Raw genomic sequence first — 144,179 nt, 5'->3', positions numbered from 1 at the left:
GAACACATTTTTATTTACGAATCAGCATGTACCTCTTTTGATCTGTGAGGGACACAGGTTCTGTTACTCTATTCATAGATAGCTCTTTAAAACAAACATCAACATATTACTATATCATCTAAGCTCCCTTTTGTAATCGTATATTTATTCTTCTTTATAAAAAACTCACAATGGTCTTTATGTTGAAAGTCTTCAAGTAAGGCTTCTTCTAGAATTAACAGCATAAACTAACTATTCCTGCTATGACTTATTTAACTACTTTTCACAAGTTAACACTCTCACAGGAATCTAGTATTCCTTTTAGATTCTTAAATGTTCCAAGCGTTAATTACGCCTATCACATATGTTCAAAATCCCTGAATGTCATAAATAAAAGTTGCAAAGTTTAAATAAATACATTTCTGCTTCACCGTTAAAAAATGCACAAGTTAAATGTCTCCAAACGATGATTTTTAAATAGTCACAACTGCACAGTTACAAGAGCAAAGAGCGCTAGAGAAAGTATCAAGAAACAAAGTCAAATGCAGAATTGAGCTCTGTTCTGCTCCGATATGCTTCTCCTGTGATACGGGCATTCAAGGGGTTAAACGAAGCGAAGAACGAGGGACACGTAGCTGAAGTCCTTCAATCAACTGTACGGACTCAGTGATCCTCGTTGCCTGGGGAACTGGAAACGTCTCAGGAACTCTTTGGGCAGTGACAGAAAGCCAAGCACTGCATGTCAGTGGAAACGGCTATTTATAGCTTTCAGACGGGCATTGTTTCACGTGCTTGGAACGTGTTAAACGGCTGAATTTAGCATGTGTTTAAACATGCGCTGTTGACCGTAACAGAAATAAACCAGGGGCGGCTCTAGGCTCATGGTGGCCCTGGGCAGGGAGCGTAGGTAGGGGGCCCCGGAAGAGGGTGTCCGGGCGGGGCGGACTGCGGAGGCCAGTGAAGAGGGGGGGGATCAGGGTGTTTGGAAGTGGAACAGGCTGTCAAATCCCTGCCAGGAGCCACCACGCAAATATGTATTCCTCAGAGGATTATTATATTAAGGATATATATTGGCGTGGTGGCCCCTGGGGTTTGGTGGCCCTGTGCAGGTGCACAGCTTGCACATGCCTAAGGCCGCCCCTGAATAAACGAAGGGGCAAGTTTTGCAATAATGAAATATCGTTAAAAGAAACAAGCATCGGTGCAAACAATAAGCATTGACAAAAGCAGATAAACATTACTGAATTTACAAAGATTATTAAATTACTTCAGTTTTTAGACACATAATGAAACATGGTTTACAGAATGACCAATGGGATGCCTACAAATAAAACAAGTAGTATTGGTGTCAGACTGATTCCTAACCCCATATCAGCATGGTGGGCATTTGCACAACAAGAGTTGTGTAGAATGCATCAGAATTCAAAGTGAGCAGGTGTGGTCAATGAGGTCAATTTTGGGGATGAGTATTGTGTACATTGACTATACATACGATGTAGAGAGGTGGTAATTCAATGTACAGGATGTTATTCAGGTGCAGCCAGTGAGAATATCTGGTAATGTGAGGTATTGGTACAAGGGAGGTGTTTCAAAGTGAGGATTGACTATTGTTTGCAGATTTAACACATTATGTGGGGAGTTTAATGGCTGGTTAGGTGAAATAGGTAAATATGTTAAGGGAGGTTATGTGAACAATCTATTTGCAGAGGTCTCTCTAATTTGTCTTGGGTTCATCTTCTAGACACAAGAATTATTGGCCTCTTTATTGGATTGATTCCTTGAAGATTTCATGTCTTTTCTTTTGTAAGGAAAGATCCCTTTTAAAGTTGTACCTAGTCCCTCTTTTGGTACAATTGTAACAACATGTGAAAGATTCTAGTCAGAAGTCTGTTTGGGTCTATTGTAGGGTAGGTGAGCACTACCTCCTTTGATTGGGCGAGGGAAAGAGCAAGGTGATCATGGCATTTTAGAGATTTTGAATATGCTTGGATTCCAGGAGCATTGTGTTCCAGGTGGCATTGTGTTCCACGATGTAGTAGAGGGCTGCCCCACTCAGTAGGAAGATGGATTCCCTAAAAGTGTGAAGCAGGATGATGGTCTGCAGGAGGCCATCTGGTTAGTCATTGGCGAGCCAACAAGTGCCCCCTGTGTGGATTGTAGGGCGGTCATACGATAGACCATTTGTGAACAGAGATTAGAGTCACTAGAGTTGCTTATCCACAGTATCCAGGTGCTTGTCTAGTGATCCAGCTCTCTCACCAAGAATGGAGATAAGCCTGAAATATTATATATTGTTTTAAATATATGTGTTATTATGTTTATTATAATATTCAAATTAGGATACATATTTTGTTGATTGGGAAATTGTTTAATCAGTGTAGTTATATTTGTGTGCATTTATAATATACTTAGAGTGCTGCCTAAAATATGAAAAAAAGAAAGTAGGGACTTTGAGTAGTTCCCAAGTTTTAGATGGAGAGCAGCTCCTTTAATATATAGCACTACACATCGCTATCAATGCATGATAAATGCTCACATAAAATGTCTTTCTTTCTAACAGAGTTTTCAAGTATATGTCAAGTCAAGTCAAGTCAAGAGATTTATATAGCGCGCTACATACCCGGAGGGTCTCAAGGCGCTTGAAGGAGGGTGGGGAGTTATTTGTCGAATATCCAAGTTTTAAGTTGCTTTCTGAATGCTAGATGGTTCTGAGTGAGAAGAAGGTGAGTGGGGAGTGAGTTCCAGGTTTTAGCTGCGAGGTAGGAAAAGGATCTACCTCCCATGGTGGTTTTATAGATGCGAGGTACGGTAGCAAGGGCTTGGTTGGAGGATTGTAGCTGACGGGAGGGGGTGTAGAAGGAAAGACGTGTGTTGAGGCATTCGGGTCCAATTTCATAAAGTGCTTTGTGTGCGTGGGTTAGGAGTCGGAAAGTGATCCTCTTATTGACAGGGAGCCAGTGGAGGTTTTTCAAGTGACAAGAGATGTGGTCTTTACGCGGGATGTCTAGAATGAGTCTGGCTGATGCGTTTTGGATGCGTTGGAGTTTATTCTGGAGTTTTGCAGTGATACCGGCGTATAGGGTGTTTCCGTAGTCCAGGCGGCTTGTAACCAGTGCATGAGTGACCATTTTTCTGGTTTCGGTGGGGATCCAGCGAAATGTTTTTTTGAGCATGCGGAGAATGTTGAAGCAAGATGATGAAACGGCGTTGACTTGTCTGTTCATAGAGAGTGAGGAGTCCAGGATGACGCCCAGGTTCCGTGCGTGGTCCGTCGGGATGGGTACTTTTCCAAGGGTCTCTGGCCACCAAGAGTCGTCCCAGGCGGAGGGGGAGGTGCCTAAGATAAGGACTTCTGTTTTGTCTGAGTTCAGTTTCAGACGGCTGTGCTTCATCCACTCGGCTACTTCTTTCATTCCTTCATGTAGGTTAGTTTTGGCGGTGTTAGGGTCTTTGGTGAGTGATAGGATCAGTTGAGTGTCATCCGCGTAGGAGATGATGTTGAGGTTGTGTTGGCGTGCGATGGCCGCGAGGGGGCTCATGTATACGCTGAAGAGGGTGGGACTGAGTGAAGACCCTTGGGGTACGCCGCAGATGACTTCAGTGGCCTCTGAGTTGAATGGTGGGAGGCGGACTCTCTGGGTTCTTCCGGTGAGGAGCGAGGTGATCCATTCCAGTGCTTTTCCTTGTATTCCGATGTTTCTGAGGTGCTGTAGAAGGGTGCTATGGCAGACTGTGTCGAAGGCTGCGGAGAGGTCGAGGAGGATGAGGGCGACTGTGTCTCCATTGTCCAGGAGAGTTCGAATGTCGTCTGTTGCTGCGATGAGGGCGGTCTCCGTGCTGTGTTTGGCTCGGAAGCCGGACTGTGAGGAGTCGAGGGATTTGTTGGTTTCGAGGAAGGCGGCGAGCTGGTTGTTGACAGCTTTCTCAATGACTTTGGCTGGGAATGGAAGGAGCGAGATGGGGCGGTAGTTTTTGAGTTCGGTGGGGTCCGCTGTGGGTTTTTTCAGAAGGGCGCTAAGTTCTGCGTGTTTCCAGCTTTCCGGGAAGGTGGAGGAGTTGAGGGAGCAGTTGATGACGTCTCGAAGGTGCGGTGCTATGATGGAGTCTGCTTTGTTGAAGATGTGGTGAGGGCATGGGTCTGTGGGGGATCCTGAGTGGATGGAGTTCATCAGGCGGATGGTGTCCTCAGTGGAGATTGGGTTCCAGTCATTAATGATATTCAAGGGGGGTGAAGGTTCTGCAGAAGGTTGGGTGGGTTGGTCTCCGGGTCGGTTATCGAAGCTGTTGTGGATGTCTGTGATTTTGTCGTGGAAGAACGAAGCTAGGGAGTCGCAGAGGGCTTGAGAAGGGGTGATGTCATTGGAGTTGGCTGAGGGGTTGGTAAATTCTTTGACGATGTTGAATAATTCTTTGCTGTTGTGGGCGTTGTTGTCTAGTCGGTCTTTGAATGCAGCTTTCTTGGCAGATCGGATTAGTTGGTGGTGTATGCGGGTGGCGTTCTTGAAGGCGTCCCTGGTGCTGGTGTTTGGGTCTTTTTTCCAGTCCTTTTCGAGGGAGCGACAGAGTTTCTTGGATTTCTTAAGATCATCGTTGAACCAGGATGCGTTTTTGCTGCCTATTTTGATTTGACGTTTTTTCAGCGGTGCTAGGATGTCGGCGCTGTTGGATAGCCATTGGGAGAGGTTAATGGCTGCTTGGTCAGGGTTTGAAATGGGTTAGAAATGTTACAAAGTCTTTTGCCGCTTTTGCAGCAAAGTCCTTAGGCATAGGATTTGCTAGTTCCATCCATGCTGAGCTGAAAAATGACAAAAGCCTTTTACCACTCGATGCACAGTATTACAGCTTTAGATTGGTAAATACCATTCAAGCCAACCTGGAATGAATAAAGGCAGTCCCTGACACGTGTTTTGCTCTTAATAGAGCTCATCATAGAGACAGAGATTTGTCTAAACACAAGGGAGGATCCAGCATAAGTCAACGCAATCCCTGTTAAGGCTTAGAGTGTTGCATAAATTAGTCAAAAAACCAAGTAGGTAACTTTGAGTATTTCCCAAGTTTTAAGTGGTAAATGATCACAACGTTTGTGTTTGGCATTATGTTATTTTTTAAATATTTAACTATTTCAAATAGATACTTTAAGTCAATATTTATTTAAAAAACACTGTTATTTTTACCAGTTTCGGCTCTGCAACCTCTGCTGCGATATTTTTAAACAAGATTTTGGTTGTTACCATTATATGTTACAATATATGTATGGGAACACAATATTATGATAAGCAAATATTTGACACACTGTGTTGTTCAATAGTTTTATTCAAGATATTCTGTCAGAAAATCCCCTATTCATCTACCCATAATCTGATCAGCTGAGTGAGGGTAGAATATTTATGGGAGAGCAATAAAAAACATGGCCCACTGGCCACTGGCTTCAGCTTCCCTGCTTCGTTTTACACTTGGTGGGTGGCACCTTACATGCATTTTCCCTGTCAATCCTTCCCTCTATCATCTATTCTTTTAAATATACCTGTTATCCATACATATCATGTGTCTGTTACCTGCCAGCCTCCCCTTCCAAACCTAAACTAATGTTCTTCAATCTCATTCTGACGATTCTCTGTTTAGAACATCTCTCACTTACCTCCATGAGAAAATATATATATATTTTTTTCATAATAATCTTTATTAAGGTAATATACCGTAAAAGAGATGCACAATACAAAAATACAATTGTTGAAAAGAGCTTACATTAGTGTAAAGATAAAAGAGCAAAGACAGCACCTACTCTTTAAGATACAAGTAAAAATTGCTCTACAAACACCAGATCACCCTTCCATGCTCCATAAATAAAATAAAACCAAGGGTTAGAGCAACAACTGAATAAGAAATAAAGACAGAATTTATAAAATTCAATTAGAAGAGGTATTGTGTTTAAGTTTTTCAACCTTTCTGTTCCTTATCAGACAAGCATGAAACAAAAATCTAGATACAGCAACTACCAAATTTGGGTTGTATCAGTTTGAAGGATCCTGTAGCCTTCCTCATTCCTAGTTTTGTCAAGCTTCCTACAGATAGGAATCAACCATTTTGCTTGTGCCCTTCTATATGCTGGACAAAAAATAACATGTAGGGAACGTCCTCCTTCTTCTAACCAGACAAAGGGCACCCTTGAACTGCATCATTTAGTGGTCTCGCCTTTTAGATGTAAAACAGTGTAAGGGTAGATTTCCATAGAAAATATGAAAATATGATACATGGCCTCCTGCCTACCCATTCTCAATCACCCTCTATGACTTCCACCCCCTCACCATCAACACCACACTCTGTGCTCTCCATGAATTAGAGAGAGCTCGTTCTGTTGTGACAGGTACTCTGATTGCTATATCATAGCATATGTCAATCCCTTAACAGCACAATTGAGGAGAGACCCAAAGACCTCTGTCAATATTCAGCCTGCCCTGGATCTGTGACAATCTGATGGAGGCAGAATAAGGCAGGTGGGACTACCAGTCACCATTCTGCAACATTACATAGGTTGCGAACCTCAGGGAAGGGAGAGCAACAGAGGCACAGTGAGCTCCCCCCATGCCATAGCACCCGTGGTAAAAAAGTTTTGTTTTTCACTATTGTTATTTCATAGCAGTAAATTACTGGATTCTGAATTTGATATTCATGCAAATCAATTTCCATGATAGACATGCATATCAATATTAAAGTATTAGGTTTGATTTTAAATGTTTATATCCAAACTCATCTTGAAAAGTGTGTCCCTCAAGTCCCACAAGTCCAGCTTGGCCTCATACCCTTTAACACTGCAAATCAATGCTGTCTATAAATGATACAATGATTTTGATAACAAGCACACAAAGGAATTTGTAAGGTTTTGTTAAGAGAGTTTCTAGAATTTTGTAAAGATCATTTATGAGGTTGGTGGGTTGCTTCAGCAGGCTATATTTTCCTGCTTTTTCAGAATTTAAGCTAAGGAAAGGCATTTGGCATTTTTACAGCACACAGACTTTACCTAATCCACTTTGGACAAACAAAAAGAGATACATTACTTTATGTTTTTTCCCTTCAATTTTGTGGTAGTTGCATTTTTTGACATGCCATACTTGTGTAATAAAAAGATCACATATATTTTTGTTTTTACTTCTATATCCCTGATGTAGAAAAATCTTTGTACATGGTTTTTGTTGGACTTTGCAGTTTGTACAGGGTCCTCCCCATTTTTTTTACTTATACCCTCTGTTTTCTGAGCCATTTTTTGTTGGCTTCTTGGACTCCGTACACTTTACCACTGCCAACCAGAGATAACGTTCTTGCACTCTCTCTAAACATTGTAGAACTGACAAATACATAATCTGCATATTTAATTTACGTTTAAGGCCCTAGTAAAGTGGCACAACCTGTGCCCAGGGCCTTCAAATTAAATGGCACTAGTGTGCCTGCAGCACTGAGTGTGCCATTCACTTTAGCAGTACTTTAAACATGTATCAGGTCTACCATTGCAGCCTGTATGTGCTGTTTTAAGCTGCCATTTCAACCTGGCAAAAAGAAACCTTTTGTTAGACTCAAACCTTCCTTTATAATACCTATAAGTCACCACTAGGGTTGACCATGGACAGCCTAGAGGGCAGGGTGAACTGTATTGAAAAATAATGTACTTTAAGTTTTACATGTCATGGTAGTGAAGAATCCTTACAATTGTTTTTCTTTATTGCAAGGCCTGCCTCCCCATAGAGAAACATAGGAGTTACATTATTACACTTAATGAGCTGTAATTTCCGGTACACAGACAAAATATCGAGTTTTAAATTTCGATATATAATTATATCGAATTTTAAAAATCGATGGGACATAATATAGAAGGTAAGTAATATCGACAGTCTTAATATCGATATTAGTAATATCGAAGTTTTAAATATCGATGTCAGTAATATCAAAGTAAATAATTTCGATGTTACTAATATCGATTTTTAAATAAATTTTGTGTGTATTATATTGTATTTATTATGTTTTATTATTTATTTTTAATGTAATTTAATTAAATATTGTCTTTTAGTACTGTAGCGGGTTGTGGGTTTATAGGGGAATAGGGTGGGAAGTAATTTAATTATGTTAAATTAATTATTAATTAGTAGGAATTATTAATTCATTAATTGAGAATTATTTTTAATTCGTTTTAATTAATTGATTAATTGATAAATATGTTCTGTAGCGGGTTATGGGTTTATAGGGGAATAGGGTGGGAAGTAATTTCATTATGTAGAATTAATTATTAATTAGTAGGAAGCATACATTAATTTTTATTAATTGGTAAATAAATTTAATTAATTGGTACTTAATTTTAAATAATTAATTAATTGATAGATGTGTTCTGTTGTGGGTTGTGTGTTTATAGGGGAATATGGTGGGAACTAATTTGAATGTAGTAAAGTAATAATGAATAAAAAATAATTGTTAAGTTAATTTTATAATTGTTAATTATTTATTAATTGGTAATTAAATATTATAAAATGGTATGTATTTCATGATTTTTTTAGGTAATATATATTTTGCTAATCATGTTTTTAATAATTATGTATATGTATTGTAAATGTTTTATATTTATTTAATAGATCATATTTGTATTATTAAAAAGAAGAAAAAAAATTATAAGTATGTAATTTAAACCCCTACACTTTCCCTCCTGTTGCACTCTCTGGAGTGGGAATAGTAATTGTTACCCCTACGCTATCCAACACTTTCCCTACTGTTGCACTCTCTGGAGTTGGAATAGTAATTGTTACCCCTACTCTATCCAACACTTTCCCTACTGTTGCACTCTCTGGAGTTGGAATAGTAATTGTTACCCCTACGCTATCCAACACTTTCCCTACTGTTGCACTCTCTGGAGTGGGAATAGTAATTTTTACCCTACGCTATCCAACACTTTCCCTACTGTTGCACTCTCTGGAGTTGGAATAGTAATTTTTACCCCTACGCTATCCAACACTTTCCCTACTGTTGCACTCTCTGGAGTTGGAATTGTAATTTTTAAGCCTACACTATCCAACACTTTCCCTACTGTTGCACTCTCTGGAGTGGGAATAGTAATTGTTACCGCTACGCTATCCAACACTTTCCCTACTGTCGCACTCTCTGGAGTGGGAATAGTAATTTTTACTCATACGCTATCTAAAATTTATTTTGCTTTTTTATTAGTATTATGTTGGTATTAATTGTTATTTATGTGAATATTTTATGTAAATAAATGTATTAGTAATTTATTACATTTTTATTTGTTTATAAGTTATGAAAATAATTAATTTAAAGTTATTTTTAATGAAAAATATATTATGTTGTATATATTTATTAATATTAATTTGTATTACATTATGTATTAATTTTAAATATTATAGTACATTTTTAAATATGTTTATTACATTTATAAGTATTATTTTGTTAATATTAAATTTTTATTATATTTAAAAAAACAATATTTTACAAAAAACGATATTTTTGTCATTCTATATTTTATTTTCGATATATTTGTACTTACCTTGTTAGGGATAGGATTCCTATATTTTTGACTTCGATATTTTTGTTCCGATATTTTTGTATATCGATATTTGTGTTATCGATATTTTGTCAGACATTCGTAATTTCCAAACAGGACCAGGTAACTACTTCATGTTTGGGTTCTAAAGAACTGTAATTAAAAGCACACTTTCACAATTGAAATGCAAGTGTTAGAAAGTTGAATCAAAAACAATAGTTTCTCTATGTGATTGTTTAGAAAGACTAATTTTGAAAGGCCAACACAAATTAATTCTCAACCTTGGTATGTGTTTTTATTTCACATTCTGACTATACAAGTATTAGCATATTCATTTATCATGCTTAAGGATGTGTCCTAGAGAACAACTCCTCTCATTTTCAATGAAGACATTTCTCTTTATGAAAACCAACATAAATATTATACCTCAAATGTGAAAATCAATCATTACAAAAACATTTGAAATCATAAAATAATTTTTAACAAAGATGAAGAATTTTTGACAATCACTACAACATACACTTAATTTTGACCAACACAATACAGTGCATTTACAATACCAGTCCTTTGAACTTTTTGAGTGCAAGAGGTAATTGTCACAAATTATGGAATTGTTGTGAACCGCTTGAAACAGGCTAAGGGCTTAATGTATTGTGCAATCAGTAATGGCATAGATATTTGGATTATGTTTTCCACCAGCCGTCATCAAACAATATCCGCTGTTGCCCTAGCCTTAGTTGTTGATGCATGTCAAACACTTGCAATTTATGGGTACTCTTCAGGACCTAGACTGGAGGTTTTCTGTGAAATAAATAATGTTTACATTGAGTTAGCTAATATCTGCCCCATACGTGTTCGATATTCGCAAATACACAATTATGGAGCTTTAACTCAGTTTGTTCTTTCATGCAAATATAAGTGAATTATTTCTCTTTCTTTCCTTGTGGAAGGTCATTAAATATATTAAAAAAACTAGTTAAAGTCTGTGAACAATATATTCACCGGTTTGATAGCTTGATGAATCAACCAGGTTTATATTGACTGGACCCGACCAAACAATATGTTCTCCAAAATACATGCTTCTACATTTAAATGATTTGATATCTCTACCAAAATCACTTGCTTGTTTTGCGATAAATGAAGCTAGTTATTTTCCACTATAACAGTTACAAGGTGAAAGGATGGGAAGAGCATTAATCTCCTCCCACATGATGAATATGAGGCCCACCTTTTATCTAAAGGCAAATTAAATTCAATTTTGAGACAATCAATCAGACAAATACCGTGAATATATTGTTCACAACATTAAATATTGAAGGGTCCCATTCTGGTTGTAAGTGTTAGGGTCCAACCCCCGTGCCTTCACTTTTAAAAAGTTGTTATTTTATTGTCTTAACCACCAACTCTTCAGTACACTTCTGGACCTGTAGATAGCCTGTAAGAAAGAAGGGCCTCTGTGCTGAATAAATACCTGCCACTCTGCTGCACTGCTGCTCTGAAGGACTGATGACCTGCTGTGTTCACCTGCTGCCTGCTGCCTTCCTGCCTGGATGGGACGGACTTGACCTGCATCTGTAGAACCCAGGACCTCAAAGTGACTCCAAGGTCTAGTTGGGCTGGCCTCCTGACTAGCGCCTCTAGGCCAGAAGGCTCCAACTACCTTGAACCTAGTACCTGAACTCTGCCATCCTAGAATCTACCCTGATAAGTGGTGATATCCCAGTCCTGGACCCTTGGAAGTGGGCACAAGGTGCTCTGCTAACCTCTGTTGATCCACTGAGCTGGCACATCTCATCTGCTATGTGGCGCAGCCCCAGGCAGAACTGAAGCATCACCACTGCTGCATGGATCAGTTCCATTGCAAAGACCCACATTGCATCGCAGCCCATCAGCTCATCGGTACCCACCACTGTGTGACCCTTCTTTTAGCACAGGCCCTCACATCCCTCATTGATGGCAGCTTTGACGACTATGCCTGACTCAACATCACAGCCTCGAAGCTCCTCAGAACTGACATATCACCCTGACTTTGCAATGCATCTTCAACACCAGGTTTTGCATCACAAGCCCTCATTGATGGAATCCTTGATGACGATGACACAGGACGTCGCACTGCAGCCTCGTACCCACATCGCGGATCTGATGCATTGCTTCAACTGCATGACACATTTTTTATGTGACCCTCGCAACACTCAGCAAACCAGGATTTAAGGTACTTTTCTCAACTGGGTTAACTGGGTCCATGTAGTGACCTGCACTCCATTGTGATTGGCCTGAACTTGTAACCAGATCCACAGTTGGTGCATTGTACTATTTTGTTCTTGTTTCACTGAGATCCTTAACATTGCACATCTCCAGTTCTACTGTTTGGATTTGTGTTGTTTTGGTCTTGATTTAGTCATTTAAATATTCTAAGTTTCTATCTTGGTGTGGGCTCCATTTTGTGTTGTGCGTTCCACTTTATTACTGTTTGAAGTGTTGAAGAAACACTTCACTCATTGCCTCAAAGTTAAGTCTGACTTCTGTGTGCCAAGGTACCAGAAGGTTGAGCACAGATTAATTTAGGGTCGGCTTGTGCTTCACCTTAACAAGGATTGCGGCTGCTGCTTGTCCAGGGATCACACCCCAGTGAACCAACAACCCAGGTTCTTACATATATATTTGTATTTATTGTGTTATTTATCAAGGACCTTGTATCCCATCTAAGAGATATGTGTGACAAGAAAGTGCCTATTATGTCTTGCAGTGGATTCTCTACATGAAGGAACTCTTTAATATTTAACTATATCTAATACTAAGACAAACATGATGTGGAATAAACCAATACAAATATTACATTCAGTTGACTTTAGTCCAGCAATATCTACAATATTTACAAATTAATGCTTGCCGGTGGGTAAGGATGAATATTTGGGATTTTGAGAAGTAAATGTTTACACAATTAAAACAGCAGTTAAATCATCTACAGGTTCAAGTCAAGGTTTAATGAGAAGGATACACATGTTTTAACTAGAAAACACATTATTTTCATTAATGGAAAGTAACGTCAGCAGGGAAACATGATTTTCAAAATCTCTAAATGTCAATCAATGGGGCTAGTCTTTCATTTGCAAATGGGGCATACATTTCCCCATGCAAAGCATGAAGAATGAGTATCAGCAGGAGAATGAACTCTGAGTGAGCATGGTAAGGCAGTGCAATTGGTATGGCAGATTAATGTTTGCCTTGTGATTGCATTATTGCAATATGTACCTCATGTCAGGTCAATTGGGTGAAGGTATGGGTCATGTCCTACTGGTCTTATATAACTATATATTTGCTGATCTCTGAGCAATAAGCGAGGAGATGAAACTTTAAGTCAAAAGCTTCAATTGGAGGAAAGGGTCTTTTGGTGTCTATGCATTGCAGATCATATGGGGCCACATATTTCAAAAAAGCATTTTGTGATTATCAAATAGTGATTTCTGCCAAATTGCTATTTTGTAATCCCAGAATGCTATGTATTTAAGGAATAGCCAAAGATTTATGGCCACATGTAGGTAATCTCTATTTACCGATTCTTAAATACCAAATTTTACCGATTAGGTATTTGAATGAAATGAATTTGTACTTGTATAGCGCACTTACACCCTGAGGCGACTTGGCGCTGTACTCATACCGCTGTGGAACCCTTCCTAACTTTTCCCTGTGAAATGCCCACTCCTGGGCACCCCCAAGGTGAAGGCAGGCATCCCAGTGCTGTTGGGGCCATTGTGGAGATTAAGCAAGCTATTGCCCAGAGTTGCAGCGTGGGACCTATGATTAGAATAGGCACCGAGGCGAGAATTATCAGGTCCGAGGAAATTGAGCCCAAGACCCGCCGAGGCAGGAATTGAACCCTGGTCCCAGGCCAGACCTCTGCATCAGGGTCTGCCGCTCTAACGATTGAGCCATACATCTTCAAGAATCGGTAAATAGTATGTAGGTAATAATTGGGTAAATTTTACCGAATCAGTAATATTCGGTATTACTGATTCGGTATTTACCGATTTGGTAACTCCCCTTCATTCCTATTGACCTGGAGGCCCATTGGAATGAAAGGGAAGCCATTCACTATTACCGATCGATATCGGTAATAGGGGGAACATATTCAAGGGTGGCAGGGTGTCACATTGACACCCTACTGCACCCCTGAATCGTGCTTGTGTGTACATGTGGCACAAATATGTATGTCTGCCACATGGCACTTTTAAAAAAGCACAAAATTGCTTTTTTAAAGGTTTTCGATATTTACCACCAACTTGTAGTTGGTGGTAAATAACAAATCCTTAAATCTAAAATGCACTCACTTGAGTGCTCCCTACATAGGATTTTAGGATTCGGTAATCGACCGATTCGGTATTTTAGGGATTCAGTAATTTACCAAATCCTTAAATTACCGAATCGGTAAATAACCGAATCCTAAAATCAAGCCACCTCATTAGAAAAAGCTTAATACCGGTCGGTAACAGCAAATTTACCGATTTTCGGCCATTACGCACCTGTATTAAGCTAGCTGCATAAGGCCCTTAGTGATTCCTTAATATTAACAAATAGAGATTTTTTCAATAGGTAATAGCCATTAGGTAATATTACTCCATTCGTCCCTATGGACCTAAAGGCCTAAAGGCCCATAGGTGCGAATGGTTTTGCATTAGCTAATTTGCAATTACTTATTTGATAATCGCAAATTCGGTAATACAAAGCCAAGGGTGCCCGGCAGCCTAAGGCCCCCCTGAACTACCTCAAAAACAAAAATGCACACATGTAGAGTACCTACATGCCGTAGGGGCATGTATTTGCGACATAGCACTATGGAAATTGCATTTTTTTCAAATTTTGCACTTGATTTTTATTGACTTGAAGTCGATTATAATAGCATTTTCCTAAATAAACAGTTTACATTTAGAAAATGCTTGGTACATGTGCGAAGGGATTCGCAAATTGTGATTTTCTATTTGTAGTCACAATTTTAAGTAATCACTAGTTTTGCGATTACATAAAATTGCAACTACAAAGCCTTTCAAGCATCTTGAAAGGCTACTTTTCATTCTCCAATGGCTGAAATGACCAATTAGCACTGTTATTGAATGCAAAACTATTTGGTACATGTGGCCCTTAGCGACTTCCTATCCCTTTCTTTAGTAGGTGCTGACAGTATGCAACATCTAGTCAGTGGCAGTCGGCACAGGTAAGAGCAGGCAGGCGGTGGGGCAAGGTCTGGGAAGTCGGCAGACGACGAGATAAGTAAAATGAAGGAAAACATCAATAAAACCACTTACCATGCGCACTGCGATGCGGCGAGCGCATGGTAAGTGGTTTAATTTATTTTTCATTAATTTACTTAGCCCATTGTGTGTCAACTTTCCTGATGCCCATCCTGCCCCCGCCCCACTCCTCTTACCTTTGCCGGCCACCACTGCTTCTGGTGCGAAAACGTGTTCACCAAGTGATTCCAAATCGTGCAGACTCCCAGAAATCATACAGTGTGCAAAGAAATTATTGTGGGTTTACATTCTAGGAAATGCAGTGAGTGTATTGAGGAACGCCTCTAATCCTTGATGGTTTCATCTTTGTCTAAATGCTACTGGCTGTCCGTTGGTCTCCAATGTTTCTGCAACAAAAAATGAAGCAAAATCTAAAACAGGTGGCTACGTGGATGAATTATTGTTGATTAAAAGTGATCAGTGCAAAGTCGAAAGTGGTGTTCTGGATTAAATCTTATGAAATTAAGCCCAGAACAGTGTCACAATCTGCATGTTTTGCTGACGACCCTTACCAAATAGACTTTATATGTGTGCCATCTGAAATGCTGTACTAAGTATCAAGCCACACATTGTTTCGGCGGTACAATCAGCTTTATTCTGCCTGGAACAGCTAAACCAACCATCCCAATCATAGATAAAATACAAAGTGAGTGCAGAATCAGTCAATTCCAAAACTCTGTACTGTTTTCAATGTAAAGTGGCATGCCAAGGTTCAAAATACCACAGAAGTGCGACAGTCCGGAATTCCAACAGGAGCTTAAGAAAAGCTTCTTTTACTCGATTGTGTCAATAAGACAGCAATTAAATGCAAATCTAAAATACTCTGAGTAAATTCCTTGTTTTTTTAACTCAAACATTTATTAGAGGTTAAGGTTACAAACATGCTCAAATTATTATAGGTACAAGAAGGTATAATATGTGAAATGATACCAATGTAAATCCCAATATTTGCCATAGATCTAGAAAAATGTTTATTTATTATTTCTAAAGACATTACAATCCGTCCAGATACCTTCTTTATCATTTTGTTGGAAGTAGAGAGACAAATAGGCTAGACATATGAAGCATCCATCTTACAACCCATAGTTGTTCTTAATAAAATGACCCCTCAATTACTACAAAGTGATGCAATTCAAATGCATGGGATTTGTATTCATGCCAGGGTCTTCTCCTTTCACCATACCCTAAGATGGCAAAGACTTTTCCGTTAATTTATTTTCATCCCATCCAGGTTTTCAACCTCTATTCATTTATCACAATAAATGCTTATCCAACCTAGCATGAAGTGGCAGGCAGAGCTGGGCTTGGTCCACTGTCCTCTACCATCTATTTGTAATGGGAAGGCTGTACGGTTCAGGGAAGCAGGCACTGCTACTATTTAGGTTATCTACATATTATAATCAGAGTTTCACTCCACACACTAGCTTGATATATTTTGTATTCCAGGAGGTGACAAATAAAGTATCATTTGTCTAAGCCTTATTCCCAGATCTATATTGCATTCACAATGAAGCTTCATTTTAACACTATTTAAATACAAAACGTTAGTTTGAATAATATTTTGAATGCATGTGCGACTATGTGCCAGTAGATCCTATATATTTGCAAGCTGCAAAATACTTACAAAGCCAATACTAGGCTAAGTGCACTAACGCATCTTCTGAAAGCCAGTTGAGCCAACAGTATGGTTCAGAACTTTGAATGATTGTAAATTGATACTTGTATAGCGCAGCACTACTCACCCGCAAGGGTCTCAAGACGCTTGTACGAAAACCGCTGTGGAACCCATCCTGGCTTTCCCTGTGAGGCGTTCACTCCTTGGCACCCCCAAGGTGAAGGCCAGGCATCCTTAGCGTTGTGGGGGCCGTTGTGGAGATTAAGCAAGCTATTGCCCAGAGTTGCAGAGTGGGACTCCATGATTGGAATAGGCACAGAGGCAAGAATTATCAGGTCCATGGAATTTTTTTGAGCCCAAGACCGGCCGAGGCAGGGAATTGAACCCGGGCTAGATCTCTGCATCAGGGTCTGCCGCTATAATCATTGAGCCACACTTCTCCATGATTTGAAGTCTACTTTTTATTTATGTAGTGGTTAGTGATCCTCCCTAAAGGACTTCCTCCCGAAATGTAACGGCTAAAACAATAGGATTTAAAGATGGCAACATGGAGTAAAAAATAACAATGATTGCTTTCTTTGTCTGCTGTAATTTGCTTCAAATGCAACGTGTGTGTTTAGTTAGTTCTTAACATATATTGGTCCCTTGCCTCATTCTCAGTATGTGATGAGACTAAACCTGGTTAAACCTGTACATGGACAGTGGTTGCACCATCGTAGCTATTGATAATTTAACCAACACAAAAAGGGTGGAGGGAGTAAGGGATAGAGGTTTGCAGTAAACCCTTCAACTATAACCTAAATCTGAAAGAAACAAGTGTACTTAACCTGATTTAAGTGAGAAACATTCTCTAGATCATTCCAGGAATCATTTTGTAAAGGGATATGGAAATCTGGTAAGGGAGGTCTAATATAGCAGCACATGGCTCCTACATAGAAGGATTAGATCCAGTAAAAGGTGTGCGAAATTCAAACATGATTGCATAAAACTACCTGTGAAACAAGCTATTGATCCTTTAATCCAGCCGTCTAAAGCAAGAATAAAAGAAGAGGGAGTAATGTTTGATGTATCGGAACCCTAGATAATCCTTGCATCAGTGGTCGACATGTTTCTACCACCAGTAAGATTCCCTGATGGGTCTGAGGCCTTTCTCAGGACATGGAGGTCTCTTAAGATCTTACCCTACTGTAGGAAATTCTAACAATAAAAAGGGTAGGGTAAACAGACTTCATTAGATCAATAATACTCGTGGTTGAATATACTCTACTTGAGGTTAACCTACAGTGATGATAGAGGAAAAACATACAATAACCTCACAAGTGCAAAACAGTGATCATACCTCCCTGTAATTAAACACTGACATTAGATTTATAAAGAAATGTTTATTGTAATGCTCTATTCAGTCATATGCCTTTACTATCATGTCTACAAGAATCCTTTTTTATAAAAAATTGTAACTCAGAACAGAAAGAATTGCCAATATGTAATCCATCTGCCGCTCAGCGCGACACTGCACCCTTTTATGGTGCTGTCCATTCACAGGGAGCCTGTGCAACATTTTGAATGGGGGGTGGGGGGAGATATTTGCTTCAAGCATAGTCAATGCTTGGTCTAATTTACCAACAAATGTTAAGTGTGAAAGGGATCAAAATACCCACTTCTTCAAGTTATGGTATCTGCCGTTTTTCCTGCAGCACCTTGTTTCCTCCATTGGTGTATGCAATATAAGTGTTGCCCTGTTTAACAATGAGTGCGTGTGTCTCAATCCCTTGTGCAGTATCATATACAAACCTGCCATTACAACAGATGTACTGTCCTGAGGCTGGTATCTCTGAATCCACAAGAAAAAGCATCATCCTGTAGCAGTCAAACCTCAAATGGCAAATAGTGCTACCTTCCAGTATCGCCTGCAACCAATTTTTTTTTACAGATCGATATTAATGGAGACAAGATGTAGGGTAAACCCTTTTATGTTAATATGTCATCAACCCAAGTTTCCTAAGACTGACGAAAAATTACCAATGGGATGTACCATGCTGTATTTCACAGTTGTGGGTCTTATGAAAATCTAAAGATGCATTAGTACTTGAGAAGACTTCTTTGCATAGATTCAGCATTGCTAATGTGTGGTGCCAGAAGGGAAGCAAAATGATTAACCTTAATGGTGGAAGCTAGTATCTTTGAGTGCATTTTAATAAGACAAGTGTTTACCAATCTTTTCAAACCTACTGCCACTTTAATAGAATGGCAAACTTGTGCGACTCACCAATCTTTAATAGACATGAAGCAGGTGATTTCTTAATGTAACTAAAGCGTCCTGTGGCAGTGCACTGTTATTTACAGACAGTAAACTTTACATTGAAATGGGCACTAAATTTGCACAAACATACAGTTTTACCGATAACACTATAGTGCAAACAAATGTGTGGAAAGTGGGTTTCAGTCAGCCCAAGTAAAGTGTCTTAATCTGTTTCGATGCTAATAAATTCTTTGCTTCCATCATGCTCCAGAATAACAAAAACATTTGCTTAATTTTTGCTTTCCTAATTACTGAATGTATACAGTTCATTTAGAGGTACTTTTTTTCATTGTGTTACTGTTAGACTTGGCATCTTTGGAGTGGTTTCCCCTAACGTTTTGCCTCTATCTCTTGTATTTTGATGCTGTGCTGGATTTCGTTTTGGCCGGCTTAGATGCTTTGGACACTTTGGCACTGCTAATCAGTGTCAAAGTGTAAGTGCTCCTGGTATAAATTGTATTACAATTTATTCACGCTGAATGGCATATTTGATTTACTGGTAAGCTCATAGTAAAGCACACTGAAGTGTGCCAGGGCCTGTAAATAAACTACTGCTGGAGGACCTGAAGCACTGATTGTGCCACCCACATGAGTAGCCCTGAAAATGTGTTTCAGACCTACCACTGCAGTGTCTGCACACAATCTTGAGCTGCCATGTCGACTTAGCAGGTGTGCCCACTTGCCAGGCCCTAACTTTCCATTTTGTTACATGTAAGGCACCCCTATTGTAGGCCCAAGGTACACCCCTGGGCAGGGTGCAGTGTATGTGAAAGGTAGGACATTTACTGGTATCTGTGACATGCCTGTTTGTGTATTGACCGGCTGGTTTTGGATTGACAGGTGCAGGGAAAGTGCATTCACTGTAGACAGGCAGTGTGGGGGGGGGGGGGGGGTTGAGGTATGCCTGGCCCTTCCTGGATGACTCAGAGCTGAGCTGAGCTGAATGGGGCTTGATTGCCTATAGAGTAGTGGGAGGAGATTTCCTTGCACCTGAATAGGGCCTGTCACCCTTGCACAATGCTGTCTCCATCCTCTGTGGTCATACTGCACCAGTGAGGACAGGACCGGTTTGGACTGGGATCAGAGACTCTTGCACAAAGGGAATAAAGACATTTTGGGGTATAAGTGTTAGATCTAAACCCCCAGAAATGGGATGTACGTCGTTACTACGCATGCTTTTACAACGCATGCCTTTACCATGCAGGTTTTACAATGCAAGTCGTTACAACAACTTGCGTTGGGGGGCGCTGGATAGTGAATAGTTTAGTTTACTATTCCAACTCCAGTCCCCGTGGATAGTAGGGAAGGTTTTGGATAGTAAATTAAACTTTTCCTTATCCTACAGCGCCCCCCAGAGCAAGTCGTTGTAACGACTTGCGTTGTAAAAGTTGCGTGGTAAAGGTACTGCATGGTAAAAGTTGCATTGTAAACGCTGTTCCCCCCGAAAATGTACACTACTTTTGGGCTCAAGAGGAAACATTACCAAGGAGAAGAGCTAAATAACTGTGAGGAGGAGTACTGCCCTTTTGCTCTGTGCTGTGTGGAGTTGGAATGTAGTTGCAGTTTCTGCCAAGAAAAGGACAAATACTGGAACTTTGCTTTGAACCTGCTTGAAGAATATCTCCAAGGGCATGTGTATGTTGGCCTCCTGTTCTGAAGTCTCAGGGCAAAAAAGACTTCACCCCCAGCTCCCCTGAACTCTACTGCTGAGAGTATTGACCTGCCATGAGGTGCCTATTCCAGTTCTGGGCCTCTGGAGGTTGTGCTTGATGCTGGGAGTTGGAAGAAATCCAAAGAACCGAAGGAATCAACACATCGCTCTTCTTGCAACTGTTTTTTCGATGCAGTACAGCTTTGTGAGAGGAATCTCCACACATCGCCGCACCGCTCCTGAAACTGACACAGCGCCTGTCACCCCTGCAAGAACCAACGCTACGAGGGATTGCAGCTGAAGAAACCGACGCAGCACCACTCAACAACACTGCACCGATCACTGGCACATCCCGGAATTCCATGCAACATACCTGTGCGGCAAGTTTTTCTGACGCATCTCCCGCAGACCAGAACCGTCTCGGAATTGATGCATCACTTCCCCCTACAGACTGGATTTGACAAATCACTTCTCCTGCGTTTGAACTTCTAAAGTTTGACACATTTACAGGTACTTTGTGAGAAATCATGCATCCATAGTTTTCTATGGACCCAGTTGTTTGAAACCTTTTTAAAGTCATATTCTTATTATGTGTATGTTGGATTTTTGTTGTTTTGGTCTTGTTGAGTTTAGAGAAAGATACTTTTGTTTTCTAAACTATGGTGTACATTTCTGGTGTTATCACTGTATTATCACTGACGCCATATAGACTTTTACTGTGTTGCCTAAGGAGGGATCGGCTGCTGCTGTCCAAGGGAAGGATTTTGACTGCACCTCGCGGAACCCGCTTCGCGGGTCCCGCTTCGCCGACGCTGCCCATCCAAGTGTTGGCCCCTGCAGGGTGAGTGTGCGAGCGACAGGGCTGCGAGCGCTGGGACCGGGACTCACTCTCCCAGGAGTCCCGGCAATCCCGAGGCCAAGTCACCTGGCCCGCTCTCCCTGACCGCCCCGCCCCGCATTGCTGCAGAAAAGGACTCCGCCCGAGCTGCCTATTGGGACGCCATATAGACTTTTACTGTGTTGCCTTAAGGAGGGATCGGCTGCTGCTGTCCAAGGGAAGTTTTTTAACTGCACCTCGCGGAACCCGCTTCGCGGGTCCTGCTTCGCCGACGCTGCCCATCCAAGTGTTGGCCCCTGCAGGGTGAGTGTGCGAGCGACAGGGCTGCGAGCGCTGGGACCGGGACTCACTCTCCCAGGAGTCCCGGCAATCCCGAGGCCAAGTCACCTGGCCCGCTCTCCCTGACCGCCCCGCCCCGCATTGCTGCAGAAAAGGACTCCGCCCGAGCTGCCTATTGGGACGCCATATAGACTTTTACTGTGTTGCCTAAGGAGGGATCGGCTGCTGCTGTCCAAGGGAAGGATTTTGACTGCACCTCGCGGAACCCGCTTCGCGGGTCCCGCTTCGCCGACGCTGCCCATCCAAGTGTTGGCCCCTGCAGGGTGAGTGTGCGAGCGACAGGGCTGCGAGCGCTGGGACCGGGACTCACTCTCCCAGGAGTCCCGGCAATCCCGAGGCCAAGTCACCTGGCCCGCTCTCCCTGACCGCCCCGCCCCGCCCCGCATAATCATCACCTCTACTGACGCCCTTAAGAAGCGACGAACCCCGCTGCGCGGGAGCGCCCGGGGCTAAGCCCGGGCAAAGGGCGGGCCGTCTGAGGCCGTCCGAGGACGACGGAGGATGGGACGGGCCACCCCCCTAAGTCCCAGGCTAACAGACATTCCTAAAAGTAAGTTCTCTATAGACACTCCTGCCATTCACGCCTTGCCCCTACCAGACGATAAATTGTCATATATACTGCTATGTCCACAAGGGGCAGTCGCAGCAAGACTGCTGCAGGAGTAGGGAAGGTCACTGGCCCAATCGATAACTTCATCTTCAGGGCCAACAAAGCGATCGACCATGGAATATCATTATTGGAACGCAGAGTCTCCCTGGAACTGGCCCAAGCCAAACGCTCTTCCCTGGGTCTCCTTGCCTCAGCAAACACCCCTAATAGGAACAACCCTGCTGACGGTGTCTCCGTAGTTAGTGTTAGCGCAGAAATCCACACCATGCCTAACACTGTGGATTTATCAGTAACACACCTACTCTCAGACTCATTACGGAGTTTGGAGAAATCTCCCAATCTAGATGTCACGGATAACTTTAACACACAACTAGACCTTGTTACTAACTCTATTCCAGCTATGAGTTTCCCTGAGAGCCTGCCCACAACGTCTATTGTGGAGTCCCAATTACCTTCTATTCCGATAACAGACACCACACACGCTCTTGCCACCGACCCGATCCTGATTATAGACTCAGACTTAATGGCTACTAACTCATCCCCTCCCCGAGAATCAGCCACTATACACACATTTGTGGACTCAACCCCCATTCTAAGAACATCGCGAGGTTTAAGGGAGGGAACCATACAGAAGCAGAAACAGCCCCAAGGTGTAAATACATCCATATCGAAGGGAAACTCTCTACCCCAGAGAAAGCAGGGGAAAAGCCTATCTAACAACTCTAAAAAACTAACAAGAAATCTAACACAGGGTTGGGTCATAAAGTTGACTCGCCCATTATGGAGTCATTATGCACAGATTGCCCCTCAACAAACCAACTCATTGCTAAGGTTGGGGAAATCATAAGTATCCATCTTGCCACCATAGATAAGAGACTAGGGAATATAGAAAAACAATTAAACGAATTAAGTGCCCTAGTCAAATCCCCATCCCCAAAAGGAATACCAACTTTAGTGGCGGCCAAATCACATATCCAACAGCCCCTGGGACAACCCGTGAAAAAACCAGTTGCAGTCTCTAGTAACACACCCAAGCCAACCCCACCTTCAAAGGGAGTTACGAAAAATCCGAACCCACCCACCATAAACACAAATCCTCAGGGGAAACAACTGGAGTTCTGGACTTTTTGGTTCCGTCCAGAGGTGTCAGGGATAACACCCGAAGACCCCGGAGTTCTACCTGTCTCGGTGCACAAATAAACAGAAACACGGGCTTCTCGATGGTGGCGTCAAAAACCAAAGGTTTATTACTGCAGGGACACAGAAGTCACAGAAACTACACACTGGCAGAATCTAGGAGCCTGTTCGATTTGTACAAAGAGGGTTGCTCCTTATATACTGAATATTGGGCTTCGGGCAAATTCTTTACATGTTAGTACATTCCAAAACCTTTGTGTCCTAAACAATAAATATTTGGCGTTGCACAGGAATTGTCGACAATATCTGATGTCACAACATTACGAACGAGGGGTTCTCACTGTTCCATCATAATCCCATGTCAACTTCTCATTCAGGAGCCAGACCGCCTCATCGTAAATTTCGTTACCTCCCCCTAATAAAGGCCCAGAAGGAAAGGAGCAGAGCCAGGTGTAGAAGATAGAAAAGCAGGATGAGATGTTTGTGGGTCGTAAATGGGCAAGGCTACCAGCTTCGGCCGCCTAATCATGATCAGGCCAACTAACACAAGAACCAGTATAGCAGGACTGGCCTCAGGCAGAGGAGGCAGTTTCTGTCGAGTCATGCAGCCATGGCGTGTTCTGTTCTAAGGTGCACGTGTTACTCGAGAGGTGAATCTCCGGCTAAAGCCTACGTGTCCTTAATCGAAATGAAGTGATCAGAGGTCATTGCGTGTCCATTGTCTATGTGAGGGCAAGAAACACAAAATGGCTGCCATAATCTAAGATGGACACCATGGGTAGATCAGAAATGTGTTTGTAACAGAAGTACTCTTGCTCGTAGCATAGCGAAAACACCGGGATATGCTAAATGGACCATTTGCGGTTCACTGATACCAAAATTATGTATTTACGACAATGTTGAAAACACGGGTTCAAATCGTCACGGAACCTCAGACCCTCCTTTTGCCCTTACATAGGCAATTACTTAGTCTATGTCAGAGTCTAACTTTATGCTCATCAGGTCAGTGACATGTTGTTGTATCATCATCCTCTCTCGCGTCTTTTCTCCAAACGCAGGTGGTTTTCTGAAACAGGTTGCTCCACAAAGACTACACAAAGCTGGACCACACTGGATAATTAGGCAGCACGAGAACAGGAATACTAAGATGACACCAATGACCATCAGAACCTTCCATCCCCACGCTGATATCAGAGTCCAAAACCACTCCATGAAGGACCAGTTTCCCTTGTCTACATGTATAGAGTCGGAAATCTTGTGTAGCTTAGAGATCGCCTCATAGACAGTTGGAGCATTATTGGGAATAAAAACACAGCAGCTTGCTTGGATCATTCTGCATACCCCACCTCGATCTGCAAGTATTACGTCTAGAACCATACGGTTCTGCAACGTCATGAGACGATCCGCCTGAAGCTCAGCTGTCAAGTTGCTAAGGGCACCAGCAGTTTCGGTAATAGTAGATTCAACTACCCGTGTTAGCTGACGTATATTTCTACTATTGGCCATAGGCCCCCAGAACGGAAGGAAACCTTTAAAGAAGTCTCCAGCTTCCTGACCAGCGGTACCTTCCTTGCTGAAGACACCTCTTGCTAGTCTGGTCTTGTGATAATCAGAAGAAGCAGTGTATGTTGGAGGCAACAATCGAGCAATATAACACGAACCTGAAAAGTCAGCAGGCAACCTTGTATAGGCTCTGTCCTGACAGATGAAGTAGGTACCCCTAGCAGTAAGAAAGGCAGGGGAAGAATTAGATGGAAACACGTAGGTCTCAACGCACTCACTCTTCCCTAGCTGAGCTCTCGGATTCCTCCCATTTCCCTGCAAACAGACTTGACCTCGGTGAGGTACGACCCAGACTGGAGTGGAGCTTTTACGCTTGCTTTCTCCCAAACTAAGGCGATACTCTGTAGAGTTCCAACTCAAATATACCCGTAATTCATCTCTAGGGTAAGATGGAGTATTATTGACGTCTTTAATCATGTCAATAATTCCCTGGACTAAAGCTTTGTTGACAGAGTTGTATTTAGTGGAGCGTGGTGGACGCGAGGATAGGTCTCAAGGGCATAGGCAAAAATGGTCTGGAAGGCCTGAAATGATCCATTATAGCTAAAAGGCAAAACTAGATAGGGAATGCCTTTATCCATAGTGTGGGGTATCAAGCCACACACCCAGCAGTCTGTAGTGTTAACTACCAGTTGATGTTGGTGCAAGAGCTGTACAAATGTGTTATTGATGAATTCTGAGCGTCGAGCTTGCTCATGTTCAGGAAATGAGTGAAAAGAATGCATAGAAGAAACAGTAGAAGTAGCAGGATCAAGGGGAGGTATTGTTGTTACTGGCATAAAAATTAAATTCACACCAAAGACGATTCCACCCACCAACGTTATCAAAACAATCAAAAACGTAATGGCACATTGCATTAGAAAACATTTGCTGTGAAGAATTTTGTAAAGTCTGTTTCTGCGAACATAAATTACATTCTCTCGTTGCAGCTCAGGAAGCTCCATCTTCTACAATCCGCTCGCGACCACTGATGATGTGTACGTAGATGAAAATGCCTCTATCAGCCCCGGGAGTTCCCAGAACTAACAGAAAGATCGACCTAGTGTCTGACCCCCGCAGATTCAACTAGGCACACAGCCACGACCCTACGGCTACCCAGACGGCAAGGCAATTTTTAAAACAACAAAACAATAGCAAACTTCCTGGCTGGAGGCAAAGTGTCAAAATTCAAATGTGTAAAATAGGCAGTTTCCTGCTTTATTTGTCCATATTGCGAGACCGTAAATTGTATCTCAGTTTTGCAGGAGCTGTTTGATCTGGAAACAGTGTATTTTCAGCAGGGGTTGCAATGTTCAAGTTCGCAGATGGCAAAGTTTCTTCTGATGCAGAGGACAAATGTTCAGAATTCAAAGGAGCAGTTTCAGGAGGAGAGCCAGAGTTCGATGTGTCAGTTATTAGTTCGGCATCGCTGAAAGGGAGAAACTTGGGTATTTGTTCAAACTCAGAGGCACCAATTCCTTTCTTCACCCAGTTATCGTAAGGAAGTGGCAAGGGCACACGTTTGACGTGTGTCGTGTGTATCCAATTCTTTCGTCCGGCCACACGAATAGCAGTTCTCGTTGCTAGCAGCACCTGGTATGGGCCGACGAATCTGGGTTGAAGATTTTTCGTCCTTGCAAAGTTGCGTACGACGACTTGATCTCCAGGTTTCAGCTGATGACCTGGACTCTCCGGTGGCTTTGGCAATGCATCGAAAACCTGTTGGTGAATAAGACTCAATTTAGCAGTCAAGTCGTAAAGGTAATCAATCAACATTGGATATTCCAGAGAACAGAATTCTTTTGGCCTTGGCACTCCCCAAACATTAGCGGGACGACCAAAAACTATTTCGTATGGACTAAGCCCTACTCTAGAATGTACAGTCGCTCTCGTAGATAACAAAGCCAAGGGTAGTGCATCTGGCCAGGACAAACCCGTGGATGCTTGTATTTTAGCAAGTTTTAGTTTGAGGGTGCCATTGTAACCCTCAACTAAACCAGCAGACTGGGGATGGTTCGCACTGTGAAACTTCTGTTTGATCCCTAAACCGGCACACACACTCTGCATAACTTTCCCTACGAACTCACTTCCGTTATCTGACCAGACAATCCGTGGCATACCGTACCTAGGGAAGTATTCCTTGAGAAGAATTTTGGCAGTTGACAGGGCAGTGTTGTCCTTCAGTGGATATGCTTCGATCCATCTGGAGAAAGCACAAACTACCACTAGGACGTACAACTAAACCAGCAGACTGGGGATGGTTCGCACTGTGAAACTTCTGTTTGATCCCTAAACCGGCACACACACTCTGCATAACTTTCCCTACGAACTCACTTCCATTATCTGACCAGACAATCCGTGGCATACCGTACCTAGGGAAGTATTCCTTGAGAAGAATTTTGGCAGTTGACAGGGCAGTGTTGTCCTTCAGTGGATATGCTTCGATCCATCTGGAGAAAGCACAAACTACCACTAGGACGTACTTTAGGTTGTTGCAACGATCCATGTGAATGAAGTCTAACTGAATCACTTCAAAGGGGCAGGAAGGAGGAGCGAAGTGACCAGCAGGTGTGGGGACTCCCTTGCCAGGATTATGCATCAGGCATACCATACAATTTTTCACCACTCTCTCTGCACACTTACTAATCCCATCATTCTTCCAGACTGGAGCCAACATCTTACAAATCCCTTTAGAACTGATGTGCGCTGCTCCATGCGCCATCGTTACTACTGCAAGCACATACGCATCAGGCAACATCCAACGCTGTTGTTCCGACAAATCAATCCAACATCCACTCGAGTCCAATTTACCCGTACTCTCTTTCCATGCAAGCTTTTCTTCCTCAGTCGCCTCTTTCTGAATTTCTTTTACACTTTCCACTGTGTCCTCACACATTCCAGACTCCGAAATCCATCTTGCAGATGTTGCAACATACATTCTACTCATCATATTTCTAGCTGTCTGTTTAGCGGTTTCATCAGCAAAAGCATTTCCACGACCAACATCATCCGTGATTGCTTTATGAGCACTGCATTTCACAATCGCAACTTCAGTCGGCAAGGTTAGAGATTCCAACAAGTTGTTAACTAGCTGACCATGTTGAATCTTAGTCCCATGGGACGTAATGAAACCTCTTTCTTTCCACAAACGGCCAAAACTATGGGCCACGCCGAACGCGTACTGACTATCTGTGAACACATTCACTCTCTTTCCCTTAGCTAAAACACACGCTCTCGTTAGTGCTATCAATTCTGCAGCTTGGGCAGAATTCTGACTCACTCTCGCAGTCTCCACAATCATACTCAAAGTCGTTACTGCGTAAGCGGCAGTCACATCACCATTCTCCAATTTAAAGCACGACCCATCAACATACAACGTGCCATCTGGACCTGACAACGGAGTGTCTTTTAAATCAATTCGTCCTTTTGTCTCCTCCTCGGTTCTGAAACAGCAATCATGGGGTTCAGAATCACTCGACTCCTGATTAGTCGGCAACAATGTTGCTGGATTCAATACATTGCATCTTTTGATCTGAATATGACTCGCTAACAGTGTCAGCTCATAGCCTGATAATCTAGCACTGGTAAGGTGTTGCGTCTTGGTTCGGTTCATGAGTGTGTCCACAGCATGAGGAACCATGACCACTAGCATGTTGTTCATCACCAAACCAGCAGATTGTCGAATGGAAGCTGCAGCTGCCGCTGTAGCTCTCAAACAACTAGGCAACGCTCTAGCTACCGGGTCTAATGTTGATGAAAAATACGCACAAGGGCGTTGTTTATCACCAAATTTCTGTGTCAGAACACTCAACGTGCAACCTTCTCTTTCGTGAACATAGAGCGTGAATGGTTTACTGTAATCGGGTGTACCCAACACTGGAGCTGAACACAGTGCATTTCGTAATTCAGAAAAACTCTCCTGACATTCAGCAGACCATGGCACCGGACTCGGAACATTTTACCCAGTCAAAGCTACCAATGGTTTTGCCAAAAGAGAAAAATTTGGGATCCACTGCCTACAGTATGAGGTAATACCTAAAAAGGCACGTACTTCTCTCTGTGTGCGGGGAACACTCATCTGCGTAATTGCTTTTATTCTCTCTGGGGTCAACTTCCTTCCCTCCTTTGACAAGAGATGACCTAGGTAGGTCACTTCTTGACAACAGTATTGCATTTTCGAAGGTGACACCTTGTGATTTAAATTAGACAAATGATGCAATAAGGAAATTGTAGCTGCTTTGCAAGTTTCCTTGTCATCGGCAGCCACTAGAAGATCGTCTACATACTGCACTAAGGCAGAACCAGGAGGAAGTACAAAGGAATCTAACTGACTTTTTAATGCCTGACTGTAAATGGACGGACTCTCACAATAGCCTTGTGGAGCACGTTTAAACCTGAAGCTTCGACCTCCTAGAGAGAAGCCGAAAATATCTCTGCTTTCTTTGGCTATCGGAATGCTGAAAAAGGCATTCTTCAAGTCGATGACTGAAAACCATGTGGCTGTAGCAGGAATCAACGTTAACAATGCAGTAATGTCTGGAACCACAGGAAACTGCGGAACCACAATTTTATTAACCTCTCTGAGATCGATAACAAACCTATACACTGGAGGCTTTGAAGGATCAGTACGTTTCAAAATTGGTAATACAGGACTGTTACAGACATTTCTTCTAGTTTCCTCAACCACGCCTTTCTTAATCAAATCTTGCACAATCAATAAAAGTGCACGTTCACCTTCACTAGAAATCTTGTATTGAGGAATTCATGGAAATTTGACATTTGCTTTCGAAGTGACTACATATGGTGGTATTTCCAAAAGGCCTACATCGTTAGGACCAGTCGCCCAAAGAGTATCAGGGAGTGACCGCAGCTCTGGCGGGAGTGCATCCATTGACAAGTACATAGGAGAGGTGATTCTTTTACCCAATGTAAGCTGTACTCCTGACGGAGAACAGTACAATGTCGCATATAGGCGTTTTAACAAGTCTAAACCAAGCAGATTTTCATTACAACCGGTTGTCAAAATCAAGGGTGCTTTCAATTGACACGGTCCAACAGAAATAGGCAAAGGACCAGATACTGGGTTGTAAACAGGGGCCCCTGAAAAACCTACAGAAATATTTGTTAAGCCGGACAAAGGTGCGCCAGGGAGTTTCGCATGAATGATAGAACTTTTTGCGGCACCAGTATCCAACAGAAACGGTTCGACTACACCTGATGTTGCTACTGCGACATAAGGCCCACTCTGATCCACTGGAACTGATACTACTCCCTCTCTCTGTCCATGGCCGTCCTGGTACTCAGTTTGCTGAAATCCCTCATCAACCTCACAATAGTCTTCAACATGATACTGTTGAGATCTATTTTGTTGGGCAGACTGTCCATTCCGCTGATCAAAATGATTAGAAGGGCGATCATTCATTTGTGGAGGCATAGCACCTCGTCCTCGACCTCTAGAATTCTGCATAGAACCACCACGACCTCTCTGAGCTGCTGCAGCATTATTTTGCGCTAAGACTGGACAGTCATTCTTGTAATGACCCTCTTTCTTACAGTACGCACACTGGTTCCACTGATATTGCGGCCTCGGTGAACTATAATCCGTCCGTTGATATGATCCTTGCTGTGGATTAGTCTGATTCATACGAGGCGGATATGCCTGCTGTAAAAGAACTTTAGTTTTTAAATCTTTCGTTTTCTTATCTGATTTCTCTTTCTCCCTATTTTCATAATACTGTGCAGTTGCAAGTATTTGCGCAGTTGTAGAGACAGCCCATGCACTCTCGGAATCTTTCAATTTATTACTGAGCTCTGGCAGCAGATTGTGTACAAATTTATCGACAAATAGTCTCTGTCCTCCTTCTGTGCTCATATCCTGACCACTGTGATCTACAAAAGTCTCTTCGAACCTTGTGAAAAAGTCGGAGACACTTTCGTCTTTCTTCTGTCTGCATGCGGACAACTTGTCCCAGTTAACGCGCAATGCTGGCATCAGAGTCTTCATTAAGTCAATTATTCTACCTGGAAGATTAGCAATTAGAGGTTCGGGTTTTGAACCACCTATTTGCTGACCATCTGCCGCAATGATAGCTGCCCAATCACCACCTAGGGCAACGGGATGATTCTCCTTACGTATTTTAGCCCAAATTGGTTGCGGAACTACATTTCCAAATAACATGTCAATGTCCGCTAAATTCATCACACAAGCCTCAACTGTCTGTGCTAACTCTTTATAGTATCCGGCGGGATTCTTACATGGATCAGGCAAGGCCTGTTTCACTGCTAATACTTCAGCTCGCTTCCATGGAATGTGTATCCATACTCTCTGGAATTGTGCCGGAGCAGCAGCGATACCATTCACTGCATCAGCTTGCACAGCTTCGCGCCAAATTGGAGGAACCTCCCTCATTGGATATTGGCGATTCTGCTTCGTACTATGTTTCTCTAACTCTCTCGGTGAACGAAGGGATGGATCATTCCTATAGCTTAAAATTAGTTCCATCGCTTCCTTTATATCCTGACCAACTATCATACCCGCAGTAAATTCTTTCTGAACATTAATTAATTCTTCTAGATTTGATTCAGAGTCATCTTCTTCTAATTCGTCACGCAAAAGGGAGCACATCTCGTCGAACACATATCGTTGTGTCGGTTCTTTCCATTGCATAAATGTATCTAATACATCTCTAGTACTATATCTTCTACTTTTTGAAATCCATCTAAGAGCAGTGGAATCTAATATTCCCCGTTCTTCAGTACTGGGAAGCTGACTACGTCTCTGAACAGAGTCAGAGGCCGGAGTCTTAATTAAAGTTTTATAGAAGGGAGACAGAATATTGGAGACAGAATCAGTGATTCTCCGACGAACAGAAAGTGGAGTCATAATACTAGCAGAAGCAGAAAATACAGTAGCAGTTGGAATAGATAGAACAGGAACAGTAGGAGTATCAGGCAAAGTAGCTTGTGAGACAACAGGTGTAAGTGATGCAGGCATAGGTAAAGAAGTCGGCAACCCTGGAAGAGGGGGTGCCGAAGGAACATTTACATTGACCACAGGAGGTACAGGAGCTTGATTCAGGGGAGCAGGAGCAGGAATACCAGGTTGTCCAGCACCCGGTAATTGAACATTCGGTAAAGGTGGAGCCGTAGCACCCTGTGCATACGGAGGGGGTGACCTTAACAAATAAGACAGCAGAGGATCATTTTCGGAGTCCTCTACCGCCTTAGCTGTACTCGATGGCAAGGCAGGGTAGCACTTGTCTATCGCCAAATTACGCTCTCTAGTAGCCACCTCCATTGCTTTCTCAGACTCATTGAGTTGCAGCTGCTTGGCAGCTTGTTCTAAAGTCAACTCTTGCTCTTTCTGTTCTTTCTTTAACTTTTTAATTTCTCTTTGTTTAGATTCTTTTCGCCAATAACGGAAAGAATCAAACATTGCCGGCCGGGCTTTCTTCTTAAACAATTTCACTTCCAAATTATCAAGAACTTCGGGTTCAAAACTACCATGCAATGGCCAACTAAGGACACTGTCTTTTTCGGTATAACGGACCCACACCTCATTATAAGATATAGGTCCCACACCAAACTTACAATACAGATCATAAAGAGGAGTTCCGATCGGAGGAACCAGACATGAGTCCTCCAACCGGGAATCACTGTTGCAACCAAAACACGACAACATACAATTTTTCCGACTTACCATTTTATAATCCGGAACACAGAACGAACAAAAACACAAACAGAAATGTGCACTCGAACCAAGAACTTAGGCCTACCAAAAAGCGAACGAATGTATCGATACCCAAACTAAACCAAAAGATTATCGTAACCAGAACAACCAGTGATAATCTTACGAAACCAAACCAAACCAAGAACTAAAAAAGATTATCCAAACAGGAGCAACCCTTACGAAGTAACCAACTAGCAATCACTTAATACTTAACTGAGGCACTGAAGACGTCACCAAGGAGAAACCCGTCTTGTCTCGCCGTACTAAGGACTGCACCTCGGGTCCAAGACAGGGCGACGGTCAAGGCAACGGACCACTGCAGCCGTCCTGAACGGGAACCCTCGTGGAAGAGAACGTCGGGCCACTTTTGCGATATGCCGGGATCGATGAAGTGGGGCGCCTCCCTCTGGAATCTTCACACGAAGCTTCTCGAACTCTTCAGGCTTTTGGACCGGTACCGAATGACGTCGCCCCACATTGGGCGCCAATTGGAGTTCTGGACTTTTTGGTTCCGTCCAGAGGTGTCAGGGATAACACCCGAAGACCCCGGAGTTCTACCTGTCTCGGTGCACAAATAAACAGAAACACGGGCTTCTCGATGGTGGCGTCAAAAACCAAAGGTTTATTACTGCAGGGACACAGAAGTCACAGAAACTACACACAGGCAGAATCTAGGAGCCTGTTCGATTTGTACAAAGAGGGTTGCTCCTTATATACTGAATATTAGGCTTCGGGCAAATTCTTTACATGTTAGTACATTCCAAAACCTTTGTGTCCTAAACAATAAATATTTGGCGTTGCACAGGAATTGTCGACAATATCTGATGTCACAACATTACGAACGAGGGGTTCTCACTGTTCCATCATAATCCCATGTCAACTTCTCATTCAGGAGCCGGACCGCCTCATCGTAAATTTCGTTACCTCCCCCTAATAAAGGCCCAGAAGGAAAGGAGCAGAGCCAGGTGTAGAAGATAGAAAAGCAGGATAAGAGATGTTTGTGGGTCGTAAATGGGCAAGGCTACCAGCTTCGGCCGCCTAATCATGATCAGGCCAACGAACACGAGAACCAGTATAGCAGGACTGGCCTCAGGCAGAGGAGGCAGTTTCTGTCGAGTCATGCAGCCATGGCGTGTTCTGTTCTAAGGTGCACGTGTTACTCGAGAGGTGAATCTCCGGCTAAAGCCTACGTGTCCTTAATAGAAATGAAGTGATCAGAGGTCATTGCGTGTCCATTGTCTATGTGAGGGCAAGAAACACAAAATGGCTGCCATAATCTAAGATGGACGCCATGGGTAGATCAAAAATGTGTTTGTAACAGAAGTACTCTTGCTCGTAGCATAGCGAAAACACCGGGATATGCTAAATAGACCATTTGCGGTTCACTGATACCAAAATTATGTATTTACGACAATGTTGAAAACACGGGTTCAAATCGTCACGGAACCTCACAACCCAACCCGATACAACCAAAGGGGGGCACCACTAACAACTACAAGGACAGGAATAAAGGAAATCAAGGAAGATTCCCCGCTAATCTGCCCCCTGGATCAAGTCCATACGTAGTGGTGATGACGGGGGTTCCCGAGATATCAGACGGTACTGACGAACCTACCTGGTCTCTACTAAATAAAGTCAGTTACTGGCTAAACAATAACAGACCCCTACCCCCATACTGTAGGAGTAAAATTCTAACAGTTAGAAGAGTACCGTGGGTGGGCCACGAGACAAAGAAAACACATGGTGATTGTGTGATTATTAACTTTGAGGACCCACGAACGGTAGAACACATTTGTTCATGGAGAAGTGAGGGGTATAGTGAAGGTATAGAGACAAGGCACCTCTCTTTTTTCTATCCATCTAGGAATTCTGATAGGTTCAATCAGTACGATCATAATTATGATGGTGGCTGGTGTCAGGTGGGGCAACTAGACATGGGAAACAACCGGGGTGAGTGGGGGAGAGATAACCACAGTTACCCACAAAGAAATACAATAAGTAGAGATGCCTATTGGGGAATACCAGTTTTCAATAGATTCAGCAGCCTAGAGATGGTTGATTGACTCTCACCATCACCCCGGCCACCGAACATTGAACTGGAGGGAACAAAACAGGGTTGTCCCATCGAGTTTATTACAAACAAAGAGGCGTATGATAAGGAGAGCCTTAGTACACAACTGGCCCAAAATTGTTTGAGGCTGTCACCAATAAGAGATCAAGTAATTGGCAACATTGAAGGGCCTGTAACATCTGACCCCTGAGATCCCTACAGCCTCCAAAAAGCCCCTGATATACATATGACCCATGGGAAACCACACCCTCATAAAAATTCTAACACCGTATTAAAGATCATTAGCTGGAATGTAGCTGGACTTCAACAGCGGGTGTCGGACCAGGAAGGGTAAAAATTCATATCCAACAAAGACATAATAATGCTACAAGAGACATGGGCTACTTCTGAAACAGTCATAGAGGGTTTCGAATGTCACAGCATTAGCGCACAGAAGCCAGTTTTTGGACGCCCCATGGGAGGCCTGCTGATTGGATTCAGGATAACTCTTGGGGGGGCAACCAAACTAATACCAACTAAAAGCCCAAATATTCAAATCATCGAGTTTACATGTAGGTCATCGTTATACCTGATCAATTTCTATAATAATGACTTTCACTCGACCCCCAACAGGAATTATATAGAGCTATTCGAGAATATTACAAAAATAACCAAATCAGCAAATAACCGTGCGAACAATAGGATTATCCTAGCTGGAGACTTTAATGCCAAACTGGTGAAAAACAAAGAAGGCACAATCCAATCAGATAGAGCCACCAAACGTGGGAACGAATTGGAAAATTTTATAAACACGCACACCCTATTGAACATAATGGACACATGCAAAAACAATGAAACTGCATATATCCCAACTTTCAGAGGCAGAGACTTTTCCAGCACGGTAGATTACATCTTTACGTCTGCAGAACTATTAGATAGAGTTACCAATGCAAGAGTTGCAGAAACAGCCTTCGGAGACCACAACGCATTGGAAATTAGTCTAAGACTGGGCCCGATTCCGGCACCGCCCCGCGCTTTGGGAGCTAGGGATATTGTGCCATCAACTGACAACCTAAGGCTAAAGTGGAAATGGGTGGACAGCGGACTTATCATGATAAAATCATAAGCAACCATCAATCAATAGTTGACTCATGCTCACTCACTGATGGGAACCACCAAAGGATAGTCAAAGACTTTGCAAATCTTTGTAATGTTATCAAGACCCTTTTGACTGTCCCTAACAGAAAACACAACGATGAGCCCAAGTGGTTCGACAATTGCTGTTCAGCGGCAAATAAGGCTCTTCGCAGGGCCCTAAATTCCAAACCCAGGAGTCAAGCAGATGTACGGTCCGCCAGGCAAGCCTATAAAGCAGCCATAGGGACAAGGAAGGCCACCATGGTAGAGGAACATTGGAATGAATTAACAGTCTCTGCTGCTGTGGGAAACAGCGCAACTTTCTGGCCTGCCGTAAGGAAGATGCGGGACATGGGAAAACAGTTGTCACAAACCAGCTGTACCATCTCAAGTCAGCAATGGGAGCAACACTTCTCTAAAATATATGCCAACCCTGTCACTTCTACAGATGACTATAACCCTGGCAAACTGAGCCTATTAGAGATAACCCAGGGGGAGGTCGTTCTGGCCATCAATCAAAGCCTCGGGAACAAGGCACCAGTGCCGGATGGCTTCCCAATCGATCTAATCAAACATAAACCAGAATTTTGGGGGCCCATTCTGGTCAATGTTTTTAATTGCCTGCCGATGGGCGCCATCCCTGTCACCTGGTCCACAAGTATAATAGTGCCTATTTATAAAAAAGGTCTGATCCCGCAAATTATAGGCCCATCTCACTCTTAGACAACACCTTGAAAATTCTGGGCCGGGTGCTGTACAACAGAGTGAACGACTGGGCCGAAGAAGCTGGGGTGTTGGACAGATGCCAAATGGGCTTCAGAAGCAAGGTCGGGACGACAGAACAATGCCTGAATCTTAATCTTATAATAGGCAAATACACCATAGCTAGGGCTTCACCTATTTACCTAGCTTTTATGGACTTGTCGTCCGCATTCGACCTAGTGAACAGGTCAAAATTGTGGGCGACACTTCTCTCCTATGGCCTTGATGAATCCTTGGTACATTTCCTAGCCTACCTACATGCTGACACTAAAGCCCAGGTACGAATTGGCATGGAGGGTGAGATCTCAGGGGCAATTAAGGTAGAAAGAGGCGTCCGACAGGGGTGCGTTTTAGCACCCCTGTTGTTCATCATCTACATAAAAAGATTGAGTGACTCCCTGAAAAAGACGACAACTGATGTCCCGAAAATCCAAGGAAAACTGTTACCCGCACTTCTGTATGCCGACGATGCGGTGATCATGGGCCTAACACCGAATGCCCTACGCGCCTTGGTCAAGAGCTTTGCACATTTTATGGGGAACTTGGACTTGAAAGTGAATTTTAAAAAATCGTATATTATGACCTGCGGGCCAGGGGCCAAACAACTCAACTCCATTTCCATTGGACAAGAGAAGTTGCACTCTACCAAATCATTTCCCTACTTAGGCATGGTCTTTGCTGCGAACGGCCTGTGGAGTGGGCATCTCGCCCACGCCACAGGCAAGTTCTCAAAGGCCATAAATTCAATCCTTTCCCTGCCACGGCCAAAGAGGTCAGAAACAACTAAGGCAATTGTGAAAATATATAGACTGCAATGTGTCCCGGTAGCAACCTATGGCGCAGAGATTTGGGGGATAGTGAAACCATCCAGCCTGCAAACAGAAGAAAACCGATTATGTAGAAAACTTCTCGGAGCCCCAATCTCTTCATCCGGGTACATTTGCCATGCTGAACTCAATTTGCCTTACATAACTGACTTTATTGCCACGCGACCTGCGTTATTTTGGTTGGCTATATAGTCCAATGACTGCGCCACCCTAACACAGGAAATTGTGTCTGAATGTCTAGCCTGTGACAAAGGCATGAGCATCCCGTGGCTCCGGGCGACAAAGGAAAGCCTAAATAGTATTGGCAAAACCCATCTTTTTAACGACCCCTCCCAGATCAAGAGCACGGACAAAAAGGATATACAAACTGAACTCTATGCCCTCTTCAGGGAAAAGAGGTTGGAGATAGAATTGCAAAAACAAACTGTCAAATCATATGTGAATAATATAAATAATGATTTATCTCCACAACAAATTCCTTTATATCTAAGACTTCCGATGACCAACTGGGAAAGATCCTTATTATATCGCTTAAGAGCTGGGATCATTAAATACTCACTTTGCTTTCCAATGGGCTACAGCACGATGAATTCTGGAAACGAGTTATGCCCCTGCCCTTGCGACGGACACAGTAGACAAAATGACTTACATTTCTTTTTTAACTGTAAATTTTTTATGAAATATACCAAGTGGTTTTTAGTTCCATATTTTAAAAAACAAAGACCAGTTTCCCTGACTCAGTCCTACTCCATGCTTTTAAAATTAGAAAATGATTAACTGATTTTCCGTGTAAGTTCATTCCTGAAAGTCATCTTATTTGCACGTAAATCGATGGAATCCCCATGAAATGCTTATATGCCGAAAGTCCCCCCTGCCTTTGCACTTTAGTAAACTGGACTGCACTTTAGCAATTGAATCACATTGACTGTTTACATTAATGCTTGTACATTACCTGCAGCTTTTTAACTATTTGTGGAAATCGTGAAACTATTTCAAAATGTATTTTTTGTAAATGTGTGACTTTTATGGATTTTTTGCAATCCGAATAAAGTATTTCCGAATCTGAAATCTGTGTGTTTTTTACAAATACTTTACACATTGTCTTTGGGATAAGTCTGTCTGCTCATGCCAAGATACCCAAGGGGTGAGCAGAGGTTATCTAAAGTGTGTGTCCAACTCACCCTGACTAAAAGCTAGGGTCCCTATATGGACAAAGGTACCTCTGCCAACCAGAGATACCCATGTTTAACAGTTACAAACAATGATATCCTACAGTCTTTCCTTTCAAAATATTTGTACATCAAAATAATTGTCACATAATTGACTTTCCATGTTTTCTCTGAGTGCAAAGTGAGAGGAGGGTGCAAACACAAAGCCCATGTTAAAACAAGCATTTGCAATGCATAAGTCTCTCCTTTGAGACCTTGTAAGTTTTTAGCTATGAAGTACTTTATCCTGGGCAAAGCGATTCTAGTACATGTTAGTGACCTCTACTGGTTGTTTTCTATCAAGACAGTTAAATAGAGGCAATTCCTAGAAAAAGAAAAAAGTCAGCCCCTAAGCAGAAAGAAATTCAGTTTTTTTACTAGCCTGTGCTGGTCATTTTCCTTCAAGACTGTTAAATAGTGGCAGTTGTAGAAAAAAGCAGTCACTAAGCAAAAGTGGAAGCAGACAAGTCCTGGAGAAATACTTCAAAGCCCACACAAAGTACATACAACAGATCTTCCAGGCAGCACAAGCGCTGTCTAGACTCGACCTAAAAAATAAGTAGCAATTTGCCAGAAGATATAGGCTGACATTTGACCTCTGTCTTTCTAGCTCAACTAATGTGACAATATAAATACATAATTTAAAGGCATCTTTACCCATCTGTGGGTCATAACCCACAGTTTGGGAAACACTGAATTAGACCATAAAGAGTTGTTCCAGCCCAAGGAATGTCATTGTTAAGCCCAATGATGACGTGTTTGTAATTTGAAGACTCTAATCTGTTCTCACAATAATAATGGTTTGTCATGTCAGATGTGCTAGCTCAATTCTCCAGTTTTTCAAGGATGATCCTGTTAATTTAATTTTTTGGGGGAGCTTTCTCTAAATAGTGGCTCTACATGTGGGTTGTTACTCATTTGCATCTGGTATGGCTGCTATGCACGATTAAAGAGGTGGAAACACCAGGTTTTAAGCTGCGCCTGAAAGGCTGTAAGTGATTTACAGGCTCTCATCAAGTATGTCAGGATGTTCAATTGCAAGATCCTGATGGCAAGAATTGAGAATTTTGAAAGTCCCAATATTTAGGTAACAAACAGAATGGCAGCCATAGCATGAATTTCATGCATTTCGAGAACACTGCAGTGTGTTCTTGACTTTTCTTTTCCTCAGATGGTCAGAGTAGACCCAAATCAGAAATGTCTATGTACAGCCTATAAATAAACAAGAATTACCAGGCTTAAAACCTTAAAAGAAGAATGGTGGGAAAACCTGCAGAAGGCAGCAAAACTAAAAAGCTTGCAAGCATTTGGTCAATGCTCCGATCTTAAAATTCGAACAGGCTATGACCACAGATACCAACGTAGATCAGGAAGAATGGGTGACCCACTTTGAAGGGCTTTTGGAGTGGGTGATATGTCAACTTTACGAACTGATTCCCAATCTATAGAAAGTAATGAGACTCCTGCTAGTTTCACACTTGCTGAAACTAAGCACGCCCTAAACCAATGTAAACGAGCAAAAGCACCGGGACCAGATGGAGTTCCTATTGACCAGTTTTTAGATAATCAAGACCTGTGGGCCCCACTCTTTAAAAAAAAAATTCATAAAATTGCCCAAACATGTGCACCACCATTGTGGAAGACAACTGTAATTGTCCCAATATATAAAAAAAAAAAGGGGGACAGGTCAATTGCAAAAACTATAGAAAAATCTCTCTGATTGATTCTACTGCAAAGTTAATGGGGTATTTGATTTTAAATGGATTAGAGGATTGGGCCCTGGGAAAAAATAATATTATTTCCTGCCATTTTGGTTTTAGAAAAGGGAAAGGCGCTGAGGATCCATGTCTGAACTTGAGCCTAATTATAGCCAAATACACCGCTGCAAAAAAGAGGCAATCTCCACCTGCCCTCATGGATCTGTCCGCAGCCTTTGACTGCTTGGCACAGCGTAGGCTGGGGCAGATCATGGAGGCCATGGAAATCGACCTGAATATCATTAATATTGTTTGTGACCTGTATTCAGGTGCCACAGCATGTGTTCGCTATGAACGGGACGGTGAGTGTACTAGATCCTTCATAATTGCAAGAGGCGTAAGGCAGGGGTACGTCCTTGCCCCATTCTTATTTGCTCTTTATACCAACGTGGTACAATCTGCTCTGTCAGGTTCCACCCCAGATGTCACTTATATAAACTCAGCACAGGTGCCAATTGTATTGTGTGCAGATGACGCAGTGCCTTTAGCTCGTACGGGCAATGCACTGCACCGCCTAGTTCTGGATTAGACCCAATTCATGAATAACCTAGATATGGAGATTAATTTTTCAAAATTCTTTATTTCAGTGGAAGGTACTAAACAGCGAAGTTATTCACAAATCATTACTTAAGGGGGCAAACTGGGTGTTGTTGACTCTTTTAATTATTTAGGGATTACATTTGGTGCCCAAACTAATTGGCAGAAGATGATTTATAACAGATGGTCCCAGATGGAGAAAAACATTGGGGCACTAACAAAATTCATTAAAAGAACTGGCCTAATACCTATAAATATTAATAAAAAAAACAATGTATCAAGCAAAGACTTTGTCTGCTGCCACTAATGGGGCAGCTCTTTGGGGAACAAGGGATTGTACAAAACTGCAGATAATTGAAGATTATTTCTTAAAAAGAGTTCTATCTTTACCAAACTCATGTGTCAACTATAAGTGCCACATGGAACTGAGAGCACCTTACATTACTGACACCAATGCAGTGGTGCTGATTCTCATGTGAGGGGAGAAAACAGCAAGAGTTTGACTTAAGCACAGCAAAGCCATACCGTGATATATTAAGCATAACAAAATGCCAGTACTGCACTGTTATTTAGTCATTCGCAGGAACAATGAATGAAACAATTGTCCTTCCAGAAACCAATATTTCAGTTTGAAATAAATCTAAATAGATTTTTTTTTTTTCAAAATAATGTTTTCTTTTTCTTTTATTTTTAAACCATTTATACAATTATTCGATATCACAAATAAATATATGTAATTGACTCAACACTTTCTTATTTCTATTATGGAGACCCTTTTGTAATTAGAATTCACATTCATACTCTAAAAACAACTCTCTATAATACCTATACACCATGGTACAATCATACACCTATTCCCCTAATTCACTCATCCATCCATACTCTCATCATACATACACAGCAATGCAAGTATTTTGTTAAACCCTATTTATGGTGCGGCACTAAAGTTTTGTTATATCAAAAAGAAAAGAGATTTATAACAACAAGGCCATCTAGCAACATAAACCAATTCAAATTGTTTTGCATTCAAAATAGACAAACAGATTGGCCTAAGAAATGAAGGTCTACACATTTCGAATCCCCCACTATGGGGATTCCCCTCAGGACTGAAGGTTTTCTTTCTAGACTCGTACAGAAATTTCCAAGTCAAAGAAATTTGGTTTAGGTTAAATAGCAGTCATACTTCGTAAAAGGTGCCATTTATTACCTCCGATCACTACCTGACCCTTTTGTTTGTTGTTCTCTGGCATCCTTTTGCTATCTGCATTGAAAAAGAGATGAACAATTTGCTAAAATGATACACCGAACAATGAACTGATTTTATTGTATTGTGTAAATAACTATGATTTTGTATTTGTATATGACTATTTGTATATATTGTAACCATACTGTAATGTTGTGAAACATTGCAAATGTTTCTTTTTACTGCAGTATATTTTTTTTGCCTACATTGGGTTGGCGAAATAAAGTTATTCTGACTGACTGACTGGCACTAATATCCACAGTATGAGTTGCTGAGTAGTTTAGTGTGGGAATACCTCCTGGGGAAATGGTGCTACTAGATAGCAGTTTTACCTTTGTGTAATGTTACCTTCCCATCAGGAGTTTTACTGACCAAAGTCAGGAATAATGTGGCAATGTTATATGAAAGCCCAAATTGTGTGATTCAAATCCACAAATCATGTGTTGTTTTCAAACTACCACCAGGTAAGTGTGGAATTTGCCCTGGTCTTTTAATGTCAATTAGGATGCAACACCATTTTTATCGTCAAGATTACATTACTAGACTCCTCCCCCTAAAAATGATAAATGATAATCTAAGTGTTTCATTCCTGCATGCAGAAAGGCTCAAATTTAGATATCCTCTTGCATAAATAAATACACTTCTAATAATGTTGGAGATGCCTAAAATTGCTGTTGAATTTCTGAGTCCTAGTTCACAAACCATACTCAGAAATGTACGCCCATTTTGCCTTTTTTTAGTGCAAATTTGCGACTACCATGGCATTTATAAGAAGATCTAATGATGTTCAGAAAATGTGTACATTTTTTTTCATGAACACCATTTTCTCCCAGTCATAGTAATTGACACATGCCTGTGTTTATCAAGTGTATATTGATGCATGGTTAAATATGCCACTCAACTGAATTTGCACGTGTCCACTTACATTTCTTTATGCACCATAGGAAATAATAAGCCCAGGGGAAAACCCAATCCAGTATAGTTCCATTCTTATTTTTGGTTTAGAACATTGGATTTATACCTTTGGGTGGCAGGACTAAATGCACACCTTTCTGGTAGAAAAACAGCCTGCAAATGTTCTGCAAATGCCCACAAATGTGTGATTTTGCAGATGTTCACAAGACCTTGATGTTGCCCATTCGTTGAAAAACCTAATCAACACAATTCTTTTGGAGGTTTTGCTCACATTTTATAATAGGTATAATTCAGATGTGTGAAAATCTATTTACGATGGGAAGTTCAAGTTTTTTTAATCAAAAGTTTAGGTTTGAACATATCTTTCTGAATCAAGTATGCGAGAATTTAAAGACTCAGGGCTGAATTCACAAACTTAAAGTTAGGCAAAAGTCTAACAATATGACTTTCGGTATTCTTAAAGGACATTTATTACTCATAAATGCCCTTTGTGAATACTTAAAGTCTAATTTTACGACTTTCAGTATTCACAAAGGGTATTTACAAGACTTTCATCTAACTTTAGCTTTGTGAATCAGGCCCTCGGAATTTAGCTCAAGATAGAGTTGCAATGCTATGTTACTACACCTCTGACTTTCAACCCCAGAGGTTTGTGAACTAGCCCAACTGGAAATTGACAAATGCCAGAAAAATGAATACTTTTACAAATAATATATTTTGCACTCTAAACCATCAAATTTAAAAATAATGCCACAATGCAGCTGACACAGCTAAAGCCAGCAAAATACTAATTTGGTGTTCAGACCTATTAGACAGATCTTTTTGTGGGTCTGTGCCGAAAGCTTAATGTGGGGCCACAGATTATTTATTTTATTTACAGGCAATAGACACCTTTTTATAACTATTAAAGAGAAAAACAACTGCAACATGTGGTACTTGTGGAAATATTCCCTTTCTGCATGGTCAGCTCAGATTTTCTTTGGCCTTTTTGTTGAATTCTATTATGATGGCTATTGAATTCTGCTAACAAGTGGTAAGGAGTTGTGCTCCTCCTTTGAACATGGTAACATTGGTGTACACCAGATTGTTATATTTAACTTACCTATAAGTCCCTAGTATATGGTACCAAGGTATACTCAGGGCCAGTGACTTAAATGTCACAAGTGGACTGAAGCACCGATTGTGCCTTGCACTACAGTGACAATGTAAACATGAATGTAGGACTGCCGCTAGTAGCTGGACTGCAGGTTTGAACTACACATTCAACAGTCAAAATAATTCCTTCTTGACAGACCTGAGCCTTCTTTCTAAATATTAGTAAGTGACACCTAATAGACTTTATTACCCATAATACAGTGTGCCTGGTATTTAAAAGTAGGGCATTTAAAAGTTTAATGGTAAACATGTCCTTACAGTGATAAGCACCTAAAAGATATTTTTGCTCTATCAGGGTTGGTTGCTTCATAGCAAAGCATTGAGATATAATATCTAGTTTAAAAATAGTATCTATAGCTAGGAAATCCCTACAAATGTATTGTTTGGACTTGTTGAACTATGTATTACAAGCACAATTAAAAGGTTAAATCAAATTTGGGTATTTGAAATATTTTGGAACGGGGACTTTTAGGAAGTCACCTTTGCCCTTCCTGAAATCCCTGGAACCTAAGTCTGCACTTTGCCTTCTCCCTTGTGTCAGGTAGTAATTCGTTTTTCAATGGGCTTGAATGATGTGTGCACCTGCTCCCAAGACTGAGAAAACAAGAATTGGGTGTGGGGAGTTGTAATTTTGCCTTTTACAAAATAAACCATGATCTTGACCCAAGGACTTCATTAACTTCAAATTATGTCTACCTCTCTCAAGCAAATGTATCTAACATGCCCGGCTTTCACCCTTCTTTTGTCCACCCCACGCATACCAGCCTCCATCACAGTGGGCCTCTTGTTGACATTACAGTGTCAGGTCCAGCTGGAGTGTCAAATCCTGCTTGACAGGTCTGCTGGAGTTTGTTATATGTCCTACGCAACCAAATGATGGGCAGAATGCTGAATAAGTCATACATTCACCCCCAGTCAAGTGACCTGGGTTAAATCCATCGTTCTTTTGCCCTCCATGCCTCGCCAGTTTAGACCCAGCTATATGCAAATCAGTCTTGACGCTGTGCCTCAAGGGAACAATCCAGACCGAACTGCAAAGCCAGGTCCTCTCTTGACCAGAAACACGCATCCTGGGACGGGTTTCTGGGTATTACCCGTCATCAGCCAGGCTAGCTTGAATCCAGTGGCAGAGTGAACAAGGGACCCACGTCTGGGTATACCTATCCCAGATAGGGTGAAAAGTGCTACGCAAACAACTGATGGACGGAATGCTGAATACATCATACATTCACCCACAGTCAAGAGATCTGGGTTAAATCCATCATTCTTTTGCTCTTCATGCCACTCCAGTTTAGACCTAGCCATATGCAAATCAGTCTTGACCCTGTGCCTCATGGGAACAGTCCAGACTGAACTGTCAAGCCAGTTCCTCGTTGGACTGGAAACAAGCATCCTGAGACCGGTTTCTGGGTATTAACTTTCATCCGAGTTTTTTACATGGCATTGGGGTCACACTTCAAATGAGTGAAAAAGAATGGCAAAACAATTTGTGTGTATCCATTGTCTGGTTAGTGAGCTCAGGCTTTGATTTACCAATCTTCTGTCTTTGAGTTTTTGGGAGATACAAGGACTGCCTAAAACTGGATTTTTGTTTTAGATATGGGAGGACATTGGGAATGCCATAGTACACTCCCCGCACATACCCACAGACCTCTGAATCCTAGTTTAGCTTGGCCGAAGACTTTGTTCATTTTTTAAAATGCCCAAGGTGGGTAGGGTTAGCTCTGGGAACCTTTACTCCATAGGCTAGGGCATCCACAGGTGTCAATCCCACCTACGACCGCATTATATGCATAAATGTGGCATTTCCAGACACTAACTTCAGAACACTCTGGGACCTGAGGAAGATCAGAAAAGGACTGAACCTGCTGTCTGCAACCTGAGAAGAAACCTGGACAACTGGGCCTGCTTTCATTCTTGTGCACGGGAGAAAGACGTGGACTCTAAGGGTCATAAAGCTAATCTCCTGTTAAGGATAAAGGGACACAACATGCTACAAAAGTCTTTTCCTGCAGCTGACCAGTGGCAGCTGTACCTGGATTGAACCATCCAGGTGGCATCTGCCTTGAACCCAGTGTGTTACCAAGTGCCTCCCGTGAGGTATTGGGGAGGGCTTTAGTAATGTGCTGCTGTGGTGGATTGGGACTTGAACAACTAAAGTGAGAAAGTAAACTCTGTGACCAGGACAAAAAATGTTAGTTTTCCGGACTTGCGCTTCAACATGGTCAGTGACAAATTGCGTTAAGGTCCTGTTCTACCCCGACCATTGATTATCATGGGCACTTTGTGGTAAACTTTTGAAATTCATTTCTCTGGTTCCCCCTGATTGGATATATTTTGTTTATGACAATTATGATCTATTTTTACAATTAGTTTGGGGATTTTTATTGTTTTGAATTTCAGCTTTATTACTGTTTTAGAACTGCATAAATATTTTACACATTGCCTTCATGTCAAGCCTGCCTGCTCTGATCCCTACCTGCCAGGTGGTTGAGCTCAGGTTTGTTTAGTAACTTTAGTGGTTCAGCCTGACAGGGATTTGGATTAGTACTTGAGGTGGGCACATTCCTCCTCATCGAATAACCCAGTTTCTTACAGGTGCACTTTAGTGTTATAGTCATGTAAGTATGAAAACTGTTTCATTATTAGTAAAGATGACAGCAGATTTCTTCAAAATAAGAACACATAAATAAAATTGTGTTAGCACCGCTGGACCCTGTAAAGTGCAAATCGTAGGCCTTCTGTCTTCTCTTAGTCTCCTGACCTTGTGATGACGCTACTGGTGGCAGAGTTGCGAGGTATAAAAAAGATGAGCCATTTAGAAGGTATTTTCCAGACAAAACAAACCACATCAGGTATAACACAATCTACACAGAAATATCCAACCCTTTTTATGTAACGGTTGGTCCAAAAAAATTTGTCTATGTGCCAATGATTTCATGATTTTTACAGGACATCTTCCCTTTTGGCTAGTTGGGAAACGTTAGATCTTTTCTCAGGTGTCTCGAGGTACTCTGTAAACCAACAAAAGACAGAGTTGATGCAATGGAACACACAATACAGTAGCAGTTTGATAAGGAAGGAAATAAAATATTTAGGGATACATATTGTACACAATTTAGAAAAACTAGCATAGACAAACTTTGATAAACTAGTTGTATCAGTCAGAAAACAACTGCAGGCTTGGGGAGCGCTGCCACTGTCATTTCTTGGCAGATCCAACCTTTAAAAATGTTTGTGCTTCCAAAGTTTTCTTTTCTCTTTAACATTATCCCTTTTGAGTTACAAAAAAGTATGGTTCCAAAAAATACAAGGAGAGTAGACCCGTTTTACTTGGGGAAACAAATGTCCCAGAATTGCCCAGAAAAAAACTACGTAGGAAGAAAGAACAAGGCGGTATAGCAACCACTGATCTATACCTATACCTACGAGCTTTCAATTTAAACAACTTTCGTCAGATCCTAAAGGATGGCTCTAGCTTAGCACCCTACTTAAAAGCTTTAGTAAAACACTCCCAAGGTAAACCATATCATTGCCTCCTTAAATTTGGCCACCCTACATTTTTTTTAAAAGTTAAACAAAAGAGTCTCCAGAATGCAGCCAAGAATTGGTACCAAAGAAGACTCTCTTTTCAAATACCGTACTACAGTGCTTCTGCCCCATTTGGGATTTCCCAGGCACACCCGCCTGTCTTTTAGACTCATTAGCTATCCCTCTACGAGAGTGTGGAATTAATTACTGGGGGCAACTCATGGAAAACTCCACTCTAATGTCATGGCAGAGGTTGTCAGAGGCAACTAAACACACTGTCTCTATATTCAAATACTACCAATTAGCCAGTTGGGCAAAAACATTGAATGATAAGGGTGAGGGGAATCCCGAAGCTGAAACCAGGATAAAACTACGTTCTAAGGTACAGAAAGAGATCGTAGAGTGGTACTGGCTGCTTATTAAGGCAGAAGAAGGGTCCCAGAATGTACTGATGGAAAGCTGGAAGAGGGAACTGCCGGATAAAGATTATGAGTCACTATGGCAAGTACCTATGGCTTATCTATGGAGCTATGTGAGATCTGCTCCACTAAGAAAAAATCATCTCTTTACTGTCCATAAGGCATACTGAACTCCTTGGAAGCTATTGAAGATGGGAAGCCAGACAGTAAGAAAATGTCTTAAATGTGGTGAAGAAAACGCGAGTGAAGCACTTATGTCCTGGCAGCATCCCTTGATCCAGTCCTTCTGGGAGAAAGTGGGTAAGATTATATCAGAGGTTTTATAGCAAGAACTAGAGGTGAGCTTGGATACAGTCATCTTTGGGGTTCTTTCAGGAGTGGCAGATAATGGTAATTTTACTAACACTCAAAAAGCTATTATTTTTGTTTTAATACTGCTTGCAAGAAGGGAACTTTGTATTGAATGGATATTCCCATGTTCCCCAACAGAGGTGGAATGGATCCTGTCAGCGCAAAGGGTGGCAACTCTTGATCAAGCAATTAGGTTAAGCAAGAAGAGAAAATTCTGGGAACTATCGGACATATGGATAGAAATTTATAGAAAATAGTTTGTTCAGCCATGTTTATTATCACTTGGGTCTCAATATCGGTTTTCAGCTCTTATATTTTTTCAGTTGTTCACTGCCATCTCCTCTGTTCCTTTAAAAATATCTGGCCCTATGATTAATAATATGCACTGCAGATATTGGCTCATCTTTACCAGTACCAAACTTCTACGCAGAAATATGTTAAGTCAATATTGATACTGTTAAAACAGGGTGATGTATTTCCTGTAGCCAATGACAAATGTTCATCAATTAATTCGTGGGTCATGTTTGAAAAAATAATCAAGATGTATTATCAGTCTATCCTGCTGTGGCGAATTTTCTTCGCTGAACAGCAGACAATGTTTTTTTGAGAAACTATGGAAACCCCCATCCACTAACCAAGCAATGCAATTAGAATCAAATTGTCACCATCAAGGCTACTTCACATCAACAGTACAAGCCGCTCTGTGGTGAACAATACCTGTTTATTTCGAAAAAAGATAATAGAAGCAGGCAAGTCGCAAAGATGTAAGACGGAAAGATGTATGGACAGTAATGAGTTTCAAGAAACACTTTCTTTCCCTTTTTTTACGTTCCTCTTCCCAAAATAATCTCATTTAGCGACTAACACATACATTATTACATGGAGAAGGAGCAAACGTGTTAAGAGAAAAGGATAACGCAAAATGAGAAAAAATTGACGTTATATATTTATCTACTGCTCATTCGATAACGTGACTTACCTCTGAAGTCCCAAGTGTTACATATTTACAGCCAATGAGCATTCTAAAATGAATATAGTTGACATAATTCATACCACCTTAAGTAAGATTCAGTTTCAGTTTCATTAACTTTTATTCGATTATCATTTCAATAATCATAAAAAGTACATAGTATAGAAAGAAAAAAGACTTTTCACACATGAATAAAAACACAATATTAAGAACATTTTTTAAATGGGTAAAAAGAAGAAATAAGGTTTTGAAATACTATTCAATTCTCGTTTAACTAGAAATGCTACGACGTATTGTTAAGACTTCTTTAAGAAAGGTCGATATGAATTTGGCTTCGTGCATAGATTTTAAAGATTGCAAGTATAGATATGCTGCATGCGTTTGTCTGTGACCGCTAATACGGAGGATCGGAATAATCCATTTTTTCCTAGATGTTTTATAGTATTTACAAAAGAGGACTACGTGGATGGTGGTTTGTCTAGAGGTTCCGTCGCAGGGGCAGTTCAATAGCTTTGAAGACCAGTTTTTCGTTTCAGGGAATGTAACTAAACGAAAGAAAATATTAAATCGGAGTCTTGTTAGTAGATACCTTTCATTATTAGACAAAAAATACGTCAAGTAAGGCTGTATGCACTTTCCAGCTTGTTGGGCGCCGATTTTTTCGTTGGATGTTTTGGTAATCTCTGACTGAATCCGTAAGTCCCTTAGGTGGTCCAGACACATTGCCTTTAACTGCTTCCTGGAGATATCTTCTGCTGATGGTGGTTCCTCGAAATAGGAATCGCAGCCCAGGTCTTTAAAGAAGTTGGATACGTAGTTTAACCATGGGATTTTACGCCAATTAGCCAAGGCTAGACAGTCAGTAATAAGGGAGCGGGTTAGATGACATTCAGGGTTGCACCATACTCGATGCCACAAGAGAATGGGCTGGCAACGGATGGTGTCAACAATGTGTTCCATGCCGAGCTCCCGATGTGAGGCTAGTGTCGGTGCGCTTTGAGGAAGGGACAGGATGTACTTTACAAAGGAATTTTCAGTGACCTGTAATTGGTCAATACGGCCGTGACCCCAGATGCCAGCTCCATATGTGGCCACGCTATGGCATTTTGCGTAGTAAATGGTCAAAAGTTCTGATGGGGCTGGTTTCCCCAATTTCCGTGAGAAAGATGTTAAAGCTGAAGTAGCTCGATGAAGGTGCAGATTCCTGGCCTCAATTGCCTTCCGCCAATTCAGTGCATCGTCAACCAGGATACCCAGGTATGGGTAGACCTGGGTTTTTACCAATTTGGTATTGTCTACCATTATTGGTTTTGTGATTTTGGTCCGAGGGCCGAGGTGCATTGTGAAGGTTTTTTTGATGTTTATCTTGAGACCGAGTGAGTCCATGAATGCTGTGTACTTGTTGGTTTGGATCTGGAGTTGGTTTAGGGTCCGTGCTAAGATCACTGAGTCATCAGCGTACAACAGCGTGGGTATCGGGCGATGGTTTATTTGTGGAAGATCCTGGCTCCCCTCCAGCATAGCCTGTTCAAGACCATTCGTATAAAGATTGAACAGGAAGGGAGCCAGGACGCAGCCCTGTCTAACTCCCTTCGTTATCTGAAATGGACGTGACAGCTCGCCACTGGTACCATACCGAACTCTGCCTTCAGCGTTTGAGTAGAGTTCTCGCAGGAAAGTTATTATCGGGGGGTCCACACCCAGGTCGCTTAATATCTGCCAGAGTTTAGCGTGCTGGACGCAGTCAAATGCCGCACTTAAGTCGACATAGACAAGGAAGATGTTCCCTCCTTTGGCGTGTACATATTTGCCAGCCAATAAGACAAGATTCAAGGCCTGCTCCATGGTCCCAAGCCCCTTCTGGAAACCATATTGCAGATCGGTTAGGATGTTATTCTCCCGGGCCCAAGATTGTAAACGGTCCAGGAGTATCCGACCTGCAATCTTGCCCATTGAGTCCAGAAGGGAAATAGGTCTGTAGCAAGCGGGATCGTTGCGGTCTCCTTTTTTAAAAATGGGCAAAAGGATGGAAGTAGACCACGAGTGGAAAAGGCCGATCTTGGATACTGCTGACATGACCCGGGTGATTAGCTGTGACCAAAAGTCCACGTCATGGAGGAACAGGTCCATTGGAACACCGTCAGGGCCTGGGGCTTTGCCGGGTTTGGAGACCCTGATTGCCTTTATGATTTCGTTTAGATGAAAATGGATCTTAATAGGGTAGATGTTATTACTTGTTAACTGGGCCTCATGTGATGTGATTTCTGTTGCAGGGCCTGGGGCTGTTCCGAAGATTTTGGCGAAGTGGGAAACCCAGTTGTCCTCTGAAATAGCCACGTCAAGATGATCAGTGTCTGTGTTGTTGGCCAGGAAGGGCGATCTTATGGTTTGCCAAAATGCAGTACTGTCTTTTCTTTGGGCACTGTCATGCAGGCGGAGCCAGAGATCTCTTTTGATTTGTTTTTTGTGATCTTTCCTTGCTAGGTTGTAGGTCTTCCTCAGATGGGAAATTTCCTTGGGATCCCTGGTAGACTTGTGCAAAGCGTTTTTGAGTGATGAAAGAGCCTTTCGACAAGCGGTGTCGAACCATCTCGCAGTAGGGTGTTGGATCTTATTTTTTATTTTAACAAATAACTCGTCCCTAATTGTTTCCTGGATGTTTTGGAAACTGCTGATAATCATCTGCGGTGATGCATTCAAAGACATGCATTTAGATAGCCACTGACCTGTTTTTTCAAAGACCCTCTGTGTCACCTCTTCGGGGTCGATCTTGGCCCATTTTACTGTGTACCCGTTCAGTTTATTCATGGAAAGAGTTTGTTGTTTGAGAGAACTCGATTTTGTAGTGTGGGCTCTTTTCCGTTTGAGGTTTATTTTTATGCTGAGTGGGTAGTGGTCACTTGTTGGATTTGACCCAGTTTCAAAGTTCACTAAATGCCCTTTAAGTGAGGTTGATACCATTACGTAATCGATAATTGTACAATGGCCACGCCCGTGGAAGGTGGGCTGAAAATCCTGCTGCGGATTAACCAGTTCATTCGCATAGTCCATATCAAAGGAGAATAAAATTTCATTAAGTTTGTTACCACTTAGTGAATGGGCAAAGTGGGGTATGGGGTCCCCAAGTTCGTTTTGAAGGCCGCAGTTGCCGTTCTTATAGTTTGGACATAGAGAAAGATTGAAGTCACCACCCCAAATAATGTGGTTTGTGTTCAAGGTATTGACATTTTGGAGTTCTGTTAAGATTGATGCAATCTCCTCTAGGTTTGACCAGCTATCCAAGGTACCTAGATTGTTATAATAGTTTATGAGTATATATTTGTTATTTTCTTTGGATACTGTCAAATAGGTGAATTCAAAGATTTGAAATGTTGGTGACTCCTTTATTAACTTCATTCTAAGGGCGAGAGTGTTAGCTACGTACGTCGTGAGACCCCCTTTGGGTCTGCCCATATTTCCCTGTACAGCTGTGGTGAAGAAAGTTTTATAGCCAGCAAGGTGGAGTGGAATTGTGGACCACGTTTCTTGCAGGCACAGTATCTGATGTTCTCTAGCTGTTTCAAGCCAAGGCCCTAGTGTTATTTTCGATGGCAAGCCTGCAATATTCCAATATGCAATGGAGATGGTCAGATTTGTGAAGACTGCGCGGACCTGGGTTGAAGCTGGCGAGATAGTTGCGGATAGACTAGTCTGTGTTTGACGGAGTTCAATCTGCGGTGAGTTTACAGGGACTATGGGAACTGGAATACGCTGAAGTTGCGAGCCAGTGTTATTTCTGCCTATGACTGCGGAGGTATTGTCAGTAGCTTTATTGGGGTTACTTATGGAAACAGTGGAAGTTGCCGAAGGGGAATTTTCAAGGGTGACAATGTTGGGGGGGCGGAAGAGAACGATTGATGTTTCTGGAGCTAAGTTTCCGTTAATACAGAAAACTGGTTCCGGGGAAGCTTGGTGCTGAATGGGATTTGTTTGCTGTGATAGGATGGGGGTGTTTATGCTCCTAGAATCAGCCCTGGATGGTCAATCGACCATTTCCAGACAGTCAAAACGGTTTTGCGTTGGAAAACCCTGCCAACCATTGTAAGATTGTGGAGGCCTATCTTGCCAATGTTGGTGCTGCCTTGGCCATTCTCTCGGCGGGTTTCTGCCTCCCTGATCAAAGGTGTACTCCGGCTGAAACCAAGGCTCTCTTGGAGGATGGCGCCAAGACTCCCTAGGTGTCTGGTGCCAGTTCCAAGGTGGAGTATAGCGCTGTTGCCGCGCAGGAGGGTAAAAAAAAGAGAGGTGACGAGCGTCAATTCCCCCCTTTTTTTCCAGTGCGGGCCAGGCACAAATATGATCCACTACGGAGGGGTCTCTGCAAGTTACTATTATGCAGTCTCCGCGGGTCGTTTTTGGTGTTTTGCCTACCCATACTACTCTGCGGGCTGTGGATATCCCTCCCGAGTGGTGGGGTTCTAAAGGCCTATTGATGCTTAACCACTGCATGACCTTGTTTTTAAGAGACCATGCAGTTTCAGGTGTATCGTCGGTTAGCTCTGGTACGCCGATGAGTACTAACGTGTATGGAGTGGCTTCTGGGGGCAGGTGGGCAGCTCGCCTATTGGCTGGTGTTTTGTTAAGCTTATTTTTAGGAGAAGGCTGGGGGACCGCTGACTTTGGCTGAGGAGGTGCTGGTTTTTTTGTTGAGTGAGGTTTGCAAGGTTTACTGGTCGCTGGTCCTGGGGTGTCTTGATTTGCCGAGCCTGCGCTAGACGATGGCTGTTCTAGTGCCACTATGGTTTTGCTTTGATGTGGTTGGAGCTCTACAGACTGTAAGTTATGGCTTGTGGTACTTTGTGTTTTATTTTTTGAGAGTGGAATGGTCAAATTTGGTTGTTTTATGGCTTTAGGTGGTTGTGGATGTGGATGATTTTTAGAGGACTGGGGGGCTTTTCGTTGACCTTTTATTTCTATACGTGTGTTTGTATCGAGTAGTGATGCCGAAAGAATGGTCATCTGGGCTTCCAGGTTTCTGATACTAAGTTGGATGGGTTTTAAGTACTGATACAGTAAATCTTTTACCGTTGTCAGGACTTGTGAAGTAACATTGCATGTTTTACAGAGGTTAGGAGTTGCCTCTTTCAATGTTATCTGGTGTGGAACATTGACTACCGGAAGAAGTGAAATGCTTTGTTGGAGGGGTTGTACTTCAGGAGTTGAATGGACTGTAGCATGGTCGGGATTAGGAGCTGATTCTGACGCACTATCGGTAGGTTTTGTACTACCTTTTTTTGAGATAGCTCCTTCCCTTTCTCCTTGGGAAAGTAAGATAACGTTACACTGGGATTCTGACTGGGTTTGAATTTGGGTTTGACAGGCTGCTAAGTCGGGGGTTGCCTCGAGGTTGTCCAAGGATAATGACAGGTCAGACTCTGTCTGAGTGACTGAGAGGTCTACTATGGATGGTACTGTGATAGTTTCGGAGGCTGACAATGGCACAGGTAAAGAACAGTTTTGGGAGGTGAGGTGGATCGGAGATGTAGCAGTTGCAATAGTTCCCAAGGACGATCGCTTCGCGTTCATAAGGTCCAGTGATACTCTCTTTTCAAGAAGGGTGATGCTCTGGTTTATTACCTCATGAGTGCGAGTGATGAACAGGTCAATAGGGCCGGTTATTTGTGCTACCTCCTGGGCATTTTTAGATTTGCATTTGGTAATGCTCCTAGTTTTCGGAGGCATGTTTGTAGTCTGATAGTCGATTTCAGGTGTAAAGGGGAATGGCCCGGTCCGGTCGCTACCGGTCACTAACGGGCAACAACGGGCCCGCCCTTGGCCCGGGCTTAGCTCCGCGCTCAGCCCCGCGCGCGTCCCGCGTTGCGCGTCTCTAATGCTGCTAGAGTACTCCCGGGTATAGAGGGGGCGTGGCACTGGGAGGGGGCGCGGCTCGCCAGGGAAGAGGACACAGCTGAGGATGTTAGAAGCTGCTCCTCGCAGTCCCGGGGCCGCGCCTCTCGCCTCCTCTGCGGCCTCGCGCTGGTAACTCCTTTCACCGGCTGATGGCTCCTAATGTTAACAGGTAACTGCTACTCCAGTAGCACAGGCAGGATTTGGGCTATGCTGACAGACTCCTCACAGCGAGCGGCTCCCGTGAAGCGGGGGCCGCGAGGAGTAAAGAACTCTTCGGTGGGGGCGGGCACTGGGAGGGGGCGCGGCTCGCCAGGGAAGAGGACACAGCTGAGGATGTTAGAAGCTGCTCCTCGCAGTCCCGGGGCCGCGCCTCTCGCCTCCTCTGCGGCCTCGCGCTGGTAACTCCTTTCACCGGCTGATGGCTCCTAATGTTAACAGGTAACTGCTACTCCAGTAGCACAGGCAGGATTTGGGCAATGCTGACAGACTCCTCACAGCGAGCGGCTCCCGCGAAGCGGGGGCCGCGAGGAGTAAAGAACTCTTCGGTGGGGGCGGGCACTGGGAGGGGGCGCGTCTCGCCAGGGAAGAGGACACAGCTGAGGATGTTAGAAGCTGCTCCTCGCAGTCCCGGGGCCGCGCCTCTCGCCTCCTCTGCGGCCTCGCGCTGGTAACTCCTTTCACCGGCTGATGGCTCCTAATGTTAACAGGTAACTGCTACTCCAGTAGCACAGGCAGGATTTGGGCAATGCTGACAGACTCCTCACAGCGAGCGGCACCCGCGAAGCGGGGGCCGCGAGGAGTAAAGAACTCTTCGGTGGGGGCGGGCACTGGGAGGGGGCGCGGCTCGCCAGGGAAGAGGACACAGCTGAGGATGTTAGAAGCTGCTCCTCGCAGTCCCGGGGCCGCTCCTCTCGCCTCCTCTGCGGCCTCGCGCTGGTAACTCCTTTCACCGGCTGATGGCTCCTAATGTTAACAGGTAACTGCTACTCCAGTAGCACAGGCAGGATTTGGGCAATGCTGACAGACTCCTCACAGCGAGCGGCCCAAAGTAAGTAAGATTCAAAACTTACTTGACTTGAGCCATATTAGGTGGCTGAAACCCCCTCAATGTCTGTACAGCCCATTTAACACAGTTAACATTTTATTAAAAAAATCCTTCTGTATTAATATGTCGCATGTTTGTCACTTTGATGTATGGTTTCATAAACCGTAGGCTAGAGCCCTGTTTGAAATTTCTGTCTCCTTTAATGATGATAACTCTAAATTCTAAAATATTACCTTCTCCATGTTTTTCAAGGACAAACAAGAACTATCAATGGCAAACGTTTTGGCTTTTGCATATTGAAAATATTTTTCGCAGTGATTCACAGAAAGGTTAACAGCTGGGTAGCTGTAATTGCTGTTAACGCATATTTCCCTGTCCCAAGCAATCTTGCATTGCTGTTGTAAAGGTTGTACCTGTTCTGTATGTATGTGTGGGGGGGGGGAGGAGGCACTTGTCTTGTACATAGAAAAACCAGTGTGGAGTCCCTAGATCTTCTGGTGCTCTTGATTCCCGACACTCGGGTCCAACCAACTCTCTATCAATACTCTCATGGACTATGGTGGGCCTTAGGAGTCGGAGAGCGACTGGGGACGCCATGGCCTTCCTGAACATAAACAATATTCTGTTCTTCCAAGAACCCTGGTAACTCGTACCCTCACATTTGTCAGGTTACTTTGAGACCTTTACTCCGGCAAAGAGAACAAGTATCTTCGGTCGACCGTCTGGGGATACATCAATCTTCATCAAGCATTCAACAGATGTAATGGTAATTAAATGCATAGTGAAGCAGCCCAAGTAGTCGAGATCAGAGGTCTAAAATTCAACCAGAAAAAGATGGAACTCATACTGTCAACTGCTACATAGAAGCAGTAAAAATATTTAGGCCACCATTAACCCAAGGCCTGTTGGACTGTCTAGAATTGTTCATTTTGGACCATTCATCTTACAAACTTATAATGCCTGGTGATTTAAATATCAGCAGCTCTGGAGGGTCTTGGCATTTCCTTCCTAGGAGAGATGGAGGCAAACCACACACGAGTTTCTACCCGCAGCATATGTTAGAGAAGCTAAATTAACAGCTCTTCAGTATAGAGAGGAGAAAACAACCAGTATTATCGGGGGACTGGAAGGTAGGAGCAGCAGAGACTGGAATATTAAGGTGCAGGGGCAAAGCGGGGGGGATTGTTTTGCACATCTCCCTAGCGCTCACACAACAGGAACTGCCCAAGTTGCAGTACAGCCCTGGAGTTTTCCCCCAGAAACACACATAGAACAGATACAACATGAGCAATAGCAGTAGGTACTTCACTTGAATAAAAAATGTGGTATTTAGAAGGCAGATGCAGGTTATGTTTCCCTAAAACAAATGACAGCGTTGCATACACAGAGAACAGGTATAGCAGGTGCAGCAGCAGTGCAAATATCTCCACATGCACTGAACACACTCAACCTGACCAGAAGCAGTATAATCTTTCTTCAAATAAAGGAAAGAATATTGCAAGACAGGTGGCCAAGGTGCACACAGCGACAGTGAGTCCTATTACATTTTAATGTGCTGCTCTGAAAACAATTGTGAAGCTGCTCTGGGGATAGCACATCGATTGAAATATGAAGCAGGTGTTTACAAGCTGTTTTGTGTTTCACAGTGCGGACAACATGACCCCTTCATTTTAAGGAAGGGAGAGAGATAATCTAGCATGCAGGTTCAACGAGTGACTGCACCTGCCTACAGGGGAATGCCTGGGGGGTCCATGGGAACCCCTTTAACACCTCCAGGGCGACGCTTAACGAGGTGTACTGACAAAGCAGAACCTATTTTGTGGGGAACTGTCAGTGTCCCTACTAAGGGCCCTTTTGCCTCTTTAACTACTTTTATAAGACGTCATGAGTGCAGAGGGAAAGTGAGTCCCTAATTTTCCTGGGTCGCTCTCTGAAGATAGCACTGAAGTGCAAGTGCTATTAGTGTTACAAAATGGACTGCTCAAGCATCTCTGGCTACTTCTGTAATACCATAGTGCCCTGGGGATGTAAAAAACAGGAGCACACACCTGTTATGCCCTTGGACCACTATATGCAATGGGACCCCTGGTATTCATTTTCTCTCATGTCGTTGTTATGGCTAAAACAATGCAAGATTGAAAAGTAGCCCAATTAAAGGCCTGATTACGATACTGTTTGAAATGTGTGGAAAATGGGAGATGCAGGGATGAACTACACCTCCCATTTTACAATGGGAGCATGTATTCCGGCTGGGATACATGTTCCCATTCTAAAGTATAGGCATGCAACCGAACAGTGTTCGGTCGCATCCTAATCAGTCAGTCAGGACCGCTGACTGTTATATAAAACTCCTATCTGTAAAAAACATTTTTCATAGACCCATCCACACTAATACATGTTTCATAAGCACCCATTCCACTGAGTCAAATGTTTTTTCCATATCTAAATAAACCGAAACTGCTTTTGCTTCCTGCCTCATAAGCTGTATAGCTCCAAAAACTGTTCTAAAATTGTATGTCAAGTTATGCCCTGGGACAAAGCCTGCTTGGTCTGGTGCTACCAGGTTATGCATCAAAGAGGCCAAATGATTTGCTTGAATTTTGGCATATATTTTAGTGTCTAAGTTTAATAAGGAAAGTGGTCGTTAGGAGGAGCACTCAGTAGACGGGTTATCAGGTTTTAGTATAGTCACTATCAGTGCTTCCCTCATCGAGGGGGGCATTCGTCTATCTGCGCTCATTTCCTTAAATGGGGCTATTAAATGTGGGAAAAGTAAAGCCGCAAATTCTTTTTAGAATGATACTGTCATTCCATCCAACCCCTGGGACACCCCCTGTCTTCATACCAGCAAGTGCTGCTCTAACTTTGTCAGCGTCTAGAGACTTCATTAAGTATTTTCTGTACTCAAGCGTGAGCCACAATATTTTAATGTGTACCAGGTAGTCCAGAATTTCTGCGTCTCCCACTACTGCCTTAGTACTGTATAGCGTTGTGTAGTATTGTCGAAATCTATTGGCTATCTCAGTCGGTTCAGTGAGCGTCACCCCCTCTTCCGTATTTACTTTCGTCACTGCTGTCTTTTATCTTCTTTACTTTATTAGTGAGGCCAGTTTCGAGCCTGGCCTTTCTCCCTCACCATAACTACAGGCTGTGGCGTATTGCCACAAATGCTTAACCTCTGCATCTGCTGTATCATGAAATTCCTGTAGTGCCAGGTTAAGTTCCTCTTCAGCCCGCTTTGCGTTCCTGCCGCTAAATCATTCTCTAGTGCTTTCAGTCTATCTCCCAAGTCCACCAGTAGCTTTCTAAGTGTGAGAAGGACCCTGAGTGCTTAGCCATCGCAATCCATCTGCTAAACACCATAAATGTATCCCAAACGGTCGCAAATGTATCTACTGAACCAATATTTATGTCAAAGAAACTATCCATGGCTTTGTGATCTCTGCCTTAAAGAGCGGGTCAAGAAGCGAATAGGGTGGGAACCTCCAGGTGAAAGGGGGAATGCTCTTTTATGGGCAGTCTACCACTATCTGTATCGGAGAGTGATCTGGAGAAGTACGCGGTGTATGTTACAAATGCGGATCTGATTGTTTAGTGGTCTTGAGGAGAACCAATAATCAATTTGTGTGTACAAATCATGATATGCTGAATAATTAGTGTATCACCCTGTGTGTGCGATCTCACCATCCACACATCGCATAAATGTAGGTGTATTGTAGCGTCTAGGATGGTCCTGGCTGCAGCAGAGGGGCGTTGTATCGGGCCTCCTGATCTATCAAGGGATGGATCCATCACACAAATAAAGTCTCCTCCCCAAAGCTGAGCTTGAGCGTCATAGCTGGACATTTTCTCAACTAGGCCAAGGTAGAACCGGGGGTCGTCATAATTGGGCCCATATATAAACTCCAATTTATTTTTATCTCTACTCTGGTTGCGAGATCATTCATTTTTGCCATCTGGCAATTATAAGTTGATGTACAGCGTGGGACCGACAAGAAATTCCTTAAGAATGCATTCTCCACCCTCTGGATTTCATTTACGTCACAGTATCCCCATATCCCAGCCCCATAGATAGCCGTGCTAACAAACTTGGCTTGATAGATTTGGATCAGCTCTACTGGGGATCTCTTTCCTAGCTTTTGTGAGAAATTCACTAAGGCTGTTGTTGTTCTCATAAAGAGAAGTTTCCTGGCTTTAATAGTCTAATGCTGTGAGCCCTTTTAATCAATTTAAATTCCTATATAGGGATACGTTATAGCAGTTTCCACCATTTTCCTCTCTACATAGGTGTCCCTCTTCTTCCTTCCTCCTATCCCACAGCTCATTACCAAAGTTTTAGTAGTGTTTATTCTTAGGTCTAGGTTTTTCATAAACTCATTATAGCTATTGAGAGCCCGTTGTAGCCCTATTGGTGTTCGGTCATAATTACAGCATTGTCTGCATAGAGTAGGGCAGGTATAGGGCGTTTTTGCAGCTGAAGTAGGTCCCAGCTACTTTCCAAAGTGGCTTACTCCAAGCCATTGGTACATAGAGTAAATAGGAAAGGTGCCAGAACACAGCCCTCTCTAAATCCTTCTCCACTTGGAACAATGTTGTACGCTCCATTGGGCCAATACCGTACCAGAGCTCTTGCATTTGTATAGAGATATCTTAGGAAATGGAGTAAAGGACCACCCCCAATGCTGCTAAGATGCTCAATAGTTTTCCATGAACTATGCAATCAATTGCAGCAGTGATGTCAACAAAGGCCAGGTACAATTTTCCCTTTCTCGCCTTTTTATATTTACCCATAAGGATGGTTAAATTAAGGCCATCATCTATTGTGCCCAGCCCATCCCTAAAACCAAATTGAAGGTCTGATAGAACATTATTGTCCTCTGCTCATTGTTGGAGCCGATTAAGGACCATATAACCTGCCACTTTGCCCACGGAATCCAGCAGTGAGATGGGACGATAACATGCTGGATTCTGTCTATCTCCTTTTAAAAAAATCAGTACCATGATGGAATCTGACCATGACTCTATAAGTCTGATTGCACCGCAAACTGCTAGCACTTGCATTAATAGTGGACCCCATAACTCTATGTTTTGTTTAAAAATGTCAACAGGTAATCCATCTGTCCCCAGTCCCTTTCCCCCCTTGCTAGCGTTTAGTGCACATTGAACCTCTTCTAGGGTGAAGGCTAAATCTATTGGAAAATCTGTTAATGAAGAACTGAGGCTTGCAGCACTTACAACTATGCATCCTCCTCCTTGCCTGTCCAAAGATGTTGAAAAAATATTCCACCCAATGTCCTTCGTCAATGGCTATTTCTATGGTAGGGGTGTCTTCTGTTGTCAGGAATGGGGATCAAGAAGGCAGTACTGTCCTTGTTAACGCTTGCCTTATGTAGGTCGGCCCAGGTTTTATTTTTTAATTCTCCTTTACGTGTTTTCACGGCCTGGTTATAAGCCTTCCTACACTGATTATTTTCAGTTCTATCCCTTTCTATTTTATGGAATGTATTTTTTAATTCTGTATAGACTTTTGTACATTTACTATTGAACCACCCCGTGTTATTCCCATTCCCCTTTTTTATTTCAACTTTCAGAGTATTCCTAATTATTTCTGTTATATGTGCATAGGTCTCCAATACTTCCTCATGAGATGTGGAATCCTTCAAGCATTTCATAATTGATTTAAAACTTTTCTAGACCACTGTCTTAGTGATCTTATACAGTTGTACCTTATTCCACTTTAGCGAATAACCTTTTATCATGTCAATTACCATATTTTGAGTTGCGTATATCCTCTTACTATGGAGACTATGAGTTTTTGAAGGAAGAGATAAGGACACGCTCAAAGGAAAATGATCACTTGTGGCGTTCTTGTGCAAACCTATTCAGAATAATTATAAAGTCAATGATCGAGCTCAATCCTCTCCCATTAAAACTCTGGGTAAATGGAATTGGTGGTGAACATATTGCATTTGCACATCCTAAATCCAAGACAAATAGAATCTCATTTAAAAAATCCCCATATGCAGAATAGGGAAAGTGGGGTAGATTGCAGTTGTCTTCATCTAAAAATCCACAAGTTACATCATTGTTATATGGACACAAAGCCATATTAAACCCCCCCCACACAAATAAAACATTCTCTATACTGCCATTCTGAATTTCCTGTAGAGTATTCCTAAACTGTTTTAAATTGTCTGCCAGCTGCTCCTTTTGTGCATTATTATAGAAATTACACAGGACAACAGAATTGTGTTCATCCATACTCAAGATCACAATTTGATAATTCGGTTCTGAAATTACAAAATATATTTTGTTTATTGGATTTGTCACCAAATTTGAGACATATATACTAAGACCTCCCTTAGGCCTCCCGTGTATAGATGGTGTAGCAGGTGTATGGTAGGTTTTATAGCCATCAATGTGGATTTCATAAGCAAACCACATCTCTTGCAAGCAGAAAATGTTGAATTGCCCCACAAATTCGTGCCAGAGATGGATAGTTAATTTGAAACGTAGACCCGCTATGTTCCAGTATAGAATCGTAATACTATTCTCATTGTCAGTTAGCTCATTTTGCATTCCAAGTGCTGCGGCAGTGGGTGAAGAAATATCTTGGCTCCTATTCATATTTAATCCCAGCCCTGTCTCTGGTCTACAAATAGGGAAGTCACCGGTACCAGGGAAATTATCGACTAGAGTTTCGCTCTGTTTCTTCAACATTTCTTCCCCTCCTAAAAGGACACTCTTAGGACACGAATCAATAATTTCTGGTTCGGGAAAGGTATGGCCCAGCGGTTTATTTAAGATGATTTTGGAAGACTCGCCCAGTCAATCTATTTCCTGTAAGTAAAGGAGTAGTGCAAACTGATTTCCCACTGGTATGTTATATTTATAGCTATTTCTGGCCTGAGTATCTCTGCTAATACTGCCTCTCTCCAACGCAAAGGCAGTTGGTAAAAGAAGCAGAGGGGCAGTATGTTGATGCCCCCCACAATCATGGTGTTATTCCCTGCCTGCCATAAGATGTTCTGCACTACCTGGGGTGTTTTAAAAGTTAGGACCACACAGTCACCTGATTGGGTTTTTCGGTCTTTACCAACCCATTTGACCCTACGGGCCATCTTAAACTTCATAAAAAGTTGTTTCGTATACCCAACCATCGTTCCTAATGGGAGCATGACTTGTTTCTTAAGGTTTCCCAGGATTCGCTATCTTGTGCCCTCAGCCTGCATACATTCGTAAGTATAACCGTATATGGTGTGACTGCAGGTGGTAAATCTAGGTAAGATGGTTCGATATGAATTGTCAAGGCGAGTAAGGGCTCAATATGTTGGTTACAAGGAGTTAGGTTAGAGTTATGTTCTTGTGTGGCTACTCCCATATTTCCCCTGTTCGGCACAGCATCTGGATATTGTCCGGTTGTGTAACGTATTGAAGTATATGAGGGAAGTGGTTGATCTGTCTGGTGGGATTTGATCATGTTATGCCCTATGGCTTCTCTATTCTGGTTGGTATGGGGCTGATCACTAGGTAGGTTGGTACTCATACGTATTTCGGATTTGCAATTGACCTCTTGGCTGAGGCTCTAGGTGTATGTTTGACAGTTTACTCCCCGGCTAAAAAGTTAGTCAAACGTACCTCAATTTGATCTACTCTTTTCTCTATCTTAACTAGTGATTCTCTCAAGAAAAGGTCTAACTTTTCAACTAACGGGATTAGGATCCTTAGGTCATTGCCCTGGGGATTCATTTTTGTCTTGTTACCTATCTCTTCTATGGTGTTCAGGGTACCTTTTTTTGCTCCAGTTGTTTTTTTGTTGCCGGGTTTAGACATGTTCGGCACAATTGTCTTGGTAATCGTTATATTCCCCACCCTCTTCAATTTCCAGATGATGCTCTCTTAGGTCTCAAAGACTCAGGCCTGAAATACGAGACGACAGCCGACCAAGACATAATGTGGCTCTGCGTGAGGGCAGCCAAGCAGGCCATTGCCGCTGCATGGAAAAAGAAAGAGGCTCCAGCCTTGACGCAATGGCATGCACACCTATGTCAGGCACTCACTATGGAACGCGTGTGTGACATTTTTAGGGACGAATACAAGAACTTCATATATGACTGGGCCCCAATGGTTAGCTATCTATCTTAGGGGATCCCGTTATCCACCTGCCCCTTAAGAGTCAGGGCACTACACCTATTTCAATTCTAAAAGAGCCCCCCACCTCTCTTAGAGTTCAAGTCACAGCTACTGAAACACCTGATTTCTCACAGCTGCTCAACTAGGCCATATTAATATAAGTTTAGGTTTTTCTTAAATTTTCTTTTATTATTCTTTCTTTTCAATTATATTTTTGGAGAACTCTCTGATTCGCCTTCCCTGTTACAAATGCATTGGACCAATATAACGACAATGATCTGGAGAGGTCTCAACCTCATGATAAAAGAGAGACACCAAAGGGGGGTTAATTTCACTGGAAAATTGGAAATGAGCTGTATAATTCATGGTAATATATTTATTTATTTATTTATTAAGCAACTTGTATCGCGCAGACTTAACCCGAAGGTATCAAGGCGCCTACCAAAGTCAATAAACAGAAAATACAGAATAGCACTACGGGTATGCAAGTTTGAAAAGATGAGTTTTAAGCGCGGATCTAAAAGTTTGCAAAGAGGGGCTAGATCTTACTTCCAGAGGGAGGGCATTCCACCATTTGGGTGCCAGAAAGGAAAAGGCCTTACCTCCCCATCTGGCTTTTCTGACACCGGGTACAGAGAGGAGGAGTTTGTGACTAATATATGTTTTAGCATTCAACAAGTTGATTCTCTGATTTGCATGTTAGACTCTGTACTTAGAAATAGCTTCACAACAAATACAAGCAAAGAAGATGAATGAATGTATTGCTATGTTGGCAATGTATGTTATGAAATGATAATAAAAACAAGTTTGACAAGAAAAATGTGATGGTTGCCTGTGTGGACTGGCGCTTGGCTGGCAATGTGCATTGACTGGTTCTTGGCAGGTGCTGTAAATCAACTAGCTTTTGGCTGGTAAACAAACAGATTCCCTCCCGAGGACTCAATTAAATTAATTTGTAGTTTGTAATTGAAAAATTCAAATCCTGATTGGCACAAGCACAAAAGTCCAAATTCAAAATCTGTATCCCAGAATGGATGTTCCAACAAAGTTTATTGCTTCACATTGAGGTTCATTCCAATAGACAACTTGTATCTTCCAAACGATGCAGCCAACACGTGTTTCGTCGTGATTACTGTACACACATTGGCTTCCTCAGGGCTGCAACCCAAATAGACAAATAATACTCATAACTATATGAGACCCCTTCTTCAACCATTAACACTCCGCAAATAGTAAAGTCGAGAGAAGATAATATAGTCAGAAGGTCCCAGTGGAAAATAGAGAAAATACGAAAAGAAAGAGGAAACCCACACCAATTACATGCATCACCTATTGCATGTGAAAATATTGATTGTCCAATACCAGATAAATTAAGGATTCATCGACTTTCTAAAGTCATTTGAATAATGTACATAAGTAATGGTCACCTGTTTATTCTGCATGTTTCTTATACATAAAGTTTCTTTCAATATTAGGTACCATCAGAACGTGCAATCATAATACACCATAATAAATCATAATCTAAAGTAATGGCCACAAATGTTCAGACCAGGTCCATCATTATCTACCAAGTTCACCATCATAGAGTACTTAAATCCGCACAATATAGTGTTTGCCTCAGCCCCCAGACTGTTTTATGTATTAAGATCACCATACCAGCGAGTAAAATATAGCGCTTCATCAACCACCTAATGAGTCCTAACAATGTCCATTCCCCAAAATAATGCTCAAATATTTACCATCTGTTCCGTATAGTAGTCCAAATCATATCTCTGTATAATCACTGTTACTTGGGGTGCATCATATTCACATCTGTACAATATTGTAATCCAAATCTAAAATGCAAAATGAATCCAAAATTATACATTTATATTGTAAATCTGCCACCATATCACCCAAGTTTTCTAAAGCGTATCAGCCCTACTCACCCTCTCTGTTCCAATCTCGGTGCACACCAAAATGTCGCACCCAAGTTCCAAAATTCCAATATCCAAGTTCTAAAAGGCAAATTAAACATACTCTCAGTGCTACTGTATAACACAAATGCACAGTCTAATCTTAGAGATTCAGTATAGTCCATACTCATATCATCGCATCCGCAAATCGGCGTTGCACACAGGCGCCATCTTAACATGTATATTTATATTCCAAAGATGCGGACGCCATCTTGTAGTATGCAATTCTCAGCCAAACTCACAAGTTGCAAGTGCCAGAATATAAGCCTAATTATTAATCGTAATTGCAACCATCCGTATAACTCACGATTATCTAACTTTGTAAAATCCACCTTATTATTCATCAAATTCTAACGTTATCGGGTCCAGGCGCCATCTTAACATGTCTAGTTATATTCCATAGATGCGGGTGCCATCTTGTAGTGTGCGAACCTCAGCCAAACTCGAAAAGTAGCGAGTACCAAAATATAAGCCAAAATAGTTATCGAAATAACCACCATCCGTATCAAACTTATTTCCCCAATTAGGATTTTTTTTTATCCATATTGTTCAACAGAAATATAGCGTTATTGGGTCAAGGTAATTGCTGCAGTTTCCCAGTAAAACGTGAGCGCCATTACTGCACTTTCTAAGACCCCATACCCGAAGTTTAACAATTACGTCAATATCTAACAAATACCCATGACGTACTGCCGCTACACAGTGGACACGTGCCTCAACACATAAGTATCCAATACCTTGAGTCACGAATCAGACCCATAATGAATAGAAACATATCCTGGCATTCACCCTATTGTAGGCAGCCTATTATCCTGGCATAGATAATAAATATAGTGTAGTGCACTAGAGTAGTAATAAATAAATGATACGTGTGCTTCGTAGAAAAGAAGGGAGAGAGAATGTGCACAGATACTAAGGGAAGTGGTCTTAAAACATAGGTGGAAAGCAAAAGAAGAGAGATGGGGATGCATAACAGTGTCCATGGCTGAAGCAAATTCATAAGTTCAACATTAAAAGTAGAGGTAAATTATGCTTGCTCAGTATTAGCCTATCCATTCTGTAGCCCTTTATTTTAATAACAAACAGATATTCGAACCGTACAGCATTAAGATATTATATGAAACTCTGATTACATTCAGTCACAGAGATCATTTTGCACAAATAAATATTGCAAAAAACATATATTTCTTTTGTTAGGGCATTAAAAACCGCACCAAATTTATATCATGTGAGAACCTTCTAATGGCTGAGAAACAAAATAAATATTTTCCCAGCATATCCAAGTCAATCATTATATACCAGTTCATACCAATATACACACATTAATCTTGACCCAGGAAGAATTGATATTCATACCATCCTCCACTCCTCTATGTTTCATTAGCCAAATGACCTCCCTACGTCTTAGCTTTAATAATCTATGCCCCCTCGTGGGTCCTGTGCTACATGATCAACTCCAAAGAAACTGAATATGTGTTCATCCATCTTTCCAAAATTCTGAACAGCATGTGCCACAATGGGGTACCTAGCATCCCCATTCTTCCATCCTCTAAAATGCTCAACCATTCTGTCACGGAGTCTCCTGATTGTGCTCCCGACATAAACTTTACCTCAAGAGCAGGCTATAATATATACCACAAAAGTGGTATCACAATTAATAAATGTCTTAATCTCAAATATGTCAGAACCATTGTAGCTGAAATTAGTTACCTTCTTCTGCGCCCACCTGCAGGAGCTACAGCGCCCATAGTTATGGAATCCATTGGTAGGACTCGTAAGCCATATCCTGGACGCCCTTATGGGATAACTAGTACTCAGATCACTAGAGAGTGTTTTACCTTTTTTGAAAGTAATACTAGGCCTGTCACTAATAAAAGGCTGAAGGTCCTTGTCTGCCTTCAGCAAATGCCAATGTCTATTCAGTATAGAGTACAGTTTGTGACTCTCAGTTTTATAGTTAGTAACAAGGCGTATCTTCTGTACTGCCTTGTCGCCTACTACCTCCTTCCTAGGTGCTAAGGTATTGGTTCTTCTTAATCCACAAACCCCTTTCCATGCCTTATCAATCACCTTCCGGTTGTAGCCGCTTGCACAAAATTGATTTGCCATATCTTGAACATTCCAGTAAAATTCCGAATCTTCTGTACAATTCCTTCTAGCCCTCACTATCTCACCATAGGGTATCAAATGTATCTGACTGCTTGGGTGACAGCTTAATGCATGTAATACAGAATTACAACTTGTTTCCTTCCTGTACATCCTTGAACATAATTTACTATCCTGAATATACAATTCAATATCTAGAAAAGAGATCCCCTCTTGATTATATTGAGTGGTAAATCGTAAGTTTACATCACTGTCATTAAGATAAATAAAGAATTCCTGTAGATCATTCAGGGTCCCAGTCCAAATCATCAAACAATTGTCAATAAAACGACCCCAATAGTGAATGAAATCCACCTACCTCTGTCCGCGACTGCCCCAGATACACTCCGCCTTAAACCACCCCAGAAAGAGGTTGGCAAAGGACGGAGCGAATCTGGAACTCATCGCCGTACCAAGGCATTGTCTATACCATTTATTGTCAAAGATAAATACATTGTTTTTTAATACCAGTTCCGTCATGTCCAAAATCATCTTAGTATGTTCAAATAGTTCCACAGCTCTCCTGTTGAGAAAGGTTTCTAGAGCAGCAATCCCCAAATGGTGTTGTATATTTGAGTATAAAGAAACAACATCCAAAGTAACTAAAAAAACATCTATAGTGTTACCTGATGTAATTTATGGGGTCCATTTTGATTTAAGCTTGAGGCCACTACTCTCACTCAATTCAATTCAATTCAATTTGGCTTTATTCGGTTAAAAAATTAATAACCATAAAAGTACATAAAAACAATTCATAGTACTACATCATTATTATTATTAAAGGAAACAATTAAAACCACAAGGTTATTGGCAATGCAAATATGGGTACAGTATTCAGTAGATTTAAGTAGAACGTACGTTGAATTCAAGTGCAAATTGATTTACGTAATCTAAAAACATTACTAAAATATTCCGAAATGGAAGCTACAATAAAAATAACATCTAATTTCTGAAGTTCTGAAAAGGCGGCGCAACATTGTCTAGTCTTCAAGTAATTTAGATATCCGATTATGATATCTAAATTACTTGAAGACTTTGAAGTGAATAGATTTTTGAGTGAGAGTAGTGGCCTCAAGCTTAAATCAAAATGGACCCCACAAATTACATCAGGCAACACTATAGATGCGTTTTATAAATCAGTGGAGTTGGATATTGACAAATTGATTAAACAACAGAGGAAATGTGGTCCCTCTAGAAAGTCAGATAACCTTACTGTTGGAGAGAGGAAAGCACTGAAAAATGTAAAAGCTAATGATGAGATTACTATCCGTGTGGCAGATAATGATGGTAATATTGTCGTTATGAATACCAACCAGTATAAGGCAGAAATCCTCTTGCAACTGAATGATACTAGATACTATGAACCTTTGAGGGAGAACCCACTAGGAAGTTTAAAATTGAAGATCAATGATAAACTCAAATTCTGGTATGATCAAACACTGTTAGATATTGACGAATTTAATAATTTGACGAGATCCACTTCACGGGCACCATGCTTATATACCTTACCGAAGGTTCATAAAAACAGAGACAATCCACCAGGGAGGCCCATAATTTCGGGTATAGGTGGCCCGACAGAAAGACTTTCAGAGTATATTGATACATTTTTGAGGCCATATGTTTGTAATCTCCCCTCACATATTCAGGATACGAAACATGTGTTGAATATCATGACGGATGTGATTTGGGAACCTGGGATGTTTTCATTTACTTTGGATGTTGTTTCTTTATACTCAAATATACAACACCATTTGGGGATTGCTGCTCTAGAATCCTTTCTCAACAGGAGACCTGTGGAACTATTTGAACATACTAAGATGATTTTGGACATGACGGAACTGGTATTAAAAAACAATGTATTTATCTTTGACAATAAATGGTATAGACAATGCCTTGGTACAGCGATGGGTTCCTGTTGGACCTGGCCCTTTTTGGCAGGTTCACCCCAAAACTTTTTGCTTTTTCCTAGCCTGTTTCTGTGACCTGATGTTGGTGATTTTAGGCCTCTGCGCACTTTTTCACTGTGGTACAGTGTAACGTGCGTGAGCTCTCTGTGTGTGTGGTGAGAGTGATCTGCCCTCCCACAGGAATGCATGGGGAATATGTGTGACCATGGTAGTTCCTGATGTGTAGGGAGTGCAGAGTTGAGTTTGGTATGTGCGAACTCGTGAGATTGAATGCTGCGCAATGATGTATGCGGCAGGAATGTGTCTAGTGTGGAAGTGCCACTTCTAGAAGTTGGCATGTTTGTGTAATTTGTGTCTGGCGTGTGATTGCTGGAGCTGGCTGGTGAGCCTGGCTCCAAGAGTCTGGGTGGGGCTGTCCCGGTGGTGAATGGAGTGATTAGCATGCTGATGTGAGGGAGGAGTACACCTGGGATCTGAATAGGGCTGGATTTTCCCTCCACAATGCTGGCTCCACCCCCTGTGGTGAGTCTGAAGTCCCTAGCCTGGCCAGTGAAAGGAGCTCCCCATAACCAGTTGTAGCTGGTTCTCACACTGCTAGACAAAGTATTTGGGGTATAAAAAGGGGCTGTGTCCCCTTACAAAATGTTCTTGTTTCTGACTGGAATCATCAGGGGCGTGCTGCTGCTCGGGCCCAGGGGAAGGCTTGCCTCCCTGGTCCCTGCCCAGGCCCTGGATGCTGGAGGACTCTTCTTTGTTGAGCTGTTTTGCTCCCTCTTTATTCCTCCAGGACTGATGGGACCTTTTCTGATGGCTGCTAATTTTGCCAGGACCTTTGGCAGCATGGTAACGCTGTATTTTACTTTTAAAACCATGCTATCCTGGTGAGCGCTTTATGTCCCTCTGGGAGCGCTGTTTAACTCTTACAACGCTGGGCGCTGTTACTGCATTATGCCCATAGTTGAATTATTGTTTGTTTTCATTAAGGGTGGCCTACCGCCTTTTGCGAGGTTTGCGTTTGCAGGAGCCTACCCTGCATCATGCCGGTATTTATATTTTATTAAATAGAGGGTGCCACCCCTTTTGATAGCGCCTTAAGCGAGTGCCCGCTTCGCATCTATATTTTATTTATACACCGAGGAAGCCTAACCCTCGTTTTGCACCTTGAAGAGTCACCACCATCGGCCAGCGCCCACGATCAGCCTCGGAGCGGCCGTGCTGTGAATGGCTCACACTGAGGGGGGTTGACGGAGAAGCAGCGCAGTCATTGGCTGACTGTGGGAGGCTCGCCCCGTGAGGCCGCGCTGGGATTGGCCCAGCCGGGAGCAGTACCCCGTCAGGATGGGCTCATCCAGAGAGCCGCGCTGGGATTGGCTCAGCGCTCACCCCTTTGCCAAAGATGACGCTGCCTCATGGTGGAAGAGCGGAGGCGTTGCGGCGCTCCCGTGTCCTGGAGGGAGCCCCAGCAGAGAAGTCCCACGATGAGGAGAAGCCGCCACCCGAGTTCCGGTGAGTCAGACCTGGGCCGGGTAATGCAGAGGCAGTTCTGTTTCTGTCCACGAGGGAGCCAATGGATTATTGTGGTGCCGGTGCAAGGCACTACGTCAGAGCGGCCCCGTGTGTCAGTGGGCCGCTCCAACATGGGGAGAATTGTTCCCTGGGATAGAAGGCCCGTGATTTCCCGGTTAGGTGCATAATTCCTGGTGGTGCATTTTGGGCGGCCCCCGGATGGCAGTGGGCCGCGCCAACATTGTCTAGAGCCCACAAGGCTCCCTGGGGGCATGTTTGTTTTAGAGCCAGATGGCTCCATCGCCCCAACTGGTTCCCAGATCTAGAGGGCCAGAATGTAGTAAGAGCCTAGGTGGCTCCCTCTCCCCCATTAGTCTCCAGAGCCAGATGGCTCCATGAGGCACCTTTAATGTAGAGCCTATGTGGCTCCAACAGATGGCACAGATTCGTTCTAGGGGCTAGTGAGAGCCCTGTCGCAGTTTTGCTCCAGCTGGCCAGCAATTAGTGGGCAGCTGCACCGTTTAGGTGCAATTTGAGAGAGAGAGTCCTGGAGAGGCACCGTGGTGCCAGGCCTGCTACAGCTGCACAGCACTTAGTGCCAGCTGCAACTTTTAGGCCCTGTTGTTGTTCCCAGCTGCCCAGCACTTAGTGGGCAGCTGCAACATTTAGGTTTGCGCCTGTGGCGCACCCCTGACTGGCGCTGCGTGGCAGCGCGCCTGACATTCTGGACACAGGGCATTTGAGCCCCTTTTTGGATGGCCAGTTGATTTCTGCGCAATGTGATTTTACTATGTTTAGAATGGTAATTGCCTAATGTGATTTTTGCGCAATGTGATGTTACTGTGATTGTGAGGTTACTTTACCTGTGTAGGTTTAAGCTAGTGAGAGTATACTTCACTGCGAGTCATGCCCCTAAATGTGAGTTATGCTTAGGGGGAGAGTCTAATGTGTTTAGACTAGTGAGAGATTGCCTACTGTCGTTTTACTGGTTAGGCCTAAATGTGACTAAGCGTAATCTGCTTTGCCTTTATGCTTATGTGATACTTCTAAAGGTGCTTATGCTTAGAAGTTTGCTTTGCCTAGTATGTTATACTAGAGAGGTTATGTGTCCATGCGTGATCTAGGCCTATGGTTATTAGTATTGCGTAGTGTGTACCTACCTGTTAACAGTAGTTACTGGGTGTGGCCCTGTCATGTAAATAATCCTGTGTGAATATTGCCCGTGCCAGTTGGCACAATGTATATTGTGTGATTACTATCTGATGTGTTTTGACAATACAAAAGTTATTTTTATATAACCCTGTGTGGAGTTCCTTTTGTGGTGTGCCTAGGAAGTTGTTTCTGTTGTGTGCGTGCGCAAATGCTTTACACATTGCCTCCAGGATAAGCCTGTCTGCTCATGCCAAGCTACCAAGGGGGTGAGCAGGGGTTATCTTGGAGTGTGACTCCCTTGCCCTGACTAGAATGGTGGATTCTGCCTGGCTTTGGCGTAACCCTTAGCCAACCAGAAATAGCCAGTTCTAACATTGTTGGACAGCGGTGAGGATTAGGACTTGTGTTTGCGCAGTACCACAGAGACAACTGGCTACATTACAAAACTCTGCATTTAGATATTCACATGTTTGGGATTATTGTTTGTGATTTTTGTTTTTCCTCAAGAGTGTCATTTTCAAATGGTGTTTCCTGCGCTTTTATGTTTAGTGGCAGAAGAGAGAAAATGACAGGGTTGGACGCCAGTAGAGGGGGAGGTTCCAATAGATCAGGAATCACTTGCTGGGTCCAGTGCCCAATCCCTCTTCCTGTCCCTGTTTGGGTAGATGGAAGAGAGGGAGTGTGGAGGAGAAATGGCTAGCTCGGGAGGGTGGTTATCCCCTGAGTGTAGTGTGTGTCTGGTTTCCCCAGTATGGTAGGATCCAGTGGTGGCAGCTAAAATGTGTCCAGTGTGTGAAGTCCCATTCCCAGTTCCCAGAGTATGGTGCCTAGTGCTCAGTAATAGGGGTACAGGTTGAGAGTCAGGGGCAGTGAGGAACTGTCTCACCAGTCCGGAGGGGGAGTGTGTGGATGAGTGGTGTGTTGAACTGGAGGAGTTGGTGTGAGGTTTTTTTGTGATAAAAGGAGCTTGCACGGGAGGTGTACCTCTGGTGGTGTGCAGGAGGTCCTGCAGAGGCACTGGATACGAAGGTGGACATCTGGCGGTGTGCTAGATGTCTTGCAGAGGCATTAGGGAGTGAATCTAAAAGTAGTGGCTTGTGTATCTGATGATCCTGTGTAGGGGAAGAGGTTCATGTGTAGCCCAGCTAGGACCCAGTAGGTTGGTAGGGGTGTAGGGGCTCACGTCCTGTCTCACTGGAGGCGGAGTGAGTGTGGGACGGTGTGTCCCACGTTGGCCCGAAACCCTGTCTCAGGGCCTGGAGGGTTCCCTAAGGGAGCGCCAGGTCAGGGGCCTAGGCTGTACTTACAGGTAATTTGAGGAGGATCGTCCTGTGTCTAGAGGACGGGGAGTGTCTGTAACCAGAACTCCGGAGCTCCTGGTGTTGGCCAGTACCACTCCTAGTGGATGGTGCAGAAGTCCTGGTTCACTGGGCATTTGACCGTCTAGAGTGCTTGGCCATTTGTGGGGCCTCCGGAGGTCGTTCCCCGAGGAGGGGGAGGCCAGGTTCAGGTTCAGCCTGACCTGGAGGGAAGGGCATCTGTAATCAGTGTCCTGACCGGTTTTGGCTTCTATGGGTACCGCTCCAAGGTGGGAGGGTGCAGAACTCTGGAAGGGGGTGCAGAGGGATGGTGTCCTTACCTCTGAACCCGGTGCAACCTGAGGGTTAATGCCCAGATGCATCATTGTAACATTTTGGGATTTCTTAATTGCGAAAATTAAGGAATCGCAATTAAGAAATCGCAAAATGCTATGCATCAGAAAATCAATGTTTTTTTTGCGATTCGGTGTTTTTCCTTAATTGCGATTCCAGATTTGCGAATCACAATTAAGGAAAACCCTTCCCATTGATTCCTATGGGCCAAAAGGCCCATATGAATGAATGGGAAGGCATTCACATTTTGCGAATTTCAAATTGCGATTCGCAAAATGTGAATGCGAATTCAAGGGTGCAGGGGGTTCAAAGAACCCCTCGCTGCACCCCTGAAATTGAACTGTAAGTGCAATTTACACACACACATGACCCAAGGACATGTGTGTGTGTAAATTAAAACTTTCAAATATGCAACTAGTGCATGTTTGAAAGTTTTCGGTAAATTAGCATGAAGTTCAACTTCATGCTAATGTACCCCTTCCAAATTGCGAATTCGCAATTTCAAAGTAATCATGCATTGCATTTTAGAAATCGCAAAATTGCGATTTCTGAAATGCAATCGCAATTTAAGAAATCGCAAATAAATTGCGATTTTTTAAATTCTGAAAACAGCCAAAACTTTAATGCATCCCAAAAAAGGTTTTTGCATTTGCAAACGGCCTATTTTTGCGATTCACACCGTTTGCGAATGCAAAAACCCTTGATGCATGTGGGCATTAGATCCTAGGTTGGCAGATTAGGAAACTTCCAGGTCAAGAAGGAATCTCTGCCAAAGTAGATCAGCTGAAGAGACTGGGGGGGCTACCCTTGCTGTGTGTTCTGGGGCTTACCTGCAGTTTGTTGTTTCCACTAAGGTAGAGGAAAGGGGACTTTGCTGTGTGCTGTGTCCCCCCACCCGCTTGAAGAGGGTCTGTGCTGTGTGCTTTGTACCTCCGAAGTGAAATAGTTTCCAGATCCCAGGTGGTAGACCAGTTGATGGAGAGAGGTCCTGAACTGGTGGGAGAGTTGTGTTCTGGTGGGTGCTTCCCTGGGAGGGTGCGGAACCCCAGAAGTAGAGGTAGGGTGGGGCATTCTTGCCCGTGACCTCTGGTCAGCCTGAGGGTATGGTCCCTAGGTTGAAGGATCAGTGGTAGTAGTAGCTACACTGAGAGGGAAAGTGGAGAATGGCTATTGTGTGTCAGGGGTACCTGCCCCCCACTCTTTGAAGTGGTCAGGACCTGTGACATTTGGATGGCCTAGCGCCTGGTCCTGGCCATGGACGACTAGAGAGTGCCAGTGGGGTATCCTAGTTGGGCCAGAGAGCTGTTGTTGAGGGAAATCCATGTGGGTTCAGAGTGGCATAGAACCGGAAGGTGTCCCTGCCTGTGTCCGTGTTTTGTCGCTCAAAGCAGAGAAGCCCATCAAGGGATTGATTAGTTTACCCTGCGTTTTGGCTGGAAGGGGGTTGTGTTGTTCCTGGCCCTTTTTGGCAGGTTCACCCCAAAACTTTTTGCTTTTTCCTAGCCTGTTTCTGTGACCTGGTGTTGGTGATTTTAGGCATCTGCGCACTTTATCACTGTGGTACAGTGTAAAGTGCGTGAGTGTTTTCTGTGTGTGGTGAGAGTGACCTGCCCTCCCATAGGAATGCATGGGGGATATGTGTGACCATGGAAGTTCCTGATGTGTAGGGAGTGCAGGGTCGAGTTTGGTATGTGCGAACTTGTGAGATTGAATGCTGCGCAATGATGTATGCGGCATGAATGTGTCTAGTGTGGAAGTGCCACTTCTAGAAGTTGGCATGCTTGTGTAATTTGTGTCTGGCGTGTGATTGGCTGGAGCTGGCTGGTGATCCTGGCTCCAAGAGTCTGGGTGGGTCTGCCCCGGTGGTGAATGGAGTGATTAGCATGCTGATGTGAGGGAGGGGTACACCTGGGACCTTAATAGGGCTGGGTTTTCCCTCCACAATGCTGGCTCCACCCCCTGTGGTGTGTCTGATGTCCCTAGCCTGGCCAGTGAAAGGAGTTCCCCATAACCAGTTGTAGCTGGTTCTCACACTGCCTGCACCCTGCTAAACAAAGGATTTTGGATATAAAAAGGGGCTGTGTCCCCTTACAAAATGTTCTTGTTTCTGACTGGAATCAACCAGGGGCGTGCTGCTGCTTGGGCCCAGGGGAAGGCTTGCATCCCTGGGCCCTGCACAGCCCCTGGATGTTGGAGGACTCTTCTTTGTTGAGCTGTTTTGCTCCCTCTTTATTCCTCTAGGACTGATGGGAACTTTTCTGATGGCTGCTAATTTTGCCAGGACATTTGGCAGCATGGTAACGCTGTATTTTACTTTTAAAACCATGCTATCCTGGTGAGCGCTTTATTTCCCTCTGGGAGCACTGTTTAACTCTTACAGAAATGGGCGTTGTTGCTGCATTATGCCAGTAGTTGAATTATTGTTTGTTTTCATTACGGGTGGGCACCCCGCCTTTTGCGAGGTTTGCGTTGGAAGGAGCCTACCATGCATCATGCCCGTATTTATATTGTATTAAATAGAGGGTGTCATCCCTTTTGATAGCGCCTTAAGCGAGTGCCCGCCTCGCATCTATATTTTATTTATGCATCGAGGGAGCCTACCCCTCGTTTTGCACCTCGAAGAGTCACCGCCATCGGCCCGGGCCCACGATCAGCCTTGGAGTGGCCGCACTGTCATTGGCTTACTCTGGGGGTGGGCTCGACAGAGAAGCAGCGCAGTCATTGGCTGACTGTGGGAGGCTCGCCCCGTGAGGCCGCACGGGGATTGGCCCAGCCAGGAGCAGTACCACGTCAGGAGGGGCTCGTCCAGAGAGCAGCGCTGGGATTGGCTCAGCGCTCACCCCTTTGCCGAAGATGACGCTGCCGCATGGTGGAAGAGCGGACGCGTTGCGGGGCTCCCGTGTCCTGGAGGGAGCCCCAGCAAAGAAGTCCCGCAATGAGAAGAAGCCGCCGACCGAGGTCCGGTGAGTCAGGGCTGGGCTGGGTAATGCGGGGCCAGTTCTGTTTCTGCTCCACGATGGAACAAATGGATTATTGTGGTTCCGGTGTGAGGCACTAGGTCACAGCGACCCCGTGTGTCAGTGGGCCGCTCCAACGTGGGGAGAATTTTTCCCTGGGCTAGAAGGCACTTGATTTCCCGGTTAGGTGCATATTTCCTGGTGGTGCATTTAGGGCTTCGCCCCGAAGGCAGTGGGCCTCCCCAACGTTGTCTAGAGCCCATGAGGATCCCTGGGGGCATGTTTGTTTTTAGAGCAAGACGGCTCCACCGCCCCAAGTGGTTCCCAGATCTAGGGGTCCAGAATGTAGTAAGAGCCTAGGTGGCTCCCTCGCCCCCATTAGTCTCCAGAGCCAGATGACTCCGTGGGGCACCTTTAATGTAGAGCCTGGGTGGCTCCAACAGATGGCACAGATTTGTTCTAGGGGCTAGTGAGAGCCCTGTCGCAGTTTTGTCTCCAGCTGCCCAGCAATTAGTGGGTAGCTGCACCGTTTAGGTGCAATTTGAGAGAGAGAGTCCAGGAGAGGGACAGAGATGGCCTGCTACAGCTGCCCAGCACTTAGTGGGCAGCTGCAACCTTTAAGGTTTGTGCTTGTGGCGCACCCCTGACTGGCGCTGCGTGGCAGCGCACCCTGACATTCTGGACGCAGGGCATTTGAGCCCCTTCTTGGATGGCCAGTTTGCCAGGGGGCTGATATGTGATTTCTGCGCAATGTGAATTTACTATGTTTAGAATGGTAATTGCCTAATGTGATTTTTGCGCAATGTGATGTTACTGTGATTGTGAGGTTACTTTACCTGTGTAGGTTTTTGTTATCAAGAGTTTACTTCACTGCGAGTCACGCCCCTAAATGTGAGTTATGCTTTGGGGAGAGTCTATAGACTAGTGAGAGATTGCCTACTGCAGTTTAACTGGTTAGGTCTAAATGTGACCATGTGTAATGTGCTTTGCCTTTATGCTTATGTGATACTTCTAAAGGTGCTTATGCTTAGAAGTTTGCTTTGCCTAGGATGTTATACTAGAGAGGTTATGTGTCCATGCGTGGTCTAGGCCTATGGTTATTTGTATTGCCTAGTGTGTACCTACCTGTTACCAGTGGTTACTGGGTGTGGCCCTGTCCTGTAAATAATCCTGTGTGAATATTGCCCGTGCCAGTTGGCACAATGTATATTGTGTGATTACTATCTGATGTGTTTTGACAATACAAAAGTTATTTTTATAAAACCTTGTGTGGAGTTCCTTTTGTGGTGTGCCTAGGATGTTGTTGCTGTTGTGTGCGTGCGTAAATGCTTTACACATTGCCTCCAGGATAAGCCTGTCTGCTTGTGCCAAGCTACCAAGGGGATGAGCAGGGGTTATCTTGGCGTGTGACTTCCTTGCCCTGAATAGAATGGTGGATTCTGCCTGGCTTTGGCGTAAGCCTTAGCCAACCAGAAATAGCCTGTTCTGATAGTTCTAGATTCGCTCTGTCCTTTGCCAACCTCTTTATGGGGTGGTTTGAGGCAGAGTGGATCTGGGGCCATCGCGGACAGAGATGGGTGGATTTCATTCACTATCGGGGTCGTTTTATTGACGATTGTTTGATGATTTGGACTGGGACCCTGAATGATCTACAGGAATTCTTTATTTATCTTAATGACAATGATGTAAACTTACAATTCACCACTCAATATAATCAAGAGAGGATCTCTTTTCTAGATATTGAATTGTATATTCAGGATAGTAAATTATGTTCAAGGATGTACAGGAAAGAAACAAGTTGTAATTCTGTATTACTTGCAACAAGCTGTCACCCAAGCAGTCAGATAAATTCGATACCCTATGGTGAGATGGTTAGGGCTAGAAGGAATTGTTCAGAAGATTCGGAATTTTACTGGAATGTTCAAGGTATGGCAAATCAATTTGAGGCAAGGGGCTACAACTGCAAGGTGATTGATAAGACAAGGAAAAGGGTTTGTGGATTAAGACGAACCAATACCTTAGCACCTAGGAAGGAGGTAGTAGGCGACAAGGCAGTACAGAAGATACACCTTGTTACTAACTATAACACTGAGAGTCACAAACTGTACTCTATACTGAATAGACATTGGCATTTGCTGAAGGCAGACAAGGACCTTCAGCCTTTTGTTCGTGACAGGACTAGTATTACATTCAAAAAAGGTAAAACACTCTCTAATGAGCAGAGTCCTAGTTATCCCATAACAACGTCCATGATATGGCTTACAAGTCGTACCTAGGGATTTCAGAAGTGTGGGCGATGTAGCTCCTGCAGGTGGGCGCAGAAGAAGGTAACTCATTTCAGCTACAATGGTTCTGAAATATTGGAGATTAAGACCTTTATTATTGTGATACCACTTTTGTGGTATATATTATAGCCTGCTCTTGTGGTAAATGTTTTGTCGGGAGCACAATCAGGAGACTCCGTGACAGAATGGTTGAGCATTTTAGAGCATGGAAGAATGGGGATACTAGATACCCCATTGCGGCAAATGCTGTTCAGAATTTTGGCAGGATGGATGAACACATATTCAGTTTCTTTTGAATTGATCATTTAGCACAGGACCCACGAGGGGGCAATAGATTATTAAAGCTAAGACGTACGGGGGTAATTTGGCTAATGAAACTTAGAGCAGTGGAGGATGGTATGAATATTGACAACGAGTATCAATTCTTCCTGGGTCAAGATTAATGTGTGTATAATGGTATGAACTGGTATATAATGATTGACTTGGATATGCTGGGAAAATATTTATTTTGTTTCTCAGCTATTAGAAGGTTCCCACATGATATAAATTTGGTGCGTTTTTTAATGCCCTAAGAAAAGAAATATGTTTTTTGCAATATTTATTTGTGTAAAAGGATCTCTGTGACTGAATGTAATCAGAGTTTCATATAATATGTTAATGCTGTACAGTTCGAATATCTGTTTGTTATTAAAATAAGGGGCTACAGATAATACTGACCAAGCATAATTTACCTCTACTTTTAATGTTGAACTTATGAATTTGCTTCAGCCATGGACACTGTTATGCATCCCCATCTCTCTTCTTTTGCTTCCCACCTATGTTTTAAGACCACTTTCCTTAGTATCTGTGCACACTCTCTCTCCCTTATTTTCTACGAAGCACACGTATGATTTATTTATTACTACTCTAGTGGACTACACTTTATTTATTATCTATGCCAGGATAAGAGGCTGCCTAAAATAGGGTGAATGCCAGGATATGTTTCTATTCATTATGGGTCTGATTTGTGACTCAAGATATTGGATACTTATGTGTTGAGGCACGTGTCCACTGTGTAGCAGCAGTACGTCATGGGTATTTGTTAGATATTGACGTAATTGTTGAACTTCGTGGATGGGGTCTTAGAAAGTGCAGTAATGGCGCTCACGTTTTACTGGGAAGCTGCAGCAATTACCTTGACCCAATAACGCTATATTTCTGATGAACAATAAGGATAAAACATTTTTCCTAATTGGAGAAATAAGTTCGATATGGATGGTGATAATTTCGATAACTATTTTGGCTTATATTTGGTACTCGCTACTTTTCGAGTTTGGCTGACGTTCGCACACTACAAGATGGCGCCCACATCTATGGAATATAACTAGACATGTTAAGATGGTGCCTGGACCCGATAACGTTAGAATTTGACGAATAATAAGGTGGATTTTACAAAGTTAGATAAATGTGTGTTATACGGATGGTTGGAATTACGATGAATAATTAGGCTTATATTCTGGCACTTGCAACTTGTGAGTTTGGCTGAGAATTGCATACTACAAGATGGCGCCCGCATCTTTGGAATATAAATAGACATGTTAAGATGGCGCCTGTGTGCAACGCCAATTTGCGGATGCGATGATATTCTCTCTCGCTACTGGTGAGTATGGAGCATACTGAATCTCTAAGATTAGACTATGCGTTTGTGTTATAAAGTATCACTGAGAGTATGTTTAATTTGCCTTTTAGAACTTGGATATTGGAATTTTGGAACTTGGGTGCGAAATTTTGGTGTGCACCGAGATTGGAACAGAAAGGGTGAGTAGGGCTGATATGCTTTAGAAAGCTTGGGTGATATGGTGGCATATTTACAATATAAATTCATAATTTTGGATTGATTTTGCATTTTAGATTTGGATTACAATATTGTACAGATGTGGATATGATGCACCCCAAGTACCAGTGATAATACAGCGATATGGTTTGGACTACTATACGGAACAGATGGTAATTATTTGAACATTACTTTGGGGAATGCACATTGTTAGGACACATTAGGTGGTTGAGGAAGCGCTATATTTTACTAGCTGGTATGGTGAGCTTAATACATAAAACAGTCTGGGGGCTGAGGAAAACACTATATTGTGGGGATTTAAGTACTCTATGGTGGTGAACTTGGTAGATAATGATGGACCTGGTCTGAACATGTGTGGCCATTACTTTAGATTACCATTTATTATGGTGTATTATGATTGCAGCTTCTGATGGTACCTAATATTGAAAGAAACTTTATGTATGAGGAAGATGCAGAATAAACTGGTGACCATTACTTATGTACCAAAAACAAAAATAGCATTGGGTCATACAGATAACTTAACTATGTGTCTGTAGGGTACAGCCGCGAAATCAAATTGTGAATATTTTGTGGTGAGAAAAAATGTGTTCCCATCAGATTACCGACCTGTACCACCCTGCATCATTTGGGATCCTTCACCATGAAGGTAAGTGGTTTTACCCACAGTAGATTTGGCAGGTTGTAGCCTATTCTAATGAGTATGTCCCTAGAGTGAGTGTGGTGTAATATGGCTTCAAATGGTAATCTGACTAGCAGTGCTAAATGTGACAAAAATTAAATGCATGATGTGAAAAACCTCTTAAAATTGGGCAGTGAAAATGGAAAATTGAACAATTTTAATAAATACCTATCCACTCCCAAAATTGTAAAGAAGCACTGGGGCATTCTGAACACGGGCAAGGACACTCTGCCCCTCCCTCTATTTGCCTTCAAGAGAGGACAAAATCTGAGGGACTGTCTGGTTCACACTAGACCAAAATGTGAGATCCCGCGAGCTGTAGGAACCTTATGGGACATGCCTGCGGTGATAGGTCATCATCCGTGTGGCAACTGCTCTGCTTGCCCACAAACATCCAAGACTGTGACCATTGACACCGGGACAGATCGACCATGGCAACAACGCAGGTTCACCAATTGTAACAGTATGAACCTCATTTACCTGTTCACATGTCCTTGTAACAAGAAATACGTGGGAATGACGACTCGAAAAGTTAAGCTACGCATTTGCGAGCACAAAGCTCGATACAAAGCTTAAGGCAGGCCACCAGACTTACTAACCATTTCATACAAACAAAACATCTGCCGACAGATCTATGTTGGACTGTAATTGAACAGCCACTCATCTCATCACACATCACCGATGTCAGTGCCTTTTTGTTCAAACGAGAACAAAAATGGGTCTACAGATTACATTCAGACAAGACTGGATTAAATGAGGACATCGTTTGGAAGATACAAGTTGTCTATTGGAACGAACCTCAATGTGAAGCAATAACCGTTGTTGGAACATCCATTCCGTATGAATGGTGTGTGAATGGCCTGTAAATTGGGTGGCACTATAGCAGTGAGTTAAGGCAGCATGTAAATATCTTGAGCAGTGAATTGGCCTGTCTGTTTTATTTGGCAGTGCTTCAGCATCCTATGAGGTTTTCTTTGACTCTGAAACAGTAGATGGAACCAGGTTGTGATCAGCTCTCCTCTTTTAGTCTTATTGGCATGGATGATCGATCAGTTTTAAACTGAAGACAATGTTGAATTGGTCCCACTTGTATTTGGAATGCGTCCCCCCATTAGTTGATTTGGCAGCACCTTGTTTTTGTGATATTTGTTTTTAATAAAGGGCGGTGCAGTTGGCCTGCATTGTTTTTCCTTTATGTCAGTTGTGCAGAAGGCCACGTGATTCCAAGACAACATATGAGGAGTGAGGGGATCTTCAGTAGGGCTCAGGCGGTGCATGGGCACTCTTCAGATTCCATTCAGTTGTGCTGACTGCAGAAAAGCCCCCTAGTGGAATTTCCTTTTTTCTTTTTAGTTATTGTAAAAATTCCAGATGCATCGCTAGTTTCCTCAGTGGACTTGCATATAGGCAGCCCTAGGTCTGAGTTTGAGTGCTTCTCCTCTTTTGACTTTGAGTTAAAGGTTTTCAGACCCACTCTCTCTACAATGAAGAAACCACACTGATTTTATGACACTAAGACAGTCATGTCTAGTGTTAAAATTGTTAGGTCAGTGGATTGTGAGTTTACGGACAACTTTTTCTAGGCTTTGGTGGCTCAGCTGAGTGATACATCCATTCCATGGGTTGTGTTTCATCAAAACATGGTCAGGTACTTGAGTGTTTGTGGTTCAGCTTGGCCTTGCATCCTTCTAAAGTACTTAGAAAGGGGCTAGTCATTGGACTGGATGTGTTTGACTGGGGGAAACAACCATCACAACGCAACTGTTACAACGCACTACCTTTAAAACGCAACTTTTAGAACGCAAGATCCATTACAACGCATGATATCACAACGCATACCATTACAACGAAGATGTTATTACGCATATATGGGTACGTTTTTATTTCATTTTATAATTATTTTATTATATTTCGTAAATTAATAAAAGTAAGTAATTTATGAAATAATAATTAATTAAAAATATATATTTTAAAAAATATTAATTTTTTTTAAATGTTTAAAAATATTTTAATTGTATTATATTTACTTTATATTTTTTTATAAATACACGTTAATTGAATTGAATTTTTATGACTTGATTTATTCCATAGTATTTATTTTAATACTCGAGTACTAATTTAAATATTTTATGACTCAATTAATTTAAAAGTGTTTTTTTAATACCCGAGTAACACTCACCCTACTATTACACCCCCTGGAGTTAGAATAGTAATTTATACCCTTGCACTATCCAACACTTACCCTACTATTACACCTCTCCTTAAGTTAGATTAGTAATTTATACCCCTGCACTATCCAATACTTACCCTACTATTACACCCCACTGGAGTTAGAATAGTAATTTATACCCTTGCACTATCCAACATTTACCCTACTATTATACCCCCCTGGAGTTAGAATAGTAATTCATACTTGTGCACTATCCAACACTTACCCTACTATTACACCCCCCTGGGGTTAGAATAGTCATTTATACTCCTGCACTATCCAACACTTACCCTACTTTTACATCCCCCTGGAGTTAGAATAGTAATTTACACCCCTGCACTGTCCAACACTTACCCTACTATTACACCACCCTGGAGTTGGATTAGTAATGTACACCCCTGCAATATTCAAAACCTATCCTACTATTATACCCCCCTGGAGTTAGAATAGTAATTTATACCCTTACACTATCTAACACTCACCCTACTATTACAATCCCCTGAAGTTAGAATAGTAATTTATACCCCTACACTATCCAACACTTACCCTACTATTACACCCCCCCTGGAGTTACAATACTTATTTATACCCTTACACTATCCATCACTTACCCTACTATTACACCCCCCTGGAGTTAGAATGGTAATTTATATCCCTATACTATACAACACTTACCCTACTATTAGACCCCCGTGGAGTTAGAATAGTAATTTATACCCCTACACTATTCAACACTTAGCCTACTATTGCACCCCCCTGGAGTTAGAATAGTAATTTATACCCCTACAATATCCAACACCTACCCTACTATTACACATCCTGGAGTTAGAATAGTAATTTATACCCCTACACTATCCAACACTTACCCTACTATTACCCCCCCCCCGGAGTTAGAATAGAAATTTATACTCCTGCACTATCCAACAATTACCCTACTATTACACCCCCTGAAGTTAGAATAGTAATTTATACCCTTACACCAACCAACACTTACCCTACTATTACACCCCTCCGGAGTTAGAATAATAATTTATACCCCTACACCAGCGTTTCCCAAACTGTTGTTTGTGGACATGGGTCCGAGACACATTCCCAGGGGGCCCGCAGGACTGGAGTGCCTTCCGTCATAACGGTCATAGAAAAGCAAAACGTCCATGCGCCAAAAGAGCTGTGAATGACAGTGCAGATGCAGAAAGACCACAATAAGATCTGGACAATCATCCTTCAGCTTTAGGTGCAAGTTGAAGGGTGATTGGCCTTAATTTATTATTTCATTCTGCCTGCCTGCCTTTGAGTTGCACTCCCACTGCAGTGCGTGTCCCCTTGTGTTTATACCAGGCCCAGAGCATTTTGAGGCACAATGTCCTCTCTCCACTTTCTGCCCTGAATGCAGAATACAGCTGTGTCTCTTGTTTCAAGTCTACGCAGCATTCGCCACCTAGGGCCGGCAGGAGGACATTTCGCCCTGGAAATCAAAGAGAAACACAAGTGTTTATGGCTACACAAGAGGAATTAGCAGCAGCCTTTTCATATGAATGATTCTAAACATGTGATGAGCGATCAGCTTGGTATATGCTAGTGTCAGTGATGTTCATTTCTGCTGTCAGGGTTAGTTTCTTGGAAAGTGTATCTGCCCTCGAGGTATAGTCCAAATTATTGAATTTTAACATGGTTTATTCATGGCACATTTTACAATCTATGCGTGTAAACCTCATTCTGAAAATCATATTTACCCAAAGCGGCTGCAGCTTGATAGTCATCCCTTCATAAACTAAAGTACTTTCCCCCCAGGATACCCATTCCTGCCTTGATGACATACGCATAAGTTTAAAGCGAACGCACACATTAAAAAAGTGTTTCATTTTTATGTTATCAGCCTCATCAAACTGAAAGTGAACAACCCTATGAATGAATGAATGAATGAATTGGATTTCTTAAGCGCATGGCTGCCCGAGAGCGTCCCAGCGCTGATACACACAGCTAGCTTCCTAGATCCTCAGACAGCGGACTCATATTCCTCGTGGAAAAAGGAATGTCTTTAAGGATTTCCGAAACCTCTGGAAACAGGGTTCCAGACGGAGAGCAGCAGGAAGATCATTCCAGATCTTGGCTATAAAAGTCCAATTTGCTTTTCTAGAACTGCGTCTTAATAAACACACTTAAAAGGGTCTTGTTAATCTACCTCCTGCTCTGCCCCACCATATCACTGAATAAATGGAACCCATGACTTCAAGGGGCTGCATGCGTATTTTTATTTTGCTCACTATGGGTGACTCAGTCACAGAGGTAGATTTGCCATTCCTGAATAATTGCTGTTCATAGGTCATGAAATAAAAACAGGAATGCTGCTCCTTGAATAGGCAGAAACCAGAAGCCTGCCACTAATGCCAAGTGCTTTTTCTGCCATGAATGAATTAAGTACCTCATGTTATGACTGGAGAACTGTCACCTGGTTTACCAATCTGTATTGCTTGTATTTTGCGGGCACACAAATGCACTTAAAATAACTTAATACGCTGCGCTACACAAAATCAGTGTCTGATCTCAAGAAGATGTAAATGCGTCATTGCTGGCATGGCTTCTCAGCTACAGCAAGAAAATGAGCTAGAAAATGGCGCATCAGGGCTGAAATATGCTTTTTTAAGTCTAAGGTTGCTGCAGGGGAAAGGCAAAAGTTCAGAGTGTCAGTTACCATTACTTGGCAGGTGGGTAACAATAGATGCAGCCAGGATCAGCAGTAGGGTTTTCACGCTGCTGTCCATTTGCCCACTTTCCATAAGCTCTTGGGTGAATTATATGTGCTGTCAAGCTTTCATCCTGGCTTATGAGGGGTGAAACCCCGAAACCGGTCTTAGGATGTTTGTTTCCAGTCCAGGGTGGACCTGGCCTAGCAGTTCCCATTGGGCGCACGGTCAGGACTGATTTGCATATAGCTGGGTTAAAACTGGAATGGCGTGGGGAGCAAAGAAACAATTGATTTAGGCTAAGATCTCTGTATTGAGGTTAAGGTTTTACTTCCTTTCCCCACCACTTATTTATGTGAACAAGCTTTCTTAGATCTTATGTATTTAAAAATTAAATACAGAAATCGTTTGGAAAGCGTAGAATCGGACCTGAGGATTCAACTTTCTGAAATAAAATCAAACATTGAAAAGTTAGTCGCCGAGAAGCGGGTCCATCCGTCCCATTGAAATGATTCGATTTTTGCATATTTTTTCAATATAAAATAATAAGCGCTTTAGTAATTTGAGTATTTGCTTGGTGTGAACTGTTTTGTGAATTTTTTGCGAATTATTGTTTTGATTTTTGAAATTTATATAGTACAAATTGCTTGGGGGTCCCTGGCTTCCAGTAGTGATTCAGTGGGGGTCCTCAGGATTTGGGAACCACTGCCCTATACTATCCAACACTTACCCTACTTTTACACACCCCTGGTGTTAGAATAGTAATTTATACCCTTACACTATCTAACACTTACCCTACTATTACAACCCCCCTGAAGTTAGAATAGTAATTTATACCCTTGCACTATCCAACACTTACCCTACTATTACAACTCCCCTGGAGTTAGAATAGTAATTTATACCCTTGCACTTTCCAACACTTACCCTACTATTTCACCCCTCTGGAGTTAGAATAATAATTTATACCGCTGCTCTATCCAACACTTAGACTTCAGTTAATATAAAATAGTACATTCATTTTTTTTAGAAAACATCATTTTACAAATTGATTAATTTTATCTCAAATTAGTGCTTGAAAAAAATAGTAAACATTATTTTAATATTAGTTCCCACGGTTTTACATTGCTTTCAATGTAAAGTATTGTCCTTCATTTATTTCCGTAGCTCACTACTTGAATGTTGCGTTTATGAAATAGGAAGCTTGTTGGGGAGTAACAGGGGTTGGAACTCAAGGAAAAGGGAGCATGGTGAAGGTAAGAATAATATTTTATAAATATATTCATTTGTAAAATTTAATTAGAACATTGTACATTTAATAAAGATATATTAAAAAATGGAATGCAACATATTTTTTGAAAGTTTAATAAAAAAAATATTTATTTAATAAATGAAAAAAATTATATCATTTATAGAAAATGTTGAAACAGATTTTCAAAACTGTTTTCAATTAAAATAAATATTTTTAATATACTGTATTAATAAATAATGTTAAAAAATAATTGTTCTTTTTCTATATTTGCAGCTTGAGATGACGTATACGTGTGAACGTGAATCGCGTAGGCAGCCATATTGAGGAGCGTCGCTGGACTGAGCAGAATCAAGGAGATCTGCGCTGAGGTGGGAAAGTTTTAAAACTTGTTATTTTAACTAATACATGGTTAGAGTGATATTTATTGCAAGGAGAGAAAAGGGAGGTTTAGATTAGTGAAATTAAAGTTACGTTTTATGTTTTAGCATGTCTCCGATCACATTGTTACTATATGTCCACGTCGGCTCATGTGTTTTTTTCACTTTCATTTGCAAATAAAAGGAATGTTTGTATTTATTGATTTAAAAAATATTTAAACAATGCTTTATGGATGTATTATTGGAACGTTGTTTACTTTGGAATACATCGGACACAGTTGAAGATCGATTTACGCACATTGGTTTTGGAGAGGAGAAAATGGATCGTTTTTCATGGACTAATTTTGGAATCATGGAATACCTCTATGGAAAGTTTTTTGGGTTGGTTTTTTTGTTGGATTTTAATCAAAGAAAATGGTTTTGGAAGGATTGCTGATTTCGAGAACAGCAAGGAGATGGATCGTATCTTTGATTTTTTGATAGTACAAGATAGCTTCGATTTGGAAAAGAATTATTTTCTTGGAATTGTGCTTTTAAATCGATCTTATAAAAGGAGTTCCTTTTTTTCTTGGAATGGGATTTAAAAAGAAAGATTTTGAAAAAGAAGATTTCCTTACATTGTTTTTTTTGGAATGTATTAAAAAAATTGGAATAAAAAACTAGAATGGTTTGGATTTGGATTAAAGAAGAAAATGAAAGAAAAAAGGTAAGGTGACCCGACTTTTAATTTAATATATTTTTTTTTTTAAATGCCAATTTTAATTTTTTGGAAATGTAATTTAGGGAAAAACAGGAAAGTAATAGTGTAGGGTGTATTAGTAATGGAGTATGTGTGCAACATTATCCAGGTAGTCTGAAGCCACACGCAACGAAAATTGTTGTAAAGCAGCCAATAGTCATTCTGACATTTCTTTTGATCTTTTAGAGATGCGTGAATTCAGACTACCTGTTAATGCTTGTGACATTCTCATTTCTTGGAAACTTTGGTCCATCCTCCAAGTTTCCAAAAAGTGATAAAAGTTAGAGTGAGGTTTTCCAATTGTGTGGTTGAAGGAGTTGCGCCATCCCTCAATGGCATTGTTTGTCTTTGCTTCTCCTTCTAAGCAGCTCGAGTAGCAGTTCCACCACTCCACATGGTGTTCCTTCTGCGACCCGACCTGCTCAGATGTCCAATCCATGTGTCTTCGAAATAATTTAACAGGGGTGCCAATTTTTCTTCATTTGTAGTAAAAAAATTCAGATTCAGTAATTGCAGTGTAATAATCAGCTACACATATCGGGAGGAACAAAGCAAAGAGCTGTAAGCTTTTTTAATTCGAATTGCAGTTTGCTATCTGATATGTAATCCACCACTAGGGATGTTTTTGTATTTTACGCCAAAATGCCTGGGAAAAATGGAAAAAGCATCCCTGAATTTGGGTATCTGTGTACGTTTTAGTTATAACATTCATCAATGCAAATTCAAAATCAATACTAATTTTCTTAGGACTTTTGTTAGATGTTTTAGATTTAACCACTGTTAAAAGTTCAGAGTAGGTTGTGGATTGTTTATTGGGTAGCAAACTCTTTACTAGGGGCACTACTGTACGGTTAATTTGAGCATGAATAGTGTATATTTGGGTGAAAGGATGGGGCGTGCTTTTAAACGTGCCATCCATCATCCAAATATCATTATTCTCTAACTTGGCAAGATTACGGGGTGTGCTAAAGATAATGATTCATTTTTGAGGGTTTTTTAGTTGTCATGCAGGATGAAAGGTTCGTTAGAGAGTTCTGGAGGAATTAGAATGTCAGAGAATGTCTGTGGAGAACTCTTTGTGGGTTACTTGCCTGTTTTTTACATTGAATAATTCATCTCAGATTAGGTATAATGGGCATACTGCTAGCAACGTGACTAGGGACATGCTGAACAACCTCCCTCAAAATCTAACCAGAGGAGTCATTGAAGGTGCTTGCAATATCTTTCATTTTGCTAATAGTTTCTCTAACTTCAATCTCCATTGCAGAGGCTGAGTGGTTACGCTCAGATGTTTTTACAACTGTGTCACCCAGAGTAACCGCTCTGCCTTTGCAATGGGATGAGTAATATTGCACGCACCTCCAATGTCTCCTTGGTTCTGAAATTCTCTCCTTGCAATAAGTATACCGTGCATGCTGTAGGAGACTGTTTCCTTTGCTGCTTGATATGTATTTGGCTGCTTTATCACTTGACATTTTCTGAAATGATAAAAAAGAATGGAAAAGATGAAGAAAATAATTAGTATTTGTTTTTTATCATTATTTTGCAATTTCATTTGATTTATTAGTTAAAATCAATTCTATGTTAAGAAAAAGGTATAGTTTTGTTTGAGAAACATGGCTCTAATATATTTACCTTGTTCTGTAACTTTAAGTTGTCTCGAAGATGGAGGTTGCTTTTTGGATACTTTGTTGTCTATAGGTTTTTTTCTTGGACTGTCTGTGGTACAGTTGTTTTTAAAGATATCTGTTGTTGAATAAGACACATATAGGCTGTTGATTTATACATTATTAATTCCCTATTTTATGGAATTAAAAAAGAGCTTTATTTCATGGTTAGTATGCATAACAGTTTTGTGAAGAAAATATTTTTTGACAAGACAATCACATTAGTTCTTTTAAATGCAAAAGGCAGTTCAAAGATGTATTAAAGATTTTCTCCTATCTGGTAAAAAACAGTTCATTTTCTTACATTTATTTTTATAAAATATATTTACCTTTTACCTTTGCTTTTTCGATGTCTTTGTGCTGGGGCTTTTATTGATGAAGTTGTTCTTCAGGTGCAGCTTTGATATTTTTGGAAGATATTTGTAGTAAAAAACATATATATAAACTGTTTATTTTCTAATTATTAATTCCCTATTTTTTTATTAAAAAAGGTGCTTTTTATGGATATAATGCTTGACAGTTTTGTTATTAATTTAATTTTCCCAAGAAAATTTTTGTCCTATATTTTTTACATCGAAAATGCAGATTATGTGTTATATACAGCTGTTACTCTTTCTGGTAAATATGGTTTACATTACATTTAAAAAGTGTACACAAAGATATTTACCTTAATGTTTGGTCTTTGAAAGTATGGAAGATGGGTTTTTTGGGTAGTAAGTAATCATCTGCTGCTTTCTCTTCACAATCGATTTACAGTTGACCTTTTTGTTGAATTTATGTAATAGAATATACGATATATAGGTTGTTAGTTTTCTAACTATTATTCCTTTACTTGTAGGTTTTGTTAAAAACATTTTTTAAATGCTTATTTAGATTGATAAAAGTTTTTACTACACAGTCTTCATTGGTTCTGTAAATTTCATTGTTTTTCTGTGTCATATTTTAAACAAAAGGTTTATTTCTTTTTGTTTCTTAATGCTAATGTGGTTTATAATTTGTTTTCCGATTCACACTGTTTCAGAAATATTATTCAGAAAACAATCGTTTTTTAAATGTGACTTTGTTTTTGCAAAAAATTATTCAGAAATATAATTTTAAATATTTATTCACTTACTGTACAGGTTTTCTTGGGCTTTAAAATGGTCAGGTCTTAAATCATTTCACTCCCAAGTTTTTCAGAAACTGCCCAAATAATTTCTATATATTAGTATTTTTGTTACAAATAGCTTGATTTTTTGTAATAATAATAAAAGTTTACTATATCTTACTTATTTGTTTATTGAATACAGTTGAAAGGAAATTGCACTCTGGTATTTGTTTGGTAACATTAGCAGTGCTGTAAAATGTGTCTGCTCCTGCACGTAGTCATCTGACCACTGACTTCAAAATGGTGGATCAGCTAAATTTATAGTTTTTGGTGTGTAAAACCATTATTTACATACAAATACTCTTTTTAATTGTTTTTTTAGGTGATTTATTTGATGTGAGAAGGTATATTTTAATTTATTGGTTAAAACAGTGTCTGTATTATGTGTTCATTTGAGATTGGTCCTCCATTTTTGTTTGCTGAGGGTTTGATTTCACATGTTGTAGGACACCAGAGTCAGCAAGGTTAGAAATGCGTGGCTCGTTTTATTTTTGTTTCTTTATTATAAATGATGGAGCATTTAATGGCGTTCTTTTATATACTGTATTTTATTGTAAGTTTATTTGATATGTTTCTGTTTAAAAAAGAATCTTTTTTTAACTTATGTTTTACTTGAGTATTGATTTTGATACCCGAGTATTAATTTTGATACCTGAGTACTTTTTTAAAATAAATCCTCGTTTTATTAAATATATGTGCTCAGTTGGGTTTACCGGTTGAATACACTTCCCCACCCAAAACCCTTATTTTCCCTGCATCCCGTGCCAGGTTGTAGGTTACAAAGTAAAAAAAAAAATGCGTAGTAAAGGTATGCAGAGTATTGTCATGCGTTGAGATGGCACTTTTATAGTAATTTAATTATTTTGTGTTGTAATGGTATGCGTAGTAAAAGTATTCATTGTAATATTATTTGCGTTGCTAAAAATGCGTTGTAATGGTATGCATTGTAAAAGTATGCGTTATAACATCATACATTCCTTGACTGGTATTGATCATATTATGGCTTGCGGTTCTCATCCTTTTCATGACATTTTTAAAAAACGGACGTATCAAATATATAGCTGCCAACCTGACATGGCATGCAATTGGTGCACATTAGCATCTATGTGTGACTTCCCACTGAAGTGTTCAACCATAGCTAGGCAACCAAGGAAAAGATGGTGAAGGACGTTTTTAAATGGCCTGTTGTTTATCTTTAGTGAAGATTAAAGTTCTCATAGTAGTCTTGTGATGAACAATACTTCTTCTGCTAAGTTGAGCAAGGGCTGTTGATCTTTGAGCATGGGGAGCTAAGTTTATTTCCTAGTTTTAACTCTAATGTTCATGAAGGCATTAAGGTATCTGACTCTCTGCCTGAATGTTATTGCCTTTTAAAACTGGTGCCTTTTAAATAAATTCTCTGCTTGTATTTCTCTAGAATTTCAAGAAGGTGAGGGATTTTACATTTACATTTTTTATCTTCACGTTGCAGCACATTTTTGCTTAATTCTATGTTGTCAGGCTCCCCATTTATTACAGTTGTATTGAAGGTACTGACTTGTTTAGGAGATCGTGGGTTGTCTTTTCCCATTGATCAACAATTGTATGGATACAACAGTTGGCAGGAGATGGCTGTTCTTGTTCTGTTCATTAGAAGAACATTTGTCAGTCCTTGCTTTCTCATGTTACCATTGATGGTTCACAAAGGGCAATTAGCAGCATGGTTGTTGCTGTTCACCACTTGCTACTTCAGTAAATTAGGAGTTTGAATGCTTTTCCTAAAACATATGCATGCATTTTCTTCTGGGGCATTTAAAAAGTAGTTCACAGGGGGGCGTGGCTAGCACCCAAGGGAGGTGGTGGAGTTCCAGTGACTTGCCTGGGTCTGATGGGGCTGACAAAGGATTCTGCGACGCTTTGCCAAGGAAATTAATTGCGGACATTAGGAGGCGGCTGTGGGAACCACAAAGGTAGACAGCAGTACCATTTTCAACTCGTAAGAGGCTGGCTTCCTCGTTTTATCTTATCTTTTATCTCAGAGGAACATGACGCCCACCATTTTTAAATTGTCCGCAAGCTGAGAGGCATCCTTCTTCCGTTATTGACTTTCCCCTTCATGTCCCCACCCCTTGAAAGTCTCCTTCTTTTGCCACAGTGTGTGACCTGAAAGCAACGCTACAACTGTACAACTGTTAAAAACAAGAGTAATGACCCATTTCTTCCTCTTATAAGAGGTTTTACCAAGGCTTCTATTTCTTTGTCATTGGTGATAGCTGCCATTTTGTTACTTTACAAGTCTTTAAATGCATTTATTTATACAAGGCTCTGAGAGGTTTTACCAAATTTATAAGATATTTGCATGCTTAGGCTGAGTTGTTTGCCTCATGCTTTATGTTTTAATGTTATCTCTGTTAATGATTCCACACAGGTTTTAGATGCTGTGACATTCTCTGTTTCTCGTATCCCTTTCAGGGATACTACTGCTGTGCACAATATTGAATTCATGCTTCACTGCTTTTCTTTAGCTGTCTAACGTTTATATCATGTTCTGGCTGGCCTCCTAGAGATTCTTTTGTCTGGACAAACAATATCCACACTTAGTCATTGATACTATCTTTGGCACATGTATGGAATTTTTCAAGATACTCTCTGAATGCTGTGACTCTGTAATGCATTTTTTCTTTCTAGTTGACATTATATCACTGGAATTTGGGACTCTTGCGGTAACTTGTGCTAACAGTCCTTACTTCTTGTTAGATGTTTTGAGGAGATATTGGATCAAGTAATTTTATCTATTGGCAGACTGAGAACAGTAAAGTCATTGGTGGTGCCCACACATTGCTCTCTTACTGCTCGTTCCCATCTCTATAATCGCTTTGCCACAATGGATGAGTCCATGAATTCTTCTCCAAATGTGCCTCTACTTCTTCGTCTGCAGCCACTAAGATTTCAACCAAACGGTTGAAAAAGGATCCTCCTGCTTCGCCAAAACAACCCAAGTCAGTGTCAATGGATCTTCTTTTGGGGGAGATTCGTGCACAACGCCCATTTGTAGAGAAGACAAACTCCAAAATACAAGTTCTAACAGACGGATTGGCAACGTTTTTAGAGAGGATCACTGTGGTTGAGCAAAATGTGGATTCCCTGGACTCCGCTTGCACTCAGGAAGCAGTCCTTCAATCTCAGGTAGCATCTTTCCAGAAGCAGATCAAAAATCTTGAAAATAGAAATAGACGGAATAACCTTCGTATTTATGTTCAGCTGGAGGGTTAAGAAGGTTCCTATAGCTACTTTAAAACTTTTTTGCCAGCAGTACTCAATCTACCAGAAACCACAACTCTGAATATTCGACGTGCTCATAGATTGGGTCTTCTTCACTTGTCGTCTTCCACCATGCAAAAACCAAAAGGTGTCATACTCTATTTACATGAACACACAAATATTCTTAAGGTTTTGTCAGCAGTTAGGTCCTTGAAGTGAATTTTCGTCATCAGGTAATCAGCTCTATTTTTCACAGGACTATGCAAAGCCAACAGCAAACAGATAAAAATAATTGTTGGCCATAAGGCCGGCTTTGGGCTCTATTTGTCCACAATTTGACTTATTTCATACATGCCTGTTCAAAGTGACCTTCAATAATAACACTATCACTTATGAAGATCTGATCAAGCTTAAAAGTATCCTCAACACGCATTGTCCAGAAAAGATGGACTTTTCTAACTCACGCCCAGATGACTCTTTTTTGTGGAGTTTTGAATTATAGCCTTATATACTCAAGCAGATGAATTTCTTGTAAAGTTCACAATTGGTTCACCAGTTTTGTTATTGGCTTGTTTCTCTTATTGGAATTTTACGGTCTGGCTTTGTAATTTAGCAATCTTATTGTCTAGAAAGTTAAGCTAATTGCTTTCAATTCAACAATTCTTTAATTGCTCTAACAATTTTTTTTTTCTTACAGGTTTCCTCCCCCTATTGTCTGAAATGTGGGTCTTGTGTCATTGTCCTGGGTGGCTTCCTCCCACCTCACCCTCTATATATTTTGGACTCCTTCTAGGTACAGTTTTCTTTCTTTTACTATTTTTGATAGCAATTCCCTTCTTCTTTATTTCTTTTCCATATTTTATCTATTTATTTGTGCACTCTAATTCACTTTACACATTTTCCTTACTTTTTCTTGCTCTATTTTTATACTTTTTTCTCCCTTATTTAATTGTATCTTATTCTTCTCTTTTAAGTCTTTCCGATAATCCTTTTTTCCCTTACACTACAATTGCCACATGTAAATGTATGTTTTTATTTTGATCTTTCTCCCTTTCCAACAAGTTTGTTCTGTATTGCAGAAAGTTGGTCTGATCTTTGGTGTATTTTTTGTTATTTGTATCTTTACATTTATTGGTGTTTCATATTCATTCTTTTACTTAATCTATGTCTTTGAATCGAATATCTTGGACTGTTAGAGGTTTACATTCACCTATTAAACGCCAAAGGGTGTTGACTCACCTAGCTAAATTGTAGGCTGATATAGCATGGTTACAGAAATCCCATTTAACCGCAGAGGAATCATTAAAATTAAGAAGAGGTTGAGTTGGGGAGGTTTTCTATTGAATGGGCAATGGCAAACGCAATGGCGTCCTAACCCTATGTCGTAAATCACTTTCTATTAAATTACTTTCACAATGTTCTGATGAGAAAGGTAGATTGTTGTTTACTAAACTTTAGATTGGTATTGTTCTAGTTGATTTACTAAATGTGTATGCCACTACTGCTGGTGACTCCTTCTTTTGGATATCCTTAGCTTACAAATTGTATTGATAATAATTTCATTCTTACCAGTGAGTTTAATCAAGTTCTTGACCCATTTTTAGATAGTAATTCAATTATCTCTTTTGTTCCTCATAAGGCTCATAAGATTTTTATACAAACTATTAAGCAATACAAGCTTATAGATGCTAGGAAACTTTGCAATCCTACTACCAAGGAGTACACTTATTATTCTCCAGTTCATCATACTCAGTCAGGATTGGATTATTTTTTAATTTCACATAATATATCCCATTCATTCATAACAGCAGATATTGAACCCGTTCTTATATCTGATCATGCTCCTATTACCATGAGGTTAGATATTTTAGAGAAACCTCACACACCCCGTAAATGGCGTGTTAACAGTTCTCATCTTTTAGACGAGGTATTCACTTCCTCTTTTATCTACTTTTCTAATGAGTATTTTTTGTTTAATCAAGCTGATGTTTTACCTTTTCATGTAGTCTGGGATGCTTTATTATTGGTTATGTCTCCAAAAAGCATAACACATTGAAAGAATTTACCACATCCTTCCTCCCCAAGATAAAGAAACTGGAGCATTGTTATTACTCCTCAAGAGAGGGCAGAATCCAGTATCAGAACAGCAACAGGGCATTGTGGCCAACAGAGCAGGTACATCAGAGGCAGCACATGAGAGGGGCTAAGTGCATCAACAGTCCATGGCATCGAACAGGTACATCAGAGGCAGCACATGAGATGGGGCACAGAGCATCAACAGTCCATTGCACTGAACAGGTACATCAGAGGCAGCACATGAGAGGGGCTAAGTGAATCAAAAGTCCATGGCATCAAACAGGTACATCAGAGGCAGCACCTGAGAGGGGCACAGAGCATCAACAGTCCATTGCACTGAACAGGCACATCAGAGGCAGCACATGAGAGGGGCTAAGTGCATCAACAGTCCATTGCACTCAACAGGTACATCAGAGGCAGCACATGAGAGGGGCTAAGTGCATCAACAGTCCATGGCATCGAACAGGTACATCAGAGGCAGCACATGGGAGGGGCTAAGTGCATCAACAGTCCATTGCACTGAACAGGTATATCAGAGGCAGCACATGAGAGGGGCTAAGTGCATCGACAGTCCATTGCACTGAACAGGTACATCAGAGGCAGCACATGAGTGGGCAGACTGCAGTATCAGACCAGCAACAGGGCATTGTGGCCAACAGAGCAGCTACATCAGAGGCAGCACATGAGATGGCAGACTGCAGTATCAGAACGGCAACAGGGCATTGTGGCCAACAGAGCAGGGACATCAGAGGGAGCACAAGTACGTGGTTCAAGGTACCCGTCCCAAGGACAACAACAATGCAAGTCTAGTTTCAATGGACAATCTACACACCAAGTCAAATGACATGTGAGTGAAGGTAAATACACCTCATATCACAGAAGCTGGTGGACTGCCTGAACTACTTGCCTCTGCCACACTGGTAGCACTAGAAACTGGAGTGTGAGACACAGCCACAGCTCTAGTGCCTGACACATGAGCCATCGACCCAGACGCACTGCCAGCACCAGATATAGGAGTAAGAGACACAGCCACAGCTCTAGTGACTGACACATGAGCCATAGACCCAGACACACTGCCAGCACCAGACATAGGAGTGTGAGACACAGCCACAGCTCTAGTTACTGACACATGAGCCATAGACCCAGACACACTGCCAGCACCAGAACCAGGAGTGTGACACACAGCCACAGATGTAGTGACTGACACATGAGCCCTCGATCCAATCACACTGCCAGCACCCGAAACAGGAGTGTGAGACACAGCCACAGCTCTAGTGACTAACATATGAGCCCTCAATCCAGACACACTGCCAGCACCAGAAATAGGAGTGTGAGACACAGCCACAGCTCTAGTGACTGACACATGAGCCATAGACCCAGACACACTGCCAGCACCAGAAACACGAGAGGGCACAACTGAGACAGTGCCACTACATGATGCATGACAGCAAACAACAGACACAGTGCCACTATCTGACAACTGAGAGTGAACCTCTGATGCGCCACTGAGAACACCGAAATGATGAGCCACAGGGCTGTAAGGGCCAGGAGGCAGGGTGGCTCTGGGAGCTGGGGATAGCTGAACTGGAGCAACTTCGGGTGGTCAGGTGTCAATGGTGTGTGTCTACGTTTCCTAGGGATATGTGAGGGCACCCTGGACATGACAGGACTGGCAAGTTGTGCGGACTCAAAGGAAATATCACCCACCAAAGGTGTAGCATTTGCTGCTGGGGGTCTGCTCTCTGGGGACGTGCTGGACCCTGCTTGTCGTTTGCTTTGTGCCTGCCTTCTGGCCTCTGCATCATGTGTAATGGGGATGCAACAACAGGGTACTCCTTCCTCTGCTTCTGACGGGCCTGGATGAGAGTGGAGGTATGGGGGAACTCCGCCGCGGAGACATCTGTTTTCCGTTCCTTCAACAACATAAGCCTCAGTGCAGCCAGGGGTGATGTATGCCTGCCCTTGATGGAGCTAGCGTCTATGTGAGAAGCCTTGTCCCTTGGATGTGCCTTGGCCGTAGGAGGAGTCTTGTCTCTGGACTTTCCCTGTTCCCTGGACGGTGCCCTGTCCCTGGCTGCAGACTTGTCCTTTGCAGTGTACCTGTCTCTAGAAGCGACCTTGTCCCTGGGTGTGTCCCTGCTCTTGGGAGATGCCCCTTCCTCTGTAGTGTAGTGTGCCTGTCCGTGGGAGTGTCCCTGCTCTTGGGAGTCGCCCCTTCCTTAGCAGTGTCCTTGTCCTTGGGAGTGTCCCTGCTCTTTTGATGTGCCTTTGCCTTTGTAGTGTCCTTGTCCCTGCTCTTGGGAGTCGCCCCTTCCTTAGTTTTGTCCTTGTCCTTGGGAGTGTATCTGCTCTTTTGAGGTGCCTTTGCCTTTGTAGTGTCCTTGTCCCTGCTTTTGGGAGTAGCCCCTTCCTTAGTAGTGTCCTTGTCCTTGGGAGTGTCCCTGCTCTTTTGAGGTGGCTTTGTCTTTGTTGTGTCCTTGTCCCTGCTCTTGGGAGTCACCCCTTCCTTAGTAGTGTCCTTCTCCTTGGCAGTGTCCCTGCTATTTTGAGGTGGCTTTGTCTTTGTAGTGCCCTTGTCCTTGCTCTTGGGAGTCCCCCCTTCCTTAGTAGTGTCCTTGTCCTTGGGAGTGTCCCTGCTCTTTTGAGGTGCCTTTGTCTTTGTGGTGCCCTTGTCCAAGGGAGTGTCCCTGGACTTGGGAGTTTCCCTTGCCTTGGGAGTACCTTTTGTGTGGGATGCCTGTGTAGCATGTGAAGCCATTTCCCCCAACACCCCTTGGGGATCCTGTGTGTGAACTTCAGTGTATCTCACGTCGTCTTTGGTAACAGATTTTCCTGTCCTAGGGGATGGTGTCTGTGCCCTCCGTGCCCTGATTTGCTGCCTGTGGCTGCTTCTAGTGCAATAACCTGTAAAAGAGTCCTGGTCAGAATATTCACTCCCCCTGAGACATCAAGTGGTGTAGATGGGGGAACAGAAGTAGCACCCTGTCTATGCGCCTGTACAATGGCAGAAGACACAGTGTTTGCCAATGACTGAACTGTTCTGTGTAGACCAGCAACATCGCCATGCATCCCCTCCATGAATGTCACCACCTGCCCCAACTTCCTATCGTGGTCTTTGAATGCATTGATCATGTTGGTCTGCCTCACACACAGCTGTTGCAGCAGATCAACAGCCTCAGCACAAAGTGCACTTTGGGTCACCGGGGCAGGGGCAGCGATGCCTGCACCGAAGGCCACTCTGCTCCCCCTACTTCTGCGTGCACGAGCAGTACTTGGTGCAGTTGGTGGCAGTGTGGGCCCTGTGTGCTGTGTCCCGACCGAAGGTGTTGATTGCCCACTTCCTGTCTATGACAACAGTGCTGACTCACCAACACTGTCGGAAGATGAGGACGATGGTGTCTCGACATGCCAGTCCTCAGGGACGGTCCTGTCCCCCTCTCCGGGGCTGCCCTCTTCTGTGTCAGTCTGCGTGTGTGTGATGTCTTATTCGGATGCATTGCCACCACTCATCTCCGTCGTCTGTGGTTCAGTGCCCTCTGCCAAAGCTGAAATAGAGAGAAAAGAGGTGTAAGTAAGTGCCACACTCTCGTACTGAAGGACAACACATCTCTAATTCCATTTCAGACAAAGAACAAGTAGCCCACATCCTGCACACGTCCCACCCCTACCAGTCATCCTCACTTTAAAGAACCGGTGGTGGCCGTGAAACATGTACATCATACGAACAGGGCAAGTGCATGTAGATCTGCACACATGTCTTGCCATGGGACCACAGACCTCTACGGCATGTCCTTGAACCCTCAACTACTAAGCAAGTGGCCTGTCAACATGGCGGACATGAATGCCAACGTACACTCCGCTAATGGCACGAACATGGTATTCCTGCAAAACATACGCACCACGGAAGTCACTACTGTGTCTGAGCACCAATACATGCATTGCACTCCCAAGTAACATACACATACAGTCTGCTTACCGCTAGTTTGCTGTTGATCCCCACTCAGCCGGGCGGACAGGTCAGGATGCGTCACAGCAATGATACGGTGCATAAGAGGGGTCATGATGCGTAGGGCTAGACGTGTCGTTCTTGGAATCATCCCCTGTGTCATCGCCGCAACATTCTTGCTAAGCCTGGATATGTCGTCCCAGCGCTTGTGGCAGTGTGTGTGTCGTCTATTGCACACCCCCACTGCCCGTACATCACGTGCTATGGTCCTCCACACGGCCTTGCGAAGGTGCAGCTTTACCTACCATGATGGGAGACAAGAGGGTAACGTAAGTGGACAGAATGACATGCATAAACCTCGTCGAAACACATATATACATGCAGCCGTGCTCTGCACAACACATGTGCAGGTCTCACAGCACACCTCCAGGCTTGCAGTAGACAGGAGCCACTGACCACCTCATGGCCAACAACATGTACACCACTGCACTTACCACCTGTCCGGGTGCACCGTAGAGCTGTTCGTAGTGGCTGAGCACACCGGCCACAAGAACATCTAGTTCCACTGCGGAGAAGGGACGAGACCGGATCTCTCGCACTCTCTGCATGGCAAGGTCCTTGACTGTGGCACTACAGCAGCAGTTGTTGGTCAGCTCAGCAGCAGCAGGTCGAGGTGATGGTCACAGGCAGCACTGGATCACTGCAGTGAATGTGTGCTTGTGGAAATCACACATATATAGGGCCCTGAGCCCATGTCAGTGGCACACGTCGGCAGCAATTGGTTCCCCCTGGTTGCCTCTTTCAAAAAGGGCCAATGACTGGCCCTGGTGTGGCAGTGCACGGCTTCCGCTATTTTCGATTGCGCATACACGCCCAGCGTTACCTCTTCCCATTGGCTGCATGTGCACGGACCGTCACGGTCACACATCGGCAACCGCATGTGCGCGCTTCAGCGACGGATGCATCTTTTGCAACAATGTTCAATCAGTGGCGCCACCATGGTGGTGCACGCATTCCACGGGGGAGGTGCAGGCCAACACATCCTTGTGATTATGAAATTCACAATGGCAGTTCATGACCCCCCTTACAGTCACATTGCATCATCCACCATAGACCGGCCGGCCGTGCCAGGCCAGACACCCACAGCCGGATGTTGACTGGCCTGGCACAGCGATGGGTGACCGGGATGGGCCGGCGGTGGGTGACTGGGCTGGCACGGCGATGGGTGACTGGGCTGGGCCGCAGTGGGTGACTGGCCTGGCATGGCGGGGGGTGACTGGCCTGGCACGGCGATGGGTGACCGGGCTGGGCCAGCGGTGGGTGACTGGCCTGGCACGGCGGTAGATGACTGTCCTGGCACGGCGATGGGTGACCGGGCTGGGCCGGTGGTGGCTGACTGGCCTGGCACGGCGGTGGGTGACTGGCCTGGCACGGCAGTTGTAGACCGGCCGTGGCCGGCCGGTGTACGGTGGATGATACAATATGACTGTAAGGGGGGTCATGAACTGCCATTGCGAATTTCATAATCACAAGGATGTGTTGGCCTGCACCTCCCTAGCGGAATGCGTGCACCGCCATGGTGGCGCCACTGATTGAACATTGTTGCAAAAGATGCATCCGTCGCGGAAGCACGCACATGCAGTTGCCGATGTGTGACTGTGACCGTCCGTGCACATGCAGCCAATGGGAAGGCGTAAACGCGGGGTGCGTATGCGCAATCGAAAATAGCGGAAGCAGAGCACCGCCATGGCGGCACCACTGATTGTATATTTTCAACTGCTGCACCGTCGTGGTAGTCTGCACATGCGTTATGAGGTTTGTGACCATGATGGCGAAACAGCATATATCATGCACTATATCATGTGTGTTCATACTATGCCCATTGATGTGCACCCAATTTGCTACACATGTGCATGTTGACGTGTTGACATCTTGTTTTTCTGTACACACTTTTCAACTTCTTCACATCTACACAGTACATCAAGTAGTCTGGCCACATTCAGAATATGTTGTCAGTGTGTGGTTTGTGTGTGCAAGTAACAATGGTGGGGGTACACATGCATTCTGTGTATGCATATGTGTGTTGCCTTTTGTGTGACCATGCATGTAATGTGAGGATGCTCACCATTGTAGGTGTGGTCATTGGTGCATGATGACATGGAGTGTGTGTAGCATTATCGTATTGTGTGTGCAGGTGCATGTGTGCCTGTGATGACGCTTGTCCACATTTGGGTCCTTAGGCATGTCTTGTTGGCAGTTCTTTTGACATGTGAGTACGTTACATTGTACATGTTGACACACATTGTGTTGTTAGTGGCTGCACATTGCTTTTATGCTACTCCGTATTGTAGGTAATTTCAGACATGTCACACATATGATAATTGTCGACAACATTTCTCATTTTGCTTGTGTTGGCCTACATGTGATAGAGTTGCACAGCTATGCGTTGTTGGAAAATTGACATCTACTACATCTACTCCCACACAGGAGGGGTCCAAATGTGCATCGCCTATACACTGTGCTGGAGGATATGGTTGACGAGGTGGTGATCAGAAAATTCCGGCTTGATCAACGTAGATTGCTGGAGCTTGTAGACCAATTGTCTCCTCATCTGCAGCCACAAAGAACATATCCTGGTTCCATTACACCCACAGCAAAGGTGATGGCGGCACTTCACTTTTTTGCAACTGGCACCTTTCAGTACACAGTTGGACATGCCAGGGGGGATGTCACAGTCCATGTTTAGCATGGTACTGTGGGATGTTCTCAAAGCCATGATGATTTACAAGGATGATTACATCCATTTTCCACGGATGGCAGAGTTGGCAGCAGTCAGAGCAGACTTCTATGCACTGGGCCAGATACCACACGTAGTGGGTTCCATTGATGGCGCCCATATCGGTCTCATTCCACCCCGGGCACGTGAGCCGGTACATCGAAATCGGAAGCACTTTCATTCGCTCAACGTGCAGGCGGTGTGCCTGGCCGACAACATCATATCCCATGTGTGTGCAAGATTTCCAGGCACTGCACATGACTCCCACATCATGCGGAGCAGCATTGTCCCCCAACTGATGGCAAATCTGCATCCAGAACGTGCGTGGCTTGTTGGTGAGTATGCTGTGGGGACAGTTGTGTTTTCTGTGTGGCATGGGGTACCCACCAATCCTGGTTGTGATATTTGTGTCTGTCATCCCCCTACATAGGCGACTCTGTGTCCCCAAACCGGCCAGGGCTGCTGAGTCCCATACGTAATCCAACTACAGCTGGTGAAATGCGATACAATGATGCCCATGGAAGGACACGTAGAGTGGCGGAAGGTACTTTTGGACTGCTAAAGTCTAGGTTTCGCTGCCTGGATAAAACCGGAGGGGCCCTGCCTTACTCACCAGGCAAAGTATGCAGGATTATGATTGCCTCCTGCATGCTCCACAACCTGGCCTTGCGCAATGACATTGAACTGATCTTGAACCCTGAAGACCAACAAGTTCCTCGGCCTCACATCACACCCATGTTGACTGATGAGGATAGTGGTGAGGACGAAGGTGTGGACCAGAGGCGTCAGCTCATTGATCTCTATTTCCATTGAATGTGAGTAACTACCTCTTGTGCAGGTTGACAAAGCGTGATGTTTGTTTGCTGGTGGTGTGTGGATGTGGTGTTTCTAAGCTGGCTGTTCTGGTATGTCATGTTTGCATGTGTGTGTGTGGTATATTTTGTGTACATGCAAATCTCCATGATGTGTGTCCTCTCATCCACCGAATTGGTGATGAGTGTGGTTTGTGGGATGTTGCAGGGCAGTGTGTTTTGATGGGTGTGAATCAGTTTCCTGACGTGTGTTTGTTGTCTCTCTTTTTCCCTAGGTCACTCCCACAGAGGCATGATTCTCACCGACATAGGTCCCTGCACTGGTAACGTCTGTTTCTGAGACAATCATGTTATTAAAACATCGAGGCAACACATCATTGAGCGTTTAAGTGAAATTTATTTACAGGTTGTGAATTGATGCTGGTGGATACTTACAAGTACTTGTTGGGTGGGGGAGTGTGAGTTGAAGGTCATGGTAGATGAAAAGACCGTGGTGACACCACAATGGGTGATGTCCAGCTGGTCCAGCAGACCTGTGCCAATACTTGGCGTTGTGGGACAAGATAGTTTGTGGGCGGATGGCAGGCTCAGGCAAGGTTAGAGTTATTGGCGGCCCCTCTTTGACCGGGTAGATGGAGCATCCCCACTGCTCTCACCTACTTCCAGCCTCGGACGGCCCCTCCGTCTTGGAGCCGGAATGGAGACAGCTGGGGGGGGCAGGTTGGTCAGGGGCCCCATCCGTGTCTATGGGCTCAGGTGGCGGTGGCGGAGGTGTTGGTGACCATTGCAGCTGGGCACTTGGGTGAGGGGGGGTGGTGTGGTGCAGGATAACCAGTCCCTCCACAGTGCTGTTTGCTGGCCCATGAGGTCCACTATTTGTCCTATGCGGCTGTCAATGGACCGCAACAGAATACTGTTCTCTACTGAGTCCTGGTGGGCACAATCAGCCTGTTCCTGCCCACGCTCACAGGAGGCCTGGACTCTGGCTGGGGCTTACAGTGTTTCTGCGCCAGGATGGGGTGGGTTTCCTTCCCCAGCTCGCTGGTGAAAAGCCCTCCTGCTTGTGTGATGTGCCCTCAGCTCTCTCCTTTCCGTCCACTCTCCCTGCTTGGCTGGGATGTAGATGGCGCTGCGTTGTGCGATGGGTCAGGCAGGGTGGCACAGACAGGAGTGGTGGTACTGGTGGTGTTGGAGGTAGTGGTGGTGGCTGTACAGCTCACTATGGTAGGTGTTGCTGGAGTAACACAGGCCAAGGTTGTGGAGACAGGGATGTCCTGTGAGCCTGATGGCCCTAGGAGTCTGCTTGGGCCCGCTTCGTCCTCCGCACCGAAGCTGGCAATGGGATCATCCCCAGAGAGTCCTGGCTGTGAGTGGGGCGACTGTGGCAGGCGGTTGCTGATTTCGCCAGTCAAGTTGCGATCACCTGAGGGACAAGATTTTCATGATCAATGCTGTGGACATGACATGGTTTATTTTTCCAACATTACATATCACTGACCTCTCACTCGCCCCACCCACCACCACCCTCCCTGCGGACATGGGGGCCTGTTGGGTGTTGTAGTGCTGGTCTCTCACACACCCCACCCACCTCTCAACATACCCCACCACCCTCCCTGTGGACATGGGGGCCTGTTGGGAGTCGTAGTGCAGGTTTCTCACACACCCCAAACACCACCACCCTCCCTGTGGACATGGAGGCCTGTTGGGAGTCATAGTGCTGGTCTCTCACACACCACACCCACCTCTCAACACACCCCACCACCCTCCCTGTGGACATGGGGGCCTGTTGGGAGTCGTAGTAGTGACCTCTCACTCGCCCCACCCACCACCACCCTCCCTGCGGACATGGGGGCCTGTTGGGTGTTGTAGTGCTGGTCTCTCACACACCCCACCCACCTCTCAACATACCCCACCACCCTCCCTGTGGACATGGGGGCATGTTGGGAGTCGTAGTGCAGGTTTCTCACACACCCCAAACACCACCACCCTCCCTGTGGACATGGAGGCCTGTTGGGAGTCATAGTGCTGGTCTCTCACACACCCCACCCACCTCTCAACACACCCCACCACCCTCCCTGTGGACATGGGGGCCTGTTTGGAGTTGTAGTGCTGGTCTCTCACACACCCCACCCACCTCTCAACACACACCACCACCCTCCCTGTGGACATGGGGGCCTGTTGGGAGTTGTAGTGCTAGTCTCCCACACACCCCACCCACCACCACCCTCCCTGTGGACATGGGGGCCTGTTGGGAGTTGTAGTGCTAGTCTCTCACACACCCCACCCACCACCACCCTCCCTGTGGACATGGGGGCCTGTTGGGAGTCGTTCACATTTTGGTGAGTATGTGGCCCACATGCATGGATTGGGGCCTGGGAGATGTGTCTTCTCAGTTGTGTAAGGCAGACCATGTCGGTGTGATAGTGGTGCTTGGTTTGTACTTACCAGCCTCTTCTCCCTCGTCGATTCCTTCCAGGCTCTCTGGGTGCAGTATGCCCAACACCTTTTCCGCCCATTCTGCATACGGTAGGGGATCCGGGGGCGTGCCGCCGCCAGTGTGGTGTGCCCGCAGGTGGTTTTTTGCATGGATGCCTTTGACCCTGGTTTTGAGGTCGTGCCACCGCCTCTGGATCTTGTGCTTTGTTCGTGGCACGGTCCCTGACGCATTCACCCGACTGACTATCCTGTCCCACATGTGGTTTTTGGTTGCCACGGTGGTCTGCTGGACTAGGGTGCCTAAAATGTGGGGTTCAACATGGATGATTTCATCCCCCATGACCTTCAACTCTGTGTCAGTGATTTTAGGGTTCATCTTTCGTGCCAAGGTGTGTGCTGTTCAAGGTGTGGCTTAGCGCGAATATCTCCAAAAGTTGGTAATAGGAGATAGCGATGTTAGCGACTGTTTCCAGTAGCTAACATCTTGGCACGCCCACTTTGCATGTCATTAGTGATAAATATCACTGACATGCAAAGTGGAGCCCAAGATGGTCGCTATCTCCTACTAGCTGTCGCTAACTGGTGTTAGCGACAGCCAGGTAATAGGGAGATAATTTTATCTCCGCTTTCTTGGCTTTTAAAGCCATAAAAGCGGAGATAAACCCCCTTGATAATATGCCCCACTGTTTCTAGTCCTGAACCTTTCACTTACCATTGATTTCAGATGTGTTAGTCCAATTAGTTCAATGGAAACAAAACAAGACATTAACTTTCAGAATGCATTAGGCTTCACACAAACGATATGGAAGGAAACAGTGACATAATGCCCTGGAGCGGGGTGGTCACACTACCTATGAAGGATAGGATCTCGCACACAGGAACCTTTTACTTGATTGTGCAAGAGGACTTATCTCTGACAACACAGCACAAACTATATAACTCCTCGGCACCACATCCAAAATCCGGGGTACATTTTGATAACAATTCTGCATGTTGTGTCCCGTTTCTGACTTAAAATGTAGAATCAAAAGTTTTCTGGGTATGATAAACACCTCATCCCATTATGCATTTATTGCCCAAGTGAAAAGTTTCCCTACCTCTAATTTTTTTTAGTATTTGTTCTCACTTTTGCATGAAATGATTTATTTTGTGTAAAGGCTTTCCCCCTTCGTTTACACACTGTAATTCTAAAGATTAGCTCATGAACCTTACTTTTACATGTATATCTGAGAAGAAACAGGTTTTTGGATTAGGGCACACCTACACAAATTCGTCACAGGTGAAAAAAACTAATACTTGCAGCGATTTTATTATGATTAAATGCATGTAAAGTCTCCATTTGAGCTACATATTCTCCATTAGTTTGAAAAATTGTGTCTGCACAAATCATGAGTAAAAGAAGGTAATGAGTGTTGTTTTTTTCAACAGATGAAAATGTTGTTGGATGGAGGTGATGAAACTATCCAAACAGTTCACGACATTTCATAAATTTTGCACGATTTTTGCCTTTTAAAGGAATGGAAGCTCCTCTCTAAAGTTATGAAAGGTTGTGAGTGGGTAGAGAGATATCTTCAGCGATTAAGAAATGGTGATCAAATTGAATTAGTATCAATGTCTCATTCTAAGCCTCAGCCGTCTGCAGTACTACCAATCGTGTTTTAAATGTTGCTTTGCTTGGGATAATGAGGTTTGCAACAAATCCCGGAGGATTATACATCAAGTGGGTTGGAAGTAATTTGTGCAGACTGTCAGGATGCAGCAATACCAATTGCACAATAATAACCCTAGCGGGTGCAAAACACAGCATATTGTGACTGCATCAAAAAAATGTACGGAGCTTGCAGTGGTAAGCACTCTCACATCGCTGAGATTCCTCAGGTTTGCATTATGTCCCATGCAGGCCCATTGTCATCATCCCTCTGTTAGTGTGAGCATGTTGCAGGCGTTTCTCTGCTATGCGCACGTTACTATGCAACAGTATTTTACTTTGTGCCACGCTGTACTTTTACTCAGAAGTAGTCGTTATTTTTGCGTTCTGTTCTTGGGATTTAGTCTTAACACCATAGACAAGGTCAAACAACAATACTCCTTGTTATTATTTTTTGATCAGGCTCTAGCACCTAGACAAAAAACACAAATGCAGCTGTTGTTTGGTAACACGTACTCTTTGTCACATAGGTATGCACAGACATGCAAAGACATACTTGGAGAGATATTTTCAGAGAAGAGATCGCGACTACACCTCAGATGTAGAACTTTCATCAATGCATGCTGAGGTACGGGATCCAATGCAAACACCTAGAGATCTTCTGATACATAATCATCTTGCTTCTGTAGAAGGGGAGGGGACTCAGTCTACCCTGTTTAATATCATGACCGCTCCTGTCATGATTTATGGACTACTTACTATGCCAATTGTATTTGTGTTAGGCATCTTCTTACTTATTTTGACACGTATACTTCATACAAGAGCACAATAGTTAAAATACATATTTTTAACTTTTCTCATATCTCTGTCAGATCTTATTGTGGACAAGTATGAGTGTGAGAGCAAAAGGATGTGTCCTTTTTTTGTTTTTGTTTTTAAACCAACGTTATTGTCATTTTTCAAAGTTGCACAGGGGCATACCAGGAGTTGTACAATCCGGATTACTCCAACCATGTATACATTGACATACATTACTTCTTCCTATACATATACATTCCGAGCTATCACATGGTCAATGTTCCACATTTTGTACTCTACTCTCTGAATCCCCACATCTAATTGTTCCTATTTTTTTGGGATATATTCTTCTCTTACTATACATATAACTTAGCACATGCCAACTTTGTCCCTCAACTCCCCCTCCCCCCTTTTAACGTCTGTTCCAAGACTTTATGTCTTAGTCATGTTCAGGAATAAACTGTGGTCTTGTAACCTGTCCTATACCCACCCTTTCTCATTGTGGCTCATGTACTCCTTTACTCCGGAGTGGGCCTTAAATCCGTTATCATACCCACCCAGTCTCTGATGTCTTCCTCTACTTTGTCATCCTTAGGGACCTGTTTCATTCGAACTTTCCCAGCCTTTGCCCATTCGCATATAACCTTTAATCACCTGTCACAGCTCAGACTTGTTGGGTTTAGCCATGCTATCGTAATGCATCATCTTGCCAGTATTAGGCCTAGGATTAGGAATTTTCTACTCAGCTTCCTTTTCCTAGGTGAAGGCAGAAGACCCAATAATACTGTCTTAATCTCCCTGGGAAACTCCCATCCGTGGCTGCCCTGAGTTTCTGTAATGCTTCCGTCCAAAATGGGATTATGAGATGGTATGTCAATACCATATGTAGAAAGTCAACCTCCCCCGCCCCGCACCGAGGGCAAGGGTGTGTCCTGTTACCGTGATTCCTGAGAGGGTCAGGGAGTGTTGTCTTCTGGGGTGTCTAATCACTTGTTCCTGTGTAAGTGAGTAGGAGGGCAAGTGAGACACTATAGTTAGTCAGTCCCGGGCTCATTGGACTAAGGTGGTAGGATGATTCAGTCTCTGCCTTCTAAGGTTCTATGGTCTCAAGCACAGTTCTGTGATTTCTCAGAATCCCTGCGACATGGCGCTACCAACGTTTGGTCTGGTACTTGTTTGTGTTTGTGGAACCCCTGAGTAGCACTTGTGCCTGTCCCCAATACTCTTGCACCATTTCCCTGAGACGTCTGTTGTGTGGGGGCTTTGTCTTCTCAGTTTGCACGGACGTCCTCTTTCTGTGGTTTTTCTAAATTGAAATTTAAAAGGTTTTTACCCACTTTTTTGCTACCATTTAATTCCCTTTCTTTTCAAAATGACTCAACCTGTTGTGGTTCCGGCTCCTTGCCATGCAGCTGTTAATCAACATTTGTCACAGCATGGAGTCCCCACTGCAAGATCTGCTGTTGTTTTTGTGTTTGAAGGGGGCACTGCATACATCTGCGAAGTATTTTCTCCTGGGTTACGTTCCCCGCTGTAGATGCAAATGATAATACGTTTCATAATTATACCATGGCCAATGTTCCTGATGCTTATCGCCCTTATACGGTGATTGAGATTCTTCTTATGGCCTGAGAGCACCAACTGTAGTTTAATGGCATCCTTCAAGCTTCCTATTGCTACTGTACTAATGGGCCTTCTAATTATTGATGGGCCCCATGGCATATGTTGGCCCATTTTACTCTGTATCCACATTATGCCACTGCTACTGTGGTGGATGAATGTTTTTTATACGCTCAAGTAATCCATCTATATAGAAGCTTGATTCCGCTTGTTGACTGTGACTTTCTGGCAGCCCCATCTTCCGCTGCGCCTGCGGTGCAAGCTCAACAAGGTAGGGGGCTTGTTATAAGCCCTGCTATTATCAACTCTGTAATGAGCAAACGTCCCCTTAACTGTGAAAACTTTCAGTTTCAAATCACTCTAAATATTAATCAGCTTGATGCTGTTTTTACCCTTATGGGCTCTCCGTAAAAGCATAGGATCCCTACCATGTGTTTGCCTACTGGTCTGGTTACCCCCTTGGCCAATTGCAAAGGGCATTGTGATGGTGATTGCCACAGTGTAAACACTTTGTTTTGGCACCATGTACAGACCTAATATAGTGAATGTCCTGCCACAGTTGGGAATGTACCTACTAGGTTATTTTCCATTAGTTTCCAAAATTATTCTTTCTAATGTTAAAGGTAAGGCAGCATCCTTGAGTATATACCAGTGACTTTCCGCAGTGGCCACTGTTGACCTTGTATGTGAGTTGCTATGATTATCTCTGATATTTATACATCCTTGGGTCATAATAGTTTGGGGTCCAGACCATCTGCACAATCTCTGGGCAAAACTCACCCTGAAAAGGATGGGTTGCCAGTAATTCCTAAGAAGTCTTTGGACAAATTTAAATTCAAGCAACAACAAAAAAAATCTAGGTCTCACGGCAGGAAGCTGCCACAGGATACTTCTGAATGACGATATGATTCACATGTTCGTACGAAAATTAAGACTCCAGAGTATTTTCAGGTTCCTGATCCTCATTCTCCTCGATCCTTTAAGGAATCACCTGATCAAGAGTACAATAGAGGTTGGCATCAAGATTGCAGACAAGGCGAGTCCGTGCAGCCCAAGCAAGACAAGCAAAGCTCTTTATATGCAAAACTGAGAGGGAGGAGCTGCCTCTGTATAGAGACCCCTTTCAAAAGAGGAAGGTTGCTGCTTTAACAGCAAAATATGCCCCAGATGGTGAGGACCCTTCTCCTGGACAGGAATTGGGTGGTGACACTCCTCGACAGCATGATGAAAGTCACAATAGTGCATCACACACTCCCCCAGTTTCAGGAAAAGAGTGCAACTGTCACCTTTGTTAAAGTTGAGACCGTGGACACCCGCAGCACACCCTCTGATCGCCTTTATCATTTAGACATTCAGATTGAAGGTTATATCAAACACACCGTTATTACTATTTTTTGGTATTATGTGACTTCTCCTTATGACATTTTATTGGCGGAGGTCAATTGGCATCCCGCATTTGTTCTTGCTTATCCTTGTGGCAAAGATGTAATACTCCCATTTTTTGCATCTCATCCCTGATGAGAAAAAGCATGCTTATGCTTCTGGGTGGGCCCTAGCCTGGCCCCTGCCTTATCCCGCAACCAGGCTTGTTGGAATAAAGATTCTCCATTACATTGTTATTCCCATACATTCTATCCCTCAAACGCATCCTCAATTTCCAATCCAAAGTGCAGCTAAACTTTGCATTGATGATATCCCTACTCAACTGGAGTGTGAGGGTGTAATTGAACCCTGAGTTTCTACTATAAATAATCCTCTATTTCTGGTTTTAAAAACTGACAGCTCTTATCGCATTGTCTAAATTTATAGACAGTTGTATAGTCATAAATGCATTTTTGTGATGCAGAATACGCACAGTATGGCCCTGAATAATAATATCATCTGTAAAAAATGTAAAACTACATCTGCTATTTTGAGTTTTTTTCAATCACAACCTTGCTCCTGAGAGCCATGATTGGTCTGGGATTACCACCCTTGGTTCCTTAGAGGCGATATGCTTGTTCACCTATGGGGTACAAGAACAGCCTGGTGTATTTGTGGCACATATTGTGTCCCTTTTACATGCCATTGATCCTGATGCTTTGTCCTAAGTCGATAACACTTACCTTACCGATGATGAACTGAATACAAATTTGGCGAAAGTGGATCACATTGTTACGCAATTTGCTGAACTTGGTTACAAGTTCAATTTCGCAAAATCGAACATTGCATTTCTTGCTGTGCTTTTTCTTGGTTATGAGTTGACCTATAAGGGTGGGGGTTTGGCTAACCATTTTTTTGAGAAGTGTGCACAATTGCAACATCCGTCTACCCTCATTAAATTGCAATCTCTTATTGGTTTTTAAAATTTTGGTAGACCTTACATTCCTTATTTTGCTGAATTCGGCAACAGCTCCAACCCCTCTAAAACCATCTTTAAAGTGATGAAGGATCTCTTGGCAAAGCGTGCCTGTATTACGACGACTGGGTCCACCACTCACTGTGAGGCTCTTGCTCGGTTTTTTCTGGAAAAGGTCCAAAACATCTATCGGACGTTCCCTTGTACAGGGCCTCCAGTTGAGCCCCCGATCAACATCTATGGAGTTTCCACCTTGCACGTGCTGCCCCCGCTGACATCAGAGGGGTTTGACCTCCTGGCTCAGCAGGTCAAATCAGGGTCCCCCGCTGATCCGCTTACAGCGACTCTTTTTAGAGAGCAGTCATTTGTGGGACGGGCCGTGGTTCACTCCTTGATTAACATCTCGTTGGAGTCAAGCACGGTACCCGCTAGGTGGAAGCGGGCGGTGGCTTCTCCCATTTTGAAGAAGTCGTCCCTGGATCCAGATAAACCCGAAAACTACCGGCCCATCTCCTTGCTTCCGTGGCCGACCAAAGTGTTGGAGGCCCATGTCAACAAAGTTCTTTCGGCTCACCTTATCCATGCTAACATCTTGGATCCCACCCAGAATAGGTTCCGTGCTGGACACAGCACGGAGACCGCCCTCCTCTCCATGGCTGAACACCTTTGCACGGTGATGGATGCGGGACAGACAGCGGCGCTCGTCTTATTGGACCTGAGCGCCGCATTTGATACTGTCTTGCATCCTATCCTGTTGCATCGCCTGGAGGAGATTGGGCTGGGTGGACCTGCCCTCCAGTGGTTCCGGTCTTTTCTAGACGATCGTTTCTTTAGCGTTGCCGTCCCACCGTTCCAGTCCCAATTCCATCCTTTGAAACAGGGGGTGCCGCAAGGATCCTCGCTGAGTCCCACGTTGTTTAATCTTTACATGAGACCGCTGGCTGAGGTCGTCAAGCAATGGGGCATGACTATGGTCTCATATGCTGACAACACTCAGCTAGCGGTTACGATCAGCGGGGATGCGGACTGGGATGCCCCCAGGTTTCAGAGTGGACTTAGGGCGGTGGCGAGCTGGATGAAGAACAACTGTCTCCAGCTCAACGCTAAGAAAACAGAGATCATGATCGTCGGTAAGAGATCGGAGCTATGGGGGGATAGATGGTGGCCTACGGAGCTGGGGCCGGCCCCCCTTCTGGTCACGGAATTAAAGAACTTAGGAGTATGGATGGATCCCTCCCTCAGCTATGTAGGCCACACGAAGAAAACCGCGGCCTGTTGCTTTGGTATCTTACGGTCGCTTCGCCCTGTTCTGAAGTTTTTTGACCATCGCACCAGGCAGCTGATAGTCCAGGCTACAGTGTTATCTCGCCTGGACTATGCCAGCTCTCTTCTTGTAGGGTCCAATGTGGCTGAGGTTACCCGCCTCCAACGCGTCCAGAATGCTGCGGCGAGAGCTATTGTTGGCCTACCTCGAACTTGTTCTGTCTTCAGCACATTGAGATCACTGCACTGGTTGCCTATCAGGGCCAGAATTCAGTTTAAAGTGCTGTGTATGGCGTTCAAGATTTTGAGGGGGGTAGGTCCCCCAATTCTTGCGGACCTTCTGTCTTGGTATGTGCCTACTCGGCCCCTGAGATCCCTGGGCCAAGCCCTTACTGTGATTCCCCGATACAGACTGTGTCGGGTCGGTGGCCGTTCTTTCCGGGTCAGAGCAGCCGAGCTCTGGAACTCCCTTCCTGTAGAGATGCGGCTGTTAGATGATCTTTTAGTCTTTCGCAAAGTCTTAAAAACGTTTTTGTTTTAATAAATCACTTTCCTCCTTTCTGTTATGTTTCCTGTGGTGTTGCATTTTTATCTGCCATGCGCCAGGACGCCCCTTAGCTGGGGCAGCTGTGCGCAATACAAAAGTTTGTAACATAGCATAACATAACAATTAGGCCTCTATATGCTTTGATTCACCCGATATTTTCCACTTTCTCCTGGCTTCCGGAACATACTGCTGTCTTACACGATTTACAGTCTGATCTACTTGCTGCGCAGTTCCTACAGACCAGGCTTAATGCCACAAATTTGTTCATCCAGATAGTTCCAGGTGCAATTGGTTTTACTTATGTCCCATTCAAAGAGGATGACACTGTTCCCATTGCTTATAGATTGCATTTGTACACTCTAGTTGAGATACATTTTTCTTTTACTGAAACCTTTTGAACTGCGGTGCAGATGGCTATCCTTAAAAAATGGCCTCTGGTTCAAGTTAAATACATCTTTATTGCTTTACCTGTCCCTGCCTTAGAGGCAGTCACATAGTCAAGTGTTCATAATTCTAAAGCCGTTCACACAGCATTGAATTCAATAGGCTATATCTTTAACATCTGTTGATGTTTGCTTTGTTTTTGACCCTTCCTTGCAAACTCAAGAGTTTCTTCAAAATGAACATGCTCTTCCTCTGCCTTTTTCATTTCTTCCACTTGATCAGTATCAATTTATCACTTATGCTGATGGTTCGGCACAACCGGACATTGGTTCTAAGCAGACTTATTCTGCAGCTTGTACTATTGTTGTAGGCACTATGATCAATTGAGTTTTCTACTCCACTTTGTTTCATATTCAGTCCCTTGGTGACTGTATGGCACAGTTAGTCGCGCAGAGAGCTTTGCTTTTGGCTCTTGAGCATTCTGATCCTGAATCACTCATCCTTGTGGTGTGTGATTCTTTTTATTGTGTACAATCCTTTAATGACAATTTGAGTTTTTGGAAACAAAATGACTTTTCAGGATTCTAAAGGTAGCACAATAAAGCATATAACATTTTTGGTTAAGGTGGCTGGTCTTAAAGATCACCTACCACTACCACATGTTGAATATACTTTGGGCCATCAACTTGCTGGAGCACACACTGGTGAAAAGTTCAATGGCTGATAAAGCAGCCGAATCTGCAGTTGCCACAATTTAATTAGCCACGGTAACGTGTTCTATAACTAGAATTGATGATGACAGTTTAACTGCCATCGCTGCATCTCAGGATGATCTCTTATACAATACACTTTGTGACCATTCCAGGGCTGGGTGATCATCTGATACCAAATCTTGACCACAGACATTCTTTAATAGTGTCTGCTCATGAGTGTATAGTTTCTGCGCTTGTTTCACTCTTACAGCAGCATTAATGGTGGTGAGGCATATACCAGCAAGCTCGCGGTTATGTCCTATGTTGTGAAGTTTGTCAACAAATTAAGAGTTCTACTTTGTCCCGTCCATCTGAGACACACCAATATACTGTTTGACTGTATTTATCACAATCATGGTTATCCCCTTGTTTCAGACAATGCAGTCAAATATATTTTGCTTGCAGTGGATTCTTGCTATCAGGTTCCTCTGTGTCGGGCCGTAAGGCTTGACTTACGGTTAAACTGTTGTTAAGGATTTGCAGGTCTTTGTAGAAATTAATGCTTGTGGTGCCTTCCATTCTGACGAGGCTCCGGCTTTCAGCTCTAAGGAATATTCTGATTCAATGACGTCTATGGGGGTGCAGGTGCGTTTCTCATCTCCATGATAGCTTGAGGGTAATTCTGTTGTCGAGCAGATGAACGGTGACTTAAAGCAGTCTTTAACAGCAGGGTATTAGGTACGGGACAAGGCTGGTTAACTCATCATTATGGGGTTCAACAAGTACTGAAAAAACATCATAAAATATCTCTGTGTGTGCGGACCCTGTATGAAATGCTCTTGGGCCTCAAGGTGTATGTTCCAGACCTTGATAGTCTAGATGTTGTGGCGGCAGCTGACACCTTTGATGTAGATAATCATGGTGTTATCTTACATGATCCACAAAAATGTCGTGAAACGCTGGCTAACAATCATTTGCCTATGACTCTCCCGTCGGATGAAGCTGTTCAGATTACAATTCCTGGCTGGCTTCCTAAAGTTAGTGATCTGGTTCATGAACAAGTGGCAATCAAGAAATAATTTTGTCCCTCCTACCATGCTCGGGTTCCAGACCTTGGTCTTCAGGGTACTCTAACTGTGATTTTACCTCCACTTCCCAGATTCAAAGAAAAGCATCTTGTTTTTATTGAACATGTCAAATGGCCAATCCTAAATACTATGTCTAGAGGTGTCCCAATGCAGAATGTTGCTTTACAGCCAGTGAACATCAACCTTACTGATTGTTTGTGGCTCCAGGAGGGGGTTATCAAGTCTTCAGTTAACCTAGTAACTGTTACACCTTCTTCACACACCCTAATGGACAGTGTTTATTTGAGCTACCCTCTGTGGTACAAGAACCAAGTATCCATCCAGAATCAGAGCCTTCTTAATTCCAGCTATGTCTTTCTGATTACTATATTGATCAAGAAAACTTTTCTTTGGACAGTTCTTCATAGGCTTCTGTTTTTCATCCATCACCAGCGTGGATTTGTGCTTTTGTCTCTTAGTTAAAACACACATATCTTGTTCCAGTGTGGATATATATCTGGATCTTGTTTTTGATGGTATTTTTGTTCTTATGGATTAGTGTTGTAACTGTTGTTTTTCTTTTGATCAATAGCCATACCTCCCAGAACGTTCTGCTGCAGAACTGGTCGATGGGGTGTTAGCTTCATATTCTTCCTCACATAAACTGAAAAGAGGCCAGTTCATTGTTAACATTTTAGCTGTCCCAATCACTGATGGAATTATAAGGAATAAAGTACCATTCAATGTATTCGCTCCTAAGGAGAACCTGCAGATACCATATGTGTTGCGAGTTTCCAATAGTTTGTAATAGTGCCTGGGTTGCATTTGGATGATTGGGATATTAATACTGTGGATTCCATGTTTTCTGAATTGCAATATTACACTGTCTTTGAGTCTGAGGATTTACATTTAAATTTTGCTAACTATGCCAAATTATTCTGATATCAACATTATGGACATCATTTTTGTAATAGAACCAATGGACAGCGTCCCCAATACAATCACACTCAATGAGAGCATTGCCTAACCTCAAGGTACTTCAATAACACAAAAGATAAAGTACACATTTTTTACCAGTTATAACGCTTCAGACCCAAAATCTTACAATTTTAAATTGTTTCCTAATACCTCAAAGAAATATATGCTTACTCAAACCAAGCTAGTCTATATAGCGTCCTTCATTGAGGAACTAGCACTAAAAAGCTATGAATATTGGAACGACAACATTGATCCGAAATCAATTTGGGGCACTAAGTCCTGGCAAGTACAAGGTACAGAATCTCTATGTCCTGCATGTATCATACCTACACAAATAATTTCTCTAAATAATATGATCAAACAGACTACTTGTCTGAATTGGCTAAATTCAAAGAATTGAATACTTCAACTATTCCTTCCTTTGCCCCTTTTTATGATTGACAATTTTATCAAAATTATACTAAAGACCAACTAAATAGTATGAATCAAAAACGGTTAATTTATTTCTTCAGTTATGGTGCTGGGTGGGTGGTTAATGTGGTCGATAGACACTAATGTTTGTCATGCTCGTTGTTATGCTCCACATCTGGGTTGAAATAAAATAGACATGATCCCCAATGTTCACAATCCACACACCATAACACTCTTACTACTTACTCAGTGGGTAAATGATGCCAACAATGATTAGAACATTCCACATTGTCTGCAGTGAGACGTCTTTCACTCCTATGTGTAGACAAAAATCTTTCTGACTTTCTTTTGGGTCCAAAATCCTCATGTGCTAAACGATTAGATTAGGCTGCTTGTAATGAATTTTGGAAATTATCACAAATGGAAAGCTGCAGTACATTTATGTCAAATCAATCAAGATCATTTGGATAAAGTGCTTGCTGTAATAGGCAACAGTATTAATACTTTGTCATCTTGTATATATAGTTTAGATAAGATTGTATCATCTGTCAATGATATTGTACAAAGAGATGTATCTACATCGTATCATGGTCAGACGCAACTCAGATAAATTACGCAATTTAGCTGGACACTCCAAACACTTAACTCTACTGCTTTGTTCTTACCCTTTAATTTAAGAAATAAACAGCTATCAATGGTTATGAAAGACGGTAGTCACACTATGTTGCACACAAAGAAACTTGAACAACTTCCTTTCACTATAGCGGAAACACCATCAGCAGTCTGGTTAAGACACTTAGTTGGTTTGCTGTCCATCTTGACCTTTCAGTTCACTGCCTGCATTAAACACTTCCTAGTATGTAGATATGAACCCCCTGGAAGCAGCTACACACATGAGTTGTGGTCCCTGCCATCTGTGTATCACTGTCAATGGGCTGAGAGAGACGTTTTTCTTACAGGGGGGCGGAATGCGACTACACTGCCGATCATTCACTTGTTTGCAACATGTAAAGATTCATGGTACCTCTAATGTGTCTGCCCCTAATTTGGCTTGCTATTTAAAAGGAACTCCTGTTTCCCCAATTAGTCTCACTCTCACATTGCTTTCGAACAGAAGCTATCTTGTCTTTAATAATCAGGATTGTTATGGTCTGAGGGCAAGAATCCTCTATGTGGTGTCCGTTTCCCAGTTAGTCACTTGAGCAACAACATCCTGTTTCCCTCGCAGCACGGGAGTGTAGATAGTTTATTATGGCCTTTCATTCAGGTCCCCACTTATCACTACTGATAAATCACTTTACAACAGGAGGGAAAGCCCTTTTACACTCCCTCCAAAATGCAATTTGTATAGATCACAAAAGGTCTTTTGAGGAATGGAAAGGGTTGCAAAATGAGTTTAGTAAACAGAAAAAAATTGTGGTTGCAAACCCTCTGATTTTGCATATTACAGGATATGCAATAGTAAAATGGTTCTGTACATTACATTCCTAAACATCAAAAGAGCTCTTACCGCCAGTTCCACAATCTGTTTGAGTGATCAATTTTGCATAGAGGGCGAGATGTCATATATATTTGTTCTGCAGGCTGTCATATGTATTTATTTTACATTCTATCCATCATCTGTGTGTCTTTTGCTTTCTGGTCCTACGTATACCGGGTATGCCCAGGCATGGGTCCCTGTTTCAATATTGCACTGAATTCAAGCTAGTCTGGCTGATGAGGGGAGAAACTGAGAAAACAGTCCTAAGATGCTTGTATCTGGACCAAGGAGGACCTGGCTTGGCAGTTCGGGCTGGACTGTTCCAATGAGAATCAGGGTCAAGCCTGATTTGCATTCATAGCATGGTGAGCAAAAGAAGGATGAATTTAACCCAGATCTCTTCATTGTGGGTGAATGTTTTGATTTGTTCTGCATTCCGTCCACCATTTGTGTGTCTTTCACTTTTGCATATATGGCACTCAATCATATATATGAAAGGATAGACTGATAACATTATTCAACATTTAACAAATTGTTTACTGGAGTGTTTGTGTGGCACAGGCTGAGCATATGATGTGGATAGAGGAGCTAATTTTCAACATTGGTCAAAATGTATAGACACAATTGATATTACTTTGGGCGTGGCACTGGACATGTCTCTTGACCCTCCCTCTTCAAAATTCACTGTCACAAAAAAACATGGGATTAAGCAGCAGCAGTATAAAATGGAATATGACAGCTATGGTAAATATCACCAGGGTCATGATGATGCATCAGAAGAGTGGATTCTTCAAGTATATCAAGGAAAAAGAGAACTCATGGTGAAAACAGAAGTATATATAAGCATGTTTAAGACAAGCAGCAAAGGTCTCTGACGTTTTCTCCTACAGTCAAATTTTTCATCCCAGCAAAAAGCAGCTGACCAGCTATAACCAATGATCAACCCACAAAATCTGATTTAGAATTCCAGTTCCATATATTAATCAATAGGCGAATAGTGGGAAAATACTGACCACAGAAAGAAGAAATAGATGTTGGTCAAACTGCTGTAGCAAAAACGTGTTTCCCCTGTTACTCTATCCTCAGACTACTTTCCCGATATGTTTAATCACTCTGAAGCATGTATCTAAGTAATGTACTCAACTAGGGACCCTATTCTGATAATGTTTACATTTTAACAATTGTTTTCTAATGTTTTTCAGTAATCGACAAAACCAATGAGACCACTTGGCACACAATAATTATTCCACTATCTATTAATTTGAATACAAATGAGTGAATTTAGGAGCATACTTTAATTTTTTTAATTTTTTTTAATAAAAATAAAACATGAATAAGTCAATGCCCTGCTATTCTGGAGATCATATTATTTACATAAGTAAACAATCTCACATAGTCTCTGAAATGCCTCTCCCAGGCAAAAATACATTCTCTTACTCATCATACAACTACCATATTTGATACTGCTCGTCTCAACGCACTGTGGGGCATATTATCAAGACAGGCAATAAAATGATCGTTGTTTTAGCGGCAGAAAACTGCGAATAAATGGCGATAATGGGCTTGATAATATGCTCTATGGAATTCCAATTGAAGCCCATGTTAAATGTCCTTCACATTTAATATGGGCTTCAATTGGAATTCCATAGAGCATATTATCAAGCCCATTATCGCTGTTTTAGTGGAAGTTTTCTGCCGCTAAAACTGCGATAATTTTATCGCCTGTCTTGATAATATGCCCCCCTATGTTCATCCAAATCAAATTGCATATCATTTGTGTGTGGCTTAGAACCCAACACTAAAGATGATTATGGGCCGCATAAAAATGACATTTAAAACATATGTAGTCAAAGTAGGCTCGGCCCTGCTTCCTAAGTATGGTCTTCAGCGCCACAGAGCCATTTGACCAATTCAGGGTACAATAAGAGAATATATTTGTCATTTGGGGAGAGTGTATCTAATACAGAGCATGCCCAACACTTATTGCTACTGCTTTTTCTATTCGTAAGTCAAATGTTCCATGTTTCTTTTCATTGAAATGTGGCACCACGTCATGGGTTTCTAGAACACCTGTCAAAACGTCCTGCAGTTAGTGATCCACTCCAAATCCAAGTGTTAAACATTGTCACATGCAAAATGGTGGCTGCTCAGTTCCAGGAGCCACAAAGTAAAAAATGCTTCAGCCCATTCATATTCGTAGTCATAGTTCATTGGCTTCTGAAGTGACAGCAATGTCAGTTCAGAAGGAACTCAAGACATATCACTTCAGCAAACTGAAGAAATTACTTCCTAAACCCCTAACATTGTTTGCCCAAAAAGCTTTGGGCCGACATATTTTTTACGTTTTTATAAGGATGTTATGGTGAAATAACCTATTTTCAAAGTGCTAGAGCTTTCCTCTTAGATACATGTATGAGTTAAAGCTATGACTTAACAGTCAGAAAATGCCATCAGAGTACTTTCGTTGTGATGATGGTTTGTCTCTACAATTTCTGTCTCTGTGTATGGGCTGCTATCTCCGGAAAAAGCTTTGCATTTGATTTTCAATTTTTAAAAAAAATCTTAATTGTGCAATCGTAAAGTTTGTTCTCTTCACAGGTGTTACTTGAAGTGAGCTAAAGTATATTTAGTTGGCTTGTTTCTGGAATCAGAGAAATCAATGTTGTCCAGTTGCATCACAGACAAAGACTGAGGTCATCGTGTAAGCATCAATAATAAGTGCATGATGTCGAGGGGAGCAGCCTTTAGACTTGGATGGAGGTAATTCTCTGTTAGAAATGTAAAATGTCCTAATGGATTGATCCAGCACAACCAGGAAGTTAAATTCTAAAAGGGTGATTTCTTCATAGTGCACACAGAACGAATGTAAGGTATATGCCCCCTGTTATGGATGCTTATATAAATGCATATCTCTCAACTCAGCCTCATTTTGAGCTTCTCACTCACCTTGGACTCATTTCAACTCTCTCAACTCACAAAACACTTCCCATAGACTTAAATGGAATCAACCACCCTGAAACCCTTCCTTACCCTTTCAAAGTATTGTCATCTCTATTGATTTAAACTGGCCTTCCTTCGAAAACCCATCAGAAGTTTGAGAGTTAAGGGAGTTTCCTGCACTGAATTCATGCTTGTCTGGTGTTCTTCTAGGCCGGAAGCCAGCTTACCTCTCTTCTCGCCTTATAAACATTGAAGTTGTTAGAATGAAAATTGGACTTGGAACACTGTGAAGAGAGAATGATCTCATACACGGATGATACGCAGCTCGTGTTCTCATTCAAAGACACTGCAAAGGCCCTGTTTGACAGCTCCAGGCATTGCCTCACCAAGATTGCCTCCTGGATGAAAGACAATTGCCTGAAATTAAATGCTGACAAAACAGAGGTGATGTTCTTTAATTAATCTTCACCCCCACTGGCATATCTCTGTTGGCCAGCGCAGCTGAACTCCCCTCCCATCCCTGTCACCTCAGTCAGAAATGTAGGCTTTAAATTTCATTCTAACATTTCGGACAAGGCCCAGATTGGTCAAGTCTACAGAGCTTGTTTTTGGAAACTTATAGCCTTGCGAAGATTCCCCCACCTGCTGCTGATGGACTGTTGCTACAATAGTCCATGCCCCTATTACATCTCAGCTGGACAATGCTAACAGCTTGTACCTGGGTCTCCCTGCTTACCTTACCCAGAGATTGCAGACAGTGCAGAACGCTACAACGAGGTTCATCAGAAATGTGCCCCTTCACCATCACACTTCTCCTCATCTGCGCAGCCTTCACTGGCTCCCAGTAAAAAGGAGCAATGAATTTAAGGCACTGTCCCTTGCTTACATTGCCTCAAGAGATAGAGGTCCAGGACACTTGAAACAGAGACTTCAGAAATATCACCAGACGAGGACCTTGCAATCCAACTCTCAGATGCTTCTCCACACTCCTCGCTTAGCCTAAGCCAGGATTGGTGGGCGAACCTTCGCAGTAAGAACAGCCTCTCTTTTGAATTCTATGCCTGATCACCTGCGAAAAGCAGAATCGGAATCCACTTTCAGGAAGGCACTAAAAACATGGCAGTTTGACTTTCCCTAGCTAGTCCCTCTACCCTGTCTGACTACGCTGCTACTTTTAGCGCTGGGACACCGCCGTTTGTGGTAGCCAATCACTCTATAAATGTTTATGGATGGATGGATGGATGGACTTAAATGAGTGCTAATGACAAATATCCAATAATTAATTTTCCAAATACACATTTTGACCAGGAGGCTGGTAAAAAAAGAGGCTAACATCAACAGTGGGTAACAGCCCTCATTTTTCTTCCAACAATTGGAACTGATTGTATTTGCCTCTTTACAACAAACATTTGCAATGCAATAGGTCTCGCATTTGCCACAGTTTAATTCATTGGCATTGTGAATGACAATCACTTTTGTTTATCTGTTTAGATAATTAACATAAACTAAAGGCATTGTCATTTACAATGCCAATAGTTCAAACTCTTGTAAAAGCGAGACCTACTGCATTTCGAAGAAGCGTCAGTCATTGTCCCGGGCTGCTTGGAGAGTAAAAGCTTGCATGGTACTGAATGTTGCAGGAAAGCATGTTGTGCCCACAGAAGGTGAAACTCATTAAAAAAAAGTGCTTACAGACTACATAAGACTTACCATGTAACAAACGAAGTAATAGGGCCAGTCCTCACAGGATGTTACAAATGAAGAAGAGGTGGTGCTAAGGAGGGACTAACAAGCCTATTAACGAATCATAAGCCAGCATTTAGGAAGGCCAATGACACATGCCAACATATGTGTGTGTGTTGTGTGTGTGTGTGTGCGTGCATGTGTTGTTTGCTTTTTTCTGAATGCGAAGAATAAACAGGAGGAACATTTTTGCCCTTCACAGCTATGTAGGAGGTGAACAACTGTAGCATTCCTTTAAAACAGCTCTTTGAAAAAGCGACCAAGCATAAATAAAGAGCAACACTGTGAATATGTGATATATTTTTATATTAAGCTACATACATGTTTCTATAACTTTGCATTTAATGGAAAGGACAAAGGGATGTTCCTTCAGAGAGATAAGACCGCAGCTTTGGTTTGCTTCTTATGAGAGGCAAACAACATATTTGGCTGAAGGATGCCTTTGTTATGATTTATAAGATTGCAGACTTGTTATCTGCAAATGGTTATCTGAGGCTATAATGGAAGCGAAGGGCACTGGAGGAGAAAGGAATTCAGAAAAACACTTCAGATGCAAAGCATAAATTAGAGAGCACAAACACTTGTGAGGAATGAATATTAAACCGTTTCTGCAAGACAAACATTGTACATCGAAAACAAGGCAAGTGAATATGTACGTGACACGTGCAAACTCCCGCTGAGACTCTGGAAAAAACCGAGGTAGTAAGAAAAATATATTTCAGGTACAGCAGATGGGAAAAGGGAAATAAAGAGTTCCTCTTTGTAGAAATAATGGCAGCGAGCTTTAAAGAGGTTGACTCCAAATAAATGACAAGTGAAGTTTCAAATGCTATCTATTCAGCCCAAAAAGGTTTATTAAAAACAGCGCTGAAGCAATTTGTATTCATGCAATGCACCCACTAACTGGACGTGCTATTGACTAATAGCTGCGGCTAAACAAAAGTGTACAGTATGAATGCACACTAATATTAGCTACACTGGCAGCATTATACTGTAGTGGTAGCTTTAGAAACGTAATGGCTGCGATTGATCAATGCCAAATGTGAAGGTAAAGGGCACTTTGATCAATGCACTATGGGGCATAATCTCAAGAACGTGTGATAACCATTGCATATTTAGCTTAACCCAACTTTGCATATCGCAGTCTATCGTGAGAAAATAACACCATCTCAACGTCCAATTCCCAACCCAGCGGCTCCATGCGCTAGTAGCATGATACCGCGCCAAATGACCGTGCAAAAATCAACGTGGCAAACAAAAAACGCGAAACATGAACGCCCAAAAAGTTGCGATGCCCCTAAGCGCAATACCAAAATCAGCGAAAAACCAGCAACAGGCCTGCAATTACCATGCATCATGCGGAACAATACACTATAGAAGCAACAAAAAAAACACACCATAAGCAATTCAAACTGCGTAGCACCATGGATGAACCCAGACCAAGTGCAATGGACAAGCCAAACCCCACAAGCCTCAGGGAGGACCAGCCAGGAACCCTGTGTTCGGGGAAGGGCAAGGAGAAGAGGAAGCCAGGGTTTAGTCCTCAGGAAGACCAGATCATCGTCACAGAGGTGATAGAACACTATCAACAACTGTTCATCACCTCCACTGCAGCACAGGCAACCTAAACGGAAATATGGCAGACCATTGTCACCAACGTGAATGCAGTCAGAGTGTCGAGGAGGTCAATGGAGGAGGTGAAGAGGTGCTGGCATGATGTGCAAAGCCTGACCAAACAGAAAGCCACTGTCAACAGGAAGGCAGCAACGGTGACTGGAGGTGGGAGACCAGCGCCACAGGAGGAGCTGGATGAGCTGGAGGAAATGGTGGCCACAGTCACCAGTGTGGAGATGGTGGCAGGAGTTGGGGGTCTGGGCACAGCTCTATATGACCTGACCCAACAGCAACAGGGTGAGTAACGACCAGGGACTGGGGGGATGGGGGGAGATGGGCACAATGGCACACATGCACAATCATGTGCAGCACAATGCACATGCACAAGGATTGTGGAACATGTCCCTGGGGGGCCCCATATGCACACATGGTGGACGGGGGCCTACTTGGTGTTTGTAAGTGTGCTGCAGTGTGCCAAGGGTACTTGGCACACTGCAGCACACTTACAAACACCAAGTAGGCCCCGTCCACCATGTGTGCATATGGGCCCCCTCCAAATCACCAACAACACAACCTATCCATGCACATGTGATGAATCCAGAAAAGCAGCGGCTATGTAAGCTACACTGACTATGCAAGTGACACTGCATGACCGATAGCATGGCAGCAGCCAAAATACATAACATGGTGGACAATTCGGCATGGGGGCGGCCCAGTGTGGATCACATCCGTAAAGAAGCAGGTCACATTCTGACTTATCTACATGCACCCACAACCCATGCCGTCCAATAGACGCAGCAGAAAAACAATGCACAAGGCCACAAAATCTGTCCAAGAGCACAAATGACCCAAGTCGCAAACATTTCAGCCCTCGAAAAACACACAATTCAAAGGCACACCGCCGCAAAGGGATAAGGGTCCACGAAATCATCAGAGATGCAGGGGTGACTCTCCCACAAAGCAGCACACACAAATAGCAATTACAGAACATCAGCAATGATGGCAATGTGATACAAAATGCAATACATACAACACAGGATAGAGGTCACAACAGGTTCTGCTTGTGGGTAGCAACTGGCCAGTCACATCTGGCATTGCCTGACACTGTGTGATGATAATATATGGTACTACCACACATCCGTCATGTAGTTGAAAATCCCACTGTCTGCCATCAAATAGCCATCTCCACCAAAACAGTCACAATGTGCATTGTCATGCAGTCTGTATGTAAACATCTGCAAAGCGTCAACATGCTCGGGAAACTCTGTTAACCTGCACCTCCCATTAACATTGCAGAGGGACAATCAACACCTAATGCTGAGCAGACCACAAATCCCATCAGTGTTGATGAAGAAGACAACCTGCACATATGTTCAGACACCTTCCAATGGATAATGGACAGCCTCCGCACCCCACCCCAAGGAGCAGGGCAGCCCAGCTGCCTTGTGGTGACCCCATCACCTGCACAGACCACACAGCAGGAAACACACACCGCCACAGCTGTCTCTCAGGACCCCCCAAACAATGTAGGCATTGTCAATGCTGTATGTTGGGTTGCCAGGTGGGGATGGCTGATCAGCTGTGGGTGTGTTTCGAGCTCGTAGCAGCCAAACTCAATGCCATACGTGGGTGTCTGAGACCCATCAGGGACCACTTACAGTCCCTAACGGACATCTACTGTCCGCACCACGCCTCCCAACAATTCTTGCCTCTGACATCGCTGGGGCCATTACTCAGATACACAAACTGTCTAGTCAGACAGGCACCAGCGATGCCAGCACAGAGTTGGCACAGATGCACAGTGTGAGAAGTTGGCCTGGTATATGATGCTCACTAGTTCTAGTGATCACCTTGTACCATGCCAAGCAACCCTTATGATGATTGGTTGTAAGTCAGCCTTATAGACCAGCTATCGTAGTAGCGTGGACAAAGCAGTCTTAGGCTAAACTCTATAAAGGCATGTGAAGCAAGCTGTTTTACCATGTACAATCCCCTTGAATACCAAATGAAAGGACACCACACAAATATATATTGAAAATATATATATTTATTTACTACAAATATCCCCTATACTCTTTATGAGCACAGAAGCAAATGCGTTAAAACAAAACACAGTTAAATATACAAAAGCTGCACAATATGGATGAGCCCTAGGAGCCACCTAAACCATATACTAAAATAGTGGTATAAGTACCACGAATCGAAAAGGAAGTAGGCCTAGGGCCTGGGGAATCACTGGAGCTGTTCGGGACTAGCAGTGACTAAGTCGGGAAAGGCCCGTGGGACTCGGGTGCAGCGCTTAAAGCACACGCTTGCACCAATGCAAAGTCAATGGTGCGTAAAAGTTACAAAGTTACTGAAAAGGGAACCTTCCGGATGACCTAGAACCTAGCAACTTGGAAAATAGACACTAGAGGTGTATTGCTACACAGGAGCACTGGAGTGCCGGGTTACCTCACCCACAGGAAGCGAGTGCATATGTCTCAAAGTGTGTCGGGTTTTGTCGCGTTGGTCTATGGAGCCTGTAGATGAAGATGCTGCAGGCGGGTCGTCGTGGAGAGTTCCGGTGGATCCAAGGGTGGATCTGAAGAGGTGAAGACCTGAAAGCAGAGGCGACAATGTTCAAAGTCACTAGCCAGTGACTACCGTGGAACCAGGATGGAACCAGGCGATGTCGGGTGCAAACAGGCGAAGAAGTGAAGATTGTCTCTGTAGCCACGTGGACACGAAGAGGTCGAGGACGTCCAGGCGTCGGTCACGAGCTGTCCCACAAAGGCTCTATCTGATGGCGGTGTCGGCTTCTTGATCAAAGCAAGCAGGCCTTGGCTAATGTAAGCCACGCAGGAAACAATGCAAGCTTCTCACTCGGAGCAGCAAGGTCAGAGGGGGTGCTCCTTTTTACAGGAGCGAGGGCCAGTCTGGAGCAACCAGACCAGCGGTGTTGATTTTGGATTTCGTCGCCAAGATGGCCACTAGCCAACGGGCCAGTAACCGGGATGGCGCGTCAAGTGGCAAAATGCAAAAGGGCCCCACGCAGATCGTGGAGATGCTGGGGGGCTGATCTTCGGTGCAGATGCTGCTCTGTGGTGGGGCTTCTCAAACCCAAAAGCACAGCATCGAGGGTGCCTCGGGTGCTGCGCAGTCAGCTTCTTGTGAGTCTTTCAAGATGGCCGGTCCCACGTCTCTCGGTGCCTCCACGGGTCTCTTCTTTTCAGGGACAGTGGATAGGGCTCTGAGATGTCTGGGAGTCTGGGTCTCGTTGGGCTTTGGGCTCGGGCTCCGGCGGGAGGCAGCAGCAAAGCAGATGTCGAGTTGCTGGATGGTGCCTGTATTCACAGGGTGGTCACTCCTTGGCCACAAGGGAGATGCTCTTCAGTCTTCTGTGCACCAGAATGTCGAAATCCAATTTTCTTCTTAGTTTCAAGTCGAGTTCAGGATGATCTGAAGTCTTGGGACACAGCTCCTACTCTTATTCTCAATCTGGGGGCCGGATCACCTTCTAGGTCCCTCCTCTGGGTGGGACCAGGAAGGGGGGCAGTTACACCCCCTTTCCTTTTTTCCAGCTCCGTGCCAGGACTGGGGCTCGAAAGCCCCAGCACTGGTTTGGACTGGCTTGTGTGCCCCAGGCCTGTCTCATTCTATTCAGCCCTGTCCTACCCAATACTCAAAATCCTGTCTGGGGTGGTGCTCGCACCTCCCAAGGCAGGAAACCCTTTGTCCAAGCCTCCCTCGCTGGAAGGACTCCCAGCAGCAGGAGGTCAGACTTGTGTCTGTGGTGGCAGCATCCATTTTGTGATGCTGAGGCTCGAGTTTAACTTTAACCGGGGTTCAGGTTATGTGCATGTTGTGTCTCTCTAGAAGGGTGGAATGCTACCCCCGTCGGCAGAATTGGCAAGGGGGTAGTATCCCAATTCGTATGACACCTTACTCGACATGTTTTGATAAAGCCGAACCAAAGTTAGCAAGTAACTGCGAGGATTGTAATGCACTTAAGAGTATATGGTATGGCAATATCCCGGAACAGCTAAGGGAGTTGTTCCCAAGAGCTGCAGACGGGCTCAGCTCATGCCAGAGCACCATCTCACATGAAACCTAGCACTCTGCCTCCAGGATTGTCGAGGCCTTCCATAGGAGTGGCTTATAGGTTAACATGTGTCCAGATAGGTTAGATATAGGTATACTATATCTAAGTAAGAGGTGATTACACCAACTTACCCCAGCTGATGGATCAGCCAGTTGTGTCAAATTTGGAGGCCAGGCCAGGGGTGGCATAATACATGCTGCAGCCCCTGGTAGACCTTGGATACACCTATGCCCTGGGTACCTGGGGTACACTGTTACAGGGGCCTATAAGGTGAACCAGATCCAATTCGTAATGCACCTAGAGTGAATTGGCATTAAGTTAGAGAGAGAACAGCAGGCTGTGGGTCTGATTAGCATACCCAAAGCAACATTAAGTCATAAACCAGTGAAGCAAAAAGCAAAAAGTTGGGGTGACCATAGGATAGCAAACCCTACTCTCCTATACAACCCCCCCCCAAACGCAGGGACATTAGACTAACCTTGACCAGTTGTGTCTTCATTTTCTAAGTGGAAATACCTGGAGAGACCATCTGCATTACCATGGTCAGTCCCTGGGAGGTGCTCCATTGTAAAGTCTTTCCCCTGTAGGGAAATGGACCACCTGAGTAGTTTGGGGCTTTCACCCTTCATCTGATTAAGCCATAAGAGGGGCTTATGGTCGGTCTGAATCTTGAAGTGAGTCCCAAATAAGTATGGTCTCAACTTCTTCAGGGCCCACACCACAGCAAAGGCCTCCCTCTCAACAGCTGACCAATGTTTCTCTCTGGGGATCAGCCTTCTGCTAATAAAAGCAATGGGCTGGTCTTGACCATCTACATTAAGTTGTGAAAGCACAGCTCCCACTCCCAGCTCAGAAGCATCTATTTGGACAATGAACTCTCTTGAGTAGTCAGGACTCTTCAGGATAGGTGCAGAGCACATGGCCTTCTTCAGTTCATCAAATGCCTTTTGACAATTTATTATCCACTGAACCTTTTTGGGCATCTTTTTGGATGTCTGATCATTAAGAGGAGTCACAATGGACCCATAGTTCTTAACAAACTTCCTGTAGTACCCAGTCAGGCCCAAGAAAGCTCTGACCTGAGTCTGGGTAGTTGGAGGGGACCAGTCCTTTATGGTCTGGATCTTACTCTCCAGCGGTTGAACTTGGCCTCCACCTACAAGGTGGCCCAAGTGCACAACCTTACTCTGCCCTATCTGGCACTTTGTGGCCTTGATAGTTAGACCTGCCGTTTGCAGAGCCTCTAGCACTTCCTTCAGGTGGACCAGGTGATCTTCCCAGGTGGAGCTGAAGACAGCAATATCATCCAGATAAGCTGCGCAAAAGTCATCCAACCCAGTAAGGACTTGATTCACCAACCTTTGAAAGGTGGCAGGTGCATTTTTCAAACCAAAGGGCATCACCACACATTGGTAATGACCTCCTGGGGTAGAAAATGCAGTTTTGGCTTTGGATTCCTCAGCTAACCTGATTTGCCAATACCCAGCTGTCAGATCAAATGTGCTCCAATATTTGGCAGAAGCCAACTTGTCAATGAGCTCATCTGCCCTTGGAATAGGGTGTGCATCTGACGTAAATAATTAATTTACTCTCTTAATTTCTATGCAGGTAGGTACTTAATCAATAATAACTCAATCGGAAAGAAAGAAAACAGAGTCCGTGGTGTTAGAGTTCTTAGGGGTTTTTATTCCTTAAAAAGGAATGGTCTTGACCAGGATATCATGTTCTGACCACCACAGGGGTGTCAGAAGGGATAGAGCAATGCTTTATTACATTACATAGCTTATATACTTAATCTATGTCACAAGAAACAGTTGTAATGGGCGTAACAGCTGAGAGAAGACAAGATAACAGTATACACGTGTTACAAGTGCGTAATCAGAAGGCATGAACTAGAGGTGTGTGCTAGAAACGTCACAGGTAGGCGTTACAAAAGGGGTGGCACTACCAGAAATGTTGCAGTGTCAGCAGAAATCGGAAGCTTGGATGCGCGCGCAACTGTATGACGTGTGATTGACGTGAAGCTGGAGGGTGCAGGGGACTTGACATTTACACTGACGGAAAGAGACAGAAGTCTGGCATGTCAGATCAACTTGTGCTTCTATCATATCGGATATCTGGTGTTTAGGAACTAAGCTATCTGGGCGGAAAGGTCTCTAGGGCAGAAGCTATTCTATACTCACTGTGAGTGCGTGTATAAGCGCCTGAGTGTCTGTATGAGAAGCGTGGGGGCATGGGCCTTCCATGGGAGCATGGCAACAAGGGCTATGAATTACTTGAATTACTTGCACAGAGACAGGCCGGCCCTTTGGCTCTGCAGCTGAGGGGAATGTTTACTGAAACTAGCAGGCAGGAATGTATTTTCGGGGAGCGGAACAGATAACTCGAAGGTTATAGTCAATCTTGGCAGGCAGCAGGCTGAGCTGAGCGCGAGGGGCCGTGCTGAAAGTAAGTCAGAGTTCACGGGTACAGAGGCAGCCTGGGCAGAGGCCCTTGGAGTCAGAAGCCAAGAAAGAGGCTCGGTGGCAGAAATTCAGGGCCTACTCAGCTAGAGCTGAAAAACGTAGAAGTACACTACAAAAAGACGTTGGCATAGCATACTTAGGAACGGACCATTCAACCCATTCAAGGTGGGTCTGAAAGAGGACATGTTAACGTTAGACGCAAATGTATTTGCGTCTTCATAGCTGGTACAGGAGGGAAGTTACATGCACCTTAATTCGTACATGGAGACGGTGGGGTGCGCGCTAGGGAACACATCTTGACCATAAAATTTATATTTCCTCATTCCCTCCTTGTTCCCTACGGACCCTTCATGATATATTAATCATCATAAATTGATCAGTTTGTTCTTGCAACATCATTTGCTCATCCTTCTTTCTTTGACGGTTTGAGAGGAAACTGGAATGTTCAATGCACGATGTGGCACACAGTCCACATATCGCCGGCCCACACTGTAGGCACAGGCAGCAGCTGAATACTATGACAAGGCCAAAACCTAGGAAGGATAGGATCTTCCATCCCCAAGCAGTTAACGTTGTCCAGAACCAACCGGACCAAGTCCAGGTGCCTGGATTCTGATGTATCTGATTTGCAATTTTATGCAGACGGGTAATAGCTTGATAGACAGATGGCGCATTTTGTGGGATGAAAACGCAGCAACTTGACCCGATGACCTTACAGGCTCCTCCTCTATCTGCCAAGATGACGTCAATAACAAGACGATTTTGAAGGACAACAACCCGCATAGCAGATTGCTCCTCTGTTAAGTTACCTAAAGCGGAGGCAGTTTCATGTACTACAACTTCAAGTGTTCTAGTTAATCTACGTATTAATTTACTGTTTTGGACAGGTCCTAAAAAGAAAAAGAATCCCTTGTTAAAATCAGTGTACTGTTCCCAGGCTGTTTCTGTGTAGTCGACAAGTGGGATATCTCTTTTGGGTCTATTCTTTACAAGATTTGTATTTCTATGGTAATCAGGGGGAGCTAGAAAAACAGGTGGCAGAAGGAATGCAATATAACAGGTACCATCCCAATCTGGAGGCAAACGTATGTATGCGGTATGACCACAAACAAAATAGGAGTGACTGATAGCTTTGAAGGACGATTTACCATGATCACTGAATTCGACCACAGTAGTGCATTTACTATGACCTAAGTGTACTGAACCTTTCTTTCGGACACATAATTCACCAGTGACTGGTAATACTAGCATATGGGGCAGAACTGGTGCAGCTTCGGATTCAACAGTAAGGATCATAAGGCTAATTGTGTAGTTACCTAATCCATATACTTCATTTTCTAGATCAGTTCCTATTCGAGTGGGGAGTCCCTCCTTATCAGGGTAACAGACGCCGAGCAGGACTAAGTTCAAGTTTCCCCAAACCCAGCCCCCATCGAAAACAGCAATATCAGGATCTAAGGAATTAATTATTTTAAACCATGCCCCACAGGAGCCATTATGAGTGAACGGGTACGGAAAAAGGGGCAGAGCTCCCTTGTAATTCTGGTAGGGAGGGAGTCGGCCACATATCCAGCAGTCTGTAGCATTGTTCGTCTGATGGGAGTGGTGTAACATACTAATGAATGTATTGTTGCGCAGCGCAAGTCTGTAAGAGAGTTCGTGTGCAGGTAATTCACTAAAAGTGTGTTCAGCAGAGACATTGTAAACAGATTGTTCACGCTTGAAAATAGGCCAGTAGATAGGTAGCAGAAGGCTAGCAACAATAACTAAAATACTTAGAATAAACATGATTAATAGTGTCACTATACAGTGACTACGGAGTGATTTACAATATGCACCTTTTTTAACTTGTCTCTCTCTATCTCGATCTAGGGGATACATGTCAGAAACTATTTAACCGATTCACCTAGGGGAGGACTTAAACAATTAAACTGTCTGACTTGCTAGATCGGAGTTTCGACCTGTACTCTTCTTGGGGAGTTTTTTCTCGTTCGGTTACTGTAAAGTCTTTTGGCTCAACACAGTCTTTGGTGGGGGTGGACGAGTCTCGATCAGGTTTCAGTTCAAAAATTTTTTTCACATGACTCGTGTGGACCCACCCCTTTCTCCCCTCAATCTTCACGGCGGTCCTCGTGGTGAGAAGGACGGTCTTCGGAGATTTCCAGCGGGGCTCCAGCGGACTCTTCCTGTCGAAATTTCGGACCAGTACCAGGTCCCCAGGACGGACCTCGTGCGGCTTTACATCAGTGTTGTCAGGGAAGGCTGCGGCAACCTGTGAACGACATGATTGGAGTGCAGACATCAAGGAGGCAAGGTAATCTGTCAACATGTTACAATCAACATCAGTGATCTTTTTCGGAATGGGCGTCCCCCACATATTCGGTGGTCTGCCAAAAACCACTTCGTACGGGGATAGCCCTGATCTCGAGTGGGCAACCATTCTCATGTAGAATAGTGCCACGGGCAGGGCGACTATCCAGTCGACCCCTTTCTCCTGACATATCTTTGCAAGGCGTATTTTTAGTGTCTGGTTATGCCTTTCTACAAGGCCTGCGGCTTCAGGATGTCGGACACAATGGAATTTCCACTGGTAACCTAACAGTAAAGAAACCTGCTTCATTAACTCGGACGAGAAGGGTTGTCCATTATCTGAGTATACGACACGAGGCAAACCGTATCGTGGGAAGAATTCACGAACCAACTGCCGGGCAGTGGTCGGAGCAGTATAGTCTGGAACTGGGTATGCTTCGGTCCAACGGGACAAAGCACAAACAACTACAAGAACATACTTGAATCCTCGACATCGGTCCATCTGGATATAATCCATCTGGAGGACTTCAATAGGGTGATCGGGAGGATGAAATCCACCTTGCTCTACAGGGACGCTTTTACCTGGATTGAACTGACAACAGATCATGCAAGTACGCACTTTCTGTTTTGCTGCTGCTCGTAAGTGTTTATTGCTCCAGAGATTTTGTAAACTGTCTAACATCGCTTTCTCTCCTAGATGTGCTGGGCTATGTGCTGTATTAATCATAACTTGAACCATAGAGTCAGGGAGAAACCATGTACATTTTCCCTTCGTCATCCAACCTTGATCTGTCTGGATCCCTCCTAGTTCAATCCATTTCTTTATTTCATCTGGGGTAGCATGTGCCTGAATGTCAATTACATCTAGAGCGGGATCCTTGACTGCCATACACTTTGTCGGTACTATTGTCTTTGTCACATCAGTTGTCTGGGTGTGAGTTAGTGCTGTATGTTTTGCTGTCTGGTCTGCCAGGTCGTTACCCTGGGAAACAGAATCTGTGACCTTAGTATGTGCTTTACACTTCATGACTGATATGACCGAAGGCAAGTGTATTGCTTCTAGCAGGGCTTGAATGAGGGGACCGTGTTGTATCTTGGCACCGTGGGAGGTCAAAAAACCTCTTTCTTGCCATAACATGCCGAAGTCGTGTACGACTCCGAACGCATAACGGGAATCAGTGTATATGTTGGCATTTCTGTTCTTGGCTAGTATACAAGCTCGGGTCAGAGCGATGAGCTCTGCTGCTTGAGCAGACAGTGTGTCAATACGATGTGTTTCTTTAACTTCAGTTTCAGTGGTCACTGCATATGCGGCCACTAATTCTCCTGTACTTGTTCTCATGCATGAACCGTCCACATAAAGTGTCAGGTCTGGATTTGTCAGTGGGACATCTGTTAAGTCTCGTCGTGGCTTTGTTACTGCATTAATGATTTCTATACAATCATGCGGGGCTGGATCTGTCATAATTGTAGGTAACAGTGTTGCGGGGTTCAGAATACTGCAGCGTCTGATTTCTATGTGTGGCTGGAACAGCGTTAATTCATAACCTGTCAGTCGTGCTATAGTCAAGTGCTGAGTCTGGGTTCTGTTTAACAGAACCTCTACAGAGTGTGGAACTTGTACTGTTAATTGATGGCCTAACACAATTGAATCACTCTGTCTGATGGCTAATGCTGTTGCTGCTACTGACTTCAAGCACGCAGGGAGTGCCTGGGCTACTGAATCCAATGTACTTGAGAAATAAGCGCAAGGCTTATGTGAACCTGCTTGATCTTGAGTGAGGACAGACAAAGCTGTACCATCACGTTCTGTAACAAAAAGTGTAAACGGTTTGCTGTAACATGGTGTCGCTAAAACTGGTGCTTGGCATAAGGCTTTCTTTAATTCTTCAAAAGCTTGTGTGTGTTCCTGAGTCCAAGGGAGGGCAGTCGAAGTCGCGGCCTCCTGTGTTGTTAACTGGATAAGTGGTTTAGCTAGAAATGCATATTGAGGAATCCATTGTCTGCAGTATGAGGTGAGGCCTATGAAGGCCCGCACTTCCTTTTGTGTCTGGGGTTGTGGCATATTTACAATTAACTGAATGCGATCGGGAGTGAGCTGTCTCCCCACTTTGGACAGCAAGTGACCCAAGTACACAACTTGCTGAACACAGAATTGTAGCTTCGAAGGAGACACCTTGTGTCCCTTGTCGGCTAAAAAATGTAAAACTGTCAGTGATGCTTGTTCACATTCGGGTTCACTTCGTGCGGTGATCAGCAGATCATCGACGTATTGCAGTAAAGTGGTGTTAACTGGCATTTGAATACAATCTAGTTGTCTTTTCAGTGCTTGACTGTAGATGCTGGGGCTTTCTGTGAATCCTTGAGGTGCGCGTGAAAATTTGAAGCTGCGTCCATTTAAACTGAATCCGAAGAGATATTGGCTCTCTGGATCAATAGGTACGCTGAAGAAGGCGTTCTTGAGGTCAATTACAGTAAAGAACGTCGCTTCTGAATCAATAGCAGTCAATAGGGATGAGATGTCGGGAACCACAGGGTACTGTGGAATAATGCATTTATTTAGTTCTCGAAGATCAATCACCAGCCGATATACTGGCGGTGCATTGGGCTCAGTACGTTTAAGAATCGGAATAATGGGTGAATTACAGACATTGGAGTCGGTCTCTACGACCACTCCTTGGGCAATCAGCTCGTCAATAATTTTCAGTAAAGCCACTACAGCATCGGGTGGTAACTTGTATTGTCTTATTCTTGGTAAAACAACACCTGCCTTTAGTGTAACGCGGTATGGAGTGATATGCATGCAACCTACATCAGTTGGGCCTTTTGCCCACAAGTAATCTGGCACATTTTTTAATCTGACATCGAATTCTCGCAAAACATAATGACCCTTGAAATCCCGTAGAAAGAGTCTAACTCCCTCCGGGGAACAGCATATTATAGCTCCTAGAGCCTTCAACGTTTTAATTCCTAACAGATTTTCCGGACATGATTTTGTAAGTAACAGGTCTGTAACACGTGATAATGGGCCCACAGCCAGGGGGACTGGTTCTGATACCTCATTTACAATAGGCTGTCCTGAAAAACCCAGGGAAACATTCTGTGAGCCTGAGAGGGGTGCCCCTGGGACTTCATCATGGCTGATCGTAGTGCGACTTGCCCCTGTGTCAATTAAAAACTTTCTGTCTTTTCCCAATACGTGACTGTGTACATAAGGACCTTCTTGATCTACAGGAATCTCAATAAGAGGCAAGCCACCTTCCCTCTCTAGGCTGTTTCATGTATATCGGGGATAATCTGGATATGCGGACTGGGCATACTGGTACATCTGCTGTGAAACTTGCTGAGACGCGGCAATGGGCTGTGGCTGTGGTACCGCTACTGTCTGTGCTGGAGGCGAAGAAGCATATTTACAACAAGGGGTGGTGAGGGACAGAGTCTCTGAATTAAACAGAATACTCTCACCCAGTCAAGAGATCAGGGCTAGATCCAACACCGTTTTTTAGCTCACTGCACCATCCCAGTTTCAGAACCTGGCTGTATGCAAATTAGTCTGTTCCTGTCCCAGTGCATGATGGGAACAGGGCAAACCAAACTACAAAAGCCAATTCTTACACTGGGAAGGAAACAAGCTACCGGGGACCGGTTTCTGGCATTTCAGCCTCTTCGGCCCGGCTTGCTTGAATCCTGATGGTGCAATGAGCAAGGGACTCACATCTGAGCATACCCTTCCACGCTTAGGGTGGACAAAAATATTTACAACAAGGGGTGGTGAGGGACAGAGTCTCTGAATTAAACAGAATACTCTCACCCAGTCAAGAGATCAGGGCTAGATCCAACACCGTTTTTTAGCTCACTGCACCATCCCAGTTTCAGAACCTGGCTGTATGCAAATTAGTCTGTTCCTGTCCCAGTGCATGATGGGAACAGGGCAAACTAAACTACAAAAGCCAATTCTTACACTGGGAAGGAAACAAGCTACCGGGGACCGGTTTCTGGCATTTCAGCCTCTTCGGCCCGGCTTGCTTGAATCCTGATGGTGCAATGAGCAAGGGACTCACATCTGAGCATACCCTTCCACGCTTAGGGTGGACAAAAATATTTACAACAAGGGGTGGTGAGGGACAGAGTCTCTGAATTAAACAGAATACTCTCACCCAGTCAAGAGATCAGGGCTAGATCCAACACCGTTTTTTAGCTCACTGCACCATCCCAGTTTCAGAACCTGGCTGTATGCAAATTAGTCTGTTCCTGTCCCAGTGCATGATGGGAACAGGGCAAACCAAACTACAAAAGCCAATTCTTACACTGGGAAGGAAACAAGCTACCGGGGACCGGTTTCTGGCATTTCAGCCTCTTCGGCCCGGCTTGCTTGAATCCTGATGGTGCAATGAGCAAGGGACTCACATCTGAGCATACCCTTTCACGCTTAGGGTGGACAAAAATATTTACAACAAGGGGTGGTGAGGGACAGAGTCTCTGAATTAAACAGAATACTCTCACCCAGTCAAGAGATCAGGGCTAGATCCAACACCGTTTTTTAGCTCACTGCACCATCCCAGTTTCAGAACCTGGCTGTATGCAAATTAGTCTGTTCCTGTCCCAGTGCATGATGGGAACAGGGCAAACCAAACTACAAAAGCCAATTCTTACACTGGGAAGGAAACAAGCTACCAGGGACCGGTTTCTGGCATTTCAGCCTCTTCGGCCCGGCTTGCTTGAATCCTGATGGTGCAATGAGCAAGGGACTCACATCTGAGCATACCCTTCCACGCTTAGGGTGGACAAAAATATTTACAACAAGGGGTGGTGAGGGACAGAGTCTCTGAATTAAACAGAATACTCTCACCCAGTCAAGAGATCAGGGCTAGATCCAACACCGTTTTTTAGCTCACTGCACCATCCCAGTTTCAGAACCTGGCTGTATGCAAATTAGTCTGTTCCTGTCCCAGTGCATGATGGGAACAGGGCAAACCAAACTACAAAAGCCAATTCTTACACTGGGAAGGAAACAAGCTACCGGGGACCGGTTTCTGGCATTTCAGCCTCTTCGGCCCGGCTTGCTTGAATCCTGATGGTGCAATGAGCAAGGGACTCACATCTGAGCATACCCTTCCACGCTTAGGGTGGACAAAAATATTTACAACAAGGGGTGGTGAGGGACAGAGTCTCTGAATTATACAGAATACTCTCACCCAGTCAAGAGATCAGGGCTAGATCCAACACCGTTTTTTAGCTCACTGCACCTTCCCAGTTTCAGAACCTGGCTGTATGCAGATTAGTCTGTTCCTGTCCCAGTGCATGATGGGAACAGGGCAAACCAAACTACAAAAGCCAATTCTTACACTGGGAAGGAAACAAGCTACCGGGGACCGGTTTCTGGCATTTCAGCCTCTTCGGCCCGGCTTGCTTGAATCCTGATGGTGCAATGAGCAAGGGACTCACATCTGAGCATACCCTTCCTCGCTTAGGGTGGACAAAAATATTTACAACAAGGGGTGATGAGGGACAGAGTCTCTGAATTAAACAGAATACTCTCACCCAGTCAAGAGATCAGGGCTAGATCCAACACCGTTTTTTAGCTCACTGCACCATCCCAGTTTCAGAACCTGGCTGTATGCAAATTAGTCTGTTCCTGTCCCAGTGCATGATGGGAACAGGGCAAACCAAACTACAAAAGCCAATTCTTACACTGGGAAGGAAACAAGCTACCGGGGACCGGTTTCTGGCATTTCAGCCTCTTCGGCCCGGCTTGCTTGAATCCTGATGGTGCAATGAGCAAGGGACTTACATCTGAGCATACCCTTCCACGCTTAGGGTGGACAAAAATATTTACAACAAGGGGTGGTGAGGGACAGAGTCTCTGAATTAAACAGAATACTCTCACCCAGTCAAGAGATCAGGGCTAGATCCAACACCGTTTTTTAGCTCACTGCACCATCCCAGTTTCAGAACCTGGCTGTATGCAAATTAGTCTGTTCCTGTCCCAGTGCATGATGGGAACAGGGCAAACCAAACTACAAAAGCCAATTCTTACACTGGGAAGGAAACAAGCTACCGGGGACCGGTTTCTGGCATTTCAGCCTCTTCGGCCCGGCTTGCTTGAATCCTGATGGTGCAATGAGCAAGGGACTCACATCTGAGCATACCCTTCCACGCTTAGGGTGGACAAAAATATTTACAACAAGGGGTGGTGAGGGACAGAGTCTCTGAATTAAACAGAATACTCTCACCCAGTCAAGAGATCAGGGCTAGATCCAACACCGTTTTTTAGCTCACTGCACCATCCCAGTTTCAGAACCTGGCTGTATGCAAATTAGTCTGTTCCTGTCCCAGTGCATGATGGGAACAGGGCAAACCAAACTACAAAAGCCAATTCTTACACTGGGAAGGAAACAAGCTACCGGGGACCGGTTTCTGGCATTTCAGCCTCTTCGGCCCGGCTTGCTTGAATCCTGATGGTGCAATGAGCAAGGGACTCACATCTGAGCATACCCTTCCACGCTTAGGGTGGACAAAAATATTTACAACAAGGGGTGGTGAGGGACAGAGTATCTGAATTAAACAGAATACTCTCACCCAGTCAAGAGATCAGGGCTAGATCCAACACCGTTTTTTAGCTCACTGCACCATCCCAGTTTCAGAACCTGGCTGTATGCAAATTAGTCTGTTCCTGCCCCAGTGCATGATGGGAACAGGGCAAACCAAACTACAAAAGCCAATTCTTACACTGGGAAGGAAACAAGCTACCGGGGACCGGTTTCTGGCATTTCAGCCTCTTCGGCCCGGCTTGCTTGAATCCTGATGGTGCAATGAGCAAGGGACTCACATCTGAGCATACCCTTCCACGCTTAGGGTGGACAAAAATATTTACAACAAGGGGTGGTGAGGGACAGAGTCTCTGAATTAAACAGAATACTCTCACCCAGTCAAGAGATCAGGGCTAGATCCAACACCGTTTTTTAGCTCACTGCACCATCCCAGTTTCAGAACCTGGCTGTATGCAAATTAGTCTGTTCCTGTCCCAGTGCATGATGGGAACAGGGCAAACCAAACTACAAAAGCCAATTCTTACACTGGGAAGGAAACAAGCTACCGGGGACCGGTTTCTGGCATTTCAGCCTCTTCGGCCCGGCTTGCTTGAATCCTGATGGTGCAATGAGCAAGGGACTCACATCTGAGCATACCCTTCCACGCTTAGGGTGGACAAAAATATTTACAACAAGGGGTGGTGAGGGACAGAGTCTCTGAATTAAACAGAATACTCTCACCCAGTCAAGAGATCAGGGCTAGATCCAACACCGTTTTTTAGCTCACTGCACCATCCCAGTTTCAGAACCTGGCTGTATGCAAATTAGTCTGTTCCTGTCCCAGTGCATGATGGGAACAGGGCAAACCAAACTACAAAAGCCAATTCTTACACTGGGAAGGAAACAAGCTACCGGGGACCGGTTTCTGGCATTTCAGCCTCTTCGGCCCGGCTTGCTTGAATCCTGATGGTGCAATGAGCAAGGGACTCACATCTGAGCATACCCTTCCACGCTTAGGGTGGACAAAAATATTTACAACAAGGGGTGGTGAGGGACAGAGTCTCTGAATTAAACAGAATACTCTCACCCAGTCAAGAGATCAGGGCTAGATCCAACACCGTTTTTTAGCTCACTGCACCATCCCAGTTTCAGAACCTGGCTGTATGCAAATTAGTCTGTTCCTGCCCCAGTGCATGATGGGAACAGGGCAAACCAAACTACAAAAGCCAATTCTTACACTGGGAAGGAAACAAGCTACCGGGGACCGGTTTCTGGCATTTCAGCCTCTTCGGCCCGGCTTGCTTGAATCCTGATGGTGCAATGAGCAAGGGACTCACATCTGAGCATAC

Source organism: Lissotriton vulgaris, chromosome 5 (assembly GCF_964263255.1).
Source record: "Lissotriton vulgaris chromosome 5, aLisVul1.2, whole genome shotgun sequence".
In the NCBI taxonomy this organism is placed as follows: domain Eukaryota; kingdom Metazoa; phylum Chordata; class Amphibia; order Caudata; family Salamandridae; genus Lissotriton; species Lissotriton vulgaris.
Note: the sequence above shows the minus strand (reverse complement) of the source record.